Source organism: Tenrec ecaudatus, chromosome 4, assembly GCF_050624435.1.
Source record: "Tenrec ecaudatus isolate mTenEca1 chromosome 4, mTenEca1.hap1, whole genome shotgun sequence".
Classification (NCBI taxonomy): domain Eukaryota; kingdom Metazoa; phylum Chordata; class Mammalia; order Afrosoricida; family Tenrecidae; genus Tenrec; species Tenrec ecaudatus.
Window position 1 is genome coordinate 91988268 of NC_134533.1, and position 143491 is coordinate 92131758.

Genomic DNA, 143491 nt, shown 5'->3' on the forward strand with positions numbered 1-143491 from the left:
TTTTGCTCCTCGGACCTCACAAGGCAGTTTTCCTCGAGGTGGAAACGTTAAGCTGCTTAGATTGCTTCTTGTTCACGGGTTCTCCTTTGTTCTCCCCCACCTTTGTCCCTTTCTCCCTGCACACACACACACCCGCTGCTCGCTCTGCTCTTGCCCCTGTCTCTCGGCGCCCTCACTGACCCCCTCTGCCTGTTGTTCTGTGTCTGCAGGCTCTGGTCCTCCTCCTCGTGCCATCTTCCTTTCTCCATCTGAAGTGGAAATGTGTACAGAAAAGGCAGTGTTTGCCTTCCTGGGGCCCTTTGCCAGAAAAATGGAACAGGTCAAATTATCAAGGGATTAGAAAACGTTTCTTGGCAAAATGGGGAAAACAGATGTTCAGGTCTGGTTTTGTCCAGTTCTGCTGGAATAGTACACCTTTCCCAGGATTGCTAGCTAGTCAGATGTGGACATTCACGCTCCTGGCACGCCTGTAACATGTATGGATACATGCATGTCTGTTTGACAATACAATTCATAACGTATGTCATGGATGATATACATTGAGCAGACTTCAGAAAGTGTGTGGGATAAGGGAGTTAAAAGAATTTCCACCATGAACTTTTTGAAGGCCTCTTGTGTGTGGTGTGTGGTGGCGGTGACAGGGGTGGGGGGCTCAATAAGTTCATGGGAAAATTCCACTCTCTTATGATACTTTTTATATGGATGGTTAGAAGCTCCCATTTATGCCCAATTCCTCTCTCCCTCTGATCTTTGCACCCCCAGATGCAAAGTTAGCAGGCTCACTGGCCACCTGGTAGTAAGATTTATTTTCAGCCTCTTCCCAGAGAGGCCATTATTATGTTTTAAGACTGCTGAGAAGCGTACACACTGAGCTGATTCAAAGCCAGTGTATAACAGTGAATATTTTATGGAAACACTCCAGATTATTACAGAAACAGAGCATGAGTCGGTGGGTGCAGAATCCGGCCTAAACTGATCACCTACTGAAAGTAAATCAGGGGCTCCTGAGACAGGGTTACTTTGGGGATTGCAAACCTGCCAGGGTGCCTCGGGGCTGCTTGAGGGCCTCAAAGGCACTAGCTGGGCTTCTGGTGTCTCTGGTTGTTCACAGGCTTAGCGGATTCCTTTTTTCTGTTTCTCTCTGTCATTGTCATCAGGTAAACATGAGAGTTCAGGGAAGGAAGCCAGGCTTGAGTAGGGGAAGACTGAATAAGGGCTGCAGTCGGTAATACGGTTGGTATGTGAGGTAGTTAGTTTATTGTGCCAGCCTGGTTGATAAACACAAGTGGGATTAATTGAAGGGTGGAGAGATAAATGGCTCGGTGAGCCTCGCCTTTTCTTGTCTCTCGCTTTTTGATCATCGGACCAGTGTGTGGCTGCCTTGCTTGTTCTGTGCCTTAATTTGCAAGCTACACTACCTGTGGGACGCCTAACCTGTGAACTGTGTCGCTGTAATCTGAGGTCCCTTTAAGACTTGCCTCGCCAGAGAATGGGAATGTACATCTCTGGAGCTGGGTAATGACAGTTGGTGACCTGGCTGACGGTTGGTGACCTGCCTTGCTGTTTGCTGCCTGTGCTGGGATAGCCTAGCTCTCTCTACAGAGGACTACGTGGCGGCTCTCAAGACTTGAAGGACTGCCAGTGTCTCATAACTCTCTCACGGGAGTGAGTTGCACCGAGCCATTTGTACTGCTTTATAATTTAACTGTTCATTTCTTATATTGTATATCTATCTATCTGTATATAAGTTAACAGTTCATTTCTTGTGTTATATATCTATCTTTATAAATATATATAACACATTATCAGCAATCTGGTTTTGTCTCTCTAGAGAACCCTAACACAGTGTGAGATGCCATCAAGTCTGTTCCGACTCATATGGCCCGATGCTCAACAGAATGTACCCTGCCGGGTCCAGCACCATCCTCACAATTGTGCTTTATGTTTGAGTCCATTGTTGCAGCCCCCGTTGCTGAGAGCCTGCCTCTTTTGCTGCCCCTTTTCTTTACCCAGCATGATGCCCTGGGCTCTCCTGACATTTGTCAGCCATTGTTCTAAATGCTTTCACGATGCTCGTCCCTAGTTCTGTGTCTTCAGAAGCCCTGGGGGCATGCATGGTTATGCACTGATCACTGAGGAGGTTTGAGGTTCAGCCCGACCCAGAGGCATCACAGAAGACAGACCTGGAAACCTGCTAGACTGTCCTATAGAGCAGTTCTACCCTGCACCCTTGGGGCTGCCAAGAGACGAAATGGACTCTCTGGTATCTAACCAAGTCAGAGTACCTGCTTCCAGGTGGCGGCAGCACACTCCTCTGAGGTGGATGGTTGGCCACAGGGGGTGGTGGCAGCAGGTCGGTGCACCAGGTTGGTCAGTGCAAGGTTCCATGAGGCACACAAACCCACCCATCACACCCTTTCGTCTGTAGCAAGTGTTCAGTCTCAACCCCCTTTTTTGGGTATGCATCGTATATATAAGAAGATGGTATAGTTTTTTTTAGAGCCAAACAGGAACTATTATTAAAAGGAGGGAAAAAAATCCAAACTCTGAAGAGCCTGGTGGAATAGTGCTGCTAACACTAGGGTGCTAATCACAAGGCCAGCTGTTCAAATTCACCAACTGCTCCGCTGGAGAAAGAAGAGGCTTTCCATTTCTATGAAGATTCACAACTTCGGAAACCCACCTGGGCCAGTTCTACTCTGCCCTATTGGGTAACTGTGAAGCTGACTTGACCCAATGGCCATGAGTTTGGTTCTGTGGTTTCTGGCCAGTCAACTGCACAAGCATCACCAAGCAATAAGAAGCTCTAGTGACCACAAGGTCAGCAGTTCAAACCTACCAGCTTCTCCTGCAGGGTGGCTATGAGTCGGAATCAACCGGATGCTTGTAGTGGTGTCGGTAGCTGATCTAAAAGAGACCATTCTGTATTTCCAACCTTAAAGCCATAATTAAAACTCCCTTAAAATAACCAACACGTGGAAAGAAAAGGGATAAAATGTGGATAATAACTCACACTCACCTCCACCGAGGCAATGTGGACTCACAGCGACCTACAGGACAGAATGGAACTGCCCCTGTGGGTCTCCCAAATTGTAACTCTTTATGGAAATAGAAAGCCTCATCTTTCTCCAAAGGAATGGCTGGTGGTTTGGAACAGCTGACCTTGTGTTTAGCAGCCCAAAGTGTATCCACCACACCCCAGGGTTCGCCCATGAATAGCAGGTGATATTAATGGAGCCTGCCCTGTTAATGAAGTAAGCCCTGTGCTAAGAGCTGTACCAGGAATTTACTCATGAGTTAACTAACGGATTTCTCAAAAGCCTTTGAAGGAAATGTTATTGTAAGCTCCCAGTTAGTGAAAGAGTGAAGACGTGAGTTTTAGAAACTAGTAAGTGGCAGAGGGGGCTTTGATCCCATGACCGCTTGATTCCTATGCTTGGCTTTTAACTATTCAGTTGCCGTCCGTGGAGAAGCCTGTGCCTGTGGTGGCTTAGAAAGACAGAATATATGTTACATGTCTAATAGAGTGCTTGGTACAAAGTGAGGGCTTAATAAATTTTACTAAGGAAGAACGTAGTACAAGGTCAGGCCCCCAACAGCCGGGAGGCGTCTATGAAAAATGTCTAGTTCCCTGATAAGCACACTGGGGTCAGGCTCTATGGGAGTACCAGGAAGTGCGGAGTCAGGTTGGGACATCTCACTCTGGCTAGGCGAGCTGGGAGATTGAAGTGTGGCTGGGAGGTGGCACCATGCCATGCTTAGAGCAAGCGCTCTGCACAGAAAGTCAGGCTGGAATCCTGGTCTGTCACTTACTAGCCATGTGGCCTCGAGTAATTCATAGAACTTTGCCTCGTCTCTTTTCCCCATCTATAAAACGGGGGTAATAATACCCATCTGGCAGGGCATTGTGTGCCGATGGAAGGAGCTAATGTTTAATGTGAACTGGCACAGAGAAGACAGATGCCCACACATGCGAGTTCAACAAAGAAAACTGGGTTTGGATCATTCTGCTCCTACAAAAACATTTGCCTCTTCCCCGTTGGCTGTGGGGTTCTGAATGCATAGAAATATGTGTCCCCGGATGTCCTCAACCGCTGGTTCTCAGAGTGGGTCGAGGGCCTGCAGCAGCAACACCGTCCGGGAACTGGTTAGAAACACCTGTTCACCTGCATCTGTTGAAACGGGCGCTCTGGGTTGGGACTCAGTTGTCTTTTAGCACATGACTCAATGGATTCTGATGTAGCTAACATTGAGGAACCACAATCCTAAAGGAGAGGCACCCTGTTGGTTACTTGTCGGGCTGCTAACTGACAGGTCAGCAGTTTGAAACCACCAGTCACTCTGCGGGAGGAAGATGAGGCTTTCTACTCCCATGAAGAGTTACAGCCTCAGAAACCCACAGGGGCAGTTTTATCCCGCCCTATGGGGTCACTATGAGTTGGAGACAACTCAGTGAGAGAGTTCCTAAAGGAGCCCTGGTGGCATTATCAGGACTGCTAGATGGGTGGTTCAAGGCCACCGGCGCTCTGTGGGAGAAAGGTGAGGGCATGTTCCAGAAAGGTCCACAGCCTCAGAAACCCATGGCAGAGTCACTCTGACTTGGAACTGAGCCCGTGGCGATGGCTCTGGTTTGAGTTTATCATGATGAAAAGGGAGCCTGGTGGCATTTGGGTTAGGCGCTGGGCTGCTAAGCGCGAGGTTAGTGGTTTGAACCCATGAGCCACTCCATAGGGGAAAGATGCAACAATCTGGCGCTGCCAAGATGTAAGGGCCTAGAAAGAAGATGATTTGAAAATGGTGATGGCAGCATATGTACGAATGTGCTTGACCACATGTCCAAAGTACATGAGACAAAACCTTGCCATCCTTGCCTTTCAGGAGCATTCTGGCTGTACATTTTGCAAGACAGTTTGTGGGTTCTTTTGGCATCTAGTGGCATTTGCAGTATTCTTCACCAGCACTGTAATTCAAATATACTGATTAGTTGGTCTTCCTTATTCTCTGTCCAACTTTTACATGCATAGAAGCAGTTGAAAATCCCATGACTTAGGCCAGGTGCACCTCAGTCCTCAAAATAACTTCCTTGCTTTTTAACACTTTACAGAGGACTCATGCAGCAGACTGACCCAGTGTAGGGCATCATTTGATCTCTTGACTGCTGCTTCCATGAGCATTGATTGTGGATCCAAGCAAGAATGAAACCCTGAGCACCTCGGTATTTTCTCCATTTATCGTGATCAATACTTCCTAATCAAGTATTTCACAACCAGAGATGTTTTTGCCCGAAAAGGGACATTTACTAATGCATGCCCAGAGACCTTTTGAGTTTTCACGTGGGGCCGAGAGTGTAACTGGCACCTCGTGGGTAAAAGCTAGAGAAGCGGCTTCACATCTTGTCGTGGCCAGCAAAGTACTAATTAGCTCAAAATATCAGTTGGGCTAACGTTGAGGAAATAACCAGTCAGTAAAAAAGCATCATGAGCTTCCAGTACTCTGCGGGTTTCAGTGGGAAGAGCAGCAAATGATGACGAGACTAGTTATGATGCATTGACACCGAGCCCATGCTCGGTGCTCGTAGTCACATCTAGTCTTTGTGTCAAACGGGGTCTGGCTCCAAGGTTGGTTGGTTGTTTTTTTCAGACCAAAGTCATTATCTTTATTCCTTACTTGCTGTGGGTACTTGTTTTCCTGCACCCATTCATAGCTATCCTCCATCCCTTGTGTTTTATGGAGAGCATACTATGTGCTTAGTACATATGAGGTAACATGCTCGTAAGAAAGCAATGAGGTGAGCAAAGACGGGTGTGTCACCAGGGTGTGACGCTAAAGCATGCAGACAAACAGGCTTCAGATCCATAACTTAATAATTGAGCCAAACTAGTTATATTCCATCATTGCAATCAAGATACACATATAATTGCTAGTAATTGGATGTGACGGTGGAAACAAAGAAGAATTGGTGGTGGGTGAACTGTGCCTTGGTGACTGCAACAATGCCAGAGATTATATGATAGAATTTTGCAAAAGCAAGAATCTTACTGACCAGAAACATTTTTTAAGACAGCATAAATGGTAACTACAGACATTGACCTCACCAGGTGGAATACACAGGAATGAAACAGCTACATCTGTGGAAAGAGAACACTAGATAAGTTGAGGTGACATCAAAGACATCAGACATTAAAAAGGCAAAAAAGATCATTATGCAGAAGGGAAAGAAGAAGACCAACAAGATATCAGAAGAAACTCTGAAACTGGTTCCTGAACATCGAGCAGCTAAAACAAAAGGAATAATGATGAGAAGAGGCGAGCAGAAGATTTTCGAAGACACCTCTGGGGAAGTTGAAATATTACAATGGAACGTGTAGCCCTGGGGTTAGAAAGCACAAGGGGAGAGCCTGCTCAGCATCTGAAAGATTTGAGGGGAAAAAAACCACGCCTTGAGTTGAAATATTGAAGGATTCACTGGGCAAACTTATGAATGATGCAGAAAGCATCGAATGAAGATTGTAGTGCACCGTCACGGTACCAACAATAATGGGTCGACACTCAGCCAATTGGGGAGGTAGCCTGTGATCAAGACTTGCTAGACTGAAGGAAGAGCTCCAGGCTCTCAACACCATTCGTGAAAAACAAGGTTCCAGGAATGGATTGGATGACGATTAGCTATTTCAGCGGGTGGATGCAGCGTTGGGGGCGCTCACTTATCTGTGCAAGGCTTTTGAAAGACAGCTCCCGCCAACTGGCTGGAATAGACTGCTCTTTGTGTCCAATCTGAAAATCGCGAGCCAACAGAATTCAGGAATAAGTGAACAATATCATTCATATGCCATGCAAGTGGAAATCTGAAGATCATTAAAAGACAGCTGCAGCAGCACGCCAATAGGGAACCGCCAGAAATTCCAGCCGGGTTCGGAAAAGGATGTGGAACGAGGGATATCATTTCATTGGATCTTGGCCGAAAACAGAGAATACCTGTTCACTTGTGCGTTATTGACTGCTCAGGGCATTCTATAGTGTGTAGAACATAGCAAATTATGAATAATACTGGAAAGAATGGGGTTCCAAAACACATAATTTTGCTCATGTGAAATCTGTTCATAGCTAAAGAGGCAGTTATTTGTACAGAAGAACGGGGCGCTGCATGGTTTAGAACCGGAAAGTGTGAGTCAGGGGTTTGCCCTGGCACCATTTGTACTTCTCTGCATGCTGAGCGAAGAATCTCAGAAGCTGGGCGCTCCTATATGTAGGAGGACACGGCATCGGGATTTGAGGAAGATGCATTCACAATGAGTTGTACGTATACCATGTGTCCGCTGAGTTTTTCAGCACAGTTTTTACCGTATATACTTGAGGATAAGCCGACCCAAATTTCAGCCGAGGCGCCTAATTTTACCACAAAAACTGTAGCTGGTTGAACTTACTGTTGCAACTGCTGTGTCGATCCATCTCCTGAGGGTCTTCCTCTTCTGCTGCTGACGCTCTACTTAGGCAAACGTGAAGTCCTCCTCCGGGGCCTGGGCCCTCTTGATAAAATGCCCCAAGTGCATAAGCCGAAGTCTGGCCTTCCTTATTCCTAAGTAAAATTCTAGCTGTAGTTCTTCGAAAATAGATTTGTTCATTCTTCCGGCAGTCCACGGTATGTTCAAGATTTTTTTACTAACGCCATAATTCAAAAGCATCGATTTTTCTATGGTCTTCCTTATTCATTGTCCAGACATTGGGCAAATGAGGTCATTGAAAACATAACATGAACCAGGCCTGCATTAGTCCTCAAAGTGACACCCCCACCACCTCCACACCACCCCCCACGCCACCAGTGCAGTACGGTTTGATTTCCTGACTGCTTCTTCCATGGGCATTGATTGTGGATCCAAGTTAAATGGAATTCTCGACAACTTCAATTGTATCTCCGTTTATCATAATGCTGTCTATTAATTCAGCTGTGAGGATTTTAGTTTTCATTGTAGACATACAATCGATACCGAAGGCCTTTCACCTTCACCTATAAAAACTTCAAGTCCTCATCTTTCAGCCAGCAAGGGTCTTATGCAGTTTGGGTATATACAGTATACAGCTGTTTTCTATAATCAACAGGCCTGGGTAAGCTTCGAATGGAGCAGGTCGTCTAAATGACTTACTCCAGTTGGTGATAGGTAACTTCCCTTAGGCGCAGTGTCCTCCACTCTAGGGCACTCAATATTTCTGGACCAGCAGAAATGGTCTCACCTTGTCTGCCTTCCCACAAATCCGCCATGCCGTCTTCTTCTGTTTTCACTGTTCTAGTGTTCCTCAACTGGCGTGTTCTTTGTCCTCTGCCTTCTTACTTAGCAGTACCAGGAGGCTTCAAAAAGGATGGAAAGAGGATGGATTTTTCCAAGAACTTTCTGAAGCTCCCTCCTCTGCGTACTGTCTCTTTTGTCCAGGGCGTGGAGTCAGCCCCAGCTCGTCATGACCCCACGTACAACAGAGTGGAACAGTGGTCAGTCCTGGGCCATCCTTGCACTTGCTATTTCCTTAGCCATCCCTGGTGTTTCCTGAACTGTGCTTCCGTCAGCAGTTTGAAAAATGGGAGCAGGGTTTGTGTGAGTCTCCAGGGAAGGCGTATGCTGTGTGAGAGAGCTCATAGAAGGGCATGGTTTGTAGTTGGGAACAAGTAGGACAAACCCCCGAAGACCCACTTGTGTCTGTGTAATACAGTGTACTAATAGCAAATCTGGGGACATCTCGCCTAATACAGGGTTTATCAACTGTAGGATGGGCATGACTTTTTATGTTTCTGAAAAGGAGAGAAAGTTAAAAGATTAAAAAAATTAGTGGGTGAAGGGAGACGTCAGACAGTGTAATATATGACAAAATAATAATTTATAAATTATCAAGGGTTCATGAGGGAAGGAGGAGCGGGGAGGGAGGGGGGAAAATGAGGAGCTGATGCCAGAGGCTTAAGTGGAGAGCAAATGTTTTGAGAATAATGAGGCCAATGAATGTACAACTGTGCTTTACACAATGGATGTATGTATAGATTGTGATAAGAATTATATGTGCCCCTAATAAAAATGATTAAAAAAGAAACATCAAACGGAACATTTTTTAAATGATATACTGTGGTGCTATTTCCTGTTTCCATGCCTTTACTTGTAATGCCCTTCCTGTTAGCGCTTGGATTTCTTGACATCATTCCTTTTCCACTGTACAGAATCAGACACTCCTCGATTTTCCCATAACTTTTTCTTAGCCTCTAATAGTCATTGATCCTGTTTCACCTTGCTATATTACATGCTGATACAGTAAAAACTCCAGAAGGGAATGGCAAGCACACCGTGGCTATGATGCGTCCACTGGCTAATTGGCAACCAGATTGCAACACGCTAGCAAGCGCTTACGGTGTCCTGTTGGGGTGGTGGCTACAAGTCAGACTGCAAACCCCCCGTCTGAAGGACGGAATCGCTAGGTTGTTCCAAGGAGACAAAGAAGGGGCTTTCTACTCCAGTAAAGTTACAGTCTCGGAAACTCACAGGGAGCAGTTCTACCTTGTCCTATAGGATCACCGTGAGACGGCATTGACTCAATGGCAGTTTTTTAGTTTTCGGCATAACTCACAGAGGTATCTAGGACTTCATCCATACCGATTCTGAATTTGGAGGTGGGAACATCAGGAATTTGAAATTTTTGGGCCATTGGTTCATACATCACGTTTTACAAGGCACTACTGTAGAGGAGCCCTTGTGGCATAGTGGCTACGAGTTGGCTTACAATCGTCAAGGTTGGCTGTTCGAAACACCACCAGCAGCTCCGAGGGAGAAAGACTCCTATAAACAGCTACAGTCTCAGCGACTGAGAGGAGGCAGTCTACCCTGTCCTCTAGATTCACTCTGAGTCAGTATAGCCTCGATGGCAGTGAGTGAGATAGGACTTGAGCTATAAGAACACCCTTACATGTTGTCGAAGTGAAACAAAAACTTTGTCAAGGCAGTCTGGATGCACTCAATCATTAGTTTGTTCCTTCTATATTAATTAATTAAGAGCTACTAGTTGGAGACCTGGTGGTGCAATGGTTAAGCACTTGGCTATGGACAAAATATTGAACATTGCTGGAAGCATCAAAAGAAGATGGAAGGAATGTACAAAATCACTATCCTAAAAAGACTGGTTGACATTCAACCATTTCAAGATGTATCATACAAGCAGGAAACAATGGTACCAGAGGAAGAATTCCAAGCTACAATGAAGGTATTAATATAAAATACGGCTCTCATAATGGACAGAATAGTAACTGAAACGTTTCTACAAGCTGATGAAGCACTGGGAGTACTCGTTCATCTCTGCCAAGAAATTTGGGAAATGGCTACCTGGCCAACTGACTGGAAGAGATTCATATTTGTATCCATTCTAAACAATATCATTGATATCACACACGTAGATTTTTGCAAAAGATGCTTACTTGTGTTTCATTGACGCTGCAAAGTCACTCACTTGTGTGGATCATAACAAGCTTCGGGGAACATTGAGAAGAATGAGAATTCCAGAGCACTTCGTTGTGCTCACATGGAACCTGTCCGTGGGTCAGGAGACCGTTGTTTGAACAGAACAAAGGAGCTCTGTGTGGTTTAAAATCAAGAAAGGTGTGTGTCAGAGTTATACCTGCGTTCCATGGTCTGTATCAGTCTGTATCCTAAGCAAATAATTTGAGAAGTTATGGGAAAGACTTATTAACAACCTGAGATATACAGATGACACGACCTTGCTTGTTGAGGTCAAAAAGGACGGAGCACTTGCTGATGAAAAACAAGGTCTGCAGTTTTTACTATGGATGACAACTCTGGAAAGAAGTACTGAACCCTCATGGGTTAGTCTGGGTAAACTCGGGAAACAAAACCACAGAAACTCATATGTGTATAAGAGAGGGTTTTATAGAAAGGGTAACTACATTCAGAAAGCATCCCAACCCAGTCCAGTCCAAGCCCATAAGTCTGATATTAGCCCATATGCCTGACCCCGATCAACAAAGTCCTCCTCAGATTCACAAAACACACACAACGGTGCTAAATGCAGGAGGGTCACAGGCCAGTGGGTAGAAAGTCTTTGAATCCAGTGGCAGTGTAAGCATCTCAGCGCTGGCAGGTCTCCAGCATCCAGGGCTGCATCCGGGTAAGTCCATGTGGCTTCTCCTCAGGGTTGTCTCAGTAGGAAGTGAGCCTTGCCAGCTGAGGCAGAAAACTAGCTAAGGCAGCTTCACTCTGGTCCAACCATCAGAGAGCAAGAGACAAGAGAACTAGAAAGGCAAGGCTCACAGAGCCATTTATCTCTCTGCCCTTCAATTAATCCCACATGTGTTTATCGGCCAGATTGGCACAATAAATCTTAACTATCTCACCTCACAACTGGATCCATAGATCTATCATGATAAATGGAGAAAAGTTTGAAGTTGTCAACAATTTCATTTTGCTTAGATCCACAATCAATACTCATGTAAGCAGCAGTCAAGAAATCAAATGTTATCAACAGCAGACAAATCTGCTGCACAAAACCTCCTTAAAATGATGAAGAGCAAGGATGTAACTTTGCGGCCTAAAGTACACTTGACTGTAGACATGGTCATTCCAATCACTTCTGTGCATGGAAAGTTGGACAGTGAATGAGAAAGACTGCAGAAGAGTTGATGCCTTTGCATTATGATGCTGCTGAAGAATATTAAAAGTGCTGCCGGAAGAACAAATGAATGTGTCTCGAAAGACAAGTGCAGCCATTATTCTTCTTAGAAATGAGGGTGCTGCGACGAGGTCTCATGTACTTTGGGCATGTGATCAGGAAAGACCAGTCCTGGAAAGAGGACACCATGCTGGGTAAAGGAGAACCGCAATGAAAAAGAGGGCGACCCTCCAAGAGATGGGCCGGCAATGGTGGGAACCTTGAGCTCAAAAAGAGGGACGAGTGTGGGGATTATGCAGGACTGGGCAGTGTTTAGTTCTGTTGTACTGTCCTGTGAGTTGGAACCAACTCGATGGCCCCCAACAACTACACCAAGAAACTGTGGGACATTTCTAAGCTGTTACATTGAATCACTGTGAATAGGATCAGTTCAAGGGCACTTAACAAGGACAACTGGGCAGTGAGCTCCCTGGGTCCAGGCAGATGCTGCCTATTTGAGGTCATCCTTCTTTAACGCAAATGTTGCCAATTGCCCTTGCCTTCCCGGCAAGCTCAGGCCCTAACCGAAATATTAGCTGACAAGGACTTTTACCATGTGTTTGGGTGAGTGTTAGAAAGAAGCCTGAAGGAGTAAGAGGGGGAGACTTGCAATTTATTAGGGAATTTTCAAATCACTGAATTCTTGCTAGTCATATTCAAAGTGAACCTCCCACCCCCTGCCTTTTAAGACTTTTGTTTCTAAACCATAGATTTAGATCAATCAGATGTAGAAAATGTTGTATTGGATGTAGAGATTATTCATAGTGGAGAAAAATTTAGGGTTAAAAACAGGGTAAGTGGAACTCAGGAGCACTTTCTGTTCATGCCCCCATTTGCTCTTTGTATGATTGATGGGGTATCAACATTTGCTGCCAAGTCTAGGTCCACCTGATTCAACTGGAAACACCTTCAGACCATCAGCTGAGCCTACCACTCCATTGGGAGGCTAGGAACAGTAGCCTGTTACTTCACTGGGAGAGTCTAGGAACTGTAACATTTGGGAGACAGACCAACCTCTGGTTTTAAACTTCCCCAGCTCTTTGATTTCTCCCATCTCTTTGCCCCTCTTTTTGAGCTGTGGACATTCCCCCAGGCTCTGCCCTCGGCTTCCAGTTTTGTTTCTCCACTAGTAAACGGCCCTTTCTCCTGCACTGCCAGCTCAGTCTCTTTTCACCCTTTTCTGGCACCTGCAGCCTTTGGATCTCTAGCAGTGTTGCTCATCTCCTATCCTATCTTTTTAAATAGATGGTAATTCCTGGGAGGGGCTAGCTCCCTGATTAAAAGTTTCTTTTATGTGCTATTGAGTACTTGAGTAGATCAGTGGATTCCTACTCATAGTGACCCTGTCCACAGAGTTGAACTGCCCCTGGGGGCTTCTGGGGCTTTAACTCTTTAATTCTTTTCTCCTGTTGACCTTGAAGTAATGGCCTAATTTGTTACCCGCTACACCACCAGGGCTCCTAGCACCCTTCAAGTGTGAAACAAAACAAACACCACCACCAAAACTCACTGCCATCAAGGAGAGTCCGATACATCGGCAGTTCTCAACCTGTGGGTCGCGACCCCTTTGGGGTGGAATGACCCTTTCACAGGGGTCACCGATTCATAACAGTAGCAAAATTACTGTTATGAAGTAGCAATGAAATTAATTTTATGGTTGGGGGGGGTCACCACAAAATAAGGAACTGTATTAAAGGCAGCCTTCAAATCCTTACAGAAAGGGGGCAGGGGGCTGAACCACTCACCTTGTGGATAGCAGCTCAGGGCTTAGCCCAGGAGGCCACCAGGGCTCCCTAAGTGCAATAGGTATTTGGCACATAACTGATTGTTTTGGGGCTTACCTTTTGAGAACACAGGCTACTTTCTGAGCCAGAACTCACCAGGAGAATCCTAATCTTCAGAAAACTGCTGTGAACTGCCACATCCATCCATGGCTGCAAGGCAGAGACCATCCGCAGGAGACTTGGTCTCAGCAGCAACCTCGCCCTTTCTTTCCTCCTCCTCCCCCTCCTCCCCCTCCTCCTCCTCCTCCTCCTCCCAGCAGGTCTCAGCAGGAAGCCGGATAGAGGCCTGTGATAAGGCAGGCTCAGGCCATCCGGGTTCCTGTGCCCAAGGGTCTCCAGTCTCATTGTGGGGGGACGAGTTGGGTTACTGAGTAGAACTTGATGTAGGAGATGGGAGAGTGGACACCAGTCCCCTAGAAGAATTTCCTTGCCCTTAGTTGGGCCAGACCACAGCCTGGGGCGGGGTGGGGTGGGGGTGGGGTGGCCAAAGGATGGATGTGCAGTTTCTGCAAACCCATGAAGTATCTGTGGCATAAGGCGTTTGCCCCTTCTTCCAGCCATTCAGTCCGAGTGGGTGATCAAGGCTGAGATAAAAGTGTGGGTACTTTTGTGGGCGATTTCCCTTGAATAGTTTAGAAACAAAACAAAAAGCCTGAGCAGAACCTAACCTGCCCTTCGAGGGCAGATGCAGACACGGATTTCGCCAGAGCTGGCTTGGTGGGAAGGAGGAAGACATTCCAGGAAGACCTGAGGGTGACATTCATTAAGGCGAGGCAGAGGACAGCCGGCGAGGCGGCCGACCTCCCAGCTCCCGGGAGGAGACCCGTCAGTTTGGGCCGGGGGCGATTTCAGAGTTGCAATCTCGAGGCCCGGGGAGGGGTGGAGGCTTGAGTGCCGACGGGCTCTAGGGCCCAGCGGCCGGGCGCCGGGGCGGGGGTAGAGTGTAGGGTTTCAGTGACGGGCCGGGCGACCCTCCCCGGGCGGCGCGCGCGCGCGGGCAGCGGGGAGCGCGCGGGCGGCCTGCGCGCGCTGGACGCTCGGAGACCCAGCAGCGCCTGTAGTAGAGTTTGGGGCTGGAGGTGAAGCCCGGGCGTCGCTCGCCTTCCGAAGTGAATGGGGCCGATTGTCCCGTGCCACTTCGCCCAGCTGCCGCACGCCGTGCCCCGCGCGCTGCCCGGCGGCCGACCTCGCCGGCCGCGGGACTGAACTCGGCGTGGTCGCCTCATGTGGAGGGCAAAGTTGCGCCCGGGAACGTGTGAGCCTGCGGTGAAAGGTAACCGGTCCTCCCCGCGGGTGGAGGAAAGGCGCCCCGAGCCCCCGCGCGGAGGACCCCCGGCGTCTGCGCGCCCCTGCTCCCTGCTGCGCGCAGCCGGGGGCGCCTTGGGGGGCTCCGGGCTGGAAGCTGCCCAGCTCCGGAGCGACCTGGGCAACCGCTTGGGGCGGAGGCCGAGAGTATCCGCCCGCCGCGGGAATCTTGCTCTTTCTTATCCGGGACCCTGCCCTGGTGCCCACCGACCCCCCTCACCCCCCCGCCCCCCCGGTGCCCACAGATCGAGTCACAGCGCCGCGCCCGGCCGCGTCTCCTGGCGACTCACCCAAAGCAGGGAAAGTGCCCCCCATCCCGGCCCACCGGGTGCGGGCGCGCCCTCCACTCGGGGCTGGCCTTTCCGGCGGGCACCGCCAATTCGGCTGGACCCTGGGTCTCCCGGCTGCCAAGGGAAGGGACGCATCGGACGTGGAAGGGGGTGTCTCGTGGCGTCCGGTGACCACCCCCTGCCCCCCACCCCCGCGGGGCACAAAGGCGCCCCTACTGACCCGCCTGACCGGCCGCGACGCCTAGGCCGGACCCTTCCTGCCAGGCCGGGAAGTCTGGGCTCCCGTGGCAGGGGCGGGAGGGGGTCGAGTCCGGGACCTAGAGGCTGGGATCTGATTTACTGCTGCTGCTTTGTTCTCTCACACAACTTTCTTTTCCAGAAACGGAAGAGCTCGCGCTAGCGCTCTTTAGCTCCTTGGAAGTGCTTTGAAAAGAATCTGGTTTCAGGGAGGGAAGGGGAAAAAAATTAAACTTTCCAAGTGGAACTGGTTTTTCTTGGAATGTGACATTTGTGGTAGGAGGCTAGATTGGCACGTTGGCTGATGACAGCTAAGCAGAGCTGGGCCCTGTGCCTGGGCTGGGCCCAACGTGCCCAGTAGGCAGCCAGACTTGATGAAGAGGCAGCAGGACCAACGAGTCCCTGCCCGCACCTCCAGCGGCCTGCACTGCACTGGCAGCTGTGTTTTTCCAAGTTTTCCCACAGAAGACCCCATTTCCGTCCATGACTTCCACGCCTTGCCAAGCCTTGCTTTGCAATGCCTGGATTGGTGACTGGGAAGACGTTCATTTTTGTTGAAGACTTTTGCTTCCTTTGGCTCCTGGTTTACCATGTCCTAATGGAAAATGCTAGTGTGTGGATCCCTGGATAGGGGCCACTGTAGACACCTGGGCCCTAATTGTGTGAACGCTTCACTGATTTTCCATGGACACTGAACAACTATGCCCTCTTGGGCCCTCACCTCCCTTCTTCTGTCCACAACACAGGGCAGCCATGGTTGCCCATTTTTTTTAAAGGCACGTTATGAGAATCTTGCTTTTGCACAGCTTGTAAAGTTGTTGATGCTGGTGGTAGGGGTTACAAATGCCATTTGTGATATTTGTGATTATTTTACTATCTAAGCAACAGTGCGTTACCTTTCTGCTTAAGAATCGTTGAAACCAGTAGAAACTATCCAAAAAGACCCAAAACAAACCTGAACCCAGTCCCATCAAGTTGATTCCAACTCGTAGTCACACAATAGGGCTTCTGAGGCTGTAAATCTTAGGAGAGCAGATAGCCTCACTGTTCCCCCTCAGAGCAGTTGGTGGGTTTGAACCTCCCACTTTTCAGTTAGCAGTCCAACTCTTAACTGACAACGCCAGCAAGACTCCTTAAATTTCTTCCAGAAATTATTGGCTGCTAACCAGAGGGTTATCAGTTCAAACCTACCAGCCACAAGATGAGGCTTTAAAGATTTTATAGCTCTTATATACAGGAGCCCTGATGGTACAGTGGTTATACATTGGATGCTAACTCAAGGTCAGCAGTTTGAAACCACCAGCCCCTCTGCAGGAGAGAGATGAGGCTTTCAGCCCCGTATTACAATCTCTGAAACCCACAGGGGCAGACCTACCCTGTCCTATAGGATCCCTATGTAATCGACTCCATGCCAATGGTTTTGGGTTTCGGGAAGAGAAGAATCTGTGCTTGAAATAGTGAACAATCGTGTCTTCCTGCTTCCAGAACTGACCTGTGGATCCCAGCCAGATGGGCTGAGATTTCCCCTGGCTGCCTTGGCTAAGGATTTCTGTAGATTGCAGATTCTTTTACAATCTAGACCAATGTGGAATTCATTTCAGCAAGGTGCTGTGAACACTGTGATGCATTTCCTACCATTGGCTTTCACTCTTTTGTAGAATTTTGTTACAATACTGCCTTAGACTGGACTCTATGGAGGATCAAGACTAATGCACCGTGTAATTTATCCATCTACCTATCTATATATCTATCTATAGATTTAGTTCAAGGAAATGGCTCCAAAATCCATTAAGTCAGAGGTCAAACTAGCGGCTCCTCCTGACTCTGGGTGCAGGAACTGATGAAGTGAAATGCAGATCAGATGGCAGGCTGCTGCCTCAGATCCCAAGACCTGGAGGTGAAAGAATGGATTGAGTAGTCTTTGTCGGGAAACATCCACATATATTGGGTACAGGCTGCCTACCAAAGAAACGGATTGGCTTTTCAACTGTCTGCTGTTCACATCAGGTCACAAAATGGAGGACAATGACATTATATTCCTGCAAACCGCTAAGAATCATAGCTGAGCCAAGTTGACATGCAATATTAACGACCACAAATATGTAAGCGCTCTTTGAACTGCTTGGTAGGGGAGTGACGTCCTGGTGGTATGTGGCTTAGTGACTGCTAGCCCATCCATTTGGGGGAGGACTTGGTGATCTGCTCGTGTAAAGATTTCATTCCAGAAAACCACCCGGCGCCCTTCTGCTCGCTCACCCGGGCTCTTTCTGAGCCTGAATCTGCGCCACAGAACCGAACAACCCAGGGTTGAAGACCACGGATTTGACCAGAACAAAAAGGAGTCGTCTGAGCTCTGGTGGTGTAGTGGTTACACACTGGGCTGCCATCCGCGTGGCGGACTGGCCTTTCTTCTGGGCAACCCACCGAGGGTCACTGTGAGTCAGCATCAACTGTGCAGCGAGAGGGAGGGAGTCGGAGGCGGCTGGAGAGCCCTCCGCTCCCCTTGGTGGTGGCATGGGAGGTTTTGTTGTGGGATGATCGCACTTGTTGCTCTCTGTGTGATACATTTCTGGAGATAAATATTGAAACACTGTAAAGCCTGTGCATGAGCTGCGAGGAGAGAAGGTCCTGTACCCATGACACCTCTGAACCCGTCTGCCCTCTTCAAAAGTCTGAGCTGGAGTGTGGATGGCGGCGGGTAAGGAATACTAATGGACTGCAGGGCAGGTGGAGATCAAAGCACTTAAATGTCCAGCTTTTCGTGGAAGCTGATGGAAGAGTTTCCGTGTAAATGAGGTTTAAAATGCTATCCTTAAGAAAAGCACATGAATGCGGAAATGTGCTGGAGTTTATGGGAAGACACTCTGCCGGTTAGACTTGGGAGTGTTTGCCCCGGGTCAGGGAGGCTGGAGGCTTCTGTGTCTGCTGTCTATCCTGTGGCTGTGGAGAAGTGCCTGGGGACAGATGACCAAGTGATTGAAGTGAGGCCTGGTTGGTGAGAATTCTGTTGAAAAGTACAGCCCAGTGCTGGATTATTTTTTTCATAATAATTTGTGAATGGCTTTTTATATGAAAAAGTGATATGTAATTGCAAGGCTTTAGAGTGAATGCTTTAGTGAAACACAAAAGCAACAGTGATGAAAAGTATGCACATTTGCATGAGTTTTCTAGGCCAATACACTAAAAAGACATGAGGTTATAAGGCCTGTTAGCAGTTCTGGCATGCCCTGTTCTCACGAAGTAGCGCTTAAGAACATTTTTTAACTTCATAAATGAATATGGATGGCCAGCAAGTAGAATAAGGGGGTAGAGGGGAGAAGGGTACAGTGGTGGTGGAGTAAAAGGGAGCTGGTGTCAAAGAGTCCATGTAGAAAAAGAATGGTTGGAAACTCCGTATGGTGGCAATTGTATAATTCTACTTGATCTGATTGAACTATGGAATGATATGTTATATGTATTAAATCCCAACTAACAAAAAAATGAATATGGAAACTCAAGCCGGGAAATTCTTTAGTTTTTTTTGTTATTTTCTCCCCTAGCCTTCCCCATTAATTTTGGGCCAGTTCTCCTGGCCCAGAATGCTGTCGGGAACAGACTCCTTGAGAAGCAAAGGGTACCTTTAGAGAGTAACAGACATATTTGATTACAAGGTTTGTTGGAAATAGTCTGAGGTTCCTGAGGTTTTCTTTGTTGTCAGTTTGCTTAGTGGCTTTTTAAAAATCGCTATTGTGTTGGTTTGATTCGTTTTGTTCTGGGGGAAAGGCACAGTGTCAGTCTTGGCCACTGTGGTCCATTGTCAGTGTATTACTTTTGCTGGAAGGGAGCCACATCTGCTCCTGGGCTTGTGTGTGAGGACTAAGCTGGGTTCTCCTCTAACTGGTGAGGCCTTTGGCCTCCACCCTCGTGAGCAGTCCTTGAGCAAACCAAGGGTGTGTTCATTTTAAGTACTCAGGACAGGACTCTTGGCTCTCAGAGGACGAGAACGCAGACATAAAACTGTCTCCCCCTGTTTTGAGGAGATAGAAAAGTAGCGTTGAGAGGTAAGTGTGGCAGTTCCATAATCTGTCAACTTGAGCCAAGGGGTGAAGTCTGGCCTGTCAATCAGGTCATAGCCAATAATGTCTCTATGTGGGCATGGCCTTCTCCTGAGGATTCTGGGAACTCCTGTCCTCCTCCCTGAAGGTGGGACACTCAAACTCTCTGCTTCATCTTCCTGCTGACAAGACACATGTTGTCACACTGACTCCAGCCAGAGCCCTGGAGCTTGGAGGAGTCACATGGAGACCCACACCAGTTCTGAGATGCTTCCACCGCCACTGTATCCACAAGACTTTCCATCCGCTGGTCTGTGATCTTCCTGCATTCGGCATCATTGCATGTGTTGTGTGAGTCTGAAGAGGAATTTATAGACTGGTATTGGACATACGGGCTAGTATTGGACTTATGGACTTGGTCTGAACTGGGCTGGGATGTTTTCTTCATATACAATTACTCTTTGATATAAAACTCTCTCTTATACACATATAGGTGTCTCTGGATTTGTTTCTCTAGTCAACCCAAACTAGCACAGCAAGGAAATCTGGCCCTGGTAAGACGCTGGAGAAGTAGATTCCATTTTTCAAAGCCACACAGCTCCATTGTGTGTGTGTGTGTGTGTGTGTAGGGTGTAGTGTGTGTAGTGTGTATGTTGTGTGACACAGTGTTCGGTACCTCTTGCTGGTATTGTAGCTATACTCTTCACCCTCTTTAATAAGTAAGATATTAGTAGATTCGTTTTTCTATACTTAATATTTTGAATGATTTATAGATTCACAGGAAGTTACAAAAACAGCAGAAACATCCTATGTACCCTTCGCCCAATTTTCCCCAAGGTACATCTTACTCCACTGTATTACAATATCAGGACCAGGCCAGTTGGCCATTAAATAGGAAAGACCAAAAGGAAATTGATCATTTCAACTATGGTGTTTTCAAAGAGTATTGACCGTACTGTGGACTGCTAAAAGAACAGACGGACACATCTGTTTTGGAAGAAGTACAGCCAGAATGCCCCTTCGTGGCAAGGATGTTGAGACTTGGTCTCCTGTCCTTTGGACGTTATTAGGGGAGACCACACCCTGGAGGAGGACATCATGCTTGGTCAGGTAGAACGGAGTAGAAAAAGAGGGAGGTCCTGGACGAGCTGGATCGACACAGTGGCTGTAACATAAGTAAAATTGTTAAGATGGTGCAGGACCGGACAGTGTTTTATTCTGTTATAGTTAGGGTCGCTGTGAGTTGGGACCAACTTGATGGCACCTAACAACCACAACAATATCTCAGGAGAGAAATGATGCCCACATGCCCATGAGTCAACTCTGATGGCAACTGGCTCCTGGTAGCCCAAGTAGGACTCATTACCCATATCTTGGACCGCTGTGATAGCCCTACCACATAATGGCTCTTTCCTTCATCCTTTCCTCCATCCTTCTCAGGAGGTGGGGCTTTGAGCTGCTTCTCAGCTGTCAGGGCTGCACTGGGTGGTGAGGTGCAGCAGTGTGACTCCCGAAAAACAGGGGTCTGGACACGAGCTGTGTGTTTTGATGGGCTCTGGGAAGGAGCTTCCTTATAAACAAGCATCCTGGATTTGAGAAAAGATGAACAAAGGAAATTCTTTAGTAATCTCAGGCTCTGTTTATTGAAGGAGTGGCCTCTATATATCACTCCAGTTATAGACTGATAGCTCACTCTAGTGGAGGTGTATCAGAGTCGACGAGGTTGCCTAGCTGGGATCTTTTTTGAGGAAGGGGAAAGGAAGAGGAGTGAGAGAGAGAAAAGCAGACCAGGAAAGGTTCCTTTTCAGAATTACAGAAATGAGGGGGTGCAACACCTAGTTTGGAGCAGTGATTCGTTGCGGACACATTAGTTCCTATTCTTGGTAACACACATGAGAAGACTAATCTAGTTTCTGGAGAGAGAGATGGTCTAATGTTTCCACGTTTAGCAGACTAAAAGAAAATGCCGTCTGAAGTCCCAGGAAACTGAAATCAGGAGATCTAGGACAGAATGAGCAACGCCTCACCAAACCAATTAGACAAGCCTGGAAGGTAATGGGAGTGTCAGGTGAGAAGCAGAATGTGAGTTAATCACATCAGACGTGTCTTTCTGTTAGTGACTGGCTTGCTAGATTACCAGTGAGCTGTGCGTGGCATGAGAAATAGCAAGTCAGCTCCCTTTAGCTGTCTTAGATTTGATCCTGTAAGATAGCCATCAACAATGGGGAATCAAAACAGCAGCAAGGTCTCTCTGGAGAGACAGGCATCATCGGTGGAACTGACAGGATATTTTCAGAAGTTGCTTTCCTTCACCTTTCTCCAAGAAACACCAGTAGTTTCGAGAGGGGGGGAAATTGGAAAATAAAATAGAATTGTTTATATTTTATTGGCATTCAGTACCCAAGACCACTTTGCTAGCTGAGGAGCACACACGAGCAATGTACAAGTAAGCTTACTCAGAAGAAGCACACAATTAATAGGGCTAATTTCGTCGTATTTTCAGGCAGCCATCACAGATAGCACTGGTTCAACTTACTGTGAAATGTTTGCAGTTTCTCGGACTCCTGAGCATTAGAGGGCACAGCACTCCTTGCTTTCAGCTAATGCTTGCCTGTAAATTAGGTAAATTTGCTGAAGGAATCATTCTGGGCCATGTCATTCAGAGCTGAGATGGAGAATTTGGGAGGATGACATTAACTCGTGTTGTATAAATGTTTATCATGTGCCGGGAACTGGATTTGGATGTGGGGTCTGTATCCTGTGCTTCTGTGGAATTTATGATCTGAAAGGAATGCAAGTCGTAGTACGCTTGGAAGACAGAAGGCAAGTGAACTGAGTTTATTCCACTCTGAGAAGGCCCAAGAACATCTAAGCCGCCTTTTAAGCATTTTATCTTCACTGAGAAGTGACTAAGGGGAAAGGGACTTCAGTGACAGACAGCATGGTTTCGGGAGGCATGCCAGAGTTCCGTAGCAGAGGCTGGCTGACCACAGCAGTGGGGGGCTGCAGGGTCGATGCAGCCACGGAATCACTAGAAGTTTAGAGCATCTAGTTGAGGAAATTGCGTAAACTTGAGTCCGCATAATTTACCCGGAATCACCAGCAGGCACAGGGAGTTCAGATGCTAGAACATGCACTGAATGCAAACAGCCGAAAAGTCACCTCTGAAAGTCGGCATTGTCCACAGATTATTCACCACTCTCAAGTGCTCCTTGAAGGGTGCTTATTTTTACAGCTCCATCGTGTTTGCTCAGTAAAAAGGAACAGCAGCCTTTTTATGTCAGAATTTTTTTGTCACCGAGACTCGCACCTAGGTCTAGGCGCGTCCACCAAGCTTGTCTTCCTATCCGATGTCAAACTAGCAGCAGCGGAGTGTCCTGCATCTGATGCACAGGTGCCCTCAGAGTTGTCCTGGTCTGCAGCCCCTGCCCTGCTCAGAAGCTTCCCCCACCCTGTGTTTGTTTTTAGCTACTTAAAAGCAAACAAACAACTCCCAAGTCCTTCGTTGATGATGCACTGTGGTCGTTGGTCTCTGGAGATAATGACAGCCAGTGTGAGAACTGAGAGTGGGGCACAGGAAGGACTAAAGAGTCTGTTTTGCTCTCTTCGCCGCATCTACTGCGAGAATGAAGACCATTCTCAGCAACCAGACTGTGGAGATTGCAGAGAATGTGGACATTTCCCTGAAGGGGCGCACGGTCACAGTGAAGGGCCCCGGAGGAACCCTGCGGAGGGACGTCAATCACATCAACGTAGAACTCAGCCTCCTTGGGAAGAAAAGGCTTCGAGCTGACAAATGGTGGGGAAATAGGATGGGCTACGGTCTGCACGATCTGTAGTCACGTCCAGAACATGATCAACGGTGTGACACTGGGCTCCCGATACAAGTGAGGTCTGTGTGAGCCCACTTCCCCAGCAACGTGGGTATCCAGGAGAATGGGTCTCTTGTTGAAATCCGTAACTTCTTGGGTGAAAAATACATCCGGAGGGTTCACATGAGGACAGGTGTTGCCTGTTCCGTTTCTCAAGCCCAGAAAGATGAGTTGATTCTTGAAGGAAACGACATTGAGCTTGTATCAAATTCCGCTGCTTTAATTCAGCAAGTCATGACAGTTAAAAACAGGATATCTGAAAGTTTTGGGATGGTAGCTATGTTTCCGAAAAAGGAACAGTTCAGCCAGCTGATGAGGAACCTCTAAGAGGTGTCCAGCGACAGTCTAGACGATTCCTTTGGACTTGTCTGTGATGCTGTGATCCAATAAAGTTTATGCAATTAAAAAAAAGAGTGTTTTGCATCAGCCTGGAGCTGCAAAAGGAGTCCCGGTGGCTCTGTGGGTTAAGTTATCAGACTCTGAACTCAAAGGTTAGTTCAAACCCACCCGCTGGTCTGAGGAAGAAAGACAAGGAAGCTTTCTTAAAGGCTTTCAAAGCTACGAAAGCTGCATCTGTTGATGTTCAGACCTCGGGAATGCTAAGGAGCAGTTGTCCTCTGCCCGATAGAGTCGGAACCAAGGCTGCAGAAGTGGACTCAGCTTGAGTTTTGGAGCTGAGCTGCAAGGCTCCTGGCCCCTTTGAGCAGCCCTTGGAAGCTCGGGTGCCTGGCACCTGGGTTGGACACACGTGGCAAAGACCAGACCAGAGCCAGGAGGGTCTCCTATTACAGGAGAGGGCACCCCGGGCTCTTTGAAAGCCAGGGAGCTTGTCGACCCAGTCAGGTACTTAGGAGATGAGCTCTGTGGCCCGAGGCAGGATTGTGTCTGCTTTAGCCTGTGGTTTGCTCTTTTCTTTGATTTGAATGAGTTATACATGCTGAGAAAAAACAGTATAACGCTCAGGCTAATCGTACACCATTAGTTGTAAAGTCTAGCTTATTTGGTAGAGTAGAACAAAGATTTAGGAATCTATAATCTGTTGTCTGCTCTTTCCAGTTAAGGAGTTAGAAAAAAAGTCTGTTTACCAAGCCCAAATCCGCACAAAACAAAACCCGAGGCTCATCAACATAGCAGTGAAATTGGTGACCTTCCAAATGCCAGTCAGTTTTCATGTCCAGGTCATATTGATCCAGAAAGTGTTGAAGCGAACATTTGTAACTCAGAGTGGAAACTCTTGGCTTAGAAGAGCTAGTCAGGGGTCTGCGGCACAGGACGTTAGCGAACAGGTTGCAAGCAGGTCTCCTAGTCCACTGATGCCCTGAAGGGAGTGCCTCTGTCTCTAGTGTATCCGCCAGGTCACCACAAATCTCACTCCTGTAGGGAGAGCACATGGGCTTTCAGTTGTCACACGCCAGGCCTCCACGGGAATTGCCTGTCCACTTTGGCTACTGCACCGTTTTAGCTTTCTGACCCCATTCTGTCAGTGAAAGGAACAGATTGACTGCAGAGGTTGCGGAGAACAGATGTGGGGCTCAGCACTGGACCTGCAGCTCAGTCCAAACATGTCACAGATTCCATGAAAGAGCAGTTATGGACCGCAGGTGCCAAGGCCCAGGAGAATTTGTGGTTCTAATCAGAGATGCTCAGGGCAGCTTTCAAACGTTTCTCCTCTTTCCCTCAGATAACCCTCAGAATGCCCTGGTGTCTGACGACGGGGTCTCCTAGCCCGCTTTGTGCAGGTGTGAGGCTGGTTTCTGATTCCCTGTTCACTCAGTCCTTTATCTGCATGTCAGGGTGGCCTGCTTCAGGTAGGGGTTTTGAGGAGCCTTGGTGTACGTAACAATTCTACTTAAGAGTGCTCTTGTTGGGGCAGTACAAATTGCTAATGTTCTTCAGTCCCAAACCTGAGTGTCGAAATGGGAGTTACACCTAGAGAAGTTCTGTCGCAAATGGAGGATAAGCTTGGTATGATCTTTGGAATCGTGAGCCCAGGTGGCTCTCTCGCTCTCTCTCTGGGGACCCCCACTGGTACCTGAAAGAGCAAGTGGCGCACCCACTACGCTTCCTCCGACTTGGCCGTTTGGGTGATTGGTAGACACTTCCTCACCAAGGAACAAAAGCCAATCTGTCACTCCAAGCAAAAAAGAGCCCGGGACAGAATTTGCTGCCAGTGATCAGGCTTTCACGGAGGGACCACACGTGTGGGACACGTGTGTAGTAACCGCCACTATTTGCTCGACAGCTTCCCAAGACATAAGAGAGTTCTCCTGTGATTGCTTTCCATGCTCTGCTAACTCATGTGGTTTGGTTGCGATTATCCGATGGAGTTGTTTCCGTCGCTGGGGCTCTGTGTGACACGGCGAGCCCTGGTTTCCTGGATGAGCACTGTATGATATTGCGGAATCCTGCCTGGTAAACAGCTGCTTTCAAAGCCATAGATGGACCACCCACACACCCCCGCCCTGTGGATTCTGACTCACAGTGGCGCTGTAAAGTGGAATGGAACTGCTCCGCCGGGAACTGCGCCTGAGCTGCCAGTCTTCATAGCAGCGGCTGGTGCCTCTCTCTCCTGCTGAGTGGCTGAGGACCACCAGCCATTTGGTTAGCGGCCGGAGCATCGCCCCCAGCATGACCAGGACTCCTTAAACGGTTAATCACAGTTGTTCTTGTGACAGGGTATAGGAGTGTCCATGACGAGGCCACTGACAACGGTTTCTTTATTTCTCATTGCGGTGTCCTTCAGGAAACTCCGCTGGCTGGGCCGTGATGTCGTTTCAAAGAACAGGCACGGGTATGAGAAGAGACTGTTGAAATGCTCCCGTTTTTCCACGTTTTAAATGCAGTTGAGGTTTCCCTTCCCATTTGGTTCTACCAAAAATCGTAGAGCAACAGATTTAAAGCAGAAAGGAGAATCTGAAAAAAAAACAAAACCAAAAAACAAGTGATGCTATTTCCTATTAAGTCAGATATAAATTTTCAAGATTATAACAGTACTATTCCTCATACAATTTTTGTTGGTTTGACCTGTGGCCATAAAGCTGATTCTGACTGCTGATGAGCCCATGCAGTGCAGGTGGAACCGTGTTCCACAGGCCTTCTGGGGCCGTCATCTTTTGGAATGAGATTGCCAGGACTTCCTTCAGAGGCGTGTCTGGCGGACTTGAGTTTGCACCATCCAGAGACTCAGTTATAAAATATAGGGCCCTACCTATATAAATATAAATGTATGAAACAGTGTCAAGTTTATGAAAAAGATCACTTACCAAATGAGTCGAGACAATTTTGTCTGTGTGTGTTAGACAGGGTTCTCTAGAGAGACAAAACCAGATTGCTAATAATTTTATATATATATTTATACAGCTAGATAGATATGTAACACAAGAAATAAACAGTCAAATTATAAGGCAGTACAAATGACTCAGTGCAACTCACTCCCGTGAGACAGTGGTGAGATACTGGCAGTCCTTCAAGTCTTGAGGGCCGCCTGGTAGTCCTCTGTAGAGCAATTCAGGCTATCCGGGCACAGGCAGCAAACAGGAAGGCAGGTCACTAACAGTCAGCCACATGATAGAGTCTAACAGTCCCTAGCTCAAGAGATGTAAATTCCAATAGTGTGGTGAAGCAGGTCTTGAAGGAACCTCAAATTACAGTGACACAGTCCACAGGTTAGGTAGTGTAACTTGCCAATTGCACAGAACAAGCCAGGCAGCTGCACACTGGTCCGATGATCAAAGAGTGAGAGACAAGAAAGACAAGGCTCGCAGAGCCATTTATCTCGCCACCCTTCCATTAATCACACATGTGTTTATCGGCCAGGTTGGCACAGTAAACTAACTACTTCATTGTGTGTTTTTAGAAAGTTATCTCCTGTAACTGTGCCTTCTTTGTTATTTAGGTTCATTGAGTCTAGCAAGTTTTGTGGTTCAAGGGTGATCTGATTTACAAATCCCAATATACTGCAGCTTTTCAAAGGCACAGATGCTGTGGAAGAGGAGTTTGGCACTCTTCCTGATCTGCCAAAGTGCTTCGCTACTCACTTGACCCAGAAAACCCCTCAAGATCATAAAAATCAACAGGGTCAAATCTCCGGGTTCACTTTAAGAACACCCATGAAATTGCCCAGGCCCTCAAGGGTATGCATGTCCAGAGAGCCGCGAAACATTTGAAAGACGTCACCGTGCAGAAGCGGTGTGTGCCCTCTGCCATTACAGTGGTGGAGTGGATAGGTGTGCCCAGGCCTACCAGTGAGGTTGGACCCAGAGTCGGTGGCCCCAAAAGATTGTTAAATTTTTTTCTGTGTGTGCTTAAAACTGCAGAGTGTCATGCTGAACTGAAGGGGTTCAGTGTGGATTCTCTAGTCATTGAGCACATCCAGGTGAACAAAGCCCCCATGATGCACCGCCCGACATACGGAGCTCATGGCCGGATCAATGCATCCATGAGCTTCCCCTGCCACGTTGACATGATCTTTCCAACAAATGTTCCTAAACCAGAAGAGGAGGCTGCACAGAAGAAAAAGATCTCCCAGAAGAAACTGAATAAGCTTATGACTCGGGAGTAAATTAAACTTAAAATAATAAAAGTTAAAAAAAAGAGAAAGTTTGTTAACAGTGATGCAAGCGTCCTAAGCATGGTTGCATGTAAGTCGTCTTGTGAGCGGTGGCCACAGCATTGACTTGGGGTTTACATTTGTAGAAGGCCACACACTGGACGTCTGGCTTGGGGCTTGGAACTTTCTAACATGCCCTGGGAGTGATTCGTGCCCTCGGAAGGTTTGGGATTCATTGCCAAAGAGGAAACGCCATCGTGAAAGCATGTGGCCAGTAGCAGGAATGGGGAAAAGTTGACGTTGAATCCCCATTGGGGTTCTGCCTGTCAGGAGTGTGCTGTTATTACCACTTCCTTTGTAACAAACCCACCCACTCACGGCCATCGAGCTGCTCCGACAGTGCCCCCACACACTCCGCGTTCCCCACACTAAATGCTTACGGGACTCACTGCCTCGTTTTGAACCACTGACCTTGCAGTTTGCGGCCCAGTGGCAATAGAACACCTACTGAATGTCTAAATGCTCCCCTGCTCCTTCCCAGAAGGCCTCTCTAACGCTCCCCTAAGGTTTCTCTAGGGACCCAGGCCCGGGAACAGGCAGCATGGTGTCGTAAAGGACAACAGTGTTGTAGGTACCACTGAGTGGGTTTTGACTCATAACAACCTGTGCACAACGGAAGGAAACACTGCCTGGCCCTGCTCCATCCTCACAATTGTCCTGAGCCTATAGTTGTAACCACTGTTGTCAATCCAGCTTGTCCGGGATCTTCCTCTTTCTCTCTGCCCCTCCGCTTTACCAAGCATGATGTCCTTCTCCAGGGACTGCTCTGTCCTGATAACCTGTCCAAAGTATGTGAGACCAGGTCTCACCAGCCTTGCCTCTAAGTAGCGCTCTGGCTGTACTTCTCCCAAGACAAATCTGTTTGGTTTTGGGAAGTCAGATGTACTTTCCATCTTCTTCGCCAACACCATAGTCCAAATATATTAATTCTAATTAGGTCTTCCTTATTCAATGTCCAATGTAAACTAGCACATGGAAAATACCATGGCTTGGGTCAATGTGTCTTAGTCTTCAAAGTAATATTTGAGCTTTTCAACCCTCTAAAGAGGTCTTGTGCAGCAGATTTACGCAGTGCAATGCGTCCTTTGATCTCTTGACTGCTGCTTCTGTGAGCATTGATTGTGGACCGAAGCAAGAAAAAATCCTTGACAACCTCAGTCTTTTCTCTGTTTATCATGATGTTATCTACTGGTTCAGTTAAGAAGATTTTAGTCTTCTTTACATACAGTTGTAAACCATACTGAACCTGCAATTCTTGATCTTCATCAACAAGTGCTTGAAGTCCTCCTCACTTTCAGCAAGTAAGGTTGTGTCATCTGCACATTTTAAGTTGTTAATAATAATGGTACCTCCGGCTATTATCGATTGTACTCTGGTATTCTTTCTTTTATTGTTTTATTAGGAGCTCATACAACTCATCGTAATCCATACATACATCGATTGTGTAAAGCGCATTTGTACATTCATTGCCCTCATCATGGTCAAAACATTTGCTCTCCACCTAAGCCCCTGGCATCAGCTCCTCATTTTTCCCCTCCCTCCCCACTTCCCCCTCCCTCATGAACCCTTGATGATTTATAAATTTTTATTTTGTCATATCTTGCCCTGTCCAACGTCTCCCTTCACCCACTTTTCTGTTGTCCATCTCCCAGGGAGGAGGTCACATGTAGATCCTTGTAATCAGTTCCCCCTTTCCAACCCACCCTCCCTCTACCTTCCCAGTATCGACACTCACACCACTGGTCCTGAAGGGATCATCCGTCCTGGATTCCCTGTGTTTTCATTTCCTATCTGTATCAGTGTACATCCTCTGGTCTAGCCAGACTCGTAAAGTAGAATTGGGATCATGATAGTGGGGAGAGGCAGGGGGGAAGAACCATTTAGGAACTAGAGGAAAGTTGTATGTTTCATCGTTGCTAAATTGCACCCTGACTGGCTCGTCTCTTCCCTCAGACCCTTCTGTAAGGGAATGTCCAGTGGCCTACAAATAGGCTTTGGGTCTCCACTCCACACTCTCCATTCCATTCACTATGCTATTATTTTTGGTTCTGATGATGCCTGATATCTGATCCCTTCGACACCTCGTGATCACACAGGCTGGTGTGCTTCTTCCATGTGGACTTTGTTGCTTCTGAGCTAGATGGCCGCTTGTTTACCTTTAAGCTTTTACGACCCCAGATGCTATATCTTTTGATAGCCGGCACCATCAGCTTTCTTCATCTCATTTGCTTATGCACCTGCTTTGTCTTCAGTAGTTGTGTCGGGAAGGTGCGCATCATAGAATGCCAATTTAATAGAAGAAAGTATTCTTGCATTGAGGGAGTACTTGAGTGGAGGCCCAATGTCCTTCTGCTACCTTAATACTAAGCCTATAAATATATGCACATAGATCTATTCCTCATCCTCATATATAAATATATTTACATATGTACATATTATTTAGACCTCTATAAGTGCCCTTTGCCTCTTGCTGTTTTTTCTTTGACTTTCCTCTTGTCCCACTATCATGCTCAGTCTTCATTTGGGTTTCAGTAATTCCTCTTTGTTACATTACCCTTGATCAGGCCTACCAGGCCTCCTACACCCTCCTCCCCACTGATTTGGATCACTTGTTGTTCCCTTGTCCCTGGGTTTGTTAACACCACTTCCTTTCCCCTACCTCCTGATCTCCCATGTCCCCCTGGAACTGTCGATCCCATTGCTTTCTCCTCCAGATTGTTCATCCAGCCTATCTTATTTAGACAGACCTGCGGAGATAACATGCACAAAAACAAGACAGAGCAAAACCAAGCAACAATATACAACAAAACAACAAAGCAAATCAACGACAAAAAACAAAACACAACAAGAAAGAAAAGCTTGTAGTTAGTTCAAGGACTGGTTGTTGGCCTTTAGGAGTATTTTACAGTCCAGTCTGTTGGAGTACCATGCCCTGACCCCAAAGTCCACCTTCAGCATTTCCTGGGGACCTCGCCGCTCCATTCCCTTGCTGTTCTGTTGCACCCCCTTAGTGTTTTGCCTCGATGTGGCAGGATCAGATCAGGTGCAATTCCTACAGTGTCTCTGGTGTTGTCCCCTGTGGGGCGAGGGGTCAGTGAGGGACGTCGTGTCTTGTAGTGGTGCCGGCCGTGTGGTCCTCTTTGTGGACCCTGGTATTCTTAAAGAGATCCTTGGTTTCTTGGGGCATATGGACCGTTTTAAGCTGTGTCCCTCTCTCGTGGGTCCCTGTGGACAATGAGGAGGGTGGATGTGGCAAAAGGACGTGCACTTGTCTCTCGAGAGCGTCTGGGTCCTGTGAGCTTGACAGCCCGGTGCTACCCAGCTGCAGCTGCTCACACCAACAGGATCCGAAAAGCCGGAGGAGCCAGGAGGCAGGCCGAAGCATCCGACAGCTTCTCTCTCTTCAGTGCGGGTGGCAGAGGGGCTTTGACGAGCACGAGTCTGCAGGGATATTTTCATTTTGTGTCTGGGGGTTTATCTCTGTTTGTTTTCCTTTGTTCAGAATCTACAGCGTGCTCCCTGTGTGCACACGGGATTCAAACACATGAGAGCCGTGGGGCTGACAGGGCAGTACCATGCCGTTTCTCTTTCTCAGTGGGGGCATAATGTGTGTGTGACAGGGCGGCCCAGACACAGCGCTGTGGGTCAGGCACTCACTTCCAGGTGGGCGTAAATACACAGGGCACCACGAAAGCTGAATTGAACGGTAATCCTACACTGATCCTATAGGACAGTGCAGAACTTCCCTCTGGGTTTCTGAGACTGTAACTCTTTTAAGGTGGTAACATTTTATTTATCTATTTTTCTTTTAAAAGCGGTTTTATTAGTATATAGTTCACATAGCACACAAGTCAATCGTTCAGTCACATCAAGAAGAGTTGTATATAGAGCTATAAGGAGTTGTACAGCTATCACCACAATGCATTTCAGAACGTTTTCTTCATACCCGGCCATACCCCACCCCCACCCCCCACCCCAAAGAGCCATTAATCCAGTTACGGTTTCTATAGATTTACCTGTCTTGGATTTTATAGACAGAAGAACATTAAAATAAAAACAAAAAAAGATAACAAAGTGAAACAGAGAAAACCTCAATCATAAAGGAAGCAGAAAGTATTAAAAACGAGGACACATGCAAAATGGCACGAGGGAGATCAAATGGGAAGGTAACCTAACTGCGGCTGCAGCCGTCGTCCACTTTCCCGTGTTCTGACGATAGCGCAGCTGTTCACATCCATGGCCTGTAGTTGCAGGGGATTCACCAGGGGCTTAGCACGTGTATTTCCCCTTCACTTATTTACTATCTATTTATGTATTTACTTATCATTTTATCTATCTTTATTTATTTATTTATTTTGATGGGCACATCTTTAAAATGTGTCAGTAGGAAGACCAAATAATAAGATACTACATTTTAACCTCGTTACACATCTGCCTTGCCTTACCATGTTCTCTCATAACAAGGCTGCCCCCCTCAGTTATGATCAGAGGGTATTCACCAGAGGCTTGATGTATGTGTACACCCGGCAAATGGATTGGGGGCTTCCAATGCCTTCATAGCCGTCTGCAAACCAGGAGTTCATAATTTAAGGTCTGATCCCATTCCCTCCTTTGGATTAATTATTTACAATCCTTGGATCACACAGGCTGATGTTCTTCTTCCAGGTAGACTTAGTTGACACCTCAGTTAGGTGGCTGCTTGTGGTAGCCGGGCACCATCTGGTTTCTTCACCGCACTTTGCTATAGCACCCATATCTTCAGTGATCTCTGCAGGAGGGCGAGCATCAAGCAGGGCGAGAGACTGTGACTCTTTATGGGAGTAGAAAGCCCATCTTTCTCCCTCGGAGCAGCTGGTGGTTTTGAACTGCTGAGTTTTGGGGTAGCAGCCCAGTGTGTTACCACTATACTATTAGGATATTCCCTGTCTCTGTCTGTCTCTCTGCCATTGATCAAGTTGACGCCAACTCACAGCACCATATAGGACAGGGCACAACTGCCCCATGTGAGTTTCTGAGACTTTCAACTGTTAACGGGAATAGAAAGTTCTTTTTTTCTCCCTCTGAGCGGCTGCTGGTTTTGAGCTGCTGGCCTTGCAGATCGCAGCCCAATGAATAAGCACTTCTACACCCTGTAATTGTTTTAGCCCTAGGTGCATTTCTATCTTTTTTAATCAACTTTTTTTTTAGTAGTTTAAAAGACCCCAAACCTAACCCCCTCGTCAAGTTGATTCCAATGTGCAGCGAGCGACCCTGTAGGGCAGAGGAGAACTGCTTCTTTGGCTTTCCAAAGCTGCAAATCTTTGCTGGAGCAGAAAGCCTCATCTTTATCTCATGGAGCAGCTGATGGGTTCAAACCACAGACCTTGTGGTTAGCATCCTGATGCCTAATTCATCCCTGAAGTAAGCTCACTTAGACGAATATGAGTTTAAACCTAAACCTCACGGTCATCCAGCCCATTCCACCCCATATGGGGTTTCTGAGGCTTTGTCAGTCTGATGGTAGCAGACAGTCTCATCTTTCTCCTGATGCTCCAGCTGCTGCAGGTGGCTTTGAACTGCCAGTGTTGCGGTCAGCAGCGCAGCATTTTCCAGATCACACTCCTAAGACCCCAAATCTGTGTCTGTAGCTCATTATTTAAAAACGTGCTTGAATTCTGTAAGACCAGGTTTGCCTACGTGCTAGAGAATGGAAGGTGAGCTCTCTGAAGACACAGATGAGTCATTGCTTCAGTAAATAGCTGCTCAACACTTGCTAGGAAAATATTTCTGCTGGAAACTGGAGAACAGTCTGCTGTTCATTAACCAGAGAGAGAGAAGAGCAAACTGGATACAGAGACGATTGACTATGTTGTGGCATGAGAATGCACATACACGGACTGCTATGGGGCACAAATGAGCGAACTGTAAAGAATTGAAAGGGAAATGCCGATGGAAGCGGTGGTCAAGGAGTCACACAACAGACTGCACTTGGAACTTCGGGTGCAAAGGGTCTTTTTTAAGTGTTAAGAAGCGAAGATTTCACTTTGAGCACTGTGGAGGGTCTGACCCCAAACATGGAATGTTTAGTCACCTGGCGTTCGTGGACAAGCCGGACTGTGAATACAGACGACTGAAGAAGAGTTGATGGTTTCTGACGATGCCGCTGGATCCTAGGCTGCCAGAAGCACAAGCAAGTCTGTCCTGAAAGAAGTAGAATCAGAAAGCTCCTTAGAAGCGGGGATGGTGAGACTGTAGCTCGTGTGCTGTGGGCGTGTTCTCAGGAAAGAGTCGTCCTGGAAAAGGCCTTCATGAATGGTACAGCAGAGGGTCCTGGAAAAGAGGAAGCCCTTCAAGGAGGGAGATTGACACGGAGGCCGGCACACTGGGCTCACTCAGCAATGCTTATAAGAACAGTGCAGGGCCAGGCAGTGTTGTGTTCGGTTGGACATAGGGTCGTTAGGAAAGAATAGAAATGCCAAACAAATTGGTAATTGAACCATCTAAACTCTGTCGAGTAATTTTAACACTATACACCAGAAACAGAGGTCCTGAAACCAATGCGGAGAAGAGGACTGGAAACCTCCTGGGGTCTTGAGAGCCCATGAGCTGCCATCTAAGGTTCAGATATTGTTCTCTCCCCATTCACAGTGATAAAAATAGAAAGTGAGAAATCTTTATGGGAGTAGAAAGCCTCCTCTTTCTCTGGCAAAATAGCTGATGGTTTCGAACTACTGACTTTACGCTTAGTAGCCCAAAGCATAACCCATTACCCCATCAGGGCTCCTGTTTCTGTGGGATATATTTTCCCAATTTCTCGTCTCCCAATGACCATTATCCAAGCCCAAGACAGAGAGAAAATTAAAAAATAAAAGCGCATCAATTTCCAAAGTTCCCAAACCCTTCATAGCATAGTAAGGTGGTGTAGGGGGTTATGCATTGGGCTGCCATACACAAAGTCAGCATTTCGAGACCACCAGCTGCTCTTTGAAGGGAAGATGAGGCTTTCTACTCCCATAAAGACTCCCAGTCTTGGGAACCCACAGGAACAGTTCTACTCGGTCCTATACGGTCGCCTTGAGTTGAAATCCACCCAGTGGCAGTGAGTTGATAGGCTTTCAGTTTAGTGGTAGCGACTCCTCTGTTAAGCCAACTGGTGCTCCTAGGCGAGGGTGCTGGCATGCGACGTGGCAAGCCCAGAGCATCTAGCCAGGTTTCCCAGGAGGACTCTTGAACAGGTACTGGCCGAGGGCTCCCCAGGCCTCTTCTCAGCGTTGGTTTCAGGACACGTCTCCCGGCACAGAACGTTCCATGCTCCAGAATTCTGCCAGAATCAGAAGACTTGATCTCTGAGTTAAGGCTTTGGCATCCTCAGTGAATTCCTGAGCTCGTGAAAGGAAAGGTGGAAGCACAGGGTTGTTTGCTAGTGTGGCTGAACATGTGTGTCAAAGTTATAGACAGTGAAGTTGTGCCTAAAAGCATCAGGTGTTAGGTTTCCTATCACACCAAACCAAGACTACACCAACAACCCACTCCCACGGATTTGATTCTGACTGGACAACCAGCCAAAACAATCCAAACGCCCTGATATCGAGTCAATCTGGTCTCGGAGCGACCCTACCAGACAAGGTAGAACTGCCCCCCTGCGGGTTTCCAAGACGGTAGCTCTTTATGGGAGTAGAAAACCTCACCTTTCTCCCGTAGAGCAGAGGCTTTGAACTACTGGCCTTTCAGTTAGCACCTCAACAGGTTTAAACAAACAGGAAACTTCTGAGCCTTCCATTCTGTCTGTTACACCAGCTTGCTGATGCAGTCCAGAGTCTGGTCTTAGGGAAGTGTAACTCATTACAGTTGAGGCAACACAGATAAGCAGGGGGCCCTTGCTGTGCCTCTTGCTTCCTCCAGCAAATGCTGTTCATTTCACTTTAATGTGCTTTTCCTTGAACAACGAAGCCCCTTGTTATTCCTACTCCGGAGCAAGAAAAAAAAACTTGTCTTGTTCAGGATCACGTTACCTGAAAGCCACTGAGCAGCTAAGAGAGAAAGTAAGTGCATAAAGCCCTCCTGGGAAGGATGTTCAGGAGCAAGCCAAACGCTGTCACACTCACCCAGAATGAGAGCACGCAGGATTCTTCATGTTGACGAGCAACATGCAAACTTGACGAAGGAGAAGGAACCTTTCTGGGTGAATTGGCTCATAGCCAATCTCAGAAAGGTTGAACCTCACAGTAGCATTTCGATCGCCCTTTGTTGCGTGCAGAATTAACCAAGTGTCTTCCCAAGGGTTGTGGGTCTTGGGGCTGCAGTAGCCTCGGGGAGTGGAGGCCCAGCTTGGGCCTGTTACTCACCTTGCTTGGGCAGTTCCAGCGCTCGGGGCTCTCTAGCTGTGTGGGTGATTGTCCTTAGGCAAAAGCAGTAGGTGATGCAAGTTACGGGGGAAGATGCCCTTGTATGGAAATAATCCTCTCGAAGTCCCAGAAGCAACCACGCTGTCCTATTGCCCCTGAGGAACCAACAAGATCACTGGCAGGTGGAGGACTCTCCTCAGAACGTCATGTTACTTTGCTCCTGGGCCAGAGCCAGGCCTTGGCCTCCGGCATCTCTTGGGGCTTTTTTTTTTTTTTTACTTTTTTTTTTTTACTCCCGGGCCAGGAGCACTGCGAACAAAGAAAATGGCATTCCTCCCCATGCCGCGCCTTGTCTAACCCCAGTTCTTCCTTTCCAGTATCTTGGATTCGTCTGGTCCATTTGGGTGCCTAGAATTTTAGTTAAGACAACAGACTATTTTTCTATCCCCGGGGGTTCACAGTGAAGACAGGGAACTAGAAGAAATGGGGTAGGGGTGGGGGTGGGGGGATGAATTATCGTGAGTGGGATTTGGGACCTCTTACAATATTTTTGCCTCCCGGCCCAGGGATCTGATGCCAAGACCCTGTGACATATGCTGTTATCACTTGACCTTATTTTACAAAAGGCACTGGGCATCTTGTAAAATGGGTGGTTCTGGAATCTGCTCAGCTTGTGGGCAGCAGTGGGAAGGGAACTCTCTGTGAATGTGGGGGGTCACCAAGTGTGCAGGTAAACAAGGCTTTTGGAATGAGGAGCTTTTAAAATGATGATTGACACATAGTTGGGTATCCTGTCCTCTAGTCTACATGTGTGTGGAGTGCATTTGTTCTTCCATAACATGGAGGCTGTAGATAACAACTGCACAGAGTCACATACCTGTGGCGTCCCCTGTCTCAGGCCCCAGGAAGGGCTTCTCCGTGTAGTGTTCTGTAGCCTGGCCCTCTTGCACCTTCTCTAACCTGGAGACCACTGAAAAAGCTGCGAGGTCCCCTTGCTGTACCCACTGTTGTCAAGTGGATTGCAACTCAATCGGGAGTCTGTATCAGGCTTGGGAGACTGGAAATCTCTACACGAGCAGATAGCCTCGTCTTTCTGATGCAGAGCACCTGAGGGATTTGAACCCCTGCACCTCTGGTAGCTAGAGGTAGTGTAAAGTCTACCAGAGGTGTGCGTAGGTTATATACAGATACTGCACCATTTCCTCAGCTTTACACACACACACACACACACACACACACACACACACGTTTAGGTATGGATACCTTGCTACCCTAGGCCACGATTTCATTATCACTTACAATATCTGGTCATGAAAACAAATGGGATCATCTGATGTTTGTAACATGTTGGCACGTGCTGTCCCCGACCCAAAGGAAAGGTCATGCAATTAAAAAAAAAAATTTTCCCAAACATATGGATCCTCAACGGTGATTGGGTGAAAGTGGTGGGAGTTGAGGCACAGGCCGGCTTTGGCAGGCGGGGAGCGATTGTTTATTTTCACTGTCCTTCTAGCTTTAAGGACCTTGACTTGGGCTGCGCATTGCAATCACGTAAGGAGCTTCCAAAAGTGCCGACGATGACTCCCTGCCCTCAGAGACTGTGGTAGAAGAAGGCTAAGGGGAGGCCTGTAGGTACTGGGATTTTTACAAGTTCCCAGGTGTGCAGCCAGCTTCACACCTTGTACCCCCTTCTCATCCACCAGCATCTTCCAACAAATAGGAATGGAAGCTAGGCGAGGGTCTGCCCTAGACTTTTAGATGTATTAATGTAGAAGATGAAGACCAGAAAGGGGCCCGGCCCACCCTGCTTCAGGCGCAACATCCAAGCAAACCTATCCCTGATCAAAACTTCTGGGGAGAGAAAAGCAAAGAAGTGGTAAGAGCAGAACCCGTCAAAGGCTGAGAGAAACCGTGTGGTGCTGTTTGGGTAGCACTCAGCCTTGTTTTAGATATTGTAACTAATGGAGAGATGATCAAAAGTACGCCAGAGGCTATGTGGAGGTCATATGCCAATAGGGTGTATAAAGGCCTTGAGCTTTTATGGCCTTGAGGATTCCGTGGGAGTGGGGATCCCGGGAGTTCCAGAATCAACCCCCTCCGACACGGAGGGATGACTGTACATTTCGCCCATGCGCAACTTTGCAGGTAGGCGCCAAAGAGAACACTGGCATAGACTGTCTTGTACATTGGAACTGTCGTTTTAGATCGATCCTCGTTCTTAGCACTCTAGAACGTGGTTTATTTTCACCTCTCAGTTAAGAGTCATAACTACATTATGACTTCAAAACCCTCGAGGTACAGATTCCAGTTTTCCACATAGTTTATTCTCTCTAATCCAGATGTGCAGATTATAAACATGAGCACGCGTGCGATGCAGTTTAACGTGTTGAGAAGAGGCGCAGGGAGGAGATGAGTGTGTCCCCGTCCTCGGGATCATTAGTCACTCACCATTAGCTTTGCCCTCTGGGAAGTGGGTAGAAAATAATACACCTAGCAAGAAATGTCAAATTGCCAGTTGGAAATAATTGTTGAAAAACATTACCTTTCTTCCGATGGAATTACCTTTGGGGCCAGGATTTTATGTTTTAAAGTTTTTCATTGTGACCAAGGGGAAGGTTTACAGAGCAGATGATCAGTTTTACATTCAACGATGGATGCACATTTTGTTTCAGCTCGTCTATTGCAATCTCCCCAATGTCTAGCCACTTCCCCCATGTCTCCCAGTATTGTCCTGTCTCCATTCCTCCTCTTTGCTAATCCTCTGCCAGAAGCTAAATGCTGCTCCTTTGATCTTAAGCCATGGGTTGATTGTTCTAAAGGAGGACCAGTTCAGTGTTCCACATAAAGGGTGACTAAGGGTCTTTTTTTGGGGGGGTCCCCACTAGTTCCAATTCAACCACTAAGAGAATTCTCTTTTGTGATTTGGAATTGTTTCTTACTTTTCTCCCACTCTATTCAGTGCCTGCCAATATGGTCCTTTCCAGAGCAGTGGGCAGTGGTAGCTGGGCACCATCTAGTTCTTCTGGTCTCAGGGTGGTGGAGACTGGTGTTTGTCCTGTCCATTAGGACATTTGAACTCTTTTCATCCATCTGTCTTGCTATTTTTATCGCTGTGGATGGGGAGAGAACAATATTTGAACCTTAGCTGGCTGCTATGGGCTCTGCAGACCCTAGGTGCTCCTCCTCAAAGTAGGGTATAGGACACTGTCTGTGTGAACTGTGCTAGGCCACCTGGCCTCGATGTCCCTGAGACTGGTCCTGCATTCCCAGACCCAGCAACCCATTGCTTTGGTGTTTGCTTATGTTTAAGACGTTTTTGTAACCTGGCCCTGTATGTTCCACCACATTCCTGGGTGGAACACATAGATTTGCAGCAAATACACAAATGTCCTCTGTCAAAACCTCTCTCTTGATAGGTATATTTGGATATAAGCTCACTCGCCCGTCCACACCTGTTCAGTCTGCATGTCTTTTCCAGAAGCCACTCATGGATGACCACTATTTGATCAAAGATTGCTATTTTTTTGGTTTTGTTCTTCAGTGATTTAAAAAAAATAAATCATTTTAGTGGGGGCTTTTACGGCTCTTATAACAAACTTTATTATTTTGTTTCAAGCGTCCTTCTTTCCCCAGAGTCAGCAGCATTGCTTGTGCAATAAAAAAGCCTTAAGCTCGGACCCTGGCAGAGCAATCCGTAACAGAGAGGGAGGAGGGCGCAGGGCCATCCTGCTGAACATTCCCACGGATGTTGTATGTGCCCTATCAGAGTTATTGTCGTGGTATCTCATGGCCAGTTACTACAGGCTGGAATCCAGTGTCGTGTTTAACAGGAACAGGAAACACACTCCAGTTTGTGTGCTGCAGATAAACGGGGCCTGAAAGGCCAAAACTTGGCAGGGGGCCCTCACCCTCACCCCAGCTCCACGCTGCAACATGAGACTTCAGAAACCTGGGAGGGAGTGGAGGCTGCTGCCTGCGTGCACTGGGGCGTGCTCTTGCTAACAACACACGGTCCGGCCGAGAGGCCGCTGTGTCTTTCATATGTTCTAAGAGACAGCTGCCCTTCCCATTTTAGTTTCCTTCTTTGGGCCTCTCCACCTCCCTCCTCTCTCTCCCTCACCGCGACCATCACAGAGACACATGACTTGCACTGTTCCATAGTAGACTTGACTTCCGCCCTTGGGACTTGTGTCCATGGCAGTGGGCTTGGAGGGATTTTATTTTTTGTCGTTTCGATTTTGGCCCCTGGAACCCGGTCGTGTGAAACATGCATGGCAGCCTTCGCTCGGCAGCGTGTCTGGAAGACCGTTGTTTCTGATCTCTCGGGTCATTTGGTGGGTGGCCGGACTTGAGGTCATTATGAGGAGTAACTCTGGAATTTCATGCATCGAAAAGGCAGAGCTCCCGCCCCAGGGAAACTTGGGGAGGCCTCGTGAGTCCCGCAGGGCCGCACTGGGCGCAGGCTTGATGGACACTAATCCACGCCCCGCTTTCTCTCCCTTCAGGTGCCCCTCCTGTTTGCTACAGTCCCAGCAGCCCTGCGCAGATTCTAGAAGACCCCGGCTACTTCTTCCCGGACTTCCAGCTCTATTCTGGGAGGCATGAGGCATCTGCTCTGACCTCAGAGGCAAACCGGGGCCCCAGGGAGAACGGCGGTAAGCCCTGCCCTGCAGCTGGCCCTGTGGTCACAAGAGCCCTGGGGTCCCATGGTTCTCATCCTTTGCACTTTGCATAACTCAGATTCATCCTTGTTTTGAAAGTCGGCATAGCGGATGCTTGTCTCCGGGTTGGAAGGTGCCTTGATGGTAATCATGCTGTACGATGGTCCTTTCTTAGACTGCTGATCTGGAGCGGGTAGAATCTGTAGAATTTCGCCCATCTTCCTTTATTAAATTCCTGGATATTTTCCCCTATCCTAGCCCAGACAGCATCTATTATTTCCTTCTGTGTCTTCTAGCAAATAACTCAGTTCAGAAGAAATAATTCAGAAGTAGGTGGGGGAGAGAATTCTTCCCCCACCATCCCCCCGCAATTTGTTTAAGAAAATCTGAACAAAAATTCTGTATTTCGAGCAGTTAAAAAAGTTTTTTTAAAGGAAAGAAAATAAATCTTTAAAATCGCTTCAGAGAAGGTTCTCTTAATTCCTGCCCAAAGTGTTAGTAACTCTGTTCTCAGTGAAAGGAAACCCAGTAGTTCCCATCCGCGAGTAGGCCTGCTTCCATAATGATCCCTCCAACGAAGTCACTTTCCTTTGGGAATGCCATTCTGTTTTGTTTGACTTTCTACTCCACGTTTGTGTAAACGTTGAACATTTTCATTCCCAAGTACTTGTTCCACGAAGCCTTAGAAGTCCCTTTCCCCGAGGGAAGGGTTGCTTGTGCCGCCTGTACTGTGGCTCCCCAGCCCCAGTCCAGGTGCCCGAAATAGAAGAGGCTCACAGAGCGTCCTTGGAGCGTGGGTGAGGGCACGGGACCATCTACACTGACCGCTCCGGTGCTGGCCTCTTCGTCATTTGTTGCAGCTCTGTGGCAGCTGATCGTGTGTGGACTTTAATAATTTGTTGTTGCGTTTTCACCCTTTTTAAAGAATTTATTTTAAATGACATTTACCTCTAGGAGCCTAATTCTTTTCCGTCCCTGCTCCTCTATGCCCCATGAGGGCAAGGAACATGGAGTTCTGTTTGCTCCTGTTTCTCAGTACCTAGTACGTTTCCTGACACCTAGATCGCATTCTTGTGTTCATGTGGGCACCACTGACCTTGCGTAGCAGTCAAGAAGTTACAGCCAGATTACCGCAGGTGAAGGGGAAAGAGTTTTTGCTTAGGGGGCATGGAGTTTATGTGAATGGTGGTAGAATAATTTGAGAAAGGAAATCAATAGTGACTGTACAGCACAGAGAGTCCAATCGATGCTGAATTGTACAAGTAGAAGCTATGGAATTGGAGAATGTTCTCTTGTGCATAGTTTTGCCACAGTTAGAAAAAAATGAGACGAATAACAATAACTACAAGGAAGAAGAAAATGTTCTAGAATTGAATATGATGACAATCCCACAATGCGTCTTGATGTGATTGAATTACTGAGTTGCGCGACATGTGGATAAAGTACTAATAAAACTGTTAAAAAAAAAAAGAAGAAAGAAATGACAACCAGAGAGGATTCTTCAAGTCAGATTCACCTGCCAGCCCTTTGTCCCTGATCGTTTTTATTCTGAATTAGGTGTAGATTTACAGAGTGTATCATCAGTCTCACATTCAGTGATTCATACACATTTTGTTTCAAATTGCAATATCCTAAGTGGACCACCCCTTTTCCTGCTTTTTCCCTGTGTTTCTTGTTTGAATTCCTCCTCCTTCTGAGCCCTCTGTACTTTGTCCTTGGATAAACACTGCCCTTTTGATCTTCAGTGGTTAATTTTTGTTTTGTTTTTTACATTTTATTAGGGGCACATACAACTCTTATCACAATCCATACATATACATACATCAATTGTATAAAGCACATCTGTAAATTATTTGCCCTAATCATTTTCAAAGCATTTGCTCTCCACTTAAGCCCTTTGCATCAGGTCCTCTTTTTTTCCCCCTCCCTTCCCGCTCCCCGCCTCCCTCATGAGCCCTTGATAATTTATAGATTGTTATTTTGTCATATCTTGCCCTATCCGGAGTCTCCCTTCCCCCCTTTCCCTGCCATCCATCTCCCAGGGAGGAGGTCACATGTAGATCCCTGTAATCAGTTCCCCCTTTCCAACCCACTCACCCTCTACTCTCCCAACATCGCCCCTCACACCCCTGGTCCTGAAGGTATTGTCCACCCTAGATTCCCTGTGCCTCCAGCCCCCATATGCACCAGTGTACAACCTCTGCCCCATCCAGTCCTGCAAGGTAGAATTCGGATCATGGTAGTTGGGGGGAGGAAGCATCCAGGATCTGGGGGAAAGCTGTGTTCTTCATTGGTACTACATTACACCCTGACTGACCCATCTCCTCGCCTAAACCCCTCTATGAGGGGATCTCCAGTGGCCGACAAATGGGCCTTGGGTCTCCACTCTGCACTTCCCCCTTCATTCACTATGGCATATACACACACACACACACACACACACACACACACATATATATACACATATTCTTTTTTTGCATGATGTCTTATACCTGGTCCCTTTGGCACCTCATGATCGCACAGGCTGGTGTGCTTCTTCCACGTGGGCTTTGTTGCTTCTGAGCTAGATGGCCGCTTGTTCACCTTCAAGCCTTTAAGACCCCAAACACTATCTCTTTCGATAGCCGGGCACCATCAGCTTTCTTCGCCACATTTGCTTATACACCCGTTTGTCTTCAGCGATCGTATCATGGAGGTGTGCAGCCAATGATATGATTTATGGTGCCGGCTATCAAAAGAGATAGTGTCTGGGGTCTTAAAGGCTTGAAGATAAAAAAGTGGCCATCTAGCTCAGAAGCAACAAAGCCCACATGGAAGAACACACCAGCCTGTGTGATCGGGTGGTCCCGAAGGGATCAATTATCAGTGGTTGAGTATTCTACCACGCGGTGAGTTCAGATCAGAAGGATGACCTAGGAATCCCATCTGTCTCTATCTAACCGGTAAACTTGGTCTCTTACCATGTTTATTTGTGTTCCCCATTTTTCTTGCCGTCTCTCCAGGACCCTGTAACAAGCACTTGCTAATGGTAGCCAGGAACTATCTAACTCTTCTGGTCTCAGAGATGTGGAGTGATGTCCGTGTGGCCCATGAGTCCCTTGGACTGTTTCCGATCATCTGTTTTGTTTTAAATTTATTGCTGCACTCGGAGTTTATGTCTCAGTAACACTATTCCATTCTCTGAAGGCAAGGAGTAAGTGTGAATTTAGTCCACATTCCAGAAGGAAGATATTAACTCTCTCCATTTTACAGACGAGAGAGGTTCAGAGCAGCCAAGCCACGAGCCCCACATCACAGAGATGTTTGAATGATCCAAGTTGAACTTCAGGAGCAAGGATGCAAAATTAATTTAATAATTGAATTTATTAGCAAGCATTTCTCCAGTGTTTGTGTTCATCACACAGTGTTACCAGCTGAAGATAAAACATATGATTACATGAGTGAAGAAATCTCTGCCCTCTGGGACTTTACTTCTGCCTCGTAGCCTGTGGGAAATAACAGAAGGCTTAGCAATGTGTGCTCTGTCATAGATACACTGACGTTGTTTCTGTGGTCGTCACTGTGATCAGTAGGAGCCTGGGTGGTGCCACGGGCTACGCGTCTGCTCCTGTAAAGATTACAGTGTTGGAAGACCTGCAGGGCGGTTCTGCGCTGCCCTTTCAGCATCACTGCCCATTGGAATCCACTCGATGGCAGTGGGTTTGATTTGGGATTTATTGAATGAATTTATCACTTGAGCAGGGAAATTCCGACGGAGAGGGTTGGCAGAGGGTGTAGGAGGTCGACTGGACAGACAGCAGCTGGGCACACAACAAGCGAGTGAGCTCCCAGGCTTCTGACTGGACAGAGTAGCCACAGCAGGGAAGATGGATTTGGGGGAGTGGCAGCTGCAAGGGCTGGAGAAGACATGTTGAGCTTGAAGGACTGGGGGGTCACTGGCTAGTGATTGTAGATGAGGGGCTACAGCCAGAAGCTAGAGACAGGCTGCAGATGAGGTGACACCGTGAGATGGGAGCATCCAGGGCTGAACTGTGGAAAGCACCACCGTTCAGGGGCGGGAGCTAGAGAGGAATGCACCGAGCGACAGGAGCTAGAGCCCGGAGGAGGGCGACCAGGCAGCCACATTAGGAGAGGTGGTGATCGGCAGAAAGGTGAGCTGGAAAGTGCTCCTTGGATTTAGCTACTTCTCAGGGTAGTAGTGAAGGCAGCAGGTGGAGCATTTCAGGCCTGGAGACAGCAAGTAGAGATTGCTTTTGGAGCCAATTAGAAGAGAAGGATATATATATATATATATATAATTTGTGTGTGTATGTATCTGTATATGTACATGCACACACACAGAGGAAGCCAAAATAATTGATCTATATATAATATAATTTGTTCTTGGTCTTTGATGCCTGATACCTGATCCCATCGACACCTCATGATCATACAGGCTGGTGTGCTTCTGGGAGCACAGAGTGGAGACCCAAAGCCCATCTGTAGTTAATTGGACATCCTCTTACAGAAGAGGCATAAGGAAGAGACAAGACAGTCAGGGTGCAGTATAGCACCTATGAGACATACAACTTTCCTCTAGTTCTTTAATGTTTCCTCCCCCACACTATCATGACCTCAATTCTCCCTTCTGGCTAGACCAGAGAATGCACACTGGTACAGGCAGGAACTGGAAACACAGAGAATTCAGGACAGATAAACCCCTCAGGACCAATAATGAGAGTAGCGATACCAAGAGGGTAAGGGGAAGATGGGGGAGATAGAGGAAACCAATCACAATGATCTACCTATAACCCCCTACCTGGGGGATGGACAATAGAAAAATGGGTGAAGGGAGACATCAGTCAGTGTAAGACATGAAAAAATAATTTATAAATTATTTACCAAGGACACATGAGGGAGGGGGGAGCGGGGAGGGAGGGGAAAAAAAGAGGACCTGATGCAAAGGGCTTAAGTGGAGAGCGAATGCTTTGAGAATGATTGGGGCGGGGAATGTGCGGATGTGCTTTATACAATTGATGTATGTATATGTATGGATTGTGATAAGAGTTGTGTGAGTCCCTAATAAAATGTAAAAAAAGAAAAAAAATTATCAAGGGTGGGAAGGAGGGTGGGGGGGGGAATGAACTGATATCAAAGGCTCAAGTAGAAAGAAAATGATGGCAACATATATACAAATATGCCTGACACGATGGATGGATTGATGGATGGATGGATGGATGGATGGATTGCAATAAGGGCTGTAAGAGCCCCCCAATAAAATGATTTTTTAAAAGGAGATCTATCAATGTAAATACTTAAGTTGGGCAGACAGCTTGTCTTACCATGAAGGGAAAGGACTCGAGGAGAGGGTTGTAGTGGGAAGCGTGAAATGGTCCTGGGAGGGGGGAAGGGCCGCGCTGGAGAAACTCTGGGTGTGATACTGCAGGCCGCGTGGAGCTGTGGGTGCCATTGAAAGCTTGTCTTTAAACACGCCGCAGTTGGAACGTGAGTCATTCGCCACATGCGTACGGACACGCAAGCACATCTCCCGTGATCACATGTTGTTTTCCGTTTTTGTCTTTCAGTGGAGGATCCTCTCTGTAAGTTCCACTCCCCGAACTTCCCGCGGATCCCCGAGGTGGAAATGAGAGGTTCCGAGGATGCAGCAGCTGGAACAGTATTGCAGCGGCTGATCCAGGAACAACTGCGCTATGGCACCCCGACCGAGAACATGAACTTGCTGGCCATTCAGCACCAGGCCACAGGGAGTGCAGGCCCAGCCCACCCGATCAACAGCTTTTCTTCCACGGAGAACCTCACGCAAGAAGACCCACAAATGGTCTACCAGTCAGCACGCCAGGAACCGCAGGGTCAGGAACACCAGGTGGACAACGCGGTAATGGAGAAGCAGGTCCGGTCCACGCAGCCACAGCAGAACAACGAGGAGCTGCCCACTTATGAGGAGGCCAAAGCCCAGTCGCAGTTCTTCCGGGGGCAGCAGCAGCAGCAGCAGCAAGGGACGGTGGGCCACGGCTACTACATGGGCACCAGCCAGAAGTCCAGGACTGAGGGGAGGCCCACGGTGAACCGGGCCAACAGCGGGCAGGCTCATAAGGACGAGGTCCTGAAAGAACTCAAGCAGGGTCACGTCCGCTCTCTGAGCGAACGCATCATGCAGCTGTCTCTGGAGAGGAACGGGGTGAAGCAGCACCTACCCTGCGCAGGGAATGGAAAGGCATTCAAGCCAGGCGGGGGACCCTCCCCAGCCCCGCCTGCAGGCAAGGGGCTGGATCCTCGAGGTCCTCCACCCGAGTACCCCTTCAAGGCCAAGCAAATGATGTCCCCGGTCGGCAAACCCCAGGAGCACGGGCTCTTCTACAGTGACCAACACCCGGGGATGCTCCATGACATGGCCAAGCCGTACCCTCCTCCTCAGCCTGCCAGAACGGAGGTGGCCGTCCTGAGGTACCAGCCGCCCCCAGAGTATGGGGTCACCAGGTGATTATCCAGCCCATAGGCTTTCCCAGACTCAGCCGTCTCGTTTTCAGCACTTACTGTTTTTCAGGCATTTTACACTTAATACTTAACAGACCTCTTTTTGCTCCAAATGCGTAGGCTGAAAGAGAACAGAGGGCCCTTGGGACTTTCCCGAGTGTGACAGAGGGCACTTGAGGATTTATGATGCCAGGGGAGGGGCCCCAGTTGTTGGCCATCCTTGGGAGCGCTGCCCTGTGTCCTGGCAAAGTAGTCATTTTCCTGGCTGACTTTGTGGAGCGCATCCAAAGTCCTGGAACATATTATTACCCAGGGATTTGATGGAGTCTTTCTTCATGGGGGAGTTTAAAGGGAAATGCCATCTGAATGCTCAAGGCATCGCGTTAAGAGGGGCTGTAGGAAGTCCCCAGTCCCCAGGCCTCCTTCACCAGATGGACAATGAAGGGAGGAGTCCATGGTCCACAGCACACACACCACGCCGGGGTGGCTGGGGGCTTGACCTGCTCCCCTTTCATCATATTGCCTTAATCCCTCTTAGAACTTTCCAGCGTGTTCTCATAGATTGACTGATGCAACAATGCTTAGTGTAGACTGTGTGCAGCCCAGGACCAAGGATTCAGAGTACAGAAGGCATGTGGATCAGTCCCTGCTCTCCAGCAGCTCACAGCGGGATCTCGGGGGAAGCCAGCACCTGAACAGGCCATGGCAGTGTTGTGTGTCGTTGTAGGGAACCCAGAGGGTCATATGACTGGAGGGCCCTGGGGAGAGCTTCTCAGAGAGGTGACGTTTGAGTTTGGTCTTGCAGCTGAGGGATGTGGGGTAGAGGTGCAGCGGCAGGATGCATCACACAGAGAGAAGGCCGCTTCTCAGACAGAAAGTTGAGGGATGAATGAGCCAAGGACTTGTGGATGGAGAGTCGATGGTGAGAAGTGGCAGAAAGTATGTTAGCAAAGGGAAGTTGAGACTGGTTGGGAGTTGAGTGTCATGCTCAGGTTAGAATGTACCCCAGCATACTGCTGGGTGGATAGTTTCCTAGTGTGGTTTCAGTACAGTGCAGGATGCATGGAGAGCGCTGTTGCTCCAAATGGGCAGTACTGCTCCCTGGGGATCTTGGGCCAACCCAGGGGCTGCAAAGGCAGAGGGTCTTCTCTTTGCCCTGGATTATGGGGTATCTATCGTGCCAAAGTTTTAATTGCCAGGGAGCACTGAGTACGTTTTTTTTTTCTGAAAAGGGGCAATAGTTCAAATAAGCTTGGGCACCTCTGGCTAAGAGGAATGGAGCTGGAGGACCATCCAGTTAAGAAGGGGTGCAGGGTTGCTATGAGATGGACTCAACTCATGGCAGTGGCGAGGTCAAGGCTTGATGCCGTGGGAAGAGAGAGAGTTTGGGGGTGAAGAGAGGTAGAGGAGTAGAACTGACAAGACTCAGTCATGGAGCAGACATGGATGTTGAGACCCAGTGCAGCTGCAGACAAGGCCATTGGAAAGAATCCGGGTCCGAGGACCCGACGGAGGAGTTACCCGTGGTTAGCGACTCCTGAGCTTGTGGAGGGTGAGCGTGAACAGCGAAAGCAAGTAACCACTTCTCATCAGCAGCGAGGTCATCACAACAGAGCACCCCAACACAGAGTGGAACCGCTCCTCGGGGTTTCTGAGCCTTTCCAGGAGCAAGCAGCCTCACCTTGCTCCTGTGGAACTGGTGGGGTTTGAACCGCTGACCTTGTGATTTGCTACCCAACACTTATCCCACGGCACCACCTAGGCTTCATAGAAAGCTTTATCGATCTGTTTCTAAATTGGATGAGCTGGGGCGTCCCCGTGTGACCCCAGAGCTATGTGCAAGGCATACCATGGCCACACATCTCCTGTTGGCAAAAAGAACGCCGGCTGATCTGCCGCTTGGTGCTCCCCAGCTGCTGACACGTGTCCCACAGTCACTGGAGAGGGCCAGGGCTGAAGCATTTTAGACCTCTGACAGGCGGCAGGGCACTTTGTTTTGAATGTCGTCGTTGTCATCCGACCCCTCTGGAGAACCAGAGACACTGCTTCCTCCCCTTTTATTTTTTCTTCCTTCGGGAGACATTTAAATGCAAACCTAGGTCTGGGGATTAAGCATTCTAATTATCTCCCAATCTCGGGCTTGTGCTGAATTATACCAGATTTATGGTGTATGACAGTATATCCTTTTCCCCACAAACATTTAACTCAGCCTCTCGAGTTTGGTAGAAGGTGAAATCTCCACAAATGAAGTCCCCCTACTCCTCCTTGTCCTCGTCCTCCCCCTCCTTCTTCACTGTTTGGAAAAAGACAACCGGTAAAGTGAGCCATTTGGATCTCTGCCTTTTGGCCGCAGGTGGAGAACCGATCAGGAGTGGGGAATCAGTTCTTGGAGGTCTACCCAGTTAGTTGCGGGAAGTGCCGTTATCTCTGGGTTATGACATGAGAAAGATGAAGAATATAAGTTTGAGCCGATTGCCAGGCGTGGCAACTCGGTTTACATATTACATCAAAGTTCCCAGAAGACATACAGGCAGGCCATTGAGCCTGCCTCCACAGCCATTACAAGGCCCCTCTGTGAGGCTGGCCATGGCTAGCCAGTGTGGCTCCACCGGGACAGGCCTGGGCTGACTGGGCAAACAGAATTGCATCCACAACACCCTACTTAAGACACAGGTAACACAGCCTGAATAACCAAGGTTGCGTGTGAAACTCAGTGCTCTGTGATGTTCAAGTTTTCTTTGACCCACGAGATGAACAGAGGTCCTTTTAACTTCACTGATGCATCCTTGCATGCTGGAAGGGATACCCATGTTTTCATCCCTGAGAGGAATGGTTTAAGAATAGCTGCAGGCTGTTGAATAAAATGAGCGCCTGGGTGGTGCAAAAGGTTGATGAGCTTGGCTAACTGAAAGTTTGACGGCTCCGTTTACCCAGAAGTGTCTCAGAAGAAAGACCTGCTCCTCTGCTCCTATAAACCCTGGCTATTGAAAAACCTCTAGTACAGTTGAGTTCTACATATGGAGCTGTTATGAGTCAGTGTGTTAGTCAGGGTTCTCTAGAGAAACAAAACCAGGATGCTTATGGTTTTATATATACACATATATGGATAGATTTATACAGCACAAAGGAATATAACAGCTAATTAGTCCATGCAGCAGTACAGAGGGCTCAGCTCAACTACTTCCGTGGAACAGTTAATATACTGGAAGCCCTTCAACTCACAGGGCTGCTGGTCCAAGGTCAAGGAAGCTTACAGCTGAATCTTCCTTCAGGAAATGCAAGCAGTCTGCCTACAGGCAACAAAGAGAAGGGCCGGGTCACCAACAGTCGGCCCCTTAGGAGCTTAGCCGCCTGATGGTATATCAAACTCAAGCAATGCAAGATGACAGGATCCACCAGCCTCAAGCTCAGCTGATGTACTTCCCAGCAGTGTGGCGAAGCAGGTCTCGAAGGAACCTCAAGCTCTCACAACACGATCCATGGGTTGGCTTGTCCCACAGGGAGTGTAGCTCATAAGTTGAGTCGGAGAAGTAACTAAAGCAGCCACAAGCTGGTCTGATCACCAGAGAGCAAGAGAGAGAGGGGCGAGCCTTGCTGAGCCATTTATCTCTTCCCTCCAATCAAACTGCTGCCTGATTAATCCCACATGTTCCTCTTGGCCAGCTTGGCACAATAAGCCTAGTGCTCACAGTCAGAATCAGTTCAAACCAGCACCTGGTTTCGGTTGGGCATAACAGAGCCTCCTGGGATAGAAGGAGAGGGCTTTGATGGAGATCATTCCACCCGTCTATCTCCCTAGTGCAGCAAAAATGATCCTAATAATGAGGAAGGTATTTAGTGGTTCAGTCCAGTCCATTAGATGGCTGAACTCGCACTGCTGGTGGCAGAAAGACCCTAAGATGTCCAGGGAGACAGAGGAGAGAGCTTTGGGTCAGAAAACTCGAATTTGGATTTTTGTTCATTTCTGATTGACTGCAGCTTGTGTATTCTCTCACCAATTCTGATATGCTAAAGATGTGAGGATGACTGGTGGATGATTAGAAAACATGTTAAGCCCCTTTTTTTGTGAAACCTCATGGGAAGGCCACTAGTTGATGCCCAAAAGGTCAGCGGTTCTCAACCTGTGGGTCGCAACCCCTTTGGGGGGTCGAATGACCCTTTCACAGGGGTTGCCCGATTCCTAACAATAGCAAAATTACTGAAGTAGCAACGAAAATAATTTTATGGTTTGGGGTCACCAATTGAGGAACTGTATGAAAGGGTCGCAGCATGAGGAAGGTTGAGAACCACTGCTCTAGGGGAACCTGAGCTAGCCATGTATCTGAGACTGTTTCTCCTACTGTACCAGTTAAAGGAATTCTTCCTTCAACTTGAAGGCGGACTTGGATTGGAATGAGGATAAGGTGGGAATAAGACAGGTTGTGCTTTAAAAAAGGAGGAAAGAAAGTAGGTTTGGATGTTAATTCTGATTCATTTTGTGCCAGCAGCACTCCTAGAAGCAGGGACTAGACTTCTTCAGTCCGCACTGCCCCTGGAAATGAATGAATACTGGTGGTTGATCTGATTTTGATCAAAATAGATTAGAGGACCTTAGTCAAAATGAATATTTTTTCCCAAGGAAATCTTTCCATATTTCAAAAAATGCAGCAACTGTGTTAGGTGCCAACAAGCCCATTCTGACTCGCGGTTGGGTACAGCAGAACCAAGCTGTGTGACCCTTCACTGCGCTACACTGTTAGCCATGTCTGCGCCCACTGTTACACTCACACCCTCCTCTTGCTGGGGATCCTCCTCGTTTTGCTGACCCTCTGTTTACCAAGCATGGTGTCCCTCTCCAGAGTAACGTAAATGAAGAGGAGCTGTCCCCATCCTTGCTGCTGAGGAGCATTCTGGTTGCACATCTTCCAAAGCGTAGTTCTTTGTTCTTCTGGCGGTACGTTCAGTATTCTCTGCCAACAGCGTAATAAAAATGTGTCCATCCTTAGGTCGCCTCTTATTCGGAGTTCAAGCAGTACGATCTTGAACCGCTGGACAGAACAAGTCGAATTGGCTGACAGCTCTGATTGGCCGTGGGCATTTAGCCTGTCTCTTGGTTTGCTTTCATACGGGCTACAGGGACGGCGCTTCCCTTATGCTGCTTTCTCTTCTGCTTTACTGTAGCGGGCTATGTAACAAAATTTGCCGATTCAGCTTTAAAAAAATTAATTGGGATTGAATACATATACCATTCCATAGTTCAATCACGTCCAGCAGAATTGTACAATTGCTACCACAATCATTTAACAAACATTCTTTTTCTACATGGATTTCTTGATATCATCTCCCTCCCCCAATCATCACTGTACCCCTTTCTTCCGTAACCTGTATCCTACTTGCTGCCTCTATAGGTCCATCAATCCTGGGTTTTATATACCAAGAAAACGGAAAACCACGTCACACAGCTTCAAGAGGGTCATCCCAATAACATAACACCTTTGAGCTACTCCCTAATATAAACAAACAAAAAACCAAACCAAGCAATATGGCTGTTTAAAAAGCATATAAAATTCTGAATTACTCCATCTTTCTGCACAGGCATCAGCAGTATGCCTTAGGTAGTCTTTAGTAGAATGTTTCCGTTATGAACGAATATAGGAAGCGATTCCAAATGACGGAGTGATCTGTTTCAGGCCATGTGCCTTTGGGAAAAGACTCACAATGACACCCGTCCCTGAGAAGAATGTCCAAGGAGGCAGTTTTCCCCGCTCTGGGCCTGCACTGTGTGCTGGCTGAATTGTCCCAGTTCAGCGTAGAAAGTTCGGTTTACTGGCTTCCCAGAAGCAGAAGGAGGAATGGTAACTGTGTGATGAACAGTTTATTAGCCTATGAATGTATTAACTGCATTCGTAATGGCATGCTAGCCACTTCAGCAGGAACCCCAAATCGTGGCGGTGTGTGGCCCGACCGTTCTGCCAGGGCTGCTGTAGCAGCTTACCAGAGCATGTCGGAGCCAGTGAGCGCCACTGTGGGTTTCCTTCCAGTGAGCGCCACTGTGGGTTTCCTTCCAGCGCACGTTTGCTCACATCTCTTCTCAGGCAGTCACCACCTCGTCCTCATGTCTGCAGGGGCTTGCTCTTTCCTCGGAGGAGGACGGGAACCAGGGGGGTGTCCATATCCCCAGATTCGTGTTAAAAAAAAAAAGAAGCCCAAGTGTGCAGACCACCTCACGTTGGGTTTGGTTTCGGGTAGAGTCACAGTGACTGCTGTTTTCTGGAAACAAGACAGCTGGCCTACAGGGAGAAGAGTGAGGGAGCACCAGGGGCAGAGCCCAGAGCACCTGGCAAAGGAAGGACACGTGACAGTGCTCCCCCACAAGGAAGGAAGCCACTGGACTCCAGCTAAGAGAAGGGGGCACGTCAACCCCGAGCCAAACCGATGCTCCTAACATGGCAGGCGAGCTGCTGGCGGCCTGGGTATCTGGAATGTGCTGCAGTTAAAGGAAGGCTGTTGCTTCCTTTGGGGTTGGAAATGGCTGAGAGGAAGGGGGCCTTGGGGGAGCAACTAGTGTGGAGCATGTTTCCCAAGCAGCGGATTATGATTTGCAGCTGATGCATTTATTATGAGCATGAATTGCTAGGAGGGACCAGAAAGCCAGCCAGTCCCAAGCTGCAGGATTAAGAACCACACATTGACCTTAATGAAGATGCAGCCTGGGAGCATTATTTAAATTCTCCCAGCAAAACATGTGTTTTGAATACCACCAGCATTAGAATTCAGGAGTTCCTGTACTTTTTTTGTGTGGCTGAATTATGCCCTTTTCATCCTGAGAAACAGTCGTGCAGTATACGGAGTTCAAGAGACTGAGGTCATGCTCAGGTTACTTTCTCAGCAAACTACCGTCATTCCAGCCAAAAAGCATTCAACGAGAGACTTGTCCCAACAAGAGGATTCCCTGTAACCGCCCTGCCCAGCAAGAGTTTTCATCTCAGTTTTGACCCAAGAACCACGTGTTTAATTTGAACGTGTGTGAGTTTTATGGTGTTGTTGTGACAGTTTGAGGTCTGACTCGTCCACTTTGTAGCCAGTTGCATAGGTCCTTTGAGCCCCTCTGTGCTTATCTTTAATCCCTTCAACTCCCCATCCCCAAAAATAACACGCTCACTGTGCAAAGAGAAGAAAAGTAGAAATGACGCCCATCCCGGGGCGTCAGCATTGGGAAGCACGGTCGGTCCATGGGGTACTCCGGAGAGCAGGACGCTTACAGAAAACACTGTGCATTGGAACACTCCTGGTCCGTGGGAGGCATTTTTCCTGTCTGGAATTCTAACCTTTCCACAGGCCAGGAGCCACTGAGCAGGTCGTTTCCTTTTTCAAGACTTCCTTTTCACGTGGTTTGCTCGTCCCTTCTTAATGAAATGCCACATCCTGGTGTTATCGCTTCTCCGTGTTTTCCAGTTGCAGATGTGTGTTACTTCGGTAACAGGATGTTTTTGAAGTGGCCATACATGTGCACTGTAGAAATGTGTAGAATAAAGTGGAAAAATAAAATCCCTAAACAAACAAACCAAAAAACCCACCAGCATCATTCTACCACCTGGAAACCGGGACTGACCCTTTGCCCTACTTCTTCCATATGCTTCCTATGTCTTCTTTTCTTATATGTATTTTATCTTGAGACTTTAAAACCAATAAAAAACTATGCTCAGGTGCTCGATAAAATTTTGTTAAACTATTAGTATTGATAGAGGGGGGAAATACTTTATTCTAGATGATTTCTCTCTTAAAATCTCACTGAAAAATACCAGCCGTTTGCATTTTTTTCTTGTGATGTATTAATATTTTTTGTCTAGTTAAATATCGGCTCCACCTCCCCACACTTTTCTTGTCATATTAAGGAGAGTTGGTGGCAAAGTGGGTACACATTGGCATGCTAACTGTAAGGTCAGCAGTTCAATACCCCCAGCCTCTCCTTGGGAGAAAGAGGAGGCTTTCTACTCCTGTCTACAGTTAGTTTTAGAAATCCACAGGGGCTGTTCTAGCCTGCTCTGTGGGGTTGCTGTGAGTTGACATTAGCCCAGTGGCAGGGAGTGTGTTTTCTCCTGTTGTCCGGTGCTGATATGGTAGATACAGAAGTAGATGGCTCTGACAAACAGAAACTCACTTTTGGAGGCCAGTTTATGAGACTAGACCTACAAATTCAGGGCTGCGTGCTCTAGGGAAGGCTGCCTCACTCTGTCAGTTTGAGTTCCCTGTGGCTTGTCATCTGTCTTTCCCTGGTCTATACTATCTTAATCTGTACCTTTTATATTCTCTAACAGATTGACTCAAGATTTGCACTTAATTAGCATAACCAAGACAAGACTACCTGTGCCCCAAAGAGACTGTAACCACAGGCATAGAGCTTGGGATTTACAACACATTTTTGGAGGGGGTGGGGGGCTGGGAGAGGACACACAATTAAACACAGGCCATATCAATCAGATTAATTGTAGATAATCACCAAGTTTGTTATATGGAATATAGATTGCCGATCAACATCTGTGCATGGGGAACTGTGGACCACAGTCTGTGGGCATCTGTTGCTCTGATGTTCACCCAGTCCAAGCCAACTGGTGCCCTTTGTGTACACGCTGCATGATCTAGAGCAACGTTGTCTATTGGAAATAGAACGAGCCATATTTCTAAAAACTAAAAAAAAGCAGGTGAAACTCATTTTAGGTTGAAAGAAAATGCCATTTTCTAATGAAACAGGTTAACGGAATAGTGAGTGGGGAGTTGCTGATGAGCAGAGGCAGCAGGGGCTAGAAATTCATGATTTCAAGTACAGGACGTGGTCCCAGGCACTTGAGTTATTGCTGATCCCCTGTGAGTTTATCACGGCGGAGATCACACTTCTGACTCCCCCTCCCCCTCACCCCAGTCAAACAAAATACACATCCCAAAATCACTCCCTCTCGGTGGGACTATTTCATTACATGGTGCCACTTTCCACCAGCACAGAGGGCAAAATCTAGGGGTTAATTCCACCACCACCCTTTTCCCCTCTCTTTCTCTCTTCCCATCAGTGATACACCCAGCGCGTACTGCATGCCCACCCCTTCTCTATTGAACAGTCCTGTGAGCCTTCATCAGCTCCCCGCGAGATGACACGGTGGGCTCCTCACTGGCCTCCCTGCGTCCATTCTTGCCACTGCCCATTCCATCTCCATACCGCTCTGGGCAAAGTCAGGAGACATTGCACCTATGCTTAGAAATCCTCCTCTAGTCCCTGCTTGTACTCTGGCAATAGTCTGGGCTTCTCCCACAAAGGCCTTTGCCCATTTCGGGCCTTATCTTGTACCGCTCCTGTTTGCTATGCTGCGTATCAGCTTTCCCTACTCTTGCTCGTGCCAGTGTTAAAACCGGCCCTGGGACCTTGGTACTAGCTCTTATATTTGAAACCATGAATTTCTGTCTCCTGTCACTAGGAATCATTTCCTTCCTGGAAACCTCGGTGCCTCCCTCATCCCCACACCATACCCACTGAGTTGATTCCAACTCCTAGTGAGCCCCCAAAAGGGCTTCCCACACAGTAACTCTTTATAGGAGCAGACAGCCTCATCGTTTCTCCTTTGGAATGACTGGCGGGTTTGAACTGTTGACCCTGTGGTGAGAAGCCAAGTGCCTGACCCACAGCACCACCAAGGCTACTCCCTCCTCCCATACCTCCAGAAACCACTGGCTCCTCCCAGCTTGTCATTCGGACTGGAGCTCACGCAACAGCTTCTCAGAGTCCCCTTGCTGACCCCTCCATGGCAAAGAGCCACCCAGGTGCTCACTGCCCCATCACATCACTGTCTTCTTGGCAGTGATGCTGTTCTTTGGGGTGCTCGGTCTGTTGGTTTATATTTGGGTGGTTTACCCCTCTCTCTCCTTCTAGATTGCTGTGTCCTCAGTATCTAGGCCACCGGAGGTCCTGTGGCAAGAATGATGGAACCCAGTGGACTCAGCCTCGCATTTGAAAGTGCATGGGGGGGTCTCTGACAGTGCACACGCTGTGGGGGCCTCCCGGCTTGCAGCAGCCTCCCTGCTGTGCAAGTAATGGCCTTCCTTTCCCTTACAGCCGCCCGTGCCAGCTTCCTTTCCCGTCAACAGTGCAGCAGCACAGCCCAATGTCCTCCCAGACCTCCTCCATCAGTGGCCCGCTGCACTCCGTCTCCTTACCGCTTCCCCTCCCCATGACGCTGGCAGCCCCCCAGCCGCCGCCTGCCGCCTCCCCCAGCCAGCAACTAGGCCCGGATGCATTTGCCATTGTGGAGCGAGCCCAGCAGATGGTAGAGATCCTGACGGAGGAGAACCGGGTGCTTCACCAGGAACTTCAGGGTTACTATGACAATGCTGACAAGCTCCACAAGGTGTGTATGGGCTTTCTGGGAGGAACAAAATCTTGACCTGCTCATAGAGTCTTGGTTCATTGACCTGCTCGCCAGCACTTAACTCAAAAACTCAAAACCAAACTCACTACCAATGAGTTCATTCTGACTCACAGTGACCGTACAGGGCAGAGTAGAGAAGCCCCTGTGGGTGTCCGTGACCATGACTCTTTACGGGAGTTGAAAGCCCTCGTCTTTCTCCTGAGGATCGACTAGTGCGTTGAACTGTTACCCTTACAGTTCGCAACCCAACTTATAACCCGTTACACAACCAGGGCTCAGCACTTAACTCGTTTTAACGCTGAACTAGGCCCCTTTTAAGCCAGACAAAAGTGAATCCCACATGGTGCCAGGCAGCGGAGAGCACTGTGTACGCAGAGTCCTGCAGGTGCACTGTGAAGGGGCCATGTAGATACGGTGGAGGGGTATTGACCTTGACCTAAGATTTGCACCTCTGGATGAGTGTGGTGGGTCCCTTTGTGGAACATGAGTAACAGAGAGCGATTAAGACAGGTGAGTTTCCCCCTTAAATGTGGGAGTCTCTGATCGCACCCTGATGGTTGCCTTGTTTGTTTCCTTGGCTGATCTCTGCAAAAGCAGCATGGCCTCGCCACTGCTCTTCTTGGGCTTGTAATTTATCAGATGGGGGAGATGCAGGGCAACTCAGCCCGTATATCCCACCAAGGGGATGTGAGAATGTAGGAATCCTAGTTAATCCCAGGCTTCTGTAGTCAGGCAGGACTTATCTCCCTTTGCGAAAGCCTGCGTGGCCTGGGGCAGAACTAGGCACCTGGACAGTCCCTGTGCCAGCCTTTGTTCTGGGGGCTTTGGGCTGAGAATCAAATGAAGTCCAGGACCACCCAGCACAAGCCAAGTCCCACCGGCGTCTGGATCCAGATGGAGTGGGGTGGTAAAAGCACCCACCTGTCAAGGGACAGGAGAGCTGCAGGGCCTTCTTGTGTCCTTTCCAGTGCATGTGTGGTAGTCGGTGCTCTTGCAAGGGACTGTCCAGGTGCTTAGCTCTGCCCCAGGCCATGCAGGCTTTCGTAAAGGGAGATAAGTCCTGCCTGACTACAGAAGCCTGGGATTAACTAGGATTCTTATGACGATGCACGTGCCCGGCTGGTACCCACAAAGTGTTCAGCTTCGAGTGCTGATCTTGTAGGCATGGAAGTGGGGTCTCTTCTAGGTGCACGCTTGCCTGCGGCTACAGCTCCCTGTGGCAGCTTCTTGCTAGGTCTGGTCTGAAAACCCGGGAGGGCAACTCCACCCTTAATGGGGAACAGGGAAGCTCTCTGGCGGGTGTGCGGGAGTTATGCAGACCCAGCGGAGGCCAGAGTTGCATGCTGGTCACTCTCAGGTGCATATTGTGATTGACTTCGTAGTGAATGTATGCTTTTGATCGATAGGCTGCACACACAGATCTTGCTTGATTTTGATGCATGTTTCTCATTTGCAAAATGACCTAACATCTCTTTTCTCTGCAGAGAGGATAATTCTTAAAATCTGTGACAAAAAAATTATTTTGATGACTATTAAGAGAAAAGAAAGGGAAAAAACAGAAGGCATTTCCCTTACAGGACCCAAAATATCTTCAGCTCCATGACTGATCAATGGTTTTATAGATAGTGCATTTCATTGGCCTGTCCTGTGTTGCACTAGACTTGTCACCCGAGAGACTCAGATGTTGGCAGATCCACGTTTCCTAACCTTTGCAAGGTCTTTAGCTGCTCTAAGGATCGAGACATGGAATAGCAACATGCAAGATCTGGTGGGACATTTTGTGGCTTGCATTGTTCCCCAACTCCTCCTCATTGTAGCACTTCTCCTTCCCTTGGCCTCCTTGCTTGTGTGTCTCTTGGCAGCCGCTGAAGCCGCAGAGCTCAGGTCAGGCCATCAGCTGGGCTGACTGCTTGGCTTTCCGTTGACAATCGCTGCTGGTGCCCCTGGCATGGAGTTGGCCCCTGCTTTGGGTGGACTCCCTGTACTCTGTGGGGATGGGATTATTCCATGCCAACACTATTGTCTCCTCTGAGATCGTCGCAGTATTGGAAGCATGTGGGCTCTTGCAGAGATTCATTGTAAGGGCAGAGCCCAAAATAGATGAATTCTTAATTGCAGAGCTTAGCCTGTGTATACGGTGCCAGGAACACAGCCGAAAGGCACGAATAATTCAGACTGTCAAAGCCCAGCCCAGCTACGAAGACCCTGTTTCCAAAGAGGCAGCAGGTAGCGATTATCCCAGTTAGTTTGGGAGTGGTGGGTGGGCTCCCCCAGAGAGAGCTGCTGCTCTCCATTATTTCCTTCTGCTTATCCAATCTTGCATCTCCCCCCGCACCCCCCCCCCCCAGTTTCCCTAAGACACAGGAAATGGGGAGGATCTCCACCAGGAGCAGACGGGGCCTGTTGGCTTTTGAAGCCATCAGGGCACAGATGGGCATCTGAAGGGAAGGAGCTAAGCCGCTAAGGCCCCCCAGACTGTGATTGGGCAGTTGGTAGCTCAGGCCACAGACCTGTCTCTGGTCCTGTGAGCCCCAGAGCTGTGTCCATGGTGAGATGGAGAGGGGGAAAGCCCCCTTTGACAGCTCGGGACGGTTGAGATGTTCTCTGAATCCGTCTATACTCGTTGGCTTTACGGCCAGAGCGCCAGTGGGAGCTGAGCAGGGCTCTCGCCTGTGCTCACAGTTCTGTTTCTGGGACAGGGTCCTGAGCCATGGTCAGCTCAGCGGCAGAGGGTTTACTGATGGATGGCCTGGCGGGGGGCTTCCTGACACCTGGGCTTGGCAGGGTGGGAGCTGGCAGAGCAAACCCCATATTCTCTGCATGCTGTCGTACATGAGGTCTGAACCAGACTGGCTGTTTCTGTATCAAAGCCATGCTGTCCAGCCTTCCTGTCGTTTCTCATGGCCATCATGGGTACCGACTGTGTTTGAGGCACAGGGGTACAGAGAAGAACGCTTAGGTCTTGCTCAGAAAGAGAATGTGATCCAGAATCATAGAGCATTAGACCTAACGTTCTTCAGAGCTCTCCATGCCCGGAATCCTGGCCTCATGGTCCTGAAAGGAGGTCATTCCGTTTCTGCTTGATTACTTCCAGAGAGGAGAGGCTCACTCCCTAGTAGGTTCTACTCCATGTCTGGAGATTGTAGTTAGCAAATCGTGCCTCCGAGTGAATCAGCTTGCCTCTCTTTGTCCTTGCTCAGCTCCAATGAGGCTTTTGAGAAGAAAGTGATACCAAAGGAGCCTTCATCACCTCGGGTTCACCCCGTTGGCCGAAGCCAGGCAGGAAGCTCAGTACTCCCAGGCCTCCCCACTGACCTCTCCTCAGATTGTATCAGTCTTGGCTCCACTGTAAGCCCTGGGGACCGTGACCACATTTTCTGGCCAGCTTTATGGTTCTGACTTCCTGGCTCGTGTGAGCCCACTTGTTTATGCAATGTCTCTCACGGGTTCCCCTGCCCCAGAACTGAAGCTGCCCCTCCTTGGCCCGCTAATCCTCTGTTGAACTCCCTAAGTGGTCTACACTCCAGGACTCCATCTCTCATCTGAACACTGGTGACCCCCGCCGCGCATCTCCGACTACTGACTTTCTGGAAATCTCTGCCGAGAGGCTCAGCAGGCTCCTCAGGCTCGCCATCTGAAACACCAGATTGTTTCGTTCTGTTTTCCTTATCGTTGCTGTTGTTTTGGTTAGCTATTACTACCCAGTCTTCTACGCTTTGAATGTCTAAAATATCTTTGATTTCTTTCTCCCTGGCCACCCAGACCCAGTCCCCAGCACCTATTGGTTTTGCTCTTCAGTGCCCTTTCAGGGGTCCTACTTCATATTCAGGAGCCCTGGTGGCAAGGCTGGCGGTTCAAAGCCACCAACCCTGCATGGGAGAGGAGGCTTGCTACTCTAAAGATTTACAGCCTCGGAAACCCACGGGGGGCAGTTCTGGTCTGAGTTGAATTGACTGAGTTGAATTGATCGTATGAGCTGAATTGACTCCGTGGCAGTAAGTCTGAAGTTCATGTTCATGTCTCTGTCATGAAACTACTTAACTTTAGGATCTTACTTGGTCTTCCCTCTCCTCCCTACTCTCTGACAATGCCACCCCCCCCCCACCGCCCTGTGCCAGGTTAGTGGTTGTTTTTAATTTATCATTGTGATTTAAGTGAAAGTATACAGACCAAATTGGTTTTTCATGCCATATTGTAGTGGTATTCCTATCAAAACCCAGGTGACCGTGTTGACAGTCTACTGCTAAGCATCACCTTTCCCTGGAGGCCTTTGCCTCTCAGCCTAATGGTTTAACTTTGGGCCCCGGCTCCTGCTGCTTCTGCCTCACTCTCGTCCTCTGGACCACATACTTTTATGGCTTTGGGATTTGGCTCATATTACAGCTTCTGCCTAGAATATTCTTTGGCTTTGTAACTTTTCTTTCTCTTGCCTGGAAAATTTCTCTCCATCCTTTAAGGTTTGTTTTTCTAAAATGTCACTTTCTCCAAAAAAATTTTTTTTCTTTTGAAAGAAACCTGTTCCCGTGTCTGCAGGATTACTTTACCCATGGCCATCGTGCACCCACACGCCTCATTTAGAGAGCATGTGTGTCGGCCAGCTCTCGAGGCTGAGCTCCCAAAGGCCAGAAATGGCCTTATTTCTAAACCCTCAGTGCCCAAAATAGCTTGTGGCACATGTAGTTGTTGTTCAGTACCATTGGATCAGCCCCGACTCATGGTCACCCTGTGTACAGCATTGCCCAGTCCTGCAACATCTGCACGATCCTGGTGATGTATGTTCAAGCCTGTGGCTGCAGCCACTGTCAGTCCACTGTTCAGTGTGCAATAGGCATCTGTCAGGCTGTCTGCCATTTATAGGGGGAACCTCAGGAGAACTTTCCCATCGGACCACTTAGGGTTCAGAAAGCAAGTGCCCACGTCTTGGTAACACCTCTTCTGCGAGGGAACGGAAAGAGTGGCGCAGATCTCTTGATGCCCTGTCAACTCTGATCCACCTCACCATGGATCCAGACACGCTCCACCCAGTCTCCTGCATTGGTGGTGTGTACAAAACAAATGTGGGCTGTGATCTCTAGTTCAGAAAGCACATGGAGACCCCCTGCTGGAAATGCTATTGCTACTTGTGACAGATGTGTCTATGCCATGGGTTAAAGGCTCCTGGTCATCCTTCTCCATGTAGTGGAATAGAAGGGGAGGGGGAAGATTCCATCATGGATTTACCAGTTCTTGCATACAAAAAGCTTCCTGTGGAGTGCTTGTTTATAGCCAAGCACACACTCATCCGCTCTTTAGCAGGATCGGTTCATAGATAGTGGGTTAAAAGCAGCAGGCGATGAAGCCTCTCTTCAGGTGGGTTTTTTGTGTCCTCTGCTGCCCCACAGGGTTGCTTTGAGTTGTCATCGATTCGATGGCAGTGAATTTGGTTTGTTTCTTTTATTGTTAATTACCTTCTAGGGATTAGTAGGCAGACGTGAAAATTTGGAGTCTGGGCGTTGGTTTCTAGCTGTAGCTCATTAGTTCTGGTCTAATGTTTCCTTGTGATCACCAGGAACGATGATGATCATCCTGTTGCCATACACAATAGGGTAGTTTAAGCTCTGTTACATTCATCCTGCCAAGTATTTGTACAGAGGGAGGTGTGCAAGGCAACGTGAGACCACTTGGCCAAATGGTTAGTTTGTTATTTACAGGATTCTCTGGTAGCTCTTAGAGGTGCCTTGGTGGCTTAGAGGATAACTCATCGATAACTGATAACTACAAGGTCAGCAGTTCAGAATCGCCAGGACGAGACCCTCTCCTCCTGTGGTGATTTACAGCTGCAGAAACGTGAGGGCAGTTCTCTTCTGGCCGATAGGCTCCCTGTGAGTCAGAGTCAACTCAGTGGCAATGAGTGGATTTTTAAACTTTTTCGGTATGACAGTTCTTGAGTCAGAATTAACTCATCAACAGTGGGTATGGAGGCCTTAAGGTCCGAGGTAGCACAGTTTGTGCTCAACTACCAACCTGTAGGATGATGGTGTGCACCCGCCCGAGGGTGCCCTTGGCCAAAGCTGGTGATGTGCTTCCACAGCAGACACGCAACGAGGCACTGCTCATTTATCACTCGCGGGTGGGAATCAACTCGACAGCGTTGGGTTGCAGTGAAAGAAGGGGGGAAGTGGATTGAACGATTTGGTAGGGCTGAAATTTGGGGTGCGACACTGGGGGCATCCAGCACGGACATTAACAGTCCCACTTTAATGCCGAGTTCTTTCTTCCAGTTTGAAAAAGAACTGCAGAGGATTTCGGAAGCGTATGAGAGTCTGGTCAAATCTAGCACCAAGCGAGAGTCTCTGGACAAGGCGATGAGGAACAAACTGGAAGGCGAGATTAGAAGGCTTCACGATTTCAACAGAGACCTCCGAGGTGAGGCGCATCTGCCAGGCTCCCTCCCTGAACGACCCTGGGGGCCAGCAGCCTGGTTTTGGGGCCAGCTTACATTGCTGCGGACGCTGCTCTGTTCGATAGCCTTGCAGACTCCGTCGGCGCCTCAAAGAGAGGAGGGGTTCCTTTCTGTCATGCAACTTGCAGAACCGTGTTCGAAATGACACCTGCGTATGTGAGTGAACATGGGAGGGAGGACATCAAAAGACCACTGGATGCTGCCTGACGATCCCTTCCCCGTCAGGGGACTCGTTTGGTGGTCTTCGTGGAAACACTTGGTAGGAACGCCGCAGAGGACAGAAACAGGTTTCTCCTTCAAAGAGAAGCAGATGGACCCAAAACCCATCAGTAGAGAATAGGACATCCCCGCACAGAAGAGTCACAGGAAGGGATGAGTCCGCCAGGGCAAAGTATAGCACCGATGCGACACCCAATATTGCTCTGGTTCTTTGAGACTTCCTCGCCCACCACCCACCCCTGCGATCATGACCCCAGTCCTGCCTTTCACTGCGGGCTACACCAGTGTATGTACCCTGGTATGGAAAAGAGCTCACGACATATGGAATCCGGGTCAGATAAACCCATCAGGAACTGAAATGGGAGTAGCGATATCGGGAGGGTAGTGGGAAGGAGGAACCAATTGCAATGATGGTCACATAATCCACCCCTCACCCCCAAGGGCACAAACAACAGAAAGGTGGGCAAAGGGAGACAGTGGCTGTTATAAGATGTGAAAACAAGAATAATCAAGGGATCACGAGGGGGCGGGGGAGGGAGGGGAAAAAGCTGATACCAAGGGCTCAAATGGAAAGTAAATGTTTAGAAAATGATGATGGCGACAGAGGTACAAATGCTTGGAACAACTGATGTGTGGATTGTTATGAGAGCTGTAAGAGCCCCCAGTAAAATGACTTAAATAAATAAAATGGACCGATGCCCCCATGTTAGAAGCCCAGCTGTGCCCCGGAAGCCAGAGGGTGCCCGCTGCAGCGTGCGGGTGACTTAATCCATTCCATTTCACCGCACTTCCCATCAGTCTCGCCATTATCCAATCGCCTTGCACTTTCATGTCATCAGTGGACTGGCAGTGCCCGTTGGCTAGATCCTCCCTCCTCTGTAGTTATAAACCTCTGGGGTAGTTAGTTCATGGCTCTTTTTAGTTATTGTTTTGGTCCTGAAAATATGGGTAGCTAAAATACAGGGTTGGTGGTTGAGGCCAAGAAGACAAACCACTTTGCCAAGACTACAGATGGGTGCTGTTGCTGGCCTGGCTGGCAGCGACAGGCTTCTCCCAGGACAGGTCCCTGGCTGCCCGGGAGCCTGTGCATCAGCACGCGCCTGCAGAAAGACCCCGTGAGGTTTCTGAAGACTGACCTGGCCTGAGGGCCTTGCTCCTCTCTCAGAACCCTTCAGGGTGGACTCTGCCTGGGCATCTCTTCCTCCCAGCTCCAGGCACAAACTTCCTACCGGCTCCAGGCACCATTTCGTCCCTCGGCTCGATAATGATTTACGTGCCCACAGTTTCCTTTTAACCCACTCCTATCTATCTGCAGACCGACTGGAGACCGCCAATCGGCAGCTGTCCAGCAGGGAGTACGATGGACATGAAGACAAAGCCACAGAGGGACACTATGCTTCCCAGAGTGAGTCTCCACTGTCATTTGTCCTAAACTGGGGGCTCGAGGGGAAAAGAAATGGCAATCCTTTTAAGATCGGGTTTTATGCTCTTTGCTTTTTGGTTGTTTGCATGTTTGTTTGTTTGTTTGTTTGTTTGTTTGTTTGTTTGGTTGGTTGGTTGGTTGGTTGGTTGGTTGGCAATCGTCCTTTTGGCTTGGGCCGCAAAGCCGAGGCCGTGGAGTATGTTATGTCACTGATGTGTGCACTGCCCTTCCTATCTGTCGGATTCCGGTCTGTCGGTGGCGTAGTGAGTGGTTGCTCATGGGGCTGCTGACAGCAAGGTCAGCAGTTGACCCTCGTAGGCACCCAAGGGAGAAAGATGAGGCGGCGTGCTCCCATAAAGGTACACGGCCCCGGACACTCTGCAGCAGCAGTTCTACCCTGTCCGGAGAGTTGCAGGAGTCAGAATCGGCTGGTGGCAGTGGGCGTTTCTGACCTCTAGTTTCTGTCCGTCTATAATACATGCCCTCCAAGGGAAAGCCGCAGGACAGTGCTTCCGAGCACTCACGAGTTTACAGCCGTCCCGACCCTGTTGGTCAGCTGAGATGGGAAGGAGGCTGGTGGCAGGATTTGGCTTTCTTGGCGTCTTTGGTACTTGCGTAGATTGAGCTCATTTAGGCACGTTCCAGGCTGAATACCCCTTGCCGGTGTGCTCTGTCTACACGATCACTGTGTACACCTACTGGAGTGTCCTCAATCATGATCTCCTTTCCAAAATCATTGAGCCCATTTATGCCAGTCCTTTCTCTGCCTGTAGATTCACGCGGAGACGGTCCCATTATCTCGCCAGTGACAAATGATGGCATCAGACGGGTTTGAGGAAGCCATTGGTCAAGGCTGGAATTTCTGTGGCTTCGTGGCACATGGCATAAATGTCTATGATATTATTAGTCAGCTGCTTAAAACTTGGATGCCTTTCTGGTGCACAAATGTTGACCACATTGTAAGTGCTCATGCGCTAAAGACAGTTTTAACATGAGAGGGTCTTGTATGCTGGCACTAGCTGTCTTCCCATGATGGTGGCATGCTAATGCCAACACAGCCCTACATCATAAAGGTTCCAGAATAATGGATAAAGTTTCTAATCCTGATACTGGCGGGTTGGGTAACACCATCGGTTCTTAAATGTTTAGGCCTGCTGCTCTTTTTTCAGGAAATAATACAACACTCTGCGCCCCTCCACCCCACCCCGGTAATTTAAAACTTTTGTACTGTAGCCTGTTGTCCAGGATAAAGTATAGGTCACTGCATTTGCTGCTCTCTCAGTAAAGATTTACGTTTTGGAAGCCCTGAGGGGCAGTCTGCCAGGCAGAATCGACTCCATGGTAGTGAGTTTGGTTTGGGTTGGACCGTTGAAGCGCCCCCAAAGGGTACATCATCCATTTGGGAACCACCGATGTAAGGCCCTCTGCTTCCCTGTGTGCACTCGTGCAAGTTTCTACTGACTTGTCTCGGCACCCTGTAAAAGCTCCCTAATGACAACGAGGTCTCGTGCCCCAGATGCCTCCGTACGATCGCAGTCCGTGAATGGGTCAGAGCTACCGATTCACATCCAGAGATCTGTCGGCCCCTTGAATCACTCCCTTTTCTAACAGAATGCATCTCCTCTTAGGGGTACAGTCGATTTGTCACCCCAGACAAACTTTTGTTCAGAAAATGAAGGATTTGGACACCTTCATTCTGGATGCTAGCATGCCTCAGTGGAGTAAGTGCCTTTGCGACAGTTACATCAATGGTGTCCGTTCGATCCTCCTCCTCCTTGCCAAGAGATGTCGTCGTATCACGTAGTTCAAGTCACAGTGGAACGCCAATTGCTTCCGGCCTCCAACCCAGACAGATATTGACAGCGTAACCGAGTTTCATGTTGTGTGAGCTCAAAAATGTTCCCGCAGACTCTCTCACCTCGGGCTCAAAGCTAGAACTTGAGTTGGGCAAAGAAGTCTTTCCTGCTTTGCAGAGAAGGATTTAGCCTGCATTATGGGCTAGTGTACAACACTGTTTAATTGCCAGAGGGTTCGGAGGGAGTTTGTCTTTCCTGACAGGGGGCGGGGGGTGGCAAATAAATTTGGGAGCCTCTGGTCTAAATGGTGTTGAATCCAGGTGGGGCATTTGGATCAGCTTTGCCAACGGTGATGGCTACTAGTCTTTCCACACCTGATTTAAGCCCTGATTCTTTTCCCTTCATCATATTTGGATTTTCTTGTAGTCCTCTTTGAAGCACACAGACTGGTGTGCTGCTGCCATGTGGACTTAGTTGATGCTCACTCAGATGGCCGCCTGTTTACATACAAGCCTTGAAGACCCCACACGCTATTCCAGTTGATAGCCGGGCACCATCCTCGTTTCTCACCACACTCTGCAGTGATCTTAGAAGCTCTGTTACCACAATGCATTTCAAATCCCCTGTTAATCAGAATTATAACTATTGCCCACTCAGAAGACCTTTCTTCCCAGACGAGTTTTGTCCAGGTCTGGTGCTTGGCCAAGAGAAAGGCAAGCCAGCTCTTCCTCTTGGTGCTGGTTTCTTTGCGTAACGCATACCAGAAGCTGAGGCCAAGTGGTAGAGGCCCAATAACCTCCCGGGCCCAGTAGGGTGTAGGAAATAATGGAGTTGGTTTTTCACTAAGTGCTCATGTGGAAGCTACATGTACTGGTTCAAAACACCCAAGCAACTCCTTCAGTACAAGAGCCGAGTGGCATGTAGAAATTCTTCCTGTTCAATTCTGAAATCTCCTGCTGCCCAAAGTAGCTTCCTTTTAAAGACTAAATGAGCACGTTCCTTACGTTTGGGCCTGGTGAAGGTCTTGGCAGATTGCCTGGGTAGTTACTCACCTCTTCCTATTAACCAGATTTATCTTTCTTAAAAATCGCGTGCAGTTGAGTGCTTAGAAGTTTGATGTCTGTGAGGACTTTTTTTTTTTTTTTTGCCTTCTCACCTGATGGTGGTGTCGCATTCTCTTTGGAGGAATTTAGAGTTGCTTATCTATTTTCTGTTTTTGCTTGTTTGTTTTTCTCCATGTCTTTTGCAAGGTACAGAGTCGTGGTCTCGAAGCCAGCTTGTTCCTGCAAAGGTAGCTTCTTGCCATTCCTCTTGGGGCTGATTGTGTGAAGCTGGGGCTTCCTTGTCCTGCAGTTGCTCCTCATCTCCCTCTTCCATTTGCTTGTGGTCACACGCACATCACATTGCAGGAAGGTCCCAGTCAGCAAAGCCTGTGCCCCAGGGAATGGTGCTCCTCCTCCTTTGCTGTGTCTCTCAGAAAGAGGAACTTTGTAGCCATTTTTTCCAAAGATTGATAACCCTGAAGAATTCCCACCAGTGGTAGGCCAGAAAACCACAGATAAAATTGTTGATGTGGGGGAAATAGATTGGAAGATAGGAAATTTCATTTGGCAGAGGCTTTTAAGTAGATGTGGCAGGTCCTTGTGATGTTCTTGGATGGCTGGGAACCTAATTAGCGCTGCATGCTAACAGTCAGTCCCCAAACAGAACCAAGTTGGGTTTGAAGGATGGAAGAGAGCTCATCTCCACCCCTCTGGGTCATCCTAGACACCCCCATCTCAGCAAATCTGGTTACAGTATTTTATTGGGGTCGTTACAGCTCATAACAATCCATATATCAGTTGCATCAAGCACATTTGTACATATGTTGCCATCATCATTTCCAAAACATTTTCTTTCTCCTCGAGCCCTTGGTATCAGCTCCTCTTTTTTCCCCTCCCTCCCCTACCCGCCCACCCTGGTGAACCCTTGATAATTTATAAAATATTTTTATTTTCATATTTTACACCATCCACCTACTTAAGTAGATCTGCCTCCCAAAGGGCATCCCTGTTTAAGGGAAAAATATTTCTTGGGCATTCAGTGATTCATATAAAGTAACATATTGATGCCTAGTAGGTGTAAGTGAGTCAGCGCTAAATGAATTTGGTTTCTCTTAAAATTCTCATGGGTTTAAAATATGACTGAAAACAATATGTGGGAACATGCCATTTTAAAAATAACAATCGTTTGCCGTTTGCAGCATACGTTGTAGTCATCGCTTTACCCCTGGATCTTATTTTAAGCATCTTGGTCTTAAAATAGAACCTGGAAGAGACTAAAGTACCTTCATCAAAGAAAGTCTCTTCTTGTTTTTCATCTTCTCCGCCTGGTCTTTGGACGTTGAAACGGGCAGTGGAAGGTACAGTGGCGTTGACCGTCATTCTGCCCGTGGCTGATTCTCCATTGGGTTGTTTGCACCCAATATGGCAGAGTTCTGTCAGGCTCTATTAGGAAGGACCGTGGCGGTGGTTGTCTGGTGCCGCCAGGTCAGTTCTACGCATGGCAACCCCTTGTACAGCAGCAGGAAACCCTGCTCACGACTGTGACGGCTGAGCTCAGGCACGCAGCCGCTGTGTCGATCCAGCGCGGTGGGTACCTTCCTCTTTTCCCCTGCCCTCTGCTTTGCCAAGCATGCCGTCCTTCTCCGGGGACTGGCTCCCCTGACAACATGCCCGAGGAACCTGAGAGGAAGTCTCACCATCGCTGCTTCGAAGGAGCGCTCTGGCTGCACGTCACCCGAGACAGAGTTGTTTATAGGTTTTCAGAGATGGCCGCACTGCCTTTGTGCTGACTTGCAGCTCAGCGTTTCCTGACTCCTCTCCCAGCGCTTACTTTACATTCTGTGATCATCCTTTATTTGTTTGCATGTCCCTGACTAGATGGGAGAGGTACAACCATTCTGTACCAGTACCCTACTCCCACCCAAACACCTTGAGTCTTTAAATAGCACTAAAAATGCTCATGGCAAATGTGATAGGTAGGTGGATTGTGGGATTAATTGAAGGGTGGAGATATAAATGGCTTGGCAAGCCTCGCCTTTCTCGTCTCTTGCTCTTTGATGACCGGACCAGTGTGAGGCAGCCTTAGCCAGTTCTCTGCCTCAACTTGGGAGCTATACTACCTGTGGGACCCCCAACCCATGGACTGTGTCGCTGTAGTTTGAGGTTCCTTCCGCCACACCATGCTACATACATCTCTTGAGCTGGGACTGTGGGACCCTGTCATCTGGCTGACTGCTGGTGACTGCCTTGCTGTTTGATGCCTGTGGCCAGATAGCCTGAATTGCTCTACATAGGACTCAGCTGTCTGCTTCCTTGACTTGCACCCCGCTACCCTCAAGACTTGAAGGACTGCCAGTGTATTAGCTCTCTCACAGAAATGAGTTGCACTGAGCCATTTGTACTGCCTATAGACTAATTAGTTGTTTATTTCTTATGTTGTATACATCTATCTATCTATCTAAATACATATGTATATATGTATGTATGTATATATAATCATAAGTGTCCTGGTTTTGTTTCTCTAGAAAACCCCGTCTAACAAGTAAAAAAATAAATTAAAAAACTAAAATGTTTCATAGAGAGAAGGGTGGGGTGGGGGTGGGGAGCAGAGTAGGATAAAATCTTACTAACAACAGGCTTGAAATTCTTGTGCACCATCAGCCTAATGGAAATGTCCGTGTGGTTTCATTCACTGTGTCCCAATCTTGTTGGGAGATACCTGAGAATTGCTTGTTCTCAGTCATTTCAAGACATTCAAAATAAAACCTCACCCTCACTGCCATCGGGTTCATGCTGACCCACAGTGACCCGCTAGAACCAGAAGCCCTGTGGGTTCCGAGCTGTCACTCGTCATTTAGTTGACCTCATTTGTCTCACCCTAAGGAGTTGCTCCTTAGAGTGGACCCCCATATTTAGTAGGTCTGTGCGCTTGTTAAAGTCACAGCTCTGGTCGACAGGAGTGTAAGCAAGAAGCCTTGGCTCCATTGCTACCTCTTCTAATCCCTGTTCTGTCACTACCGTGCTCATTAACCTGAAGTCACGTGCTTAGTATTCCTGCACCTCCACGCTGTAAAGGAACTGAGAAATAAACCTGAGTCAGCTCACAGAGCTCTGAGGAATAACACCCACCCCCACCCCAGCCCCCCGAAACAAACAAACAAACAGAAACCTCACTGCCACTGAGTTCATTCCAACCTAGGGATACCCCCCTGCCAAACAACAAAACAAACTCACTGCCCCTGAGTTGATTCTGACCTGTCGGTGGCGCAAATGGCCCTGCGTTATGGGGCCGAAATAGCACCCAGAGCATCCCGACGGCCCCCAGGAACGTAACGGCTGCACCTGCACTGCAGTCCGGAGCCTTCTTCTTGTGCGGTTCCTTCTCCTGCCCCGCAAGGTCATCGCCGTTGGCTCTGAGAATGTCTCGGGAGTTGGTGTTTTTAACTCTGAGAAGAATCCTGGGTCATAACTGGAATTAATTATTGTACTAGAAGCCCTATTTGGTTGTAAATTATTTAGCCCAGAACTGTGGCTTAATAATAATGTTTTTCAGGTCTCCTCACATGAGCTCTGACTACTGGAAGTAGTAATCAGCGTGTCTAACTTCACCACCACTCTTTCAATGGGAGCCAGTTACAATAAAGGCTCTGTTTGATAATCCAGTATCTCCTCTTCAGGTTATTGAAAGAAAAAGTTGGTTTTTCTTAGTTAATAGCATATTGAGTTGAGTTAGGATCTAAAAAGATTTTTCTCAAACTATTTGTGAAAGTTAAACGTTTTTTGATATCAACAAAAAGTAAGAAGACAATAATGAGTAATTGTATAAATGCAGTGTCGTTTCTTACTATTAGTTTAGAAATTCCTTTTGGTTTCTGAATTCTAGTCAGAGCGTACAGCTTTACCTGAATGGAATCAGAGAGCTTTGAGGACACAAATGGTTTTAAGGCCGGGAAGTTTGGTTCTAGACCATAACAGATAAGCTTGCGTCTGCTCGTAATTTTCTTTTTGCTTACAGAAAGACAGTGGCTTGGTCTAAGGAAAAGAAGGGAAAGACCTGTTCAAAGTAAGCTGTAAAAATGACAGTAAGTCTAAAAAAAAAATGCCAGTAAGAGTAGTTGAAGAAGTTAAAGGAAGAGAGAAAATGTAGTTGCAGGCAAAATATTTCTTCACTTCTTTCCCCAGATGTAACAAATTCCCCAGTATAAACTTCTATCTTTGAGTCAAACTTTGTATTAAGCTATATCCTCCTTTCAAAGGGGCCATTTAAAAAATCAAAATTGTATATGTACATATACATGGATACATATTTATACATATATGTTTATTAAGGTATTATTCACATACAGTAAATTCATATAATTTAGTGTCTCTTGTTATTAGGTGCTGTCCAACTCATGGTGACCCGAAGCATGATAGACATTCATCTACAGCAACTGGTCCTCCTTGATCATGTGTCCAAAGTACCTGAGCCAGGTCTCATCATCTTTGATTCTAAGGAGCACCTGGCTGGACTTGTTCGAAGACATATTTGTTTGCTCTTCTGGCCATCTGTGGTCTATTTAGAAGCCTTCACCAGCACCGGAACTCAGATGCATCAGTTCCTGCATCAGTTCCTCTTTGGTCTTCCTTTTTACTGCCCCACTTTCCCATGCAAATGAGGCGATTGGAAATGCCCTGGCTTGGATCAGGTGGATCTTAGCCCTTTGCTATCCATCACCTTAAAGGCCTCTCCTTGTTTTGCCACAGATTTACCCGGTGCAACGCATCATTTGATTCCGTAACTGGTTTCCATGAGTGTTGATTGTGGATCCAAGTAAGATGAATTCCTGGACAGCTTCGATACTCATGGTGTTGCGCGTGCGTGGTCCAGTTGTGAGGATTGTTCTCCTGTATGCTGAGGTCCCATCCATTTTGGTGTCCATTTTGCTGACTTGTCACCACCACCTCATTCAGGATCTAGAACTTGTGGAGCTTGTGTGTATCCCTTGGTTGCCTCTGCCCACATGAATTGCCCTCCCGCCCCCGCTCCCTGCCATCTGCCTCTGCTCGCCACCCAGCACCTAATGCCCGGGGCCTTTTGTGTTGTCTCCAGACGTCAGGTTGTTTTCTGCACAGGAGCCAAATCATCTAGTAGGATTTGGGTTGTCAAACAGAGTAAGAGAGACTCTTCTTTGAAAAATTTTATTTAGGGAATTGTTGAGAACTTACAGTAAAACAATTTCCGTTTGTCTTGCGATAGCTTCTGTAGTAGGAGCAGAGGGAAACCAATAGGCTTCGGTTCTGCAGTGATTACAGAGCGTGTATGTCTTCCCGCGTGGCCTGACTCATTCACGAATGTGTGCACAGTCAGAACCCATGCACCTCTATTTATGCAGCTTAATCAGGCCATCGGCTTCTTGGTGATCGTGTTGCTATAGAAGTAACAGTGCATTTTTATTTCAAGCAAAGTTTTTCGAAAGTTGAACAATGTGCGGGGGTACCCCCCAAAACACAGAATTTTTTTCAAAGCTACATATTTAATTTTTTTTTTTACAAAACAACCTTATCACCTTCAAAGTACTCTCCATTACACTTCATACATTTGTCAAATCTGTGCTTCCGTTCTTGGAAACACTTCAAACTCATCTGGATGGTTGACAGCACCTCGTTTTTTTTCCCTCTCCTCTTCGATGTCGTCAAATCACTGTCCTTTCATGCCTCCCTTCAGTCGCAAAAACAAAAAGAAGTCACACCGAGCGAGGTGAGGTGAGTAAGGGGCGTGGGGAAAGAGAGGCATGCTGATTTTTGCCAAAAATGGGTGCATCTAGATGGCAGCGTGAGCGGTGCATTGTCGTGGTGGCAAAACCAGTCCCCCGTCTGCCACAAATCAGGCCTTTTTGTCACACACTCTTACGCTGTCTCTTCAGAACCTCTACATAGAAAGCTTGAGTAACAGTCTGACCTGGTGGTATGAACTCCAAAGGCACTGTGAATTGGCATTTTCAGAACGAGGTTCGTCATCAATCGACGTGTGACCTTTTTTGAAACGAGAAAACCCCTTGTACACTTGCGCTTTTCCGACAGCGCTGCCATTGTAAACTGTGTCCTACATCACAACAGTTTCTGCGGATTTTTTCCCGAGCAGGAAACAAAATTTCACAACTGCACGCCGTTCTCTTCAATCAGCCGTCACAAGAAAACAAAGTTTGAGCAAAACTACTTTTATGAAAAAATTCACTGTGGCCAGAGAGAACCTGCCCCGGGGACATTCTGGGTGCACTAACTCAGAGCGAGCTGCTAGGTGCTCGCCTAGCGGGAAAAATGCCTACTATGACAGGTCCACCCAAAGTAACTTTTTCCCTTTTTTTTGGGGGGGGGGGTGTGCACCCTTGTACAATTGGAAGCTGAGCTGAATGAATGGGTATATAGTCAGTCAAGTAAATTTACAAGCTACATATGTTAATACAATTAGGTAAACGAAAAGACTGAGCTATATCTAAAAGCATAAGTATACTAGCTATCATTAAAATACAATATGAAAAATAGCTAGATTCAAGAAAATAAATTACATTTAAGATAACTGTTGTGGGTGTTCAAATACATAACTTAGCAGTTTACACCTGAGATCTTTACTTTGAGTGCTATAAACTCCGTGGGGGACCTGGACATTAAGGAGCAATCGATACAGTAACGAATACATAGATTAAGGCCAAAATATAGTATTTTCCTCAATAGAAAGCTTTATGCTTTCTAGTTTCCATGTGATCAATGTTGAAATGATCTGTCGGATCATTTTAAAACTTTATTTGAAAGACCGAGTTCAAATTGATTAACAATGCATCCTTCTTCAATTAGCTTTTGCCTAAACTTGCCATCTCTCTTCACATACTAGGCACTTCTGCTCTCCTAGGCCCCAACAGTCTTAGGAAGGGAGCTGGCTTAGACACACTGGCACTGAGGGTACAGCCCGTCGGGAAGGATGGAATAGACAGGCACCAACCAGTGTGCCTGGACACCAAGGTGGACTTTGACAAGCATTCTTAAGACCAATGCCAACTCTTCCCCTCTCCTGGACGAGGTGTGCTTCTGAGAGCTAGAAAGATCTGCTTTGTTGAAGGAATTCAAAAAGAATGCGTTCTTTAGGAACGGCGTGGCTTTTAAGGTGGCGGTGGTGGTGTGTGCTACTTAACCACAGTGCCACCAGGGCTGCCTGGCCTTTAGAGTAAACCTGGAGAATGGAGTAAGGTTTTAGAATAATTTTCCTATTCTTCTATTGTTGTTGGACACCGTCAAGTCCGTTTCCGCTCATAGTGGCCCCCCAGGGGAGGGTGGCACTGCCCCGCCGGGTTTCCTGGGGCCTAATCTTTTCTGAGCTATTAATTTTGGCCTTGTGGTGCTGTGGGCACATGCTGGGCTGCCGGCTGAAAGGTCAGTGCTTCAAGCCCACCAGCCTCTGTGGAGAAAAATTAGACCAGGCATCCTCAGACTACGGCCCGTGGGCCACATGGACATTTATCCGGCCCGCTGGGCGTTTTTGCCCCATTTGTTTTTTTTACTTCAAAATAAGATGTATGCATAGGAATTTGTTCATAGCTTTTTTTAAAAACTATAATCTGGCCCTCCAACGGGTCTGAGGGGCGGTGAACTAGCCCCTGTTTAAAAAGTTTGAGGACCCCTGTATTAGACAGCCCTCTTCCAGCCTTGGAAAGCTCATGACGCCGTTCCGCCCTGCTCCGTGGGTCGCTCTGAGTCAGAATCAGCTCAACAGTAATGAATGGACTTCGGAAGCAGGTCACTTCTCGGAACCGCTAGTGGGTCAAGCTGGCAACTTTCCAGAAGCAGCGGAAGCACCACCAGCGCTAGCACCATGTTACGCAAAAGGGAACCATTCTATGTTCCTTTTGCACTTTAGTAACCAAGTTTGAATAGACACTCCCATCTTTGCCTCGCTTCCCCAAATGGATTCCCTCGCCAAAAGATTCCTCGTCCTGAATTTTCACAACAGCTGCTTGTGCCAATTTCTATTTCTGTTCGGGTGTCTGAACCAATGGCTTTCCAATTCAAAACGTGTTCAAAGGGAAGCTTACTTGGAAACACAAAAGGGGTGAAGACATTTCTGGTTGTGTCAGGGGCCTAGAAACACCCCTTCCCCCCCCCCACCCCTACTTCTTGAACTGTGCACAGCCCCCCCCCTCCGCCCCCCTGCCTTCTCTTCTCCAGGGCTCTGCAGAAGCAGACCGTGATTCCCCTGAACTCCTGTACCTAAGTGTGTCATCTCGGCCATTTGTGGAAAGCACAAACTGGGCCCATTGCCCCGTTTGTTAATGGCTCTTCTTGGGCCCAGGGCAGCCCGCACTGTAAGTTAGGAACCATGCAAAGCTGAGGATCCTGTTCTGAACCTCAGAGCTTCTTTACCCGAGAGATTTCCCAGTTCAACACCCACACCGTCAACTGTGGGGTCCCCGTGTGCATCTTAGCCCTTTCCCCTTCCCGAGTTACTGACCGTTACTCTGTCGTGTTGTTTGCGTCAAATGAGTCTCCTGGGCATGTAAGCCGTGCTCTGTTCAGGTCATCTTTGGGGGTGGGGGTATTTCTCTGGTTTCATCAGTCTGACCCTCAAAAAGAGGTGAAGGCAGGTGTGAAGAGTGGGACCCCCTGAGTGTGGCCTGTCGCTGAGGAAGAAGGAACACCCTAAAACGTCATCCTGGTGGTGGAGTAAATGAGCTACCTTGCTCTTGTTTTCCACTCCCACGACCCCAGAAAAGAAGTAATGACCTTTGCGTCCACATGCCCTTCCCATGGGTCTGACCCTTCGATTACTCCACGGACTGTGGCTGACCCTTGAAGCAGAGCCCTGCCAACATCGCTTCAGTCTTGGGAAGTGGCCAGCACCAAGGGCCTCGGGACAGACGCGGGCTGGAGGAAGACGGTGTGGCACAGGAGAAGTTGGACAGCTTTTTCCAAAGGGGGAGACATTTCTGGTCACTAGGATTGCCACCCTGAGTATTAGCCAGGCATCTGTCTAAAGTGTTACCAAGCGACCTGGTTCCTTTTTTATGCAGAGACGAGAGGTGTGAAGAAAGAAGATGAAATGTCTTCGTGATCTTTTTGGTTCAGAAAAAGGAGGTTCTCTGAGCTGGCTTAAACCAATCACCACCACCACTACTCCCCTCCCCCCTCCAAAAAAACAAAAGAAGCTCTTGATTTTCATAGTGTGACCCTTAAAGACGGATTAGATTTGCCTCACAAGATTTCCAAGGCCTTGGGAGTGGCAATATCATGAGGGTGGGGGTAGGGAAGGGGGAACCCATCACGAAGTTGGATATATGGCCACCATTACCATGCCCCGAAGGGGACGAATAACAGACATGTGGGTGAAGGGAGAAACGGACAGTGTAAGATACGATATAATAACAATATATAATTTATTAAGGATTCACAAGGGTGAGAGAGTAGGGGAGGGAGGGGGAAAAAGGAGCTTATACCAAGAACTCAAGTAGAAAATATTTTGGAAATGTTGATAGCAACCTGTGTACAAATAAGCTTGATACAATCGCTGTTTGGAATGTTATAAGAGCCCCCAGTAAAATGATTGCGGGGGGAAAGAAAAAGGTTTCCAAGGCCATAATCATTTCGGAAGCAGACTAGCCCCATCTTGCTCCCACAGGCTGGTGGGTTCGAACTACCAAACTTTCGGTTAGCTGTGGAAGTGACTGCCCTCCAGCGCTCCGTAGCCTCAAAATAAAGAACTCTTAACTTCGGTGTACAGCGTGTACAAGGAGCCCCATGGGCAAAATTTTCCAGGGCGAGGAGCCAGGTCTGGTAAATCTGTGAGGCCCAAGGCAGTGTCCGAATCCCTGGTCTACTTGTCCATATTGGCCTTTTCCATCCCCTGCCTTGAATGGGATGGCCGCCGTGCCTGTGTCCATTTGCTTAATTCTTCATGCTCTTCAAATTGGCTTTCTGCTTCTTCCCAGCACATGTTGCGGTCGAATCACACAGCCAGGACCCAGGTCAACATCCCCGCCGCAGGGGCATCGCCTCTCAGGTTCCCACTTACGCACTCCCGCGTGAGAGAACCCGGGTGCCCTGGCTCAGGTCAGGTGCTCTTTGCAGTTTGACAAGAGTGGGGGCTAAGAGGAGATGGACAAGACTGCTTGTCAGAGCCTATCCCTGGGGGTGGAGCCCAGCTCTTTGAAATCAGTTATTGGCTAGGCAGATACCAGGAAAGTTGCCCGCTTCACGGAGAAATCCATGTCAGGACGTCCTTGCCTCTTGTAGGCCTCTCCCCGTGAGCCTCCTGTGTTAGGGAGGGAGCCTGCACTGTGGAGTGGCCTGGTGCTGCTCTCCTCGGCCTTCCTACCAAGCCCAGCCTCTGTCTGCACCCACCTCTCCTATATCCAACCCAGAGACTGAGCTTCTAAATCCGTCCTGTCTATCACAAGGAGACTTGCGCCATTAGCATTTCGGAGAAGGTCTCCGGGACGGTGCCCGCTACTCTTATCACCACGGCCCCAAGTCAGCAAGACCTTCCCTGAGATGTGCCAGGGAGGTACGTGACCTTCTAGATGACCAAATGCCCAAATGGGCGGGTTGTGCCTCGCTGTGTGGGCACGTGGGGTTTGAGCTTGAACAGATGAGGCGTTCGGAAGGGCACGCGGAACCCCAGAGTGCTCGCCTTTCCCAGGACAGCTGAAGGAACTAAGGAGGCTGGGCCCCTCTTGCCACTCCCCAGGCATTGCAGTGGAACGGTCACTCCTCCGTCAAGCTCTGTCAGGCTCAGGGAAACCCCCCTGAAAGGCCAATTTCATCAAGAGGGTCTAAGAAAACCAACTCCCATTTGAACACGGCCAGGTCTCAGCTTGCACTTCTTGTGAGCACCAGCCGTCGTTGGCCCGCTGACTGAAAAAAAGTGCAGCAGAAACCACCTTGGCGGACACCTCACGCACCCCCACACCACCCCTCCCCGCCCCCAACGCCCTCGGGATGGGGCTTACAGGGGTGGCCGTCCTGCTGTTTCACCTGCGATGGTGCTTCGTTCCCAAATAGAAACCACAGGAGCGGTTTCAATTGACCGTCCACTTTGGACCTGCAGAAGGTGACGATGGAAAGGGGACATCTCGTAATTCTTGGGCCCAGCTGCCGTTTCCATCCACTTCTGCTCAAGCAAGGAGACTTGCCTGCTGGGTCGAGGCACAAGAGGGGCTGCCGCTTGAACCTGGTACATGTGTCACCACTCACCTTGCTTCAGTGCGCTCAGCCGTCCGAGTGACTGTTGTGAGCGTCAAGTGAGGTTTTGCTGGGAGGCTCTGGGCACTGCAGTGCCTGGCCCACGGTAACCCCGCAGTAGGAGCGGGTGCTAGCCCATGCTGTGACTTACCAAGTCTCTCTGGTGTGCCAAGCTCCGTGGTCCTGCAAGGCCCAGCGTGTTGGTTCCCTGGGAGGAGGTTGAGTCCCGGAGTGGTGAAGTCACAGCCCAAGATGAGGGGCGTGTGAAGGTGCCAGCAACCAACAAGGTCAGGCTGACCCTACAGCCCAGGCCGTGGCTGTGGTTTCCAGAGGAAACACCATGCCAGCAGCTAGCCCTCTGTAAGTGGCCCAGAGCCAGCGGGTAAACACAGCGCTCCGCTCTACTCGGCTCAGGGTAATTCATCGCCGCTGAGTAAACACCACTCTGGGCAAGAACTCCCTTCCGTCAACTTGCCTGTTCTAGGAATTCTCCGTGTACACATCGGAACCCAACCAAAATGTCTGCGTGAGTTTGGTTTTTCTTCGGACCCCGTGGGGCTGAGTTAATGGAAAACTGCAGGAACCTTCTAGGCGGTCGTTTGACCTGTTGGGCTCTTCTTGACAGCTCACAGGATGCGTTTCCACGATAGTTCTGACATACTCGGCATCCCCAGGGACTCGGCCCTTCAGTGTCTCCAGGGAGTGAGGGAGACAGCCACTCTACTCGTAGCCCTCCTCCTCAAGTGGAGCCTCAATCACATGCCCGCTCTGGGATCTCCCGGCACCCTGTGCCAGCAAGCATCTTTAGAGCAAGCAACTTGTCCCATCGCTTTTGCCACCGCCCCATCAAATGGTGAGCAGACGCATCCCGGTCCCCTGGAGTCCCCAGGACTCAGAAGTGTGACTCCACAGCAACGAGTTGTGTTGTTCTTGTAGACACCTGTCGTCGCTGAACTTTCCACAATGGCTGAACGGCAACGACCCCCTGTTGTCGTAGCTGACCTTTCTGGGACCTTTTGAATTAGGTCCCTCCCTTTACAGGTGAGGAAATCGGGGCGCAAAGAGGTTACCTTACTTCCAGTGTCACAAAACCACAAGCAGGCAGTCCAATGTCAGAGACGTGCTTTGTACCTGGCCCCTGTGATGCCTCTGCATGTTAGGTGCTCAGTTAGCGTGTGCTTGTGGAGACACCCGGGGAGGTGCAACCATGGCGTTTTAAGGAGCACGGTATCCCTGTGACAGCCTGAAACAAGGGGCCCTTGTGTACGTGTTGTTTATATTATTCTGTGGGCTGTGCTTGGGAAATGATAGGTAGAGAATGCAAGTCCAGGCGGAACCTTTGCTGAGCGTCAAGTCTGTGGGCAAGTTACATAGAGTCTCGTTTTCTTGAACTGCAAAATAGAAAGGACAGTGGTGCCCGCCTCAAGAACACGTAAGGATTTAGGGGGATGATACAGGTAAGGAGCTGAGCTTCCTGGAAACCAAACCCACCGCCAGACAGTCGGTTCCCTCTCACAGCTACCCTAGAGGACTGAGGGCCCCTCGGGGTCCCCAAGACTGTAAGTCTCGACAAAAGCAGCCAGCCTCGTCTTTCTTCCTCCCCTGGATGGTCTACAGCCCAGTGTCTGACCCGGCGGGCTCCCTAGAACACAGCACTTGAGTTCTGTTCAGTATGAAATTGCGTTCAGTTCCTGGAATACAGTATTTGTTCAACACCTATGAGCACGTCCGTTATCCTTGTCGCTACAATCGCAGGTGTTTTGGTCAATAACTTTGTTGTTGACAGCCGTGCACCCTCCCCGTGGACAGAGAGTTCTAAGCCAGCGTGAGCGTGTGCTAAGTGACACGGACACTTCAGGGCACCAAACTTGGGACAGCAAAAATTTGGGGACCCATGGATTTCAGATCCTGCAAAGGTTCAAGGGCCAAGGGGACCTGTCACCGGAGAACAAAGTCTTCTGGGCAGTACCAAGGAACGCTGTGTTGTGGTTCGCTTGGCATTTGGTTTGGCACACACTAGAGACTTATTCAGTCAGCCAGCCAGCCCTCTTCACTGAGCCGGGTTCTGTTCTGGATCCAGGGGATCGGGAATGACCCGAACAGGCCACATTGCTGGACGTTCATCTCCTCTTTGTTAGACATCATCTTCATCCCAGCAGCGGCTCTCAACCAGGGATGTCAGGGTTTCATGACTGTCACACAGGGGAAGGAACTGGGGCTCCCAGACTTGAAATGCCGTGCCCGGGGCCTCATAACTGGAAAGTGGTGAGGCTAGGTTTTCATCAAGGTCTTTTGGGCTGCTACGGCCCATCCTTTAATCACAGTGTGAGCTGGGCAAAGAATCGTGTGGTGTGTGTGTGTGTGTGTGTGTGTGTGTGTGTGTGTGTGTCTAGGGTTAGTGGGGGTGGCATTTGTGCATCTAGAGCCCCATCTAATTACTTGTCATGGAGGCACAGCGAGTATTCTGAGCATAAATTTGCACAGCGCGAGAAGCTCTGCACGTGGCTTCTAGTCAAGGTGAGTTGGTCATTTTACCGCTTGTGAATGGAGCTGTCCTCCGATGCCCTAACAAAGGAACAACCACCCTCTGCGCTGGTCCATGAGCAGGTAGAAGCTAAGGCATTTCAGTGCGTGGATCACAGGTACACCTGCCGGGTAACCCCTGGGGGGTCCTTCAGAACCTGGACAAGACCAGTGGGCACCACGTCCATTGTGATGCTCCCTGGGGGCTCGTACAGAAAGGAAGGCAGGCTGTGGTCCACTCAGAACTGTGCCTGGGGGGCCCAGAGCCAGGGGGCTGCCAGTGACCCATTTGCTTAGACCTCTTGCATGCCTCCGCTCCATGCTTTGGGAAGGGAGTTTCCATGGCAGATGAGAAATAGCCACTGCAAAGAAAAAGGGAAAGAGTTGGAGTATGAAGAACCCCAAAGTCATGCACAGCCCGGGTGTGGATCCTGGGGGCCCCATTGTCAGGAAGCCCCATTGTTTCTAAGACTCACAGCCACTGCTTAGCTTTCTCAATCCTTTCATCCAGCCTGCGGCTCAGAAGCTGCCCCACTGTCCTCTGGTCCCCCCAGCACAGCAGCAGAGTGCAGGGCAGTGGCTGCACGTGGGAAGGACTCTAGGGAGGAGCAGTCAGGACACCGGATTCTGGCCCGGGCTCTGTCCAGCTGGCACAGAGCCACAGGCAGGTGCTTTTGTGCCTCTGAGCCCTCCTTACCTCACACACAAAGGGAAGGGGGCGGAGCTGGACATCTCCCAAGGTCCCTCCCAGCCTTTCAAGAGGGCGTTTTGTGATCGGATCTTGGCAGTCTTCACGCGTCCTGACCAGCATGCCCTGGCTGCCGAGCCACAGGTGCCGGCACGTGTGTTTCATGAGGATTTGCTAACTTAATGTGACTGTAGAAGGCAGTAACGGGTGAATGGCCGGAACCACTGTCGTGTGCTGGCGTAGCTGCCAGCCAGGCGTTAGGTCTGTGTGTGCCCTCGCGCACGTTGCTGGGTAGATTGAGGGGATTGGAGCGCAGCGTGTGAGTGGGGCGGGCACTGGGAGGTCTGTGTCTAAGGACCCTTACTTTCAATGTTGCTGCGATTATCGCGGCAGTTAGGAGAGCGTGTTGTGTCGAAGTCTGACAACCAGCTTCCCTCATCCACCCCTCTGATAATGAAGCTCGTTTCCCTGACATGCAGTGAGGGAGTTAAAGTTTATTGTGCCAACCTGGCCGATAAACACATGAGGGGTTAATTGAGGGACGGGGGGATAAATGGCTCCGTGAGCTTCGCCTTTCTAGTTCTCGGGTCTCTTGCTTTCTGATGGTTGGACCAGGGTGCAGGTGCCTTAGCCAGTTCCCTGGTTCAGCTGGCAAATCTCACTTCCTGAAAGACATCCCTGAGGAGAAGCCACATGAACCTACCCTGATGCAGCCCTGGGTGCTGGAGCAGCCGTGTGGAGACCCCTGCCAGCACTGAGACACTTACATACTCACTGATTTGGCTTTCCTCCTGCAGTCGGCATCATTGCGTCTGTTTTGTGAGATGGGGGAGGACTTTTTAGATTGGTGTTTGACATATGGGTTAATGTTGGACCTGTAGGCTTGGGCAGCACTGGATTGGGATTTTTTTTTTTTTAACAATTTATTGGGGCTGATACAATTCTTTTCACAGTTCATACATATACATACATCAATTGTATAAAGCACATCTGTACAGTCTTTGCCCTAATCATTTTTTTCTCTTTTCTTCTTTTACATTTTATTAGGGACTCATACAACTCTTACCACAATCCATACATATACATACATCAATTGTATAAAGCACATCCATACATTCCCTACCCCAATCATTCTCAAGACATTTGCTCTCCACTTAAGCCCCTTGCATCAGGTCCTCTTTCCCCCCCCCCTCCCTCCCCATTCCCCCCTCCCTCATATGCCCTTGGTAATTTATACATCGTTATTTTGTCATATCTTGCCCTATCCGGAGTCTCCCTTCCCCCCTTCTCTGCTGTCCCTCTCCCAGGGAAGAGGTCACATGTGGATCCTTGTAATCAGTTCCCCCTTTCCAACCCACTCACCCTCCACTCTCCCAGCATCGTCCCTCACACCCTTGGTCCTGAAGGTATCATCCACCCTGGATTCCCTGTACCTCCAACCCTCATATGCACCAGTGTACAGCCTCTGTCCTATCCAGCCCTGCAAGGTAGAATTCGGATCATGGTAGTTGGGGGGAGGAAGCATCCAGGATCTGGGGGAAAGCTGTGTTCTTCATCGATACTACCTCACACCCTAATTAACCCATCTCCTCTCCTAAACCCCTCTATGAGGGGATCTCCATTGGTCGACACTTGGGCCTTGGGTCTCCACTCTGCACTTCCCCCTTCATTTAATATGATATATATATACATATATACACATACATATATACATATACACATACATACACACACTTATATCTTTTTTTTTTTGCATGATGCCTTATACCTGGTCCCTTGGGCACCTTGTGATCGCACTGGCCGGTGTGCTTCTTCCATGTGGGCTTATTTGCTTCTGAGCTTGATGGCCGCTTGTTCACCTTCAAGCCTTTAAGACCCCAGACACTATCTCTTTTGATAGCCGGGCACCATCAGTTTTCTTCACCACATTTGCTTATGCACCCATTTGTCTTCAGCGATCCTATCATGGAGGTGTGCAGTCAATGATATGATTTTTTGTTCTTTGATGCCTGGTAACTGATCCCTTTGGGACCACTTGATCACACAGGCTGGTGTGTTCTTCCATGTGGACTTTGTTGCTTCTGAGCTAGATGGCCGCTTGTTTATCTTCAAGCCTTTAAGACCCCAGTCACTATCTCTTTTGATAGCCGGGCACCATCAGCTTTCTTCACCACATTTACTTGTTCACCCACTTTGGCTCCAGCCGGGGATGTTTTCTTAATGTGCATTTAAGCTTTATATAAAACTCTCCTACATGAGTTTCTGTGGATTGGTTTCACTAATGTACCCAGGCTAACACACGCAGATCCTCCTTTTAATTGTGATGGCTGCAGCTTGTGCCGTCGTGGGGTTTGCAGTTGTTCCTTGAACGAGTCCCACGAAGCTCCCTCAGGCTTACCAGATTGTAAACAACTCATCGCTGTGATTGTCTCGTGTCGCTTGAAAAAGAACATTTATTGTTTTTGTAGCCGGAAAACGGTTCTCTCAATCTCTTTTTTATTAAAGCCCGTTTCAGCCCGGTTATGCTGAAAACGTGGGTACGCACGTGACGGGGAGGGGGGTGCAGCAGCGCCTGAGCGCATGCTGGCCGGTGGGTCCCGGGCAGATGCAGACGGGACCACCATCGGCTATGCTGTTGCCGAATGAGACTGAAGTCCGTTTGCTGACTCCAAAGCATGCGACACTGGCCCTTCCCCATCTTGACCCAGACCAGGAAGAGATGTGGGCTGGGAAGAGGATCCAGCCAGAGGTCAGAGGCCGGTGTTGAAGTGCCCCTCGGCTGGTTAGCCGTGGACAGAGCTGATCCTCCAGACCCTGGCTCATTTCCCCGATGAGTGAGATGAGGATGGTGGTGACGGTGATGATGGTCCTCTGCTCCCTCCGCATTTTCGGAAGATGGGCAGTGGGAAAGGTTGTGAGCAGAAAATGAGATTCATTGTGAAGCTCTCAAATAACCGCTGTACAGAAGTGACTTACTGTGACTGGAGTTACCAGTTCTCTTCCTGTCTGAGCTGTGGCCCAGAATGTTAACAGTGGTTTTTTAAGAAAATCCTTACCTCACACACCACCACGTAAGAGGGAGCAAAAGCAGTAATTCATTTATTTACGTTTGTTTTCTTAGCCCTCATCCGCCATCAACAGGCCGTGCGCCCAGAGGTTGAGCCCTTTCTGATAGAGGTGTGGTTTCCTTCTTGTCTCCCTTCCAGACAAAGAATTCTTGAAGGAGAAGGAGAAGTTGGAGATGGAGTTGGTGGCCATGCGGACTGCGAGTGAGGACCACCGGCGGCACATCGAGATCCTGGACCAGGCACTGGGCAATGCCCAGGCCAAGGTCATCAAGCTGGAAGAGGAGGTGAGACCAGGCAGAAGCCAGTGTGCCTGCAGGCCTCAAACCAGAGTCCGTTCCAAGGAGCTTCGAGATGGGCAAGGATCAGGGCTACTCCCAAATGAATATGAGTCAAAACACAGTTCCAGCCAGCAGAGAGCTTCCCCCAGCCCACCGTTTGGTGAGGGAGTAAATGGAAGGACTGGATGCCAAAGGTGCCTGTGGGCAGAAAGAGAGCAACTTCTCCCCGGCATGTTCCATGGCTGTGTCTGAGCTCTCGTTGCACAGGGAAAGGCCAGGCTCGACATCTTCTGGTGGAGGTGCAGTGGGGCCGGTGGCCTTCTGCAGACCTGCATCCACTTTCCAGACGTGGTCTTCTCAGCCATGCTGGGTCAACCCCTATCCTGGAAATTTCAGTTTTCCACGAGCTCATGGTTTCTAGCAAAACCAGCTCTTTAGATGATTAAGATTCTCAATGTAGACTTTTGCTCGTAGAGTTGACGGTAGAATTCGAACGGTCATTTTCTGAGGCCCCACATCAAGGATTCGGGCTGCAGGTGCAGTGGGAGAAAAAGGGGGGGGGGGGCGCGTTACTCTTGTGCTGCTCTGGGGGGCGGCCCTGAGCACGATGCGTTGTAGAAAGAAGAGAGTCCGAGTCTCCAAAAGCCTTAACTGAGATTGTCAGTGTCAAGTCCTCCTGACTCTGAGCACTAGCCTGCCTCAGCAAACGTCAAGGACAAAGTGCCCAAGGAGAACATCAGCACAGGAGCGCCTTGTTCTTTAGAAGCTTGTTAGCCCCCCAAGTCCTGTGTGGAAGGTACAGTTTTAACGACTCACCCTTGGAATGACCCCCAAGTAGCTTTTTTTTTTTGTAACTAAGGAACTCATTTGCCACAGAAAACGACCCGAGGCCTTGAGCGGAGGACACCTGCTTTGGGAAAGGGAGACCAGGACAACTTGTTGTTGCCATTGAAGTCATTTCTTGAGGCTAAGAACAAATTTTAAAAATTGTTTTAACTCCCTTAGTTTTAATATTTCTGTCGAGTACAGATCAGTCGTGAGCTCCTTTGAAGACAGGTTCCTTAGAACCGGCATTATCAGTTTTCCTATGACAACGCCCTGCCATTGTAGTTAGGTCAGATCTTTGTCGAGTGTAGCCTCTCTAAAGCATCTCTCATGTAGCTGGTTTCCAGACTCGTTCCTGGCCCTTCCTAGGGTGTCTTGAAGAGTCTGAATCCAATCCCAGTGGTTTCCATTGGGTTAGGTACCCTAACTTACCAGGGTAGGGAAGAACTTGAGCTTCATGGGAGGGCCAGCCAGGGTCTTGTAAATTAGAATCTTGGCTCTAAGACAGTCTACTTTCTCATCTCTAAAGTGGAGATAATACAAGGACCTTACCTCCTACTATTATTCGGAGAATTAAATGAGATAAAACAACTAAAGCACATAATTTTTAAAAATCTGCAGCCCATAGTACGGATCCCGACCCATAACCACCGTATAAGACAGTGGAACTGCTTCCAATGCTGTAGTCCTTACTGAAGTAGACTGCCTCATCTTCTCCTCCCAAGGAGCGAATTTGAACTCCCAGCCTTCCAGTGAGCAGCCGAGCCCTTTACCATTGAGCCCCCAGTGCTCTTCCCCTGGCATTGCTCCAGATAAATTGACTATTAGAATCGTGGTTACTGCTAATCATCCTCGCCACTCTACGAGCTAGCTCGTTCAGAGCTAAATGAGACGAATCGTGCCTTCAAGGAAATCGTACTTAATTCATTCCCATGGTGAAGACTTCCTGAGTATCCACCAGATGCCTGGAAGTGTTCCAGACACTGGGGACCTAGCAGGGGACAAGGGACAAAAGAGACGTCTGCATCCTGGTGGAGGCACTTCCAGAAAACCAGTCCAGGGTCACACCTGCTCAGTGCCACACGAATATGCTCAGAAAGCTTGGCTGAGATGCAGCCTGCAGCACAGAGACCTTCACCTAGCAGGTCCTCAGCTCTCAGTCAAGTTCAACTGCAGAGTCAAACGCACAGTGATGCTCAGGGGCAGATGAAGACGCATCCAAGAGCAGGCTTGGAGAAGACTGACGTCACTGTGCCGCCTTGAGAGCCCCGAAGAAGCCGTCATCCAAACCAGCAGCACTGGGTAGGAATTAGACGCAGCCTATGGAACTGTCTGTTAAGTCAGGAGCCTCGCCGGGCAGCAGCTCTTCCATCAGCGGCACGCCCCAGCGTGCTCCGATTGCCACGGCTGAGCACCGGATCTGAGTCACTTGCAAGGCATCTGCCCCGCCAGGTGCAGAAGGACAGGAAGTCGCCCCTGAGGATCAGTTCATGTCAATGCCTCAGCATGCTTTTCTGCCACCAGCTAGTTCCCAGAAAGGTGAAAATATGCCCAGGACTCATCATTGTGAGCCAGTCATCTAATTGGACTAAAACAGTCTGTGGTGACAGGTTTGAGCTCATTGGTCCAACCTTACATTCCTATCGGATAAGACATTGACCCAATCATTTAACCTTAATTTCCCTTTCCTCAGCCATTGTGCTGTTGGAGTGTCCACTTCCTTCCTGTCTCTTCAACAAAGCTGTCACCTGCTGACTTGTAAATGGCTTTGAGATCTTTAGAGGGAAAATAACCCCATGCATATCTCTAGTAAGACACAGTTGTACTTCTTCACACATGCATAGATGGATATGATTGTAGGTAGGCGTCGCATACCTAACTTCTCTCTTATACCGGTCATTTATATTTAGTATAGAGATTTTGAAGGCACTCCAGGGGTCCTGTGGAGCTGCTAATGGCAAGGCCACCAGTTCACACCCACCAGCCTTTCCTCAGGAGGCTATCCGCCCCCAAAAAGATGGACAGTTTCAGAAACGTTACATAGAGTCACTTGATGGCCTTGAATTTGAGTAGAATTTTTGATAGAAAATTTGAAAAACACACCAAAAAACCTGTGGCTCATGCTATGTTTATTTTATGCTTACATAATGGGCAAACTTTTGATTCTGGATTCTTCATTTAACATCATAGAGTAAGCATCTCCTCTTTATTAATCGCATTTCCAATTTAGTTATTAATCTGTGTGTTTGGCTGGGTTGATTAGAGAAACAAATCCAGAAACACTCATAAATTTATAAGAAATAACTTTATATCAAAGAACAATTGTGTATTAAGAAAACATCCCAGCCTAGATCAAGTCCATAAGTCCAATGTTAGCCCACAAGTCTGATATTAGTCCATAAATCCTACTTTGGACTCACACAGCCACATGCAATGATGCAGAATGCAGGAAGATCACAGGCCGGTGGGTGCACAGTCTTGTAGATCCAGTGGCGGTGGATGCATTTCCAAGGCTCCGGTTGCCATCAGCATGGCTCAAAGTGGTTCATCAGCAGGAAGGTGAAGCAGAGAGAGGGGCTCTTGCAGGTCTCAGCAAATCACTCTGTGGTTTGTCAACAGGAAGACAAGGGTAGAGAGTATGCAGCTGCCTCCAGGGAGAAAGAGAGCAAGTTCCTAGAATCCTCATGAGAAGGTCATGCCTAGAAGGCATCATCAAGCTGTGACTTGATTGACAGGCTGGACTTCACCCCTACACTATTTATCAAGTTGACATGAAAGTATGTAATGACCACAAGCAGTAACCTAAGCATTGAGCTGAAAAAAAACAACAACAACAAAACTCAGAGCCATCGAGTTGATACTGACTCATAGAAACCCTATAGGACAGGGTAAAACAGCCCCTGCAGCTTTCTGAGACTGTAACTCTTTATGGGAGTAGAATGTTCCATCTTTCTCCTGCAGAGCAGCTGATGGTCTCAAACTGCTGGCCTTGAGGTTAGCAGCCCCATGGCTAGCCCCTGTGCCACCAGGGCTCCTGGCACTGAGCTCAGAACTGTGTAAGACAAATTACCAAAAGTCAGTTCCCTAGGAAATCTTCGATTCCAAGCATCCTGGCCACTGGAAGCATAGTCCATGACTCTTTGGCCCCAGCACCCTTGAGAGATGGGGGTTGAATGGGGACACGCCCGAGCACTTCCAGCTAATACCGACCCCTGCTTCCACTGGTCAGTAAGCTCTGTGCTCTTTCTCCCTCTTCACTGTTCAGCTGCGAGAGAAGCAGGTGTACGTGGAGAAAGTTGAGAAGCTGCAGCAGGCCCTGACCCAACTGCAGTCTGCATGTGAGAAGCGAGAGCAGATGGAGCGGAGGCTGCGAACCTGGCTGGAGAGGGAGCTGGATGCCCTGAGAACCCAGCAGGTAAGAGCTGGCGGAGCTCACTGACAACAAACCAGACAAGTTCACCGGCAGTCATCTGGATGCCTGCCATGGACCAGACCCGGTATGCTGTGCCGAGGTCCAAGACAAATCTCTACCCTCGGGAGCCGTCACACATCAGCAGAGTCCACTCACTGTGGACTGACCAGCGTCTTCACAGACAGGAGGTTACAGCTGACTGGAGGGAGGGGGAACAAAGCTTCAGATGACGTCACAGAGGAAGGCTTTGGAGCTGGACTAAAGAAGAGGAATTGGTTGGGCACCTGGGAGGAAGGACAGGAGAGGGAGAGGATGTGTGAAGGAGGGAGGTGTGCAACTGCCCGGCAGGTCCAGGACAAATGGGTGCAGTAATCCAGGGCATGTGGGGACCCGGTGGGGTGGGTGGCTAGGAGGCAGAGGCCAGTGTGGAGGGAATCGGTCAAGTTGAGAGATTGGACTAAGAGACTCTTAAGCTGAGAGCAGCGTGGTATAAAGGATCGATGAAGGAGCCCTCTGGTGGTATCAGAGAACATTCTAGAGCGGGTACTGCCTGCTGACATTTTAAGGGGGCTGCAAAAGCAGACACCTACACTTTATCTTGCATTCGTTTTAAATCACCAGAGGGGCACTGAGTCATTTTTTTTTCTGTGACAGGGTGGTAGGCCAAATCTGCTTGGGAACCTACAGTGGTCTAGATGGGCAGATGTTGGGTGGGGAAGTTCCTCCGCCCAGAGCTGCAGGTATAGTGGGTCTCTATGAAGGAGGTGAACTGAAGAGTCCCTGAAGCTGTGTCTCACTATCACTTCAATGGCAGTGGGTTTGGTTTGGCCTTTTTTAATGGGGTAAAGGGAGCCCCTGGAGATGCTAAGAGGTCATGCTCTGGACTGCCAGCTGAGACCTTGGACATTCGGAATCACCCAAAACCATCTGGAAAGTAAGGGCTGGCCATCTGCTTTTGAAAACCCGCACCATGGACCCAGTACTGGGCAGTGATCCTCTGACACACGTGGGCGCACCCTGAGCCAGCTGACCTGGCAGCAACTGGTCCACCGGAAGGGGAAGGGGGTGAAATTCCTAAGACATGAAGGATAGTGCGGTTTCAGAGTGAAGGAGAGGAAGGGGTTCAGGGAAACCCTTGGAAATTATACTGGCCGTAAGCTATTTTTCCTGCCTCTCCTGTCCCGGTCATAGCTCTTATTGTAACTCAGAAATGAATAAATGCCCAGAAAAGAAGACCAGGCTTACAGTTGGCTAGAGACTGGTGGGACCCCCCCTTCCCCAAGACTATAGTTCTCAGTCAGGTCCGTAAATGAACCCCCTCCACGGCTCCATTCTCAGCCCCACATGAGACAGGTCTATAAGCAGAGCAGTGATACCAGGAAGGTGTGCATGCCTTAGAGGTCAAAGGGGCAGCATTTCCCCAAGAACAAAGTTCAGAAGGGCCAGGAAAGGAGACAGAAAGCACAGGGAGGAAGTGACGCCGCATTGTGGGATCGCAGTCAGCATGAAGCAAAATGCATATGAGTGGTTGAATGGAAACCTGCCCTGTAAGCCTTCACTCAAACATAAGAGAAAGTTTTTTAAAGGGCAGGGAGGGGTGAGGGGAGAAGTCGCCCCAGTTCAGGAGCCGTGTGTGCCTGCTTCAGCAAGGGAAGTCCTGCCTGGGCTCGCGTGAGCCTGGCCTGGGACGTCGCCAGAGGATGTGGGGCAGTTCTGCGGGGCTGATGAAGGGTGGGTGTGCTCCGCGTGGGACATTTAGGGAAGCACCAGCAGGGCTCCATGGAATAGCCTCTGGATCACGGCATAGTGGTCGTGGTCGAAGCGCATGGGGAGCCCACGCCGGGCCAGAGCAGCCACCAAGGTTTCACCGCCCAGCCAGTGGACAGGAGTGGTCCGTGAGATTGCCCAGGGAACTGTGACTCCAACCCCATCCTCCCGCCATCTCCGCTCAGTTGGTGCCGTATAAAGGAAGGTAGCTCTTCCTCTGCGCTTCGGATTCTCTTATAACCTGGGCCACCAAAGTGACTGCCACCCTTGCGCTGTGCTCAGTTCCTGAGACCGGGAGCTCCTCTCCCGGAGGGAGGGCTCCTGGTGCCCAGTCCAGTGCTGAGCACACAGCGATGCTCACAAGACAACACAGACCCAAGTTCTTTTCCACCCCACTCCACCCACGTTAGGAGACTTATTGTCACATCTTTTACTCAGAGTGCTGTGGAGCCCAATTCGACTCATTGTCCTCTTTCTGTGTCAAGAATTGCATCGTCAGAATCCCTTGAAACGCCGTGTTGCGCACCCACAGAGCCACCAACCAGCAGGCGGGGTTCAGTCCCCCAGGGGCGCATGGGCATTTCAGAGTGGGCTCATGTGGGTCAGTAGCTTTGCAGGGGAGGTGCGCTCGGGAGCGGACAGCTGATAGCCAGCCTTGCTGTTTGCAGCTGGCGCAGACTCAGGAGGAGAGGATGGTCTTAGGTTAAACCAAGCTTTGATGCTGAGCATTTCCTTAAAAGGTCACTGCAGTTTTGATATGTGCTGCGAATATTAACCTGTGCCTGGGATGGGGAATATGCTTGGAGACCGTTCCTGATACTCTCTCTTCCCTGCTCATCAGAAAGATGGCTGTGTTTCTTTCCTCTCATGCTTGTTTATTTTCTAATGTTCTTAGTGAGCCCACGTTATTTTATGGCCAGAAAAGCTGAAAATGTAACTTCCCACCAAGAGAAAAATAAATTACCCTAAGTCTTGCATGACTAGTTTTACAAGGGCTGAGTTTGGCCAAATTCAAGTCCACCTGGATTCCAGATGTGGATCCAGAAACCCAGCACAGCGGTCCCAGGAAAGGGTGCCTCACCCAGCCCAGCCTGTATCTGCCGGCCGTGTCTTGGCCCCAGCAGGAGCAGGCTTCCGGAGGCTTCCTTCCGCCCCATACACCACGCCCTGCTCTTTGCCGTGTGCTGATGAGGGATCTGCCCACCCCAAGCTCCCCCAGAGGGCATGCTGAAGCAGAACCCTCCTCTCCACCCACCAGCCACCATGGTCGAAGACCACACTGCCTAGACGTAACCCCTGGGCGTGATTCCGAACAGATGTGGGAGAGAGTAGCTCAGAGCACTCAATTCACGGCCCTTCAGAGTGAAACCAGGGCGCTTCTCCTCCACTTACCCACCCTCTGTCCTCTAGAGCCTCCGAGTGAGCTCTTTACTCCTGCGAGGTGCCCCGGAACCATCCCCAGGGGTTGGTAGACTGGAGATGAGCAGAGGGGGCTCAGGGTCTGGCCAGCTCGCATGGAATCTCAACTCCTACGGAAAAAGGACTTGGACAAGGAATCGTCCTGAAGAGCCTCTGCTTCCTTGTCTACAAAATGGGGGTGATGAATTGAATCCACTCCACTCATGTACATTTAACTAGGAAAACCTACGTGAAGTGGCCCTGCCTGGCTCCTGAAAAATGATGAAGATGGAGTAGCTGTCCATTGTCCTTAGTATTGTCCCCTTCAGCGACACCTGGCTGCTCGGGCGCTCTCGGAACCCTTTCCCAAGTTCTCCCTTTACCCCATCATTCCCAGTCCCGCTGAAAGGAAGGTGACCACAGCAGTCCAGCAGCTTTGAAGAATTGGGGCGGGGGTGGGTGGGGGTGGAGAGGGTTGTGGGCCAGGCCAGGCCAGGTAGGGCTAGCAGGGAAGAGGAGCCCTCAGCTAACATGTCACTATAAATCAGTTTTTCTCTACGGGGCTGGTGAAGTGTAGTACTTCGGTGAAAGAGAAATAAATAAAAGGAAGTGTCTTCTAGCGGTCCAGTATCTCACAGCCGCTTGTGAGCACACTGATTTTTCTCTGTATCATTACCCCCTTGTACAAAGGGGCTTCAGACCATTTGTGGGAAAATTTTGTTATCTTTCGGTCCCATGTCTCAGTGGACTAGGTCCATGCGTGCTCAGTCAGGATTTGCCCCTCACTGGATGGGCTAAGTCGCTGCTATGCTGACTGACCCTCAGGCTGTGTTCCTGGCTTGTCTCCTGGCCAGTGGGCCGAGTTGTAGATTGAATGTTGAAGTCACTCCTCATGGCCTGCATCAGGGCCCTGTGAGGACCTGTGGTTTTATGGGAGGTCAAGCAGATCTTGCAAACATCAGTCAGCTTTTATGGCATCGCAAGGCTTCCAGGAGTAGCTGACGAGTGTAGCCGGGGCAGAGGAAGCTTTTTCTTGGAAATTTCCCAAAAATCTAGGAGCCGCTCACCTTGGTGGACTGGTTCCCTTGCCTCGTGCCTGAGTCCGAGGGCCTGGCCAGGTGGGTGCAGTGATTTCCTGCACAGGTGAGATCAGGACAGGTGCATGCCTTCCATATATTCCTGTCCAATTTTTAAAAGGTGCATATGGCCAAATAATCCTAACAGCTGGAGGCTCTACTGCGAATGCCATTATATTAGAACACAGTGGAAGGCCTGCCCCTGGCCTGGGAAACAGGAAGGGAAAGTGTGTCCCCGGATGGAAAACACCTGTGAAGAAATCACTCCTGATGAGTACCAAGGAACCTGACTTACACTGGGACCAGGCTCCTTAAGACAGCCCATCACCACCTCTGGATTGAAGTCGGAACCGATTCAAAACCTTTAGACCTCTGTTTAGAGGAAAGTCTATATCTGAATTTTTTTTAAAAAAAAATCCAAACTCTCACTATCCCCCAACAGAGAGCAGTTTGTAGAAGATCCTAGAACAAACCAGACCTTGCTGTGGAGAGCATTCCAACTCCTGGCAGCCCCACTTCCTCTTGTACAGAGCGTGGTTGGAGAGCCAGGCAGACTGGTTGGACTAGCAAGGTCTCTGAACTCTAGTTCTCTCATGTGAAATTGGGGTGATGCCATCTGCTCGGTGGCGTTTCAGTGAGAATTAAATGAGAGAGGACTTTGGGACTGGCTTGGCTTGGTGTTGGGACCCACGGAGTTCCTGTACATGCACAGGGGACAGGGAGGCAGTGCTCAGGGGTGGTGTGGACGGTGGACTGCCCTGTGTGGGTGAACCATTGTTCCAGGTGCCTGAGGTCCGTAACAAGAGACCACAATGCGAGGGGCTTTAAGGAACAGGCGCCATTTCTCCTAGTTCTGGAAGCCAGGGTCTGCACTCCGGACACCAAGAGGACTATGTCCCACTCTGTCAGCCCTCCGGGAAGACCCTACTGTCAGCTTCTGCCAGCTCCAGCCAGTCCTCGGTTTATCCTCACCTCGGCATCGCCTTCCTCCTCTGTGTGTCTTTCACCCAGCCTGGTTGCCCCTTTGATAAGACATGACTCATAAGCAATTAGGACTGGGACCCCCCACCCCAGTGCTTTCTGACATGAACACATTGACCTAGCGGGTTACAGCTGCAGCAAAAGACCCTCTTTCCCCAAACAAGGTCAGACGTACAGGGATGGGGGTTAAGACACCCCTTTCACATCATAACAGCCATGAACTCTGTGTGTGTGTGTGTGTGTGTGTGTGTGTGTGTGTGTGTGTGTGAGAGAGAGAGAGAGAGAGAGAGAGAGAGAGAGAGAGAGAGAGAGAGGTGGGGAGGGGAGGGGTTTATAGGTCCACCTTATGGCGCCCATTTTGAACATCGGGATGTGGTTTCTACTTGTTCAGAAGCATGGCAATGGCCAGCCGTCCAGCATGCCAGAGTACAACGCGCCGGCCCTGCTGGAGCTGGTGAGGGAGAAGGAGGAGCGGATCCTGGCGCTAGAGGCCGACATGACCAAGTGGGAGCAGAAGTACCTGGAGGAGAGCACCATCCGGCACTTCGCCATGAACGCCGCAGCCACGGCTGCAGCCGAGAGGTGAGACTGCTGCTGTCATCCCCTGGGGAGGGAGGGAGGAAGGTCGGTACAGATGTAATCAATCATGCTGCTGATGGGAGGGCGAGATGGTGTCACATTTCTGGAGGGTCGTTTGACAAGACGTACCCCGACTCTAGCTCCACAATTTGCGTCTGGGCCCTTAAGGAAAGGGTTATATAAACACCTAGAAGTTCATGCTCCCAGACGTGCATTCCAGGGCTGTTGACAGTAATCCATACATTAGACACCACCGAAGGGCCAACCGCAGAGGGGTCATTCGGTAACGTCCACACGTAGTAATATCCTGAACAAGCCTTTCTGACCAGCTACCTCCTGTGTGCAATGGGAATTACGATTCTTGACTGGTTACAAGCAGGGGACCCCACCCACATACGTCTGAGGGCCATGAAGCCCCCAGAGGAGCTGTAGGGTGCCACCTCGGACAGGTGACACCAAAACCAAAAACCAGAATCACTGCCATCAGGTCGATGCTGTCTCCAAGAGACCCTCTAGGGCAGGATAGAACTGCCCCTGTGAGTTTCCAAGACTGTTTATGGGAGTAGAAGGCCCCCTCTTCCTCCCGAGGAACCACTGGTGGTTTTGAACTGCCGACCTTGAGGATGACAGCCCCAAGTGTAACCACTGCACCACCGGGACATAGGAGCCTTTCTTTGTCACCTTTGCTTTAACACCCGTGGGTTTATCAGATTAAGTGTCCCCTTTTGGTCTGCAGGGCTCTGAGGGCATTGTGGGGACTGGAATGGAAGGCACACCAGTGGGAGAGTGACGGGGCTGAGGCATGCCCACTCCGGTGGGTGGGGTGCGACTTGGGAGTGGATAGAACCAGTCACCCACTGACACTGCTCTAGGCTCAGCCTTGTTTATCATCCTTCCTGCACGGGGAACGCGCCACCCTGCCGCAGAGAACAGGAGTCTCGTGGGATTTATCCAAACCTCCTGTTCGCCTGGTGTTGCTGGGTGCTGTGTTGTGTAGCCACGCCGTGTGGACGCGTGTGATGAGCAGGACTGCCCCATGGAGTCTTTAAGGGGTCACGTTTCACAGGAGCAGATTGCCGGGGGTCGGGGTGGGCCAGTACAGCCACCAGCGTTTTGGTTAATGGTCAAGTGCTTAACCCTTATACTGCCAGCACTCCTTTTATTCTCCCACCCTGTCCTGTTAGAGGCCCTGGCGGGGTGGGGGGGGGGGGAGGGTGGTAATAAGTGAGGCAGGATGGGGGCTGGATGGATGGGGGCTGGGTGAATGCTCTTTCTGCCATCCTTCCCTGTCTCCTCCCTTGCTTCCACATGGATGTGCTGAACACTGAATCACTCTGTGGAAGACTGCTCTCCCTGTTACATGCTCACTGCACCTTCCCACTCGGGGCAAAGAAAAGGTCAGCTCGTGTAGCTCTAACCTTCACGCTCTTTTCAAAGAACGCATCTCTCGAGACTCCCAGCGTTGCCAGGGGAGAGAACAGGGGACGAAAGCTGTTAGGGAAAGGTCGAACTTCGAAGCTCTTATCTAAATGCCAAATGACTCCAGACATAAATTGGTAAAAAGAACATCTCCAGCATTAGTTCTGTGGGGTTTTTTTTATCAAGTAATGCCTACTTCACATTTATTTTATTTTTTAAAATAATTTTACTGGGGCCTCTTAATATCTCTTATCACAATCCATATATACATCCATCGTGTCAAGCACATTTGTACATATGTTGCCATCATCACTTTCAAAACTTTCTTTCTACTTGAGCCCTTGATATGAGCTCCTCATTTCCCCCCTCCCCCACCTTCCCTCACTCATGAACCCTTGATAATTTATAAATCCCCCCCCCCGCATGTCTCACATGGACTGCTGTCTCCCTTCACCCACTTTTCTGTTGTCCACCCCCCTAGGAAAAGGTTATATGTAGATGATTTTGATCGGTTTCCCCTTTCCCTCCTGGTATCTCTATTCCCATTATTGGTCTGGAGGGGTTTATCTGTCCTGGATTTCCTGTGTTGCAAGCTCTTAGCAGTATACATACTCTGGTCTAGTCAGATTTGTAGGGTAGAATTGAGGTCATGATAGTTGGGGTGGGGGGTGAGCATTAAAGAAAGTACTGGAGGAAAGTTGTGTGTTTCATCAGTGCTATACTGCATTCTGACTAACTGGTCTCCTCCTTGTGACCCTTCTGTCAGGGGATGTCCAATTGCCTACAGATGAGCTTTGGGTCTGCACTCCACGCTTACCCTCATTCACAACGATATGGTTTTTTGGTCTGGGTCTTTAATGTGTTAAGTATTAAGATAGCAGATGGACTCTGGGCCTCGACTCAAGAACTCTCTCAACACAAGAACACTTTGTTCTAATAATCCACCATTCTGTGATGCTCACCTTCCCGACAAAATTTCTGAAGACAAAATAGGTGTATAAGCAAATGTGGTGAAGAAAGCTGATGGTGCCCGGCTATCAAAAGATATAGCGTCTGGGGTCTTAAAGACTTGAAGACAAACAAGCGGCCATTAGCTGAGAAGCAACAAAGCCCACATGGAAGAAGCACACCAGCCTGTATAATCATGAGGTGTTGATGGGATCAGGTATCAGGCATCAAAGACTCAGAACTTCACATTTATAAGCAGGGATTTGAGGCAAGTAATTTTTGTACATCAGTTGGTTTTGCTATCTTTGGGCATCTTGGAGCTGTTTACCTGAATCCTAAGGGGTTTGGGCTATTTTATGTTTGTGGAAGATTTGATAACATTTTGCAGATTTCAAAGCAATGCAAATTTTTTTTCTTCCAGTTTGTACATTCACTTTTCTAGTTTTCTCCAGTTCTTACTGTCATTTTTTGGCATTACAAACAAAATTTTAAATGTGTCACTAAGGGAATTCTTTAAAAGTAGTAGTTGAAAATGAATTAGTTCAAAATGAGTGCTTCTAGCAATCAATTCCTATTTTGATGGGGTTTTTGCACCTTTGAGAGAATTTATAATTTTGTAAGCCTATTTAAAGCACTTTGGTTGCTTTCTGCATTGTTTGGCTATATGATTTCTTTACAGCCATACCAAAAACAAAACCTACCACCATTAAGTCGATTCTGAATCATCGTGGTCTTTTATGGGGCTCCTGAGACTGTGAATCTTTATGGGAGCAAACACTTCCATCTTTCTTCCACAGAGTGGGTGGTGGGCTTGGACCACCGACTTTTAAGTTAGCAGTCCAGTGCCTAACCCCCAGGGCCCAGCCCTGCTGTGTTCAGCTGTAACTGCTTCCTTGGGCCACATTCTCACATGTCACGCTTGATGGTTTGTTTACCTCCATGCATTTTAGCTGAGGCCTCTTTCACGAAGGCAGACAGGGCCTCCAGGACTGTATTCTACTGATGAAGGGCGGTAGTCTAATGATGAAGGACTGTGGTCTAATGAGGAAGGGCGGTAGTCTACTGATGAAGGAATGAGAGCTAATGAGGAAGGGCTATATTCTAATGATGAAGGACTGTGGTCTAATGTTGCAGGGCTGTATTGTAATGATGAAAGACAGTGGTCTATGAAAAATCTGGAGGAGAGAACAATGGGACCGACAGTTCTTAGGGGACAAGAGACAGGGTGAGGTTGGGGGAAAGGTAGTGTTGTTAAACCCAGGGACAAGGGAACAACAAGCGATCCAAATCGGTGGTGAGGAGGGTGTAGGAGGCCTGATAGGGCATGACCAAGGGTAATGTAACCAAGAGGAATTACTGAAACCCAAATGAAAACTGAGCATGATAGTGGGACAAGAGGGAAGTCAGAGGAAATAGAGGAAAGACCAAGGAGGCAAAGGGCATTTATAGAGGTCTAAATAAAGGCATGTATAGATGTAAATATTATTTATAAATGAGGATGGGGAAATAGATCTATGTGCATATATTTATAGGTTTCGTATTAAGGTAGCAGAAGGACATTGGGCCTCCACTCAAGTACTCCCTCAATGCAAAAATACTTTGTTCTATTAAACTGGCATTCCATGATGCTCACCTTCCGGACAGGATTGCTGAAGACAAAGAGGGTGCATAAGCAAATGTGGTGAAGAAAGCTGATGGTGCCTGGCTATCTAAAGATATAGCGTCTCGGGACTTGAAGGTAAACAAGCAGCCATCTAGCTCAGAAACAGCAAAGTCCACATGGAAGAGCCACACCAGACTGCATTATCACAAGGTGCTGAAAAGATCAGTTATCAGGCATCAAAGAACAAAAAATAATATCATTGTGTGCTCACCTCCCTGATATGATCACTGAAGACAAATGGGTGCATAAGCAAATATGGTGAAGAAAGCTAATGGTGCCCCGCTATCAAAAGTTATAGCGTCTGGGTTCTTAAAGGCTTGAAGGTAAACAAGCAGCCATCTAGCTCAGAAGCAACAAAGCACACATGGAAGAACACACCATACTGTGCGATCACGAGGTGTTGAAGGGATCAGGTATCAGGCATCATCAGAACAAAAAAATCATATCATTGTGAATGAGCGGGGGAGAGTGCAGAGTGGAGACCCAAAGTCCATTTATACGCTATTGGACATCCCTTAAAGAAGGGTCTCAGGGAGGAGACGAGCCAGTCCGGGTGCAATGTATCAACGATGAAACATACAACTTTCTTCTAGTTCCTGAATGCTCACCCCCCCCCCCTCCACCCAACTATTAAGATCCCAATTCTACCTCACAAATCTGGCTAGACCAGAGTATGTACACTGGTACAGATAGGACGTGGAAACACAGGGAATCCAAAGGCAAATGAACCCTTCAGGACCAGTGGTGTGAGTGGCGATACTGGGAGAGTGGAGGGAGAGTAGGTTGGAAAGGGAGAACCAATTGCAAGGATCTACATATGACCTGGGGGGATGGACAACAGAAAAGTGGGTGAAGGGAGACGTCAGACAGGGCAAGATATGACAAAATAATAATTTATAAATTATCAAGGGCTCATGAAGGGGGGGAGGGAGGGGGAAAAAAGAGGAGCTGATGCCAGAGGCTTAAGTGGAGAGCAAATGTTTTGAGAGTGATGAGGGCAATGAATGTACAAATGTGCTTTACATAATTCATGTATGTATGGATTGTGATAAGAGTTGTATGAGCCCTAATATAATGATTAAAACTTAAAAAGAAGACAGCAATCTAATGGTGAAGGACTGTAGTCTCATGATCCGGGGCATGTATGGACTTTGAAGTTGTCCATACCTGGGTTTGAATTCATTTCTTCCACTCGCTGAGCAGGAGGCCTGGCAAAGGTCCCCTAACCCCAGTTTCTTCCTCTGTAACGTGAGAATCCCAGCCTCCTACTTGGTGAAAAGCCAGGGCTTCACCTGATCCCTGGCACACAGTGAACCCTCGTACATGGTGAAAAGCCGGGGCTTCACCCGGTGAGTGAGCCCTCCTTACTTAAGGGCTGTTGCTGGAACAGATGCTATTTGGGAATGTTCTGGAATAGAACTTTAAGATTCCGAATATGGTTCTAACATTGAGATGTGAAGTTAAGAGATGTGAAATGTTTGACCGAATCATTTCTTATTAATTTAACATTCATATCAAATAGAGAGATTACTGTGCCTTTTAGCCTAAGACACATCACTTAGATGGCACAATTATCTTATTTTTACTAATTGTTTTTAATTAGGAGCAGTTAGGTTGATAAAACCAGTGACAGAAATAGTTGTTTTTGACCAGTTATTTTCAGTCAGATACCTGCTCCCAGCCAAACTGCTTTTGAATCTCTCTCTGTGTCCCCGCTCCCCCACCCCACCAGCCCTACTCTCCACCCACCTTGCCTGAACACCCTGATGATAAGGGAATGTCTTCTCCATCTTTCTACCCTGGTCCCCAGCCCGTTTGTTGCACTGACCTGGCCTGAGTCTGAGGCAGCAGCCACGGGCCAGGATGTGGGGTAGACTGCCAGTGTGCAGCAGGACTTCACTGGAGCCCCATTTCCCAAGAGGATCACGCTCCATTTCAAAGACTGACTGGGCCCTCACTTGATGGTGAAATACTGAGAGAGAGAGACGCCGGTGATAGATGGAAGTAACACTGTCACTCTGAGGAAGTGGCGAAGGAAAGTCCGAGTGTAGAACAGAGCCCGGTGGCGTAATGGCTCATCACACCACTACTGACTCACTGGTTCGGTGGTTCAAACCCACCAGCCACCGCCCTGAGAGACCTGGTGACCTGCTCCCGTATAGACGGAAGCCTGGCAACACCGGAGACTCTTGTGCTCTGCCACCTGGGTCGTAAGGAGTCGGAATCGACTCTTTGGCACACACAGTGAGAGGGGCTGTAGTGCCCGTAATCCTGGCCCGGGACGTCGTGGAGTTGCCAGGGCCCACACTCAGAACGGCTGTGGAGCGCGAGTTAGTAAAAGGAGAAAGACAAGTCTCTGCTTTGAAGAGTGGCAGTCTCGGAAACGCAGAGGGCCATCCGCTCTGTCCCCTAGGTCGGCCTCACCCCGATTTCCATGAGCTGAGATGTGAGCACAGTTAGTAATCTGTCCTCCGCACTGGGTCGCAGCATGTCGTTTGCCGGTGTCCTCATTCTCAGACGTCCCCTTGCAGTTGGATTTCAGGGTCAAAACACTGCTGGACGGCAGACTATCGAAACGAGCGGGGGGAAAGTGTTTGACTTGCGGCAGAGTCATCGTTAGGCCAGGACGACCTGTCTGCCCTGTGAGTCAAAGGGTCGCGAGCTTTGGTCTTTTAAGTTTTATGTGTGTCCCTTCATACCAGCAAGTTTAGGAAGAGACTGTCGGGGACTCGGAGGTGAAACAGGGGCATGGGACTGACTAATGAGGCCGCTGAAGGAGCTCAGCCGTTTCTGTGAGCACCATGCTCTGTCCTGGCTGTGCTGAACCAAACGCTATAGCGGCTTTCCGTGATCCCCGTGTGTCCTGTGTCATCAGGGACACGACCATCATCAACCACTCTCGGAACGGCAGTTACGGCGAGAGCTCGCTGGAGGCCCGCATCTGGCAGGAGGAGGAGGAGGTGGTGCAGGCCAACAGGAGGTGTCAGGACATGGAGTACACGTAAGGAGGGCTGGTGGGCAGTGCGTCCCCGGGTCCACTGCGGAGCCCCCAGCCTGCACATCTGCGTGCTCCCATCCCAGCCCCTCCCGGCTCGAGTGCTTCTGCCGCCCTGCCTCTCAGCCCAGTGCAAACAGCTCCCCACAGCTTCAGCAGGGGACTGCCACCCGCTGGCTCCGTTACGTAGTCTCACGGAGCCCGAGTGTGGTGACAGAAGAATGCCCGTGGTGTTTTGGGGTCACTCCTTCCCTCTCTGTCAATATCCAGGGAGCTGGAAAGGGGAAATATTCCAAAGGCTCAAGAATTTCGATACCGCAGCTCGAGAGGATGAAATTGTTAGCGATTGCATTCTCTTCTGGGTTCAACCAGATTGTGGGGGGCCTGTGACATAGTGGAATAGCGACAGTGTGGGGCCTCAGCGCTCCATTTATGGATTGCCTAGGAAACATCGTAGACAACATAGAACTTGGTAGTTGATAGACCCAGAGTCGTTCCTCGGACCTGTTTCCCAGTTTATTGAAGGACCTTTGGTGCCATGGGGTCCACGTTCCTCTTCCCAAGAGCCTCTTGGTCTGTTTCCCCATCTGTAAGCTGGCGTGTTCGGCACCTTCCCAGTCTCCTCTCTAGGGCACTCTGGGCCCTCAGAGCGTGGTCCCAGCATGTGTCCCAGCCCGTCTTGAGTTCTCACTGCAAGTCCTCAGGTTCTAGCAAGCCCTATGATTCCCGAGGGGCCGGCGAAAGGCAACCTTTGGTGAAAGAGCCGTCTTCCACCATTTGTTGACTATTAGACACTTGTGCACTTCACCTGCAGTGAACGAATGCCCCTCCCTGAGTTAGCACTGAAACTGTCTGCACAGCCTAAGAGAACTGGTTCAGCCTTTTTCAATGATTTTTTTCCCCCTTAACCCAAACCCTTTTGCTTTACTGGCTGTTTTACTTTACAGTATTAAAAATCTGCATGCCAAAATCATAGAGAAGGATGCCATGATTAAGGTCCTTCAGCAGCGATCCCGGAAGGATGCGGGCAAGACAGACTCCTCCAGCCTGCGGCCCGCCCGCTCCGTCCCGTCCATTGCTGCGGCCACCGGCACACACTCCCGCCAGACCTCTCTGACCAACAACCAGCTGGCCGAAGAGAGGAAGGAAGAGAGGACCTGGAAGGGGAGCATCGGTGAGCTGCACCCCTCCCCAGCCCCGCATCAGAAAAGCAAAAGCTTTTCAGACGCAAGCCGTGAAAGGCAGTCTCGTGGGCAGGCTGAGTCCTAAACATCATTCGTATGGTGCCCTGGCTTCTCTGATCGCAGGATACGGCAGTGGCACAGAGAGCATCTCTGAGCCTCGGTTTGCTCATCTCTGAAATGGGAAGGATCCTTCCGCCAACTCCGGTCATGGGTATTAATTGGCCCATGTACTAACGCACAGGGACACCGGCTTACAGGTGCTTACTTTCTCATCTGTCGTGAAGAGCCTCCTGTAGGTTTCACTTCACGCTTACCTTTTGGGTTAATCTGCCTCCAAAAGCATGACATGGATTCGGAAAGCCACAGAAGTAGGTCGTTTTCCCTCTGTGTTGACTTGTCTCATAATTCTTACTCATTCCTGAAATTCCAGGCCATTTGTACAGCATAAAATGAGGAAATCCCAGGGACGCCAGGCCTCTCTGAGCGTGGCTCTGCCCCAGTCCGCCCTGGCAACCTCTCTGCCTCTGCTTCCTTCCCTAGCAAGGGGTCCTGGCCTTCAGGACACAGGGAGTCTCGGTGGAGGTGGCAGAGCCCGCCTTGCGTGCAGGCAGCATCCCCAGACACCCCCTGCTCTCCCCTGGCCCTCTGGCAGCTCCTCAGCCTGGCCCTCTGATGGGGTTCCCCGGGTCAGCGTGTGCTTTGTTTTTCTGGAGCTGAGAGCCAGCTCTCCCGGCACAGGACACAGAGGAGCCAATGGGTTGACAAGACTGCGAGGGTGCACCCCACAGATTTAGGAGATCAAAGGCTCCAGCCAGACCTCTGTTTGAAGTCCTTCTGTGGGGTCACTTCAGCTGCCCCTGACCCTGGAGGATGTGCACTTCAAAGAGGACGTGTGTGGACAGCAGATGTGAGCATAAAAGCCCCTCCCAAGGGCACTTGCAGAGCCGTTAGGGTGCCTGGGAGGCGGGCCTGGTTAAGGAGACTGAAAATGTGGTGGGTCTGATGGAAGCCTCCCTGGGGAGAAGCTGGCCACCCAGGCAGGCCGGCCCTGCGTTGGGCACAAGCCAAGCCTGGGAGCTGAGGACGGGTGGCCTGCAGGAAGAGTTGCTGGGTCCTTCCCATTGCTGTGCAGAATCTTACACGGACTGGTGCCCGTGCATCATGAGTATTTAAAGGCCATGCCCAGCCCCTCAAAGCTTTAGCCACCTCTTCCCCATTGGATTGGAAGGAGGTACAGGTGACAGGGATTTCCCTCCTGCCCCCAAGGTTCAGCTATGGTCTACTGGACCCTGCACTCCCCATGAGAACATCGTTGTCAGACTCGGGCTTCCGCAAGCAGGGCAGCAAGGTAGAAAGGGCACCAACACTCTGAAGCCCGTCTCTGCTACAGACAGCTTTGAACTTGGCATTTCTCTGAGCTTCCGCTTTCGGATCCGTCAGACAGAGCCAGGAGCACTGTGAAAAGAGAAATGAGACATCCAAAGTGTGGTCCAGGGACCAGCCACAGCCTTAGCCGCAACAACACCTGGGACTTTGGACGACGACGTTTCACGGGGCAGGAGTCTAGGGAGGGACGTCTAGAGAGGTGTTTCTCAGTGCTCCCAGTTTTACCAGGCCCGTGATAGATGCTCATGAAATGCTAGGTGAATGAATTAAGCAATCCTCAAAGAAAATGACCTCCAAGGCGGGTTGAAAACAGATGGCATTGAAAGAGCTGTTCTCCCCCACCCCAGAGCCCTCCGCGGCACCCACCGCGGCCCTGACTCCAACTGCTTCCACCACAGCGGCCAGCAGCGCCCACGCTAAGACAGGCAGCAAGGACAGCAGCACCCAGACGGACAAGAGCACCGAACTCTTCTGGCCCAGCATGACCTCCCTCCCTACCCGCAGCAGGCTGGGCATGACCCCCTCCAACAGCCCCGTCCTGAAACACCCCACCGCCAGGGGCCCTGCTGAGAAGCCTGGTAGGTGCTCCCTAAACCCTTGGGAACCGGAGGACTCTGGCCCGAGGGAGGGCTTCTTCTTGTGCTGGGGAGGGATGGCTTTGAAATATGGTCTTGATGTCTCTAATGTGCTTGGGCTCTGCTCCTTATTGCTATGAGACTCGGCTTTACTCCTATGTCCCGCCATGTAGAACGAGTGCACCGCTGCACCTGCCTTTCCCACGTGTACTTTATAACATCCCCAGAACGGGAGGAAATAGATGCCCCAGACAGAGCTAGCCAACCGGTCCGTGTGTGTGCGCGCGCACGAGAGCTAGTAGCAGGCACGAGGAGCCCGGTGGCACAGTGACGGCGCACTCACTGTACTGCTGAGAGGTTGGTGAGTTTGAACCCTCCCCGGGACTCTGGGATTGAGAGCAGGTCAGCTTCGGAGTCAGCACCTGCCCCATCACAGGTGGTCTCTGCGAGTTTGAATCCACTCACCGAGGTTTTAGATGCCACACAAGCAACTAGAAACCGGGGCATTGCCTGCAAGGTCCTCACATGCCACGGTTCCAGGGTGCATGGGTTTGTCCTGGTGGGAGGAGATGGGCTGTAGGGTGGCTTACCTTCTGGCACAGCCCCAGGGCCACTGCTAGTGAGTGGCATTGGTAGAGCTTGTGAGAGGAGGCCGCTTGGGAAGAGCACTTTGTGGGGGTTCCTAAGTGTCCCGGTAGACAGTGCGTGTGGGTTGGAATTAGTGGGGAGCTTGAGTTCTTGGGATGAACTTTCCCAGGTAAAGTAGAGAGTGGGCACCTGACCATTTTAATGTAATGAGAGGAGAAAGGGTGAGGGTAAGGAGCGCCCCGCTAAGCCCCAAGGTCACTCTCACCCACTCCATCCTGTTCCCATCACCACCCTGATGGATGAATGTCTTTCCTGTGATCCTGAGCTCTGGGCCCAGCATGGTGCGCACCTCATGGCACTAAGTCCTCACCCACTGCTGTCTCGGCTCCCTGCCTGCAGGTGCCTGTGGGCGGGAGCTCGGGCGGGCGGGATCCCTCGGAGGGATCGAGCGGTTCTGATGCCCTCTTTCCGTTGGCAGAGAGCTCACCTGGCCACGGGAAGGCCCCCGACCACAAAGGCCGCGTCAGCAGCGCACTCCACAAGGCCGAGTTCCCCGACGGAGAGATGATGGAAGTACTCATCTGACGCCCCTGCCTGGGCGCTTCACACCCAAAGAACCCTGGCAAACAAGGGGCCTGGCGAAGAGGGAGAAGGAAGTCACGGAGGTTGTGGGGGGAAAGCAAGATGATTGGAACAGATACGGATTTCAGATTCTAGGGACCCTTTTTTTAAAATGTAAAAACAAGACACAAACGTGCGCGCGCACGCACACACACACACACACACACACACACACAAACCAGGAGACCTGTGTGGCTGGAGAAGGAGGCATGCGTTACAAAATTTGTCTTGCACATGGTGGAAGAGAGAAGATGCCTAGGTTGGGAAACAGTGGAGATGAAATAGGAGACGGAATGGTTCACCATATAAAAATGAATCTCTTGGGGGAGGGTCTGTGTACCTCCATTCTCTGATTATAAACAGATAAGCCTGAGCATGGATCTCCCTTGGACCACCCCCATCTTCTTGCCCCTTAGCATGTTGGTTGAAATCTAGGGCCGGTCTTAGTGTCATGCAAACAGGAGTCGGTGTTCACACATCATCTCTCGGGCCATCCTCCCAGTGTCTGAGTGAGTGAGTGAGTGAGTGAGTGAGTGAGTGAGTGAGTGAGTGAGTGACTGAGTGACTGAGTGACTGACTGACTGACTGACTGACTGTGTGCGCGCGCGTGTGTGTGTATGTGTGTGTAAGAGAGAGAGAGACAATGAGAAGGAATGCTTGCAGGTGGTAAGCAGTGAAAAGGCAGTCTTCACCTCGTGCCCTGTGGCACGGATCGTCAGACCATTGGGCTTTGGGACTTTTGCGCGAGTCGGCACGAGTGTGTTGAAGCAGATGGGCGCGTTAGGATCTCAGCCTAGTCCCTTCTCCCAGACTTCTCTCCCTCACCTCTGTTTTCACTTTCTCCCCCAGCCTCGTCTCCCCGGCTCTTTTCACTTTCCATTTCGCCCCTCCATTCTCCCACCCCACCCGTTTCTTTCCAGGAAGCCATGGCCATGTTGTGGGGGTCTGGGGATGGTTAGAGCATTCTCTGAGCTATGTTCTGTCCTGGGGGTTCTGAGTGACCTGGGGGACAGACGGGGCGCTGGTTCGTGTCTGCTTTCCTCCCACCCTCGTGGGGCTGCAGCTGTGAGCGTCATTCTGACTGTGGGTGAGCTGGGAGGGGCGGGGAGCTGCAGCAGCCGCTGTGGGCTCCTGCAGTCAGGCCCTGGCACAAGCCATCTTCCGGAGCTTGTTCACGTCCACCTTGTGGTTCTGTTAGGGTCTTTCCGGCCTGCGCCCCAGGAAACGCGCTCCACGCTCAGTAGTCTTGGCAGGTCCTGCCGCCCCTCCCCCTGCGCCCCTGCTGCCTGTGGATGAGCCTGTGTACTGCTGTGGTTGCTGTGACTTCGGGCAGGGCGCGAGGGCTCGCACATCAGTGTCTTGGCTGTGAGCTGACCCTGCAGCGTGTCAGACAGGGCCACGTATAGCAGGTGGCGGGTGTAGGAGCGGTCCACAGCATGACAGACAGAGCTATCAGAGAAAGGAGCCGGGCATGTATGGTGAGCCTCACATAAGACTCATGGACATCAGCTTCCTTTACAGGTCCTGGAGGTGCTGGATCAGCTAGAGGCCGGTTTTCCCAGGTTCCTTTCCCAGGGAAAACATAAAATAAAAGCCCCAAGACTTTTCCAAAGCCCCGCTAAATGAAGTAGGTAAATTAATGGGAATGTTTGCCGTGGTGGCTTCTTTGGGGGCTGCTCTCTGGAGTGGAACCTGGCTGGAGTTATAGCCTCCCCTAACTGGGGATCGTAAGGGCTGTACGCTCCCGTAGGGGAAGAAGGTCATCCACGGGGGGGTCCAGGGTCCCCTCAGCCGTCGACTTTCCCCAGCACACGCTCTGCAGCGAGCGCCAAGCTTGGGCCTCGTGTGTGTGTGCCCTTTCGAGGCATAGTAAATACCACAGACTGGACACCCAGGTGCGGAGAGGCTGGGCAGCGAGAACCCTTTGGTGCCTGCTGGTGTGGGAGAGAGACAGGAGGCTTTGCCTCGAGGGACGAGGGCTGCTCACGGCGAGGGTGAGGCTGTGGGAGAGAAGTCCCGTGACTATCACTTTCTGTGGAAGACGAGGCTCACTGGGTGGCTACGAACACCCTTAGGGACCTTTGGATGCCTAGTTCATGTGCGGGGCGGCCCAGAGGAGACCAGGGGGAAGTCAGTTCTGCAAGCCCAAACCCAGCAGTGGGTGAGAGGAGAGAGAGTTCAGCCCTTGTTTCCAAGGGCCTGTCTGCCCCCCCTAGCCCCCCCCCATGGTGGGGCGGGGGTGTCAAAGCAAACTTGCCTGCATGCTCTACCAGAGCCCAGCCCCTGAGGTGCCAGATGTTTGCATTGTCAAGATGAAAATAGAGCCCTAACCAACATTTCTTGGCTCCTTCTTCTATGACTGCTCCCTCTGTCATGCTGAGACCTTTCCTTGAGAACAGGCCCTGAGCTTGAGAACATTGTCTGTTTTGGGGGGCTTCCCCGCTAGCCAGTTCCCTCAGCCCTGTCATTGCCACAGCTGGCTCGAAGCCTGGCTGGCAAGTAGGTAAAGGGGATTGGTTGCATGGCCTGACCTCTCACTGAGCCCTGGGCTGTTTGCAATGTAGCATCTCACTTGTCTTTAAAAAAAAAAAAAACATAATGAGTTTATAGTACTTACTGGACACAAGCCCTGTAGTAAGTTCCTGTCGATTATTCTTGAAACCAACTCGACAGAAGAAAGTTTCATTTCCTTTATTTCACACAGGTGAGCAAACAGGCGCAGGGAGGGGAGCCCCTTCCCGAGGCCTCCCAGCCTCGGGCTTCGGCTTTGAAGCAGGGATCAGAGCGAGGCGGTGTGCCCTAACTAACAGACCGCACTGCCTCTAACCCGGATATCCTAATCCCCCTGCAGCGCCCATCTCTGCTCTGCCTTGTACACACTTGAATGCACGCGCGCACACCCACACGCGCATGTACGCCTGAGCGGCTGCCACACCTCTCTCAAGCTCAGAAACAGGATTGACCTAGAATGCCTAGCTTTGCCCATACACCGCAGGAGTGGATGGAGAGGCTTGTAGTTCATCACCAGCAGGCCTGCAAAAGACAGCTGACCAGTCCATCCACGTTGCCTGGGGATCTTGACCTCTTCAAAACTCTACAGCGGTGTGTGGTTGTGGAACTTGGGGAGCGTCTCTGTCAGCAGGAAGGCAAAAACTCTGGCTTTATGTGAACATGTGCCCAAGTAATTCTGCTTCATCCTTGAGGGTTTTCTGGAAGCTTCTGCCTGCTGCCCAGAGTGGAATCAGGGATGTGGGGTTCAGGCCTCTGCCTCCAGACGTTTCACTAAGCAGAGGGTGTTGTGCCCGTGGACATTGACTGTCTGCAGCTCCGTAGAGCTGATCTGCCAGGCAGCACTTGTTTGTCCAAAACTTTACTGCCTCCCCTTTTCAGTTTGTCCTCAGTCTCACAGACGTTGGTCCCGGTGACCACACCGAGCGTGTGCACAGCCGGTACTGGGGCAGGTGGGAGACCAGGCCGTGGTCAGCACTTGCTCCTTGAGTTCTCCAGGGGTGGGAATTTGAACAGCGCAGGGCTCACCATCTCTGGGTGGGCAGGCATTTCCTCCAAATGAGTTCTGAGCGTGAAGCAATGAACGCCGTAGTTGTGTTAGGCAGGGAAAGGCTGTCAGAACCGCCTCCCCTGCACAGGACCCTCCCCACTTTGAGTGTTGGTTTTCTGTTCTTTTTTGTCCTTGCCAATTGGTGTGTTTTAAAATGTATGCATCTGGTGTGAGAAATGTTTATTGGGTCTGCCGTGGACGTGCGGCTCGGTGGGAGACTTTTAAGGCATTTTAAGAAGCAGATTTCAGAAGTGACCGAAAGCTGGTCAGCTGTGAGTGGGTACAGGTCAGCATTTCAGTACATGGATATATTATTTTTTCTGGAACTAATGTGTATTGTTTTTGTCTTGTTCTGTTTTACTCCACCCTTTAAGTAGTATAACTTTCATCTCATCTACTAAGTGAATGGTGTATAGACAGCATATTTAAGTACATACATGTGGGGAGTGATGTTTTGCCTGTGTCCTTAGTCCCTTTGTTCTCCTAAATGCGGAGACGATCTGAGTGTCCCATCTCAGCCGATGGTCCTGGGAGCCGATTGCTGCAGGGCCACCCAAGTCGAAAGACCCAGATGAGAATGACCTTGGGGGCCAGGCACGTGCCTGTGGCTAGCTAACCTTAGAGATGAGAAACCATCTCCCTCCGGGGATGGACTCAAGGTCTGAAAAGCACCCAGAGACGCTGATAGCTCCGTTGAATGAAAACTGATGGGCGATTGCATTGTCACATCATTCTAGCTTCCTTCAAAAAGAAAGGTCCCCAGGTGTGTCTCCCAGTGGGTCTCCAACAGCCCCTGCACTTGAGGCCTTCAGAACCTCCGTATTCAATACCCTAGGTAACTCGCAATGGATTTGCTTTTACAACTCAATCCCCTGCCATGCCTCAGATGCGTTCCACACCTGGGCGCGCCCTACGGGCGTCAGGCGTACACTCGCTTAGGATAAGCCCCCGTCGGAACCTCTAAAGACATTTTATACTCCAAGTGCATGTGAGTGCCCTGCTGCTCAGCAGTTTCTGAGGTTTCCTTGTCACGAACCCTCGCTTCTTCCCAGAATTAAGACTGCTCTCTGCTAGTGAAGTGCACATACAGCATCACCTTGTGTCCGTCGTCCCTGAAGTGCTGGTGCCCGGTGGCATGCTTGCCTGTGCTTTCTTTGCCCAGCCGTCTGCTCCCAGACCCGACCACCCATAAGTCGTTAGTGCAAAGAAGAATGTCGGCGAACTTGTGCACAGCGGTGTGATCTGAGCCGGGATGTGTGTTCAATGCCTCCGAGGAAGGGCACCGAGGCCTCCACCTCTGAGGCATGGAGGGATCCATGTGTAAACTAGCCTGTGGAGCCCGGGCTCCGCCCGCCCCTGGGTGTGCCTTTCTGCACGAGCACTGCGGTGCAGGAGTCTGTGTACAGACTGCGGCGCGCCCAAAAAGAGCACAGCGCATCCCCCACGGCAAATATCCATGTGGTTGGCCAGCCAAAGACGCTCCTATTCTTTGCTGCTTAAACGTGTGCCTTAATATTGTGTATAATAAATGGATGAAACGGAAAAATGGCTCGTTCCTTTGCTGCTGTCCTCTGCCTCCCCGGAGCAGAACGTACCTGTGTTGCTCCGCAGATGCTTGTTTAACTTCCTTTCGCTGCTCTGGGGCCACTTCCTGTGTAGCTTTGCTTCCAGGGGGGTTGGCTCCCTCTCCTGGGAGCCTTATGCTCACAGGACCCTCCCCTTCAGACAGATAGACACACAGCTCGTTTCAGAGAGGAAATGAGTTGCCCAGGCCACACGGGCAGGCTGCCCTCTCTGCCACCTCCAGCCCAAATGTAACCGTCGTCTTCATAAGGAAACGCAGGGAGATGGAGGGCTCAGGGAGGCAGTCCCCCCAAGGTGAGCTGCAGGAGGTGGTAGCTGCTGGTTGGTGCCTCTGGTCACCGAGGAAAAGGTGCACTAGTTAGAAAGTCATATGGCAAATTAGTGACATTCGGGCCAGGGTTTCTGACTGCTGCCAGAGATCAGTCCTGCCTGTGAGGGTCCCCACGGGGGCCCGGGCCCTGCTGTCACAGCCTCTCTCATGGGCATCCTTTCCTCCCCGGCCCCCACTGTGCCATCCTTCCTAGCAAGAGCAGCGCTTCCATAGCTGGGAGCTTAGGGAGAGTGATGGCTATGTGTTTACTACTGGTGTGGTTTCCATGAATAATCTCCCCTCGGTCCTCAAAACAACCTCCTCCTGATTTCAAATGAGGAAGAATAGCTGCCACCAACCGTAGGCAAGTGAGGTTTAAAGAAATAAATGACAACTGGAATCGGAACGCAGGCCTCTCTGTCAGAGTACGGGTACCCATATGAAAGGTGGGCCAACATGAGCGCCGAAGACCTCAGGTTAGAGTCTGCGTGGGCGCTCAGCTCAGCTACCCAAAAGAATCCCTTGCTGAGAACGCTGGGTTTCTGGCCTGTGGACGTGACTTAGCTCAAAGAACAAACTGATGTAGCTCCCAGGCTCTCAGCTCTCCACACTGCCTGGGCGGATAGCAGGGCCCTCCCTGGACCTGCTGCCTGAAGAGCTGGCCCGGTACTCGAAGCTCCTGTGAGGGTTGGCCTCGCCTACATTCTGGCTTTTGTCTGGAGCCTGTATACACCAAGAGAAAGCCTCCGTCCCGGCAGTTGTGTGTGTCCCTGCACTGGTAGCCACGTGACGCTGGGGCCTCCAGGCTGCCCCGAGAGCCTGGGCTGGGACCTCTACAGAACCACAGGGACGAAGGATGCCCTTGACAACTACCCAGGCTTGTGGTCAGAGGGAGGGAGGTCTCAAATGGCAGCGATGGCACTCCTTTCCTAAAAAGGGTCTGTGTGGATGAGGTCAAACGGGGTCTTGGTCATTGAAGGAGGTTGCTGTGTTTTAACTGTCGCCCTTGTGTCAAACTTGACAACCTGTCTCTGACATTCGCCCTTTAGCAATCCCAGCTCCCCAGAAGCACATCGTCTTACCTGGTCCAGGTGAGCTGAGCACCACTCTGGACTAGGCTCCTCCTGGGGTGGACTGTTGGAGAGGGATGTGTGGTTTTGGAAAAGCTGAAGTTGGAACTTCATGGAGCCCAGAAGGTCAAGGAGGCCATTCCAAACTAATTCAGATTTCTATCCAACGTGACTCTCCCCAGGTTCCTGAAGGCCCACACATGTGTACAGAGCACGAGGTGCCCAGGCTATGTTGCTGAGCAACTGGGAATACACTCATTAAGAGCCTGTTGCTGTTAGCTAGTAAAACAGCTTTGTATTCGGATTGGTTTCAGGAGTCCTTCTGAACACTGGTTGAGTTGGCTTTGTAAATCTTCACACTACCCCCACCCCCACCATAGGTACAGGTGTTATCATGCATTATTATCCCTGAGTGTCAGGTGAGGTCACAGGCTCGGGAAGGGTGCAATGGGGGAGTGGGGGTGGGGCTGGGGGGTTCCATAGCTTGTTAAGTGTGAGGGGTCAGGAGACAAACTCCAGCCTGCCCACTCTTTCTTCTGTGGACTTGGAGTTTGTTTGGTTATTGTTTTAGTACTTTGGTTCCGTGTTTTTATCCTCAAAAGAATTAGTAGGCAAATGGCTAATTAAAATTTCACTGAGACTTGAAAATGGGACCTTTGCAGCGTAAGGCCTGGACTGCACAGACGGGCAGGGGTCCATGCTGGCACAGTGGTTAAAAGGCTCAGGCACTAACTGAAAGGTCAGCCGTTTGAGCCCCCAGCAGCTCCCAGGGAGATGGCCGAGGCGCCTGCTCTCAGGACAGTTCCAGCCTGCTCCTCGAGGGGAGCGGTGACTCGGGAAGACTCGGTGGCGGCTGAGGGTTAGGTTTGGGTTTGTTTGCCCCTCATGTCTGGTGGAGAAAACAGAGGCAGGGAAAGCCATGTCTCTTGCTCAAGATTATCATCGAGCTTGTGAGCAGCAAGGGCTGAGAGCCAAACCCAGGCAAACTGACTCCATCCACGCCACCGCACTGTGTGGCCCTCACGGTTCCTGAAGCGGGTCTGAGCACGTCACTCCACGGAGGGAAACAGCAGCAGCCTGGTTCGCTCCCTGGCCCACAGTCCCTAAGACAGAGGTCAAAGTTCAAGCACTCATGCCCCAGGCCACCTCCTCAGGCTCCTTCCCCCCCTCCTCCCTCGAGGGACTCTGGAACCATCCCTGTGCCCCAACCTGCTTTGTGAGTTTCCACTTCTTGCCCGCCCCCCCACCGCCAGTGGGAGCCCTTGTCCTGGAATGCCCTCTCGTCTGTCTGCCCACATCCAATCCATTGCTCAACACGCGGCTCAAATGTCCCTTCCGTCAGGAAGGTCTTTCAGATCGAAAGGGTCAATGTGAATTGCTTCTGGTTCATCATTAGCTGAGTCACGTGGAGAAAGTTGCTTCCCTGGTCTGAACCCAAAGCGAGCCATCTCTTAACACAGTGAATTCAGGCCAGGGACAGACCCCAGGCACAGTTGCTGACACCCCACAGCTGTGAAGTGTCTGGGGGCAGATGGCTGGACCCCGGGGGTTTCATGAGCGGAGCTTTCGCGGCGGAGCCCCCTGGTGGCTGGGTGCCCGCATGTGGATTCTGACTCAGCGACAAGGGCAGGAAGCCCTGCCAACCCTGTACCATCAGACCTGGCGCCTGTTTGAACCCTTTCTCTTTACACCGCCCTTCTGCTTTACCAAGTATTTACCTGCCCTGTGCTTCCTTCCCTGCCCTTTTCCAGGGACCAGGCTCCCTGACAACATGTCTGAAGTGTGTGAGATGAGGAAGGCTCGCCAGCCTTGCTTCTAAGGAGCACTCTGCTGTGCTTCTGCCAAGACAGATGTCTGTCCTTTTGGCAGCCCGTGTACCACAGGTCCTCCCCAAAATGACAGTAACATGCATCATAGCATCGAATCCAGCGCCTTCCTAGGCTGCCCCATCACAGTGACCTGTACCCTCGGGGGGGCGGGGGGGGGGTTTCCTGACTCATCTGTCTGGAGTGGGATCTGTGTCCAGGGTGAACCTGTTGCCTTCCAGTTGACCCCAAGCCATGGCTACATTTTCCTTCGGAGGTGCTTCTGGGTGGACATAGCGTTCACCTGTCCAGTTGGCCAAATGTATTAGCCATTTGCACCAAGAGCTCCTGGTACAGAGTCGTCCTTTCGATATTGAGTGATCCAGATGTGCATGAGACCTAGCAACTTTTTATGGAAACTGCAAGAAAAGATTCTAGCGGTTTATGTTCAAATTATTTATTATACAAGTAGAGCACACCTGTTTTAAAGTGTATGTATACAAAATGAAAGTCACTTCCTTTTGACAAGTGCTTGGACGTAGGCATTGCTAGCTTTGGAAGACTTCCTTCTAGACCTCTCTACAGATACATACAGTCAAATAGATATGCAGCGATGTATAATCGAATATTAAGTAAAAAATAAAACCATGCTATGCATATACCTTTTGTTTCCATTCAAGCACAGATGACAGGTAGGTTCCCGTGCCAGCACATAGGGAACTTACTATCTTTTGTGACCATACAACATTCTTTCGTATGGAAGAAAGGCTACTGAAAGCCTGAATATTAAAAACTTCTTGATGGCCATCTAGCTTTCCCACAATATTTTCCCAACAGGTAAGAGAAAACTAAGAACAGGGAGAAACTGAGAAGGCTGAGTCTCCCTTCTAAGAAAAGGATGTAGCTTGCAGTACATGTATGTCTCTCTATACAGCTTGACTGGATACTATCTAATATTTCCATGTGCATGTCCAGTCACAAATGGGTGATGATGCCATGGTGCTAAGGGTATCCCAAGGACCTGGCATCCCCAGTGCCTAGCTAATGGCTCAGGCCCAGCCTTACCCAGCCTGCCCTCTTCCTGTCTGCTCTCTTAGCCGAGGTGCTGGTTTTCCGTTCAGCATCCACAGAAGGAAGGCATTTTCTTGGCACAGTTCAACTCGACCTTTGTCTAAGTGACTTCGTTCTTCGTTGATCCTTCGTTCCCTTGTCCCCAGACACTTTGATTTTTCAGAGTGTCTCTCTAAGTCTTACAAATATTTGGCTCCAGGAAAAGGCTGCAAACAAGCTTAGCTCACAGTTTACTCATCAGGCTATTGGCAAAAATTATGTGTCTAGCAGCCTTAGATCCTGGAGGGAACCCAGAATGCTCTGGCAGTCTCTGCCCTGAAGGATGTTGGGGCGTGGGGTGTTGGAGCAATCAGGTCACTTCCTGTGTGCCATTACACCTGCGTGCCTTTGGTCTTCACCACGGCAAGGGCTAGGAGGCTCAGAGAAGGTAAGCAACTCACCCCACTCCACAGCCAGGAAGGGGCAGGGTAGGCGTTTGAGCCTGGTTTTGCATGCTCCTCAAAAGTCAGAATTTTTCCTCTCGACTGGGCAGCATCAGTTGAAGCTGCATTGATAACACAAGCCCAAGGTGAGAAAAAAAAATGCTGGTTATTCACACTTATTTGGAGATGAAGCCCAGGGACTTGAGATCCGCTGAGCCCTCACTGCCCTTGGTCCCTGTGGATGGTGCTCAGCAGCCCGCTGCAGCAGGGTGGACAGCAGCACTCTGAAATGAAGGCAGGCGCCTCCATGCAGTCTTCCATCCGGCAGACGAGGGGATCCTCCTGAGAAAGCTGCACAGAGCGGCTTCTCCCAAGACCAGCAGGCAGGCAGCCAAGGGATCAGACTCACAGCCTGAGAGAAGCAAAGGGTGGACCTCCCGATGGGCTTTTGCAGCTTTTTAAAAGTCTCTGTGGGAACTTCCAGGAGCATGAACAGGAAACCAAAGATACCGGGGGGCACCACTCTTTGGTGTACATACTCGAGGGGGACCCAAACTAGCATCCCAGTACCCCACCCTCTCTTCTATTGCCATCTTATAGACCATACTACTGACGAATCCAGGGAGGCCAACTCCCAGGGCCCTTCATCGTCCCCCTCCTCTTTCCCATGGTCAATAGAGGCATCTGAGCTGGACCTTTGGAGTGCTAAGTCCTCCCCTGGCATCCAGCCCTTCCATGCCAAAGTCTCCCACGTGAACCAGCCGATGGACCTTCTCTGGTAGCAGAGCTGGGTCAGCTGGCAGAGAGGTACCCAATGATGTGGAAGCAGGTCTACGACAGAAGATAGCCAGCAAGCAGAGAGGGGCAAAGCCTGGCCGAGTCCCAGCCGAGTGCTTACCGTGGTCCAGGTGCGTTCTTGTCCTGGTGGTTTGGTTTGGGGAACCACAGGTCTCTCCTTTCTGCGGAGCTCGTGTACAGTGGGGTTCCTCTCATTGGTGCCCAGAGAGTCATTCAAGCATAGAGCTCCTGGCTCAGCCAGGGTGGCTTCCCAGGCCCCACTGGTTCCCAACCACAGGATAGGATGTCTACAGGCCATAGAGCATAACTTCGTCCAGCAGGCTTCTCCAAAGCTTCCTTCCAAGAACTTAAAAATAAACCAGATAGTCTGTGAGCTGCTGTAGCCTCCGTGTCATAAGACTTGCTGAGGTGACATCCAAACGGTTCCGTATGTCTGAGCAACTCTGCTGTGGGCTCTGTTCTTGGCTAGACTCCCTTTCTGGTCCTTGGCTTTCCTCTTCATTTTTGAAAGACAGAAGAAAGAAAACCAACAGCAGTGAAGAATTCAGGCATGCCAGCCTTCCAGGGAGAGATACAGACCTCAAGGACGAATGATCCCCGTGCCCTCGGAATGTGCTAAGCGGGAGTTTACAGGGATCCCGTGTGCACACAGCCTTCAAAGATTTTAGGTCCTGAAACCCTGTGTCTGCTTTTGCACTCCGCCTCAGAACGCCCCCAGCATCTCAGGAGATCCAGGGAGGGGTCCCTCCTCTGCATTTGTTTGCTTGTTGTTTGTGTTTGTTTGTGTTCCCTTCATCTTCTCCACAGGCTCGAGGTGGCTGACAGGTCAGGAGACCACACAGACTGATGGATAGAAGCAAGGGACCCTTGACTTTGCGATTCAAAATGTTCACATTCCGCTATTCTTTAATAATGCTGAAAATCCGTGAAACAAAATGATCCTGAACTTTCTGGACCACTGAGCCGTAGCCTCCGTCCCTGGCAGGCTGTTACCTCCATACTCAATAGGCCCATGACCCTCCTTAAGGTGTCGCAGGAAGTGTGGGCGGGGCTAAGAGCCGGGTGGGGGCGCTCAGTGGGTAAGCCTTACCAGTGAACCAAAAAGTGAGCCTTTTAAGCCCACTCAGCAACTACCCAGGAGAGATGGTGATCTGCTTCCATAAAGATGATACTCTGTCACACAAAGTCACTGTGACTCCAGATCAACTCAGCTGCACCTACCAACATGGACAACCCAGCCAGGGCAGGCTGACTGATCTCCTGATCCATGGGGCAGTACGAGGCCTGCCAGCCCACCCCATCCAAGGCAGTAGGAATGATGCAGAAGAGGTTTGGGGGGCAACGAACAATGTTACATTTTAATAATTTTCTTTTCTCTTGTTTCCTGGTGTACTTGGTAGTGTTAGAGGAAGGAAAGTAGCTTTTTAAAAAAAAATCTACCAACTCAGAAAGCCATCCCCCCAAAATAGAAGAGAAATAAAATTTAAAAAGAAAGTAGGACCCGATTAGAATGATAGATGCTCAACGCCCAGCCCCCAGCCCCCACCTCAGGGGGCTGAACAACAAAAACGTTGGTGAAGGGAGACAGCGGATGGTGTAACATATGAAACTAAAAATAATGTATAAATTATCAATGGTGGGAGGGTGAAGGAGGGAGGGGAAAAACGAAGAGTTTTGGAAATGATGGCAGCACATGTACAAATGTGCTTGACACAATGGATGGATGGATTGTGGAAAAAGCCCACAATAAAATGATTTTTTAAAAATTTTAAGTGTCATTATTTAATAAGCATTAAGCCAGAATGAGATGCATAATAAGAAATCTACTAAAGAAATTGCAAGAGAGAAAGGAATATGTACCGCTATATAGCTTCGTGGATAAAACTCATGCTTTCAATATATTATTGTTCATTTCCCAGTGTCTATGTGGCCAGGGAAGCTGGTGCACCTGAGGTCATGCTAGTGGTCCTCCAGGGAAACCTGTTTGACTACACCAAGGCATGCGGATCAAAACAAAGTCTGGATGCCATTGTAAAGAATAGGGATTTCACTGAACGCACAGGTGGGGAGAGGGGCCAGCCAGCATGCCGCACCCACACGGAGGCAGGCCAGGAGGGAGGAAGAGAAAGAGAGCCGGACTGGGCCCCACACTGGCACGCCAGGCCTGGAGGATGACATCCCTGTGGGGAGCTAATGGGACACACAGGGGACTGGGCAGCTGACAACAGCATGTGTCAGGTTGTCCCCTTACTGGAGCAGACTGCAATAGAGGACATTTCTGGGGTCACGTGGTGGAGGGGCAGTACGGTCTGAACTCCCAAAGTGGAGCAAACCAAGAAGGAGCATACCAGACCAGCAGCTGGGGCAAGGCAGAGCTGCGAAGCCCCTGAGGAGCCTCCAAGTGGGGGCTTCAGGCCAGGAGGGGCAGCTCCTGGACAGTCGTGAAGGTCAGCGAACAGACCCAGGATTTTAGAATATTGCTTCTCATTTTATTTTAATTTTTTCTTATTCCTTTACTATTTTCTTTTTTTTTTTTTAATCTGTTTGGGCTATGTCATAGTCGGTGTACCTACCTACATGGGATAGGCACAAGAGGCATGCCTGAGGGGAGAGCTGCGGGACCAAGGGTCCCGGGGAGACCTAAAAGTGAGGACAGTGGGGAAAGGGGGCAGTGAGCAGGCTGCACCATGGACAGGGGAACAGGTAGGGTGTGGGGGTCAATAACAAGGAGGAGATAGGGATCCAAGGCGGGGGGAGAGGTGTATCGGAGCAACAGCAAACTAGCTAAGAGGAAGGACCAGGACACAGAAATAAGGGGAAAGTGACGGTGGGGCAGGAGGAAGGTAAAAGGAACGAGAGGAAGGACCAAGGAAGCAAAGCAATGGATAGAGGTATAAACATAGCGTCGTACATATGTAAATACATTAATCCACAAAATAGAGGTATTGGCCCATGTACATATATTTATATGGTAATACACTGAGGTAGGGGATGAACTTTGGGCCTCTGCTCATACCTTCCCTCAATAAAAAAACACTGTTCACCCTCCCGACACAATCACTGAAGACCAAACAGGTGCATAAGCAAATGTGAAGAGGGCAGATGGTGCCCAGCTATTAAAATACATAGCATCTGGGGTCTTAAAGGCTTGAAGTTACACAAGCCGCCATTCAGCAGTGAAGCAACAAGCCCACATGGAAGAAGCACACCGCTGGTTCGATTATGAGGAGTCATCGGGACCAGGTAATAGGCATCAACAGACACACAACAAACAAAAACATATTGAGAAGGAGGGGGCTGGGGCTGAGATCCAAAGCCCATCTGCAGACAGTGGAACAATCTCCCCACCGAGGGCCCACAGGGAGGGGATGAGTCACCAGGGTGCAGTAAAGCATCAATGAAGCACACTATAGTCCTCTGGTTCCTTGAGGCTTCCTCACCCCCCACTACCCTGACCCCAGTGCTGCCTCCCAGTTCAGACTAGACCGGAGCATGTACACAGGTATAGATAAGAGATGGGGCCTCACGGCACACAGAATCCAGGAACAGGAGTGGGAATAGTGATACCAGAAGGGTAGGGGGAAGGGTAGGAGAGGGAGAAAGGGGAAACCGATCGCAAAGATGGACACACAACCACACACCCCTCTACAGGGGGAAGAACAACAGCAAACACGAGAGAAGGGAGACCGTGGTGAGCGTGAGAGATTAAAACAATAACAATGTACAGTCTATCGGAAGGCTAGGAGGCGGGGGGGGGGGGGAAGAGCTGGTACCGAGGGCTCGAGAGAAAGCAAATGTCTAGCTCTTCCTAGGCTCGGCGCTCGGCAAGAGAAAGGCCATGCTCAGTTCCAGCGCGAAGGTGGTGAAGCCCAATGGCGAAGAGCCGGATGAGCTCGCGTCCGGCATTTCTCCAGCTCTTCTTGAGCTGGAGATGAACTCGGACCTCAAGGCTCCACTGAGGGAGCTGAATATAACGGCAGCCAAGGAAATCGAAGTTGGTGGTGGCCGGAAAGCTATTGTAATCTTTGTTCCTGTTCCTCAGCTGAAATCTTTCCAGAAAATCCAAGTCCGGCTAGTACGGGAACCGGAGAAAAAATTCAGTGGAAAGCACGTTGTCTTTGTTGCTCAGAGGAGAATTCTGCCTAAACCAACGTGGAAAAGCCGTACAAAGAATAAGTGAAGGCGTCCCAGGAGCCGCACTCCGACAGCTGTGCATGCTGCCGTCCTTGAAGACGTGGTCTGCCCAAGTGAAATTGTGGGCAAGAGAACCCGGGAAAAGCTGGACGGCAGCAGGCTTATAAAGGTTCATTTGGACAAAGCACAGCAGAACAGTGTAGAACACAAGGTTGAAACCTTTTCTGGAGATTATAAGAATCCTACGGGCAAGGATGTTAATTTTGAATTCCCGGAGTTTCAATTGTAAATAAAGATGGCTGAATGAAATATTTTTTAAAAAGAAGAAACTGAATGTCTAGAAGAGAATGAGGGGAACATATGTCCAAACGTGCCTGATTCAATTAATGTATGGATTGTGATGAGTTGTATGAGCCCCCAATAAAATGATTTTATAAAAGGAATAGGAATTCCCGAACACATCATTGTGCTTCTGTGGAAGCTGTACGTGGGTTAAGCTGTCCACAGACCAAGAGGCAGTTGTGAGAACTGCACAAAGGCATGCTTTAAGATCAGGAAAGGTGTGCAACAGGGCTGTATTCTTTCACCAGGCTCACTCCTGGGTGCTGAGCAAAAACTCGGAGTAGCTGGATTCTGCTGGGAAGAGTACAGCATCAGAACGACCCACCTGCGATGTGCAGAGGGCACGACCTCGCCTTCTGAAAGTGAAAGGACTTGAAGTACTTAGAAAATCAAGGCGGAACTCTTCAGTATGGATTGGAACTCAATGGAAAGAAAATTAAAATTCTCACAACGGAACCCATAAGCATATCATGATAAACATGGGAGATTTTCAGTTGGAGGTTTCCTTTGACTCGGACCCATAGTCGGCGTCCGTGGATGTGCACCAAAATCCAAACTCATTGCCATCAACTCAAAGCTGACTCCTAGTCCCCGTAGGACCAGGTGGAACTGCTCCTGTGTGTTCTTGAGACTGTAACTATTTGGGGTTTTTCACTAGTTTTTTTTAATTAAAAGATCATTTTATTAGGGGTTCTTACGAGTGCTTATAACTAACATTCTATGCATCTATTGTATCGAGCATATTTGTACATATGCTGCCATCATTATTTTCGAAACGTTTACTTGCTCTGTGAGCCCTAGGTATCAGCTCCTCTTTGTTCCCTCCCCTTGATAAATTAAAAATTATTATTTTCATATCTTACACTGACCGCTGTCTCCCTTCCCCCACGATTTCTGCTGTTTGTCCCCCTGGGCGGGGTGTGTGGCTATGTGTCAATGATTGCCATCGGTTTCCCCTTCCTCTCCATCTTCTAGAGACTATAACTCTTTAAGGGAGTAAAAAGCATGCAGAATTCTACAGGGAAAGAAAGACAGATGTGCCACCTTCAGAACTATCTAGAACTAGGGGAAAGATTTGTCAGGAAGCAACAGATTCCCATTTTGATATTCTTTTTATTTAATCATTTTATTGGGGGCTCTTACAGCTCTTACCACAATCCATACAAACATCCATTGTGTCAAGCACATTTGTTGTCGTCATCATTTTCAATACATTTTCTTTCTACTTGAGCCCCTAGTATAAGTTCATTTTCCCCTCTCCCACCCTCCCTCATGAAACCCTTGATAAATTATTTTTTTCAAATCTTATACCAACTGCTGTCTCTCTTCACCCAGTTTTCTGTTATCCGTACCCCTGGGGGTGGGGGGTGGGTTCTATGTCGATCATTGTGATTGGTTCCATTTTTATATAAAGGTTTCGATGATTTTATAAGGAGCCCTGCTGGTGCAGTAGGTTGCACATTGGGCTGCTAACTGCAAGGTTACCAGTTCATATCCATCGATCATCCTTAGGGAGAAAGACGAGGCTTTCTGCTTCTGTAAAGATTCACAGAAATCTTCCCTACAGCCTCAGAAACCCTACTGATTGACTTCCCCTTTTATCTACGTGGAGCGCACTAACCCGGATGCACCTTCCCACCATGCCGGGGTGATGCAGCTCATTTGTTACTCAAAATAAGTATACTTAATTACACGAATCTTGGCGTTTCTCTGAGCTATTTAGGCTCTTGACACTGGCTAATACATTTACCTGTTTCTGCCTCAGAGCTGCTGTAGGAAAGGCCAGACGACTGGGTGAGAGACAAACCAAACCAGCATAATGGTTCCTCCCCAGCTGTTTCCAGCTCAGGAAACCCGTGTGTTTCCGAGCAGATCTGGACCCCACACCATGCTTAGAGACAAAAGACTCCATTGGTCACAGCAAACAGCGGGTGCGTCATGTTGGCATTGTTTCCCTGTGCCCCTCAGTTTCCTGGGGCAATGCCAAAGGGCCCTGGTCGATACCGCCCACCCTGGGGATTTGCAACACAACATGAGCAGTCGCCACTTTGCTTCGTGTGGGAAACACGCCCGCATTCTCTGCAGAGGGAGACATTACCTCATCCCGCAAGGTTGCTTGCCTGCACCCACAGCCCTGAGAAACGCCTGCGTAAAGAAAGAAGTCTGAGCCTCGCGTTCTTGGCACACCCAGGAGGAAAGCGCAGGGATCCTCAGGGCCCAGGACAGATTCTCTCCCAGGAGCCCTCCTTTCAAGCACGAAATCCATGGGGATGGCCAGGATAAGCCTCCAAGTGAATGAGGCCCCTTTGTCCCCAGCTGCTCAGCCTCTTTGGGCCACAGCCAGAGCTGCAGAGGGTCCCTCAGCTCTAGGCCGATGATGTCCAAAGCCCCAGCCTTCCCAAGGTGGACTTGCTGGTCCACCCCTCTGCCTGCCAATTCCGTGAAAGTGGCTGAGCCATATGGACCCCGTGTCAAGCCTACCACATGGAAAAGTGGGACAACTCTCACTCCCTTCCCCCATTACAGATGAGAAAATCGGAGCTCAGAGAAGATAATCCCATTGCCTGTCAACAAGCTAAGGAGCCCTGGTGGCTTAGTGGTCATGCATTGGGCTGGAAGTTAGACAGGGTTCTCTAGAGAAACAAAACCAGGACACGTATTATTTTATATCTATTGAGATAGATAGATAACATAAGAAATAAGCAACTAATTAATTTATAGCTCAGTGCAACTCACTTCCATGAGACAGCTAATATACTGGTAGTCCTTCAAGTCTTGAGGGCCGTCAAGGAAGCAGACAGCTAAGTCCTCTGTAGAGCAATTCAGGCTATCTGGCCACAGACAGCAAACAGCAAGGCAGGTCACCAACAGTCAGCCAGATGACAGGGTCCGACAGTCCCAGCTCAAGAGATGTAAGTTCCAATTGTGTGGCAAAGCAGGTCTTGAAGGAACCTCAAACTACAGCAACACAGTCCACGGTTAGGTGTCCCACAGGTAGCTTAGCTTGCAAATTGAGGCACAGAACAAGCTAAAGCAGCTGACACTGGTCCGATGATCAAAGAGCAGGAGGCAAGAAAGGCGAGGCTCGCCGAGTCATTTATCTCTCCACCCTTCAATTAATCCCACATGTGTTCATTGGCCAGGTGGGCATAATAGACCTACCTTTCACAGGCTCTAGTCATGAGGTCGGCTATTCAAAATCGCCAGCTGCTCTGCGGGGAGAAGAGGAGGCTCCTACTCCTGTAAAGAATGACAGTCTCAGACACCACGGCAACAGTTCTGTCCTGAGCTACAGGGTGCTGTGAGTCAAAATCAACTTGATGGCAGTGAGTTTGGGGTTGCGGCAGCCAACTACTCAGAAAGGGAGGCTGGATTTGACCCACAGCCTGCGGGGCTCCAGAGCCCTGCTGTTCTTCTGCACACAGGTGTTGGTTTCTCGCCTGTTAATGAGGGGTTATTGTAGTCTTTTTCTTCTGACCCCCGGCCTCTGTTTCTACCCCCCAGCCTGACTCAACTGGCTCTCCGAGGATGTTGGAATGAGCCTGGGCAAGCGTGTGAGAGGAAGCAGAGCAGGGAAGAAGCACTCTCAACGTGAGTCTTCTGAGCTCCTGGAACCATCCATCATGGCCACTCCCTTCCCACCTAGGCCCCACCGTTGGGTTTCTGAGATGAGAGCAGAAAGCCCCATCTTTCTCTAGTGGGTTGAATTGCCAGCCTTGCAGTGAACTGGAGAATTCCCTGCCACTCTTACCCCAGACGTCTTGCCCTCTGGACAGACTTTCCGCTCCTATCCTAGCTTGTGACCCTCCTACTGGCCTCCCAAGCACCCCCACCTTCCTCTCTCAGGCTCCAATCACACTGCATTCCAATTGCCTGCTGGACTTCTCTCTGCTAAAATCGAATCTCTGTGAAGGCAGGCCCTGGTCTGTCCTAAAGGCACTTGCGTCTCCAGCCTCCCCCTCAGCACCTGGCCCACACACAATAGATGCGCACAAATGACTAATTCATGAATGAATCAATGAACGAGGAAGGCTTGTGGAGGGATTTCTTGGTTCCTTCCCGCGGGGTCCTATGTTCCCTTTCCTGCAGCCCTCAGTCATGGAGGCGCTCAGGGACCCAGACTCTCGCGATGCTGGCCACCATATTCCTTGCTCACGCCCCTTGGCCCAAGAAGGCAGCACAAATCAAGTGGACAAAGCACAAATTGACCTCAGTTTTGCACAGTAACTAAAATGCCGGGTAGTATTTTAAAAATATATATTTTTGAGTGGGGGCCTTACAGAAACCTGTACCTGAATATTCATAGCAGCAGTGCTCATCCATAGCCCCAAAGTGAAAACAGCCAAAATGCACATCATGAAATAACTAGATGCACAGAATGTGGTTCAGCCACACAATGAACCTATTAACCAACAGGAACAAGGCAGGGCGTAATGATACAGGCTACGACGTGGTTCCTTCTGGGAAACATGATGCCAGGGGACAAAGCCAGTCATAAAGAACCAGATATTGCATGGTTCCATTTATATTCAGTATGCAAAATAGGCAAATCCACAGAGAGGAGAGCTGGCGAGTGGTTTCCAGGGACTGGGGAGAGAGCAGGAATGGAGAGTGATTTTCAGTGGGCATGGAGTTTCTTTTGGGGAATGATGGCAATGTCCTGGAATTAGATAGGGAATTGACTCATGGCTAGAGGCGTGGCTGAGTTAACAAGAGCCACTCAGTGCTGTTGTGATAATTATACAGCCATGTGAATATACTGAAAGCCATTGACCTGTACACTCTGAAAGAATGTGTTTCATGGTGTGTGAATTATATTTCAACAGGGATTCTTTTTTTAAGTCATGGCGAGCCAGGACATGCTAACTATGTAGATAAATCTATGTAGATAACTATGTAGATAAAAAAATGAAATTGCAAGGGCATAAGATGCCTAGTGGGGCTTAATCAAGGGCAATGTAGCAGTGAGCAATTATTAAACTTTGAATAAAGACTGAGCATGATGGTGGGACAAGAGTAAAGTAAAAGGAAATAGAGGAAAGAACCAGGAAGCACAGGACATTTATAGAGGTCTAAATACAGTCATGTACATATATAAATATATTTATATATAACAAGAGGGGAATAGATATATGTACTTATATCTATATGTTAAGAATTAAGCTTGCAGATGGGCATTGGGCCTTGACTCAAGTATTCCCTCAACACAAGAACACTTTGTTCTGATAATCTGGCATTCTGTGATGCTCACTTTCCCGACACAAACGCTGAAGACAAAAAATGGGTGCATAAGCAAATATGGTAAAGAAAGCTGATGGTGCCCAGCTATCAAAAGATGTAGTATCTGGGGTCTTAAATGCTTGAACTTAAACAAGCAGCAAAACCCACCTGGAAGAAGCACAGCAGCCTGTATGATCATGAGGTTTTGGTAGAATCAGATATCCAAGACCGAGAACAAAATCATACCCAATGTGAATTGTGGGGGTAGGGGGACATGGAGTGTAGACCCAAAGCCCATCTGTAGACAATTGAATATCCACTCACAGAAGGGTCACAAGGAAGAGATGACCCAGTCAGGGTGCAGTATAGCACTGATGAAACATACAACTTTCCTCTAGTTCTTTAATGCTTCCTTCCCCCCACTATCATGATCTCAATTCTGCCTTACAAATTGGATTAGACCAGAACATGTACACTGGTACAGATAAGAGTTCAAAACACAGGGAATCCAGGATAGATAAACCCGCAGGGCCAACAATGAGAATAGAGATACCATGAGGATTAGGGGTGTTGATCACAAGGATCAACATATAACACCTTCCCAGGGGGACGAACAATGAAAAGTGAGTGAGTGAGTGAAGGGCAACAGAGGACAATGTAAGATATGAAAATAGTAATCTATAACTTATCAAGGGTTAATGAGGGAGGGGGTGTTGTGGAGGGAGGGGGGAAATGAGGAGCTGATATCAAGGGCTCAAGTATAAAGAAAATGCTTTGAAAATGATGATGGCAGGATATCTATCTGTAAATGTGCTTGACACAATGGATGAATGTATGGATTGTGATAAGAGATGTAAGAGCCCCCAATCTAAAAGTATTTAATTAAAAAATGAAATTACACAAACATTGCTGGTACAAAAGCAATAATCATAATGATGGCTAATTAGTAATGTTAGAAAGAGGTTGCACTTAGATATTGAACAAGATCACAGTAGGTGGGAAAGGTGTTGCTACAGTTGATTCACTCAGAGGTCCTTAACAAGCTTGGAACCAAAACCCAAACTCACTGCCATTGAGTAGATGGTGACTCACAGCGACCCTATAGTAGGAAAGAACTGTCCCTGTGAGTTTTCTGGACTGTCATTTTTTTTAATAATTATTTTATTGGGGGCTCGTACAGCTTTTATCACAATCTGTACATCCATCCATTGTGTCAAGCACATCTGTACATTTGTTGCCATCATCATTTTCAAAACTCTTTCTACTTGACCCCTTGGTATCAGTTCCTCCTTTTCCCCTCCCTCCCTCTTTCCCTCCCTCCCTCACAAACCCTTGATAATTTATAAATAATTATTATTTTTTCATGTTTTGCACTGACCAATGTCTCCCTTCACCCACTTTTCTATTGGCTGTTCACCTGGGAAGAAGCTTTATGTAGATCCTTGTGATCAGTTCCCCCTTTCTCCTCCCACCTTCCCTTTCCCCTCCTGGTATCACTACTTTCATTATTGGTCCTGAAGGGTTTAATCTGCCCTGGATTCCCTGTGTTTCCAGTTCCTTTCTGTACCATTGTACATGGTCTGGTCTAGCCGGATTTGTAAGGCAGAATTGGAGCCATGATAGTAGGGGTAGGGGTGGTTACGAGGAAGCATTTAAGAATTAGAGAAAAGTTGTAATGTTTCATCAGTGCTATACTGCACCCTGACTGGCTTGTTTCCTCCCTGTGACCTTTCTGTAGGGGGTGTCCAATGGGAATAGAAAGCCATGTCTTTCTCCCTCAGAGTGGCTGGTGGTTTTGAACTGCTGGCCTTGTTGCAAGCAGTCCATGGTGTAACCACTACGCCCCCAGGGCTCCCGTCCAGTAGTCCTAGGCATTGTTAAGTATACTTGTTAAAATTGCCAAAGTAACGCCTTATGGGATAGACACAGGGCATAAATCTTCCCAACTAGTAAAGGGAAGAGAAGACACGCAAGTAGTGCCGTCTCCCTCTGTCTTTCCCGGATCCCCAGGAAGGCCCATTGCCAAGCTTCCTCCAAGTTTCCTTGGTCCTCTCGCTGCCATGTTTGCCTCTGGCTTCCAGGAAAATATCTCTGCAGAGGAGGAAGCTATGTGTATTGTGGGCTTCACGTGCAGTGGGAACCCCAGCAGCATAGTCCCTATGCACTGGGCTGCAACATGAAAGGTCAGCAGTTCAAAGCCACCAGTTTCTGCTCACGAGAAAGACAGGGTTTTCTACTGCTACAGAGTTAGAGTTTCAGAAGCCCTATCCTGTGGCTAGAGATCAGCATCGACTCGACAGCAGGGACTTTGGTTTGGGACGTGAGTTAAGATTCCTGGGAAGGTTAGCAGTTCTAACGCAGTGGAAGGAAGGGCTGGATGTGCTTCCATAAAGATCGCAGCCAAGGGAAACCCTCGTGTGACACGTGGGCTCACGCGAGTTGGAATCGACTCCGGGGCAGCACGTTTGCTTTGGTCACACGCATTGTCTGCTGTGACCCTCGAGTAGATCCCGCCTCCTGGTGGCCCGCTCCACTTACTCACCGAGGGGCACAGACCCAAGTGTTGTTTGAGCCTGGATTTGAACCTTTGTTTAGTACCGGAATCGCAGCTCTTTCCCACCGCTCTTTCCACCGCACTCACCCACGTACCACTGACCTCAGAGGATGCAGGTCAGGTATTTCAAATGGCTTCAAGTCCACCCCATGTCTTCCTCTTGAACAGAGAGCAGCCTCTGTCTGGTCAGCAAGACAGGCACCTGTGGGCATAGGCAGAGGTGTCCAACTGGGGGCCCATAGGATAAGGTTACGGATTTGTGGCTAAGAGGACCTACGGGCTTCATGAGGCCAGAGAGACCTGCGTTTACACCTTGGTTTTTACTTTTCTGCATGCCTTGTGAACGCATCTGGGACCTGAGTTTCAGCCCCGCTTTGTTTTGGAAGTAATATTTCTCTCTCAGCGTGGCTGGGAAGTTTCCTCAGACAACCCCCATCAAGCTCTGGCGCACTCTGAGGGTTTGTGATGATTGCCGGCTGTACTCTAGTGAGATTTGGCAAGCTGCTCGATGGGGGGGGGGGGGGGGCTGAGAGGAAAGAGAGGGGAGAGCACACAGGTGGAGGGAGGGCCTGTCCCCCTCCCCTCCTTGTCTTCTGATCACCCCACAGCAACTAACATGGAAATCCAGGCAGCCTCTGCCTGGCAGCAGATTCCTTATAGAAAATGGGCCTAAAATGACCCCAGAGAGGCCCTTGGCTATTAAAGGAAGTAAGTGCTGAGAGGCTTACTATATATATAAATATCTATCCGCCCCCGGTCCCCCAGGGAGCACCAGTTTCTACTCAGTGTTCCGCTCCTGCCAGTATTTTTAAAATCTTCCTTTGAGCCTGTCTGAGGGAAAGGTGTCCCCAAATGTCTTGTCCAGGTAATAAGTCTATTTAATAATAGATCCACAGAATGGCTGCCCGCAGCCATTACATAACCTCCTTTCTGTGTCTCTCACCTACTAATGCACCCAGCTTAACAACGAGGCTGCTCACCAAGTCTCTGGTGCTTCCGAAATGCTGACACTTCCATTTAATTAGCAATGCATCTCACCAGACCAAACGCTGTTGAGTCTCAGTCTGGGACGTGCTCATTCATTCATCCACTTATGAATGCCATCGACAGTGAGGTGCTGATGCTGACTTCTGCCTGCCTGTTCACCGGGATGACTGCTCGTTGATGACTGTCGATGGCATGCCAGGAAGCACACTGGGTCATGAGTACATGAAGATAACCAGAGCTCAGTGACCAACAGGAGGCAGTCTTTCCGTTTCAATTACAGTCCAGGTTGATGGCCTGGTAGGATGGGAGACATTTTAGGTGCTAATAGATTAGTTGGCCGGGACATTCACTCTTGAGTGTCGTTATAGCTCAGACAGACAGGCATATGGGATAAGAAGATATTGCGCATTGCATTCTGGGGAACAATATGCTGAGATGGAGTTTGGGGCTTGGTCGGGAACAATACCTGTGAAAGGAAGAGGGAGGAGACAGGATTGAACAAAGGAAGAAATCTAAGATGCCAAGTCAACGTAGCCTTGACCAAGCTGGTACGGAGCTTTGGAGAGTGTGTTTTGCCCATCAAAGGAGCCCTGGTGCTGGTGTGGTTGTGAGTTGGGCAGTGATCCAGAAGTCCACCATTTGAAACCAACTGGTTCTGGAAGCTAGGTGACACATTCTTTCTTTCTTTCTTCCTTTTCAAGTTTTATTGGCATTTAATCCACCTATCATACAACCCAATAGTTCAGTCACATCACGAAGTGCAGTCACACCACAATCCGTTTTAGAACATTGTCATTATTCTTGTCCTCGTTTTTAGAACATGACTTTCCTGGGAGGAGTAGCTGAGTGGCCCAGCGCCACATCTACCACAGAGGGAAAGGCTTCCTAGAATTGGTGATATCTAAGCCAAGGAGATTTGCTGAGCAACTCATCAGAGAAGCTGGACTATATAAGAAGAGGGCAGCATCAGGATTGGAAGAAGGCTTCTTAACGACCTGCAATATGCAGATGACACAACCTTGCTTGCTGAAAATGAGGAGGAATTGAAGCACTTGCTGATGAAGATCAAGGATTGTAGCCTTTAGTATGGATTACAACTCAGTATAAGGAAGACCAAAATGTTCACAACTGGACCAATAGGTGATATTTTGTTAAATGGAGAAAGCATGGAAATTCTCAAGGATTCTGTCTTGCTTGGATCCATAATCAATGTTCATTGAAGCAGCAGTCAAGAGATCAAAAGATGGATTGCATTAGGTAAATCTGCCAGGCAAGACCTCTTTAGAGTATCGAAGAGCAACGATGTTATTTTGAAGACTAAGGTTCACACCTGACACAAACTATGGTATTCTCCATGACATCATTTGCATGTGAAAATTGGACACTTAATAAGGGAGACCATAGAAGAATCGATGCATTTGAATTTTAGTGCTGGAGAAAAATATTGAAAGTACCATGTGTATACAAATATACTTCACACAATTGATGTATGGATTGTTACGAGAGTTGTAAGGGTAACCCACCCAAGGGGAGGGTACTGTTTATATCTCCACAGGGAAAGAGGGACCAGACTTCAACCCAGTGCTGCACAACGTGAGTGCAACATGCCAGCATGGAGTAGGGAACCAGTGGAGAGGTCTGAGGGGCCGGCCCCAATCCCAACTACGTGGACAGCTGCCCCTCCCCACCGGAAGAATTTATTTCACAGGACAGCATTGAGGCTGCTGCTCAGGGAGACGGACGCGTCTGATCAGAGCACAAGGGAGCGGATGACGGGGAGGGAGAGAGTGAAACACATCCTGGCCCACCAAGCCTTGATGACTAAGTTCCCATGCGGGGCAGCCAATCCACAGAGAGGACCATGTGGCGAGACACACTGTGAGATACAACACCCCTCACTGACCCATAGCCCTAGAGGGGACAACACTGGAGACATTGTGTGGGAATTTCGCCCAATCTGATACCACCACACCAAGGCAAAAGACTGAGGATGTGCAACAGAACAGCAACGGGAACAGAACAAGAAAGTCTCCAGGGAATACCAAAAATAGACTTTGGGGTCAGGGCTTGGCACCCCATCAGACTCTACCAGAAAACACTCCTACAGGCCAACAAACAGTCTGTGAACTAACTACAAGTTTTTCATTGTTGTTGTTATGTTGTGTTTTTTGTTTTGTTTTGTCTTGTCATTGGCTTTTTGTTGTTGTTGTTTTGTCTTATTTTGTTGTGGGGTTGCTCTGTGTTGTGCATGTTATTATCTCTGCAGGTCTGTCTAAATAAGATAGGCTGGATGAACAATCTGGAGGAGAAAACAACAGGACCCACAGTTCCCTGGGGGGCATGGAAGAGGAGAAGCTGGGGGACAGGAAGTGATGTTAACACACCCAGGGACAAGGGAACAACAAGTGATCCAAATCAGTGGTAAGGAGGGTTTAGGACAGGGGTCCTCAAACTATGGCCCGCAGGCCACATGCGGCCTGCTGAGGACATTTATCCAGCCTGCTGGGTATTTTTGCTGTTGCTGCCTGTCCTGCTTAGTAGTCGACTTGTCCAGGGCCTGCAGTGCACAAGTGTGGAATGTGCGCCACAATCTCGGACTCCCCTCCTTCTCTGTCTCTCAACTCCTCCTCTCAGTCTTGGGTGTGATTGGACAAATCATGAGCTTGCCTGTGCAGAGCCTGCTGCTGCCTGAGGACTGAGGTAAGAAAGAACAAGTTAGGATTTATTTATTTGCAAGGTCGTGTGTGTGTGTGTGTGTGTGTGTGTGTGTGTGTGTGTGTGTTTAAGGGGGGGCTTTTTCCCCCTGAAGTTAGGTCTATTTTTTTTTGCAGTTAGTAGGGCCTTTTTCTTGCGATTAAGGGGGGCCTTTTTATTTTCTGAAGTTAGGAGCACATTTTTTTAAGTTGGTTAGTTGGTTGGGGTGGTTTCTAGGGGGTTTGCATCATGGTGATAACACAAACAGTCAATGCTCAGTGCTAATGCAAATGGTCAGTGCTCAGTGTTAGTGCAAATGGCCAGTGCTCAGTGTTATCGCATGGGGGCCCCAAACTGCTAATCTGCCTAGGGCCCCCTGGGAACTTAATCCGGCTCTGCAGACAGTGCAGGAGCAGGAAACTCAATTTAACTGACAGGAAGTGCATTTATACTCTGATTGCTAGTCAGTTGTGTATGGTGTTGTCTGCTGTGTGCTGTGTAAGCCCCGGTTCACACTGCTGCGATCTCTGAGCAGCGTGAGCCAGCCGCGTGCTTGTCTGGCTGCACTCGCATTGGATTCGGAAGGAAAAAGGCAGACGTGCCTTCTTTTGTCCTGCAGTGGAATCTGATCTCATGGGTCTTCTCACCAGGTGATCAGATTCCTGTGCGAGTTCACAGATCACAGTGTGGTTCGCACAGGGTAGTGTGAACTGGAAAGGTGGTGGAGGAACCGGCTCTGTAATCGTGCTGGTTCCCGCACCGCACCAGTGTGAGCCTGAGGTAAAAGCAGAGTTCCACCACCATGGGCACTGGTGAGGCTGAAATGAAGTGGACTGGCAAGGCTGCATTGATGGACACCGATGAGACTGCATTGATGGGCAGTGCAGTCTATATGTCTCGGTGTGGGCAAAGTTATTGCCGGTGTATTGTTTTGTAGCGCTGTGTGTGTGGGTATTTTACTAATAGCAATTTGGAATCCCTAGGAAACAATGATATCAATAAAGAGAAAAATTGACTGAGTGTAGGATATTCATAGAACAGTGGACTTATGGTTATTTTCTGTGCAGTACAAGGAAAGAGCTGTGTGTTTGATATGCCAGAATATAGTGTCTGTGTTCAAAGAATACAATTTGCATCAACACTATCAAACTCAACATAAAGATAGATATGATTGTTTGGTCAGAGAAGTGAGAATAGATAAAATATTAAAACTGAAAAATACATTGACAGCTCAGCAAAATACTTTTGTGAAGCAGGAGCAGCTAAAATATTTCATCCCTGTGAGCAAGTTTTCAAGTTGCTAAGCTAATAGTGTGCACTGGCAGACCATTCGTGGAGGGAGAACTTGTTAAAGAAGAGATGTGTCCAGAGAAGGCCGATTTATTTAGTACAGTGAGTCTTTCAGGACCTACAATTACACAAAGGATTGAAGAAATGGGAGACAATTTGCATCAGCATTTGCAAAACTCCACAAAAAAACTTTTCTATTTTTCCTTGGCACTCAACGAAAGCCATGATGTTCGTGATTCTGCACAACTTCTAATTTTTATTAATGGAACGAATGACTATTTCAAAGTCACAGAAGAGCTTGCTGCACTGCAAATCATCAAAGGAACAGCTACAGGAGAGGATGTCTATGAAAAGGTTTGCCAAACTGTGAATGGTTTGGAGCTGGACTGAACTAAACTAGCCAGTGTGACAACTGATGGTGCTCCTAGCTTGGTGGGGTCTAAGAAAGGAGTAATTGCTTACATTAACCAAGAGGTGGAAAAACCTAACGATCCTCATCCAATAGCCACACACTGCCTCATCCACCAACAAGCGCTGTGCAGTAAGTCACTGAAGTGGGACTCTGTTCTGAAAACTGTGGGATCTCGTGTTAACTTCATTAGAGCTAATGCACTAAACCACAGACAATTTCAGGAATTTCTGTCTGAGCTAAATGTTGCCTATGAAGATGTTCTGTCCCACACACAAGTCTGTTAGCCGAGTCGAGGGAGAGTTTTGAAACATTTCTATGACTTACTTTAAAAAAAACAAAGAAGTACCAGAGCTCAATGATGCAGCATGGAAATGGCACCTTGCCTTTCTAACAGATGTAACAGAGTTACTCAGCAGTTTCAATGTGCAACTTCAAGGAAAGGGGACGCTCATCTGTGATAGGCAATCATATGTGAAAGCATTTGAAGTCAAATTAGGCCTCCTCTTCAAACAAGTGTAGGAGGAACATTTTTGCCATCACCCACAACTCAAAATCTGTGAGCGGGAAAACCACTGGTTGCATTCACAAACAAAATGTGTGGATTCACTGGAAAAGTTGCAAAAGGAGTTCCAATTTAGATTTAAAGAGCTTCATCTCCACGAACAGGACACACAGCTTTTCTACAATCCATTTTCTATTGACATTGAAAATATGGATACAATTTACCAAATGGAACCGGCTGAGCTGCGGAACTGTGACTCTGAAGGACGCATTCAGGTCAAGCAGCCTTCCTGATGCTGTGCATCTCTCCCTCTGAGACATGTCCTCGTCTCAGGAACCATGCACTCAAATGGCAACCATCCTTGGAAGCACTTATGTCTGTGAACAGACTTTTTCCAGAATGGAATATCTGAAATCTCCAACGAGATCTAGACTAACTGATGCACACTTGCATCACCTGTTAGGACTAGCAGTGACAAATATGGAACCGCACATTGACCATCTCATTAGCAAAAAGCAGGCCCATAGTTCCCATTGAAATACTGGTAACTTTGTTGATTTAACTTTACTTGTTCTTCATTTTAAATATTATATGTGTTCACATTTTGTTTTTTTACTTCAAAATAATATATGTGCAGTATGCATAGGAATTTGTTTATAGTTTTTTTTAAACTATAGTCCAGCCCTCCAATGGTCTAAGGGACAGTGAACTGGCCCCCTGTTTAAAAAGTTAGAGGACCCCTGGTGTAGGAGACCTGGTAGGGTGTGACCAAGGTAATATAACTAAGAGGAATTACTGTAACCTAAATGAAGGCTGAGCATGATAGTGGGACAAGAGGAAAGTCAAAGGAAATAGAAGAAAGAGCTAGGAGGCAAAGGGCATTTATAGTGGTCTAAAGAAAGGCATGTACATATGCAAATATATTTGTAGGTGAGAATGGGGAAATAGATTGATGTGCATATATTTATAGGTTTAGTATTAAGGTAGCAGAGGGACATTGAACTTCCACTCAAGTACTCCCTCAATGCAAGAATACTTTGTTCTATTAAACTGGCATTCCATGTTACTCATCTTCCTGACACTATCTCTGAAGACAAAGCGGGTGTATAAGCAAATGTGGTGAAGAAAGCTGATAGGGCCCAGCTATCAAAATATATAACATCTTGGGTCTTAAAGGCTTGAAGGTAAACAAGCAGTCTTCTAGCTGAGAAGCAACAAAGTCCACAAGGAAGAAGCACACCAGCCTGCGTGATCACGAGGTGTCAAAGGGATCAGTTTTCAGGCATCACAGAACAAAAAAATCATATCATTGTAAATGAGGGGAAGTGAGGGGTGGGGACCCAAAGCCCATCTGTAGGTAACTGGACATCCCCTTATGGAAGGGTCATGGGGAGGAGACAAGCCAGTTAGGGTGCAGGGTAGCAATGATGAACATATAACTTTCCTCTAGTTCCTAAATGTTTCCTCCCCCTGCCCACTATCATGATCCCAATTCTACCTTATAAATCTGGCTAGACCAGAGGATGTACACTGATACAGATAGGAACTGGAAACAAGGGAATCCAGGACAGATGATCCCTTCAGGACCAGTGGTGAGAGTGGTGATACCGGGAGGGTAGAGGAAAGGTGGGGTGGAAAGGGGGAACTGATCACAAGCATCTGCATATAACCTCCTCCCTGGGGGACGGACAACAGAAAAGTGGGTGAAAGGAGATGTTGGACAGGGCAAGATATGACAGAACAATAATTTATAAATAATCAAGGGTTCATGAGGAAGGGGGAGGGAGGAGGGAGGGGGGGAAATGAGCTGATACCAGGGGCTTACATGGAGAACAAATGTTTTGAGAATGATGAGGGCAAAAAAATGTACAAATGTGATTGACACAATGGATGTGTGTATGGATTGTGATAAGAGTTGTATGAGCCCCCAAAAAATGGTTTAAAAAAAAAGAGAAAGTAAATGTTTAGAAAATAATGATGGTGGCGGTGGTCTCTCTCTATCCTTTCTTTCCCCCTCCCCTCTCTCTCTCCTCTTTCTCTTCTCCTCTCCTCTCTTCTCTTTCTCTTCTCTATCACCTTCTCTCCTTAATAAAAACCCATTTGGATCACCAAAAAAAAAAAAAAAAAGAAAATAATGATGGCAACATATGTGCCAATATGCTCGATACAAGTGGTGTATGGATTGTTATAAGAGCTGTTAGAGTCCCCAATAAAATGATCTTTTAATAATAAAATAAAAAGAATAAAAAATAAGAAATTGAATTCTGTTTCTGACCAGCTGGACCAATGGCTGCGGACAGCACTCAACAGCTGCATCACCAGTCGGCGCCAGCAGCACGGGCGGGCGGGCGGGCGGGGTGATGGACCTTTCTGAAGAAGCCTTGAACAAGGCATGGCATTGGGTCACTTTCCTGCATCTGCAATCCTCCAAGGCTGCAAGGGCTTAAGGCTACAAGGTCACGGCCACATCCAAAGAGGTCCAGAAAATTATAAACAGTGGAGCCAGCCCACAAGCTCATGGTGCTGCCTCTGTGTCTGCTCTCTGCGTGTGAGGTGAGTAACAGATGTTTGCTGTTTCCATTTGCAGAGAAAGTCCCCGGGCAGGCAAACACTCGGTCAGACAGGCAAGCTCTTTTTCTGTTTGCTTCCCTTGACCCTCAGGGGTGAATAGCTCTCCGTTTTCCCTGAGTCTGTGCAGGAATGATGCTTCGGGAGAGACGGATCGGGGGAGGTCAAATCAGGCCACAGGCAGTTTCATTTTCACGGAGCCCTAGATGTGTGTGCTTGGGCTAGTTATATAATCTTGGGAAGAGGCTGTACCACATGGTGGTGTGGGAGCCTGTGAGCTATGTGTGTTCTATTTTCCAAACTTTAAAGTAATACGTCGTGGGGTGGCCAGTCCTTCTCTCAAGGACCTCCACTGTAGGGTGCTTCCCCTGGATCTGTGGAGAGCATGGGGTCTGTCCTGAGGTCTGAAAACCCCTGGGGACCAGCTACCTAGCTACGTGGATTGGAGTCCGGCAGCTCCTTCCTGTGAACTGGCCGAAAGGGAGGAGAGTTCGCTGTGCTGCAGTTTCACACCTGCAGGCTAGCTGAGCCCTGATGGGGTTGTGGTTACGTGTTGGGCTGCTAACTTAAAAATCCACAGTTCAAACCACAAGCCAGTCCGAGGAGAAAAACAAGGCTCTCTTCTCCGGTAAACAGTTCCAGACTGCAAAACTACAGGGCAGTTCTAACCTGTCTTACAGTCGCGATGAGTCAACAGCGACCCAATGGCAGTGAGAGTTGGTGAATGACCAGAAAGAAGTCAAGGGAGGCTTAATCTATGTGGACGCTGCAAATGGACTTGGGGCTGTCCCTGCCACGCACAGCCTTCTGCAACCTGGGCTGTTCACCATGTAAACTCCGTAGCAGTTAACTAACTCGCCAGTTGCCAGCAAGCCGACCCCATGTGTTTTAGAGTAGAATTGTGCTCCATGGTATTTTCAATAGCTCATTTCTAGAAGTAGATCTCCAGGCCTTTATGCTGATGTGTCCCTGGATGGACTCAAACCTGCAACCTTTCAGCTGAGTGTGTAAACCACTGCAACTGCAGCTGTCGAGTTAGCACCAAGCAAACACTAAAAGATATGGCCGAAGCAATCTATATGCTGAGACAGAGACAAGCAGAGGCCTGGGTGGGGCAGGGGGGCGATACTAGAGTGGACAAGCTCTTTCTCTGAAATTGTCTTAATTGTTCTGTTATTCCTTGGTAGTTTCCAATACAATCGTTTTCTGAAATATAGAATTCTACAAAAAGGGAAAAAAAGTGCACTGCTTGAATCAACTATGACTCCTAATGACCCTACAGGACAGAGAAGAGCTAGCTGCTCCCTAGCGTTTCTGAAGTTGTAAATCTTTACTGGGAAAGACAGCTTCAGTTTTCTCCCTCAGAGCAGTGAGTGGTGGGTTCGAACAGTGGACCTCGTGGTTAGCAGCCCAGCACAGAACGCACTGTCACCAGCGTTTCTTAGACCTCTCGAAGAATAAGAAAGAATACACCAATAAAGATTCCAAACTCAAAACCAACTCATTGCCATTGGGTCAATTGTGACTCATAGGGACCCCGCAGGACAAAGTAGAAATGCCCCTTAGGGTTTCCGACACTGTCCTCTGGGCATAGTGGGCTGTCTAACTGCAGGATCCACAGATCAAAACCAATAACCACTCCAAGGAAGAAAGATGAGGCATTTGACTTCCGTGACGTCTCAAGCCCACAGGGGCAGTTCTACTCTGTCCCATTGGATACCTATGAGCTGCAATCCACCCAATGGCAGTGAGTTTGGAGTCTTTACAGAAGCCAACTGCCTCATCTTTCTGTCACGGAGTGACTGGTGGGTTCAAACCAGTGATGTATTAGTTAGCAGCTGAGTACTTTAGCCTGCAGATCAGGACAGGTCTCCGAGAAGGGTAGGTTCATTGAGAGTCAGAACTGACGGAAGGCAACAGGTGGTTGTTGTTGTTGTTTAACTTCTTATTGTGGATTAGGTAGAGGGTTTATGTTTCAGATCATCACTTTTGGATTAAACAATTTATCAAACTTCCAATAGCTTGCCCTATTCTCTACCTTTCTTTTTCTTCTTCCTCTTCTAAGATACAATCTTCCCTTTCATCTGAGTTAAGGCTTGTTGGCCTAGCCTATTGCTTCTCTTATTCTCCCCCCCCCTGCCCCCACTCCTGCTAAAAATAAAGCCTGTTTCTTTGGGTATGAATGATTTTATCTTGATTTTTAAAATTTGTAACAGTGCTCCAACAATGTCTGTCCTTTAGTGATTGACTAGCTTCGCTCAGCATACCGTCCTCCCAATCCCACCGTGTCATGAGGTGTTTCAGTGTCATGATTCTTCTTCAGCAAGGTGTAGTCGTCCATTGTGAGTATGGACTTAGAAAGCTGCATTCAGTCTCTGCCATTGTGATCACATCAATCTTCTTGTTGTTGTGAATACTGCTGCATTGAACAAGGATGTGCATACACCTGCTTGTATTTGACTCTGCATTTATTTAGAGTATACGAATGGAACCCCCCCAAAGATGGAATTTTTATTTTTCAAAGCCATGTATTTAAATTTATTTACAAAACAACCTTATCACCTTCAGAGTACTTTCCTTACACTTAATACATTTGCCAGATCTTCAATTCCATTCTTCAATTCCATTCTTGGAAACGTTTTGTAAACTTATCTGTTTGCATGGCTGAAAGCACCTCCCTCATTTTCTTCTTGACCTCTTCTGTTCCTCAAATTGCTGTCTTTTCATGTTCCTCTGCATTCATGGAAGCAAAAAGAAGTGCCATGAAATGAGTCAGGTGAGTTGAGTGCACAGGGCAAGTGAGGCATGCTGGGGTTTTTTGCCTATAACCGGCCCACTGAGATGGCTGTCTGAGCAGGTGCATTGTCCTCATAGGCAGTCCCCTGTCTGCCACAATTCAGGCCTTTTTGTTACACATGGTTATGCAATCTTTTCAGAACCTCTGAATAGAAAGCATGATTAACAGTCTGACCTGGTGGAACTAACTTCAAATGCACTGACTGAGTTGACATTTTCATCCATTTGGGAAGTTGATGGGCATCCGGAATGAGGTTTGTCATCAATCAACATTTCACCTTTTTTTGATATGAGAAAACCACTCATCATACACTTGAGTTTTTCCCATAGTGCTGCCCTTGTAAGCTGTGTTCAACATCACAACAGAGACTGCAGATTTTTTCCAAGCAGGAAACAAAATTTCACAGTCGCATGCTGTCCTCTTCAATCAGCCGTCATGATGAACGAAGTTCAAGTGAAACTGCTTTTACAAAAAAATTCACTGTGACCAGAGAGAAACTTCCCCAGTGACGCCACTGGGTGCACTAACTCAGAGTGAGCATCTAGACACTCAACTAGTGGGATGAAATGTGGACAACGAAGGCTCGGCTCTGCCCAGCACAATCCCGGTTTCTCGGGGGGTACCCCTCATACACCAAACACAGGCATTGTGGGGTCATGGTATTTGTATTCCCAGTGGTTTGAGAAAACACCACACGTTCCACAGTGGTTGCACAGTTTTACATTCCCACTAGCAGGGTCTGAGGGCCCCAATCTCTTTACACCCTGTGTCGCTTGTTGTTTTTTTATTTTGTTGTTTTTAAACTTTATTATCAATGTCAGTATGAGGTGGTAGCTCATCATTTTGATTTGCATCTCTCAAAGGGCTAGTGATCCTGAGCATTTCTTCATAGACTTTTTGGCCACCTCAGTGTTTTCTGTGTGAACTCTGTTCATGGTCTCTGCCCATTTCTAAATTGGATTACTTGTCTTTTTGTTGTGGTTATTGAGGTGTTGAAGGATTCTATCAGTTCCAATATATCATTGACCAAAATGTTGTCCCAGTCTCTGGGCTCTCATTTCACCCGCTGGATGAAGTCTTTTTATGCACACAAGATCTTATTTTTAGGAGGTCCCAGTCACCGATTTCATTTTATGTTGTCTGTGTATTTTTGCTATGTTTTATCCGGTGTTTATGCCTTGTATTAGGACCCATACATATGCCCTTATATATATATTTACATTTTATTAGGGGCTCATACAACTCTTATCACAATCCATACATATACATACATCAATTGTATAAAGCACATCTGTACATTCTTTGCCCTAATAATTTTCAAAGCATTTGCTCTCCACTTAAGCCCTTTGCATCAGGTCCTCTTTTTTCCCCCCCTCCCTTCCCACTCCCCCTTCCTTCATGAGCCCTTGATAATTTATAGATTGTTATTTTGTCATATCTTGCCCTATCTGGAGTCTTCCTTCCCCCACTTCTCTGCCGTCCGTCTCCTAGGGAGGAGGTCACATGTGGATCCTTGTAATCAGTTCCCACTTTCCAACCCACTCACTCTCTACTTTCCCAGTATCGCCCCTCACACCCCTGGTCCTGAAGGTATC

General features: G+C 48.9%; 1 protein-coding gene and 1 pseudogene across 3 annotated transcripts; both read left to right on the forward strand.

Moving 5' to 3' along the window:
• The first annotated feature begins 14489 nt into the window (after positions 1-14489).
• Positions 14490-112882, forward strand: AMOTL1 (angiomotin like 1). 3 transcript variants are annotated; one of them, XM_075546470.1, is made up of 13 exons: positions 14490-14745; positions 40649-40798; positions 46369-47281; positions 57360-57651; positions 63933-64077; positions 65649-65738; positions 86221-86366; positions 90451-90600; positions 96211-96401; positions 103304-103429; positions 104371-104597; positions 106341-106571; positions 107635-112882. In XM_075546470.1, the coding sequence occupies exons 1-13, from the start codon at positions 14697-14699 to the stop codon at positions 107739-107741; spliced, it is 2817 nt and encodes a 938-aa protein (XP_075402585.1). In that variant the 5' UTR covers positions 14490-14696; the 3' UTR covers positions 107742-112882. The 3 variants fall into 3 exon arrangements, with proteins under 3 accessions (XP_075402585.1, XP_075402586.1, XP_075402587.1); XM_075546471.1 differs by having other exon boundaries at positions 106392-106571; XM_075546472.1 differs by lacking the exon at positions 40649-40798.
• Positions 112883-122219: 9337 nt separating this feature from the next.
• LOC142446998 (small ribosomal subunit protein eS7-like) lies at positions 122220-122819 on the forward strand (annotated as a pseudogene).
• The last annotated feature ends 20672 nt before the right edge of the window (positions 122820-143491 follow it).

Coding starts and splice junctions, on each gene's coding strand:
- AMOTL1 (XM_075546470.1), top strand. CDS start 14,697: ATGTGGAGGGCAAAGTTGCGCCCGGGAACGTGTGAGCCTGCGGTGAAA. Junction 47,282..57,359: donor CCAGAGTATGGGGTCACCAG/GTGATTATCCAG, acceptor TTTCCCTTACAG/CCGCCCGTGCCAGCTTCCTT. Junction 96,402..103,303: donor GCCACGGCTGCAGCCGAGAG/GTGAGACTGCTG, acceptor CTGTGTCATCAG/GGACACGACCATCATCAACC.